General features: G+C 51.9%; 1 protein-coding gene and 1 long non-coding RNA gene across 15 annotated transcripts; one reads left to right on the forward strand and one right to left on the reverse strand.

The window, feature by feature from the left end:
• Positions 1 to 18875: 18875 nt before the first annotated feature.
• On the reverse strand, positions 18876 to 100162 carry ADGRB2 (adhesion G protein-coupled receptor B2). 14 transcript variants are annotated; one of them, XM_056795244.1, is made up of 32 exons: positions 99802 to 100156; positions 81754 to 82564; positions 53316 to 53399; positions 48243 to 48407; positions 46585 to 46749; positions 45054 to 45218; positions 43946 to 44110; positions 43412 to 43513; positions 43192 to 43298; positions 42689 to 42883; positions 42181 to 42249; positions 41954 to 42062; positions 41569 to 41715; positions 41403 to 41478; positions 41203 to 41305; positions 40653 to 40696; positions 40248 to 40374; positions 37277 to 37380; positions 36861 to 36963; positions 35960 to 36110; positions 35265 to 35334; positions 34312 to 34378; positions 34055 to 34140; positions 33364 to 33465; positions 30765 to 30936; positions 29192 to 29287; positions 28618 to 28657; positions 27418 to 28037; positions 23416 to 23451; positions 22850 to 22948; positions 22486 to 22539; positions 18876 to 19460 (listed from the first exon to the last, which is right to left on the reverse strand). In XM_056795244.1, exons 2-32 carry the CDS (start codon positions 82547 to 82549, stop codon positions 19251 to 19253), a joined length of 4629 nt encoding a protein of 1542 aa, XP_056651222.1. In that variant the 5' UTR covers positions 82550 to 82564; positions 99802 to 100156; the 3' UTR covers positions 18876 to 19250. The 14 variants fall into 14 exon arrangements, with proteins under 14 accessions (XP_056651222.1, XP_056651221.1, XP_056651227.1 ...); XM_056795243.1 differs by having other exon boundaries at positions 41403 to 41715; positions 99802 to 100162; XM_056795249.1 differs by lacking the exon at positions 43946 to 44110 and having other exon boundaries at positions 99802 to 100154.
• A 7999-nt stretch (positions 100163 to 108161) lies between these two features.
• On the forward strand, positions 108162 to 121318 carry LOC130453859 (uncharacterized). Its single transcript, XR_008911489.1, has 2 exons — positions 108162 to 108473; positions 121093 to 121318. It is a non-coding gene; the product is annotated as an uncharacterized LOC130453859 (long non-coding RNA).
• The last annotated feature ends 4048 nt before the right edge of the window (positions 121319 to 125366 follow it).

Below are 125366 nucleotides of genomic sequence, written 5' to 3' on the forward strand. Positions count from 1 at the left end.
AAACATTGTACACAGAGACTGATACACTGTGGTACAATCAAATGTAATGGACTTCTCAATTAGGGGCAATGAAGTGATCCTGAACAACTTGAAGGAATCTACGAGAAAAACCACTATCTACATTCAGAGTAAATACTGTGGGAGTAAAAACATGAAAGAAAAACAACTGCTTGAATACATGGGTTGAAAGGATATGGTTGGGGATGTAGACTCTAAATGAACATTCTAGTGCAAACAACAACATGAAAATGGGTTCTGATCAAGGACACAGGTAATACCCAATGAAATTATGGGAAGGGTGGGTGGAGGGGAGGGAGGGAAATAAAGTGATTATTGTAACCAAAAAGAAAAAAAAGAAAACCTTAAATGGAGTCACAACAATCTGGGCACAACTGCATAACAACAGAGTAATAAACCCAATGCTTTTACTTTTCCATGATGAGGTATCATGGAGGAGTAGATGGTGAGCTAGTCTCAAAGCCAGGAAGATCTGTGTTCAAATCTTGATTGTGATATATATTATCTAGGGGATCTGGGGAAAGTTAATTAACCTCCCAGCTGTCTAAGCAACTCTTTTAAGATTCTAAGGTGTAGAGAAGTTGCCAATCTACCCTGGCAGAGGGAGTTTCCCCACCAGGAATTACTCTTTAATAATGACATCACAGGTCCAGGCTATAGAAATCACCCAATTGAATGCCTTTCTCTCAATCCTCATCTTTCTTGACCTCTTTATAGCCTTTGACATTGTCATGCAGGCATTTGAAAATCTTGAAAATTATCCTGACACTGGTCTCTCCTGGTTCTCCTCCTACCTGCCTGACCACTCCTCCTTTGTTTCCTTTGTTGAATCTTCATCCAGATCACACTCATTACCTTTGGATTCCTCCCAAGGCTCCTAGGTACCAGGGCTCATGACCTCCATATTATCCTCACTGGACACCTCACTCTCATTCTTCATATTCAATCATTTGTCAAGTGCTGTCATTTCTACCTTGGTAACATCTTTCATGTACACCCCCTTCTTTACCATTACCTTCGTTTCAAGCCCTCATCACCTCACACCTGGACTATTGTAATGACCTGCTGATTGGTCTTTTCTTGATTCAAGTCTCTCTCTACTCCAGTTCATCCTCTTCTCTGTTGCTAAAATATAAGTCTTCCTAAAGTGTAAATCTGATCATGTCATCCTCTGATTTAATTCAAGTCAATCCAAGTGCCTCTCTATCACCTCAAGGATCAAATTGAAAATCCTCTGTTTGGCTTTTAAAGTCCTTCTTAAACTGGCCCATTCCTATCTTTCTATCTTTTTACATATGTCTGCAACCCAGGAACGTTGGCCTCCTTGCTCTTCCTCATGGATGACACTCCTCCTGTTTCTGAGCACTTTTACTGACTGTCCCTGGTGCCAAAAATACTCTCCCTTCTCATCTCCTCCTAATTTCTATGCCTTCTCATCTTAGGCAAGAAGCCTTCCCTCTGTAGATTTTCACTAATTTATTTTGCATATAGCTTGCTTGTATGTAGTTGTTTTCATGTTATCATTGCCTCCACTCCTATTAGATTGTAAGTCCCTGGAGAGCAGTAACACTCATTTGGTTTTCTTTGTATTCCCAATGCTTTATGTGGTGTCCAACACATAGTAGGGACTTAATAAACGCTCTCTCCCTCCTTGACTCTATCCACATTATTCAGTGCTTAAAATGTGCTCTCCCACTGAGTTCTGCTGGCTGAATAAATCCCAATTTAATTTAAAATGAATCCACAATTTAAAAGCATAGCTTCGGGAAGGGTTGGGAGAAGATTCACATGGTGCCTGCCTAACACGCTCAAAGATCCAGGCAGAGAAGTACCAGATCAGAGGGCCTGGGCTCTGATACAACACCCAAGCCCATAGCTTGGTGCTAGAGGAGGTGGGCAGGCAAGCACCAGCCAAGTATCTGCTGGGGCTGAGGTCAGGGATCTGGTGGCTGGAGCCAGCCTCTAGGGCTCTTTTCACCACATTCTCATCAGATCCGGGGCCAGGAATTGGTTCCAATTACAACTGAAAGGATTGTTGTTAGCCTTCAAACCATGTTAAACACCTGACTAGTTCTTGTGTAAAGATGGTCAGGGGGTCTGTTGATCCTGCCAGAATTACAGGCGGAGGGGATGTACTGGTTGGTGTGAATTAATGAATCTCCAGGCTTTGGTCTTCCATCTGTAAGTGTAGACAATGGATTCCCTTTAGGCTATTCTAAAGGTTGAGTATGATACTATGACTGAGTCAGCACCCTGGATAGCTGCCAGATCCAGCTCACCTCAGCACCACCCAGAAATGAAGTGAGGAAGGAGGAGTCAAAATGAGAATGAAGGGACAATGGAATTCAATTCAATAAATATTTGCATTACTAAGCCAGGCAGTCTGCACAGTGCTGGGGATGCTTTTGAGAGGAACTATCACCTACTCAAAAGGAAAGTCTCTTATTTTATCCTCCAGAGAATGGGTACTCACAGCCAGTCAGCAAGTCCAAAGACTGGGAGCGGGCAATCTTCTAGTATCCTAGTCCCGGCCACAAAGATGGTCCTTCCCCTCATTCATCATTGGCTGGTTACTTGAGAGTTACAATTGAAAGCTAGCTAATCTGAACACGAAATTTACAAAGCCAATTATCCTAATTATTCAAGCGGGCTTTAATCAAAACAAGGGCTTCAATCCTATCTATGTGAAATGGAGATTAGGTTAGGAACATAAAACTTAATTTGTTTTGACGGAAGGCTCCCTGACTCCACCTTAGTGATTTATTGAGAGGAGTCCACCATCTTTCTGAACTTTTCATCTATCACACATTTAATAAAAAGATAGTCCCTGCCTTAGTGGTAGTCTCTCGATGACCGAGAATGACGATTGTCTTTGTGCATTATCATCTATTGATGTACCCCCACGTGGCTTTGAAGTCCAAAGGCTGAGGAGCACAGTTTGTGGCACATGGGTCATGGGACTCCAGTTGTTACGGGAGGTGCAGCTGTGGCCTGGTGTCGGCATTCACGGGCAGCAGCAAGACATCGACGTCGCTCATCTTCAAAGGTGGTGACGGCATGGTGAATGTGGGTTCGCCAGCTGCTTCTGTCAGAGGCAGCGAGTTCTAGTTGCTTTGGTGTAATTCCAGCCCACTTCAAGTTGGACTTTAGCTGATCCTTGAATCTTTTCTTTGGTCGGCCTTGTTTCCTGAGTCCAGCTGACAGTTTACCATAGAATACCTGTCTTGGTATTCGCTGTGGGTCCATGCGGATGACGTGTCTGGATCATAGTAGCTGGGTTTGGAGGACCAGGACTTCGATGCTGGTGGAGTTGGCTCTGTCAAGGACTTCCTGATTGGTGATTTGGTCCTGCCATCGGATCCTCATGATTGACCGGAGAGAGCGTTGGTGGAATTGCTCCAACTGCTTCATGTGCTTCCAGTACAGTATCCATGTCTCGCAACCATACAGGAGCGAGCTGAGGACCACTGCGTTATACACTTTGAGCTTCGTCGCAGTGCTTACACCGCTGTGTTGGAGGACTTTGGAGCGTAGCCACCCGAGTGCCTGGCTGGCCTTTTGGATCCTGGCATTGATCTCATGGTCTAGGGACCTGTCGTTGACGATGGTGCTGCCCAGGTACTTGAAAGTGTTGACATTAGAAAGCTGCGTGCTGTCGATTGTAATGCACAGCTGGTTAGTTGGCCTCCCTGGTGCAGGTTGGAACAGCACCTCTGTTTTGTTGAGGCTGATAGTCAGGCCAAACAGTTTTGTTGCGGTGGAGAACCTGTCCACAATGGTTTGAAGATGATTTTCTTGGTGGGCCATGAGAGCACAGTCATCTGCAAAGAGAGCTTCCAGGATGAGTCTCTCTGTTGTTTTTGTTTTTGCAGTCAGGCGGCGAAGGTCGAATAGTGAGCCATCCAGCCGGTATTTGATGTAGATGCCCAGGTCTAGATCCATCACAGCATGTCGTAATACTTGGGTGAAAAATAGGTTGAATAGCACAGGAGCGAGGACACAGCCTTGTTTCATGCCATTGGAGATGTTGAAGCGATCAGAAGTCTCTCCACCAGATAGGACTTCCCCTGTCATGTCGACATGAAAGAGCTGGATCAGTTTGACGAATTTTGCTGGGCAACCGAGCTTGCTGAGGATCACCCACAATGCGTCCCTGTTCACTGTGTCGAACGCCTTTGTCAGGTCTATGAAGACAATGTAGAGACTCAGGTTCTGCTCAAGGCATTTTTCCTGCATTTGCCTCACTGTGAAGACCATGTCAATGGTGCTGCGATCTGGTTGGAAGCCACATTGTGATTCAGGCAGGTTCTGCTCAGAAACAGATGACAGGAGTCTGTTGAGTATAACACGGGCGAGGATCTTTCCAGCAGTGGAGAGTAGTGAAATGCCTCTGTAGTTGTCACAGGCTGTTCGTGAGCCTTTGTTCTTGTATAGGGCTACGATGGAGGCATCTCTGAGTTCTGGGGGCATGTCTTCCTCTTCCCATATGCTGGTCAGCACTATGTGGAATGCCTGGAGTGCCTTTCTATTTAAGGCCTTGTACACCTCTGTTGGGATCCCGTCTTTACCGGGTGCCTTGCCTGCACTTATTTGTTTAATGGCTTTTTGGACTTCCTCTATTGAAGGAGGGACATCAAGTTGTTCAATGGTGTGGTTTTGGGGGATCTGGTCAAGGGCGTTTTGGTCGACTGAAGAGGGTCGGTTGAGAAACTGACTGAAGTGTTTTTTCCACCTGTTGCTGATGCCTTTTTTATCTTTTATGAGAGTGTTGATGCCTTTTTTATCTTTTATGAGAGTGTCACTGTCAGAGGATAGCAAGGGAGTGGCGGTGGGTTTTAATGGCCCATAGACAGTCCTGAGGGCACTGAAAAATTGTTTGTAGTTTTTCGTATCAGCAAAACACTGGATTTCTTCTGCCTTTTTTTCCCACCATCGGTCTTGCATCTTCCTGATCTCACGCTGCACCGTGGCTTGGAGAGACTTGAACCTGTCCTTTTTAGGAGCAGAGTTTGGGTTATTTTGCCACTCCATAAAGGCTTTGTTCTTTTTTGCTCAATAGGTTTTCAATAGCAGTGTTGTTCTCGTAGAACCAGTCCTGGTGGTTGCGTTGTTTGGGGCCTAGGACTGCCTTTGATGTTTCCTTCACTGCGTCTCTGAACTGGTTCCATTTCTCGGTTGAGCTTCCAGTGAGTGGTCCCTTGGCAGGCAGCTTGTCATCCAGGCAGGACTGGAATGTTTGCAAATAAGATGAATCTCTAAGACAACTCACGTTGTAAAATGCGCAAACTGTCTGGGCACGTTTTGGATGGTAAGGTGCAACGCACATTTGAAGAGTCACTCTAACCAATCGGTGGTCTGTCCAGCATTCAGCTCCTCTCATGGGTCTGGTGATCTTTACATTCTGGATGTCTCGCCGACGTACAATGATGTAGTCAATGAGATGTCACTGTTTTGATCGTGGGTGCATCCATGTTGTTTTATATTTGTTCGCCATTCTGAACACAGTGTTCGTGATGGTGAGTTTGAACTCTGAGCATTTGCTGAGTAGCAGTAGGCCATTGTTGTTCCTTTTGCCCATGCCATGTTTGCCGAGCACTCCTTTCCATCTTTCATGATCCTGACCAATGCGGGCATTGAAGTCTCCCAGTAGTATCAGCTTGTCATTTGTGGGCACTGAGTGCAGGACGGCACTCAGGTCTGAGTAGAACTGCTCGATGGTCTCCTCTGTGCTGGTCAGTGTTGGGGCATATGCGCTGATAATTGTGGCATACTGGTCTTTGCTGAGAGGCAAACGGATCTTCATGAGTCTCTCGCTGATGCCCACAGGCAAGTCTGGCAGCTGTTTGAGCAAACTGGTCTTGATAGACAGGCCAACACCGTGGATTCTGTCTTCATTTGTGGCTCTACCTTTCCAGAAGAAGGTGTATCCAGTGGTGGGTTCGCTGAGTGATCCCTCTTCTGGTAAGTGTGTTTCGCTTAAGGCTGTGATGTTATATCGCGCCAGTTCTTTACCGATTAGAGCTGTTCTTCTCTCAGGTCTTGGGGTATTCTCTCTATCAAGTAATGTTCTGAAGTTCCTGTCTTAAAGGAGCTAATAATCTAGTGGGGAGGAGCCAGTACACAAAGGAGACAGGAAAGTGGAAGGTGAGGTGGGAGGTGGAGACCAGAGGATACCTGGTTGTGGGGACATGTTGTTCTGTGGATCTGAAACTAGGCAGCAGGTGCAGAGTGGAGGAAGTCGGTTTCTATCCTTTATAAAGGAAGCCATTGGGGGGAGTTTCACATTCCATTTCCCCAGTCTTCCAATCAGAGAGGAGACAAGGTTGAGGGTGGTGATGGTGGCAGTAAAGGCTTTTTACTTCAGCTGAAGCATAATAGATTTTTCTCCAGTCCCTTGTTTTAACTCTGTGTGTCTTTCTGTTTAGTGTGTGACTTGTAAACACTATTGGATTCTAATCCACCTTTACAGTTATGATTATCAACTCTTTATTTCCATCCACCTCATTTTATTCTGTTTATTTTTCTGTTACTCTCTTTTGCCCTTTTTTCCAAAGTCTGTTTTGCTTCTAACCACTGCCTCCCTCAATCTACTCTCTCTTGTATCCTTTTCCAACCCCCTTTCCCTTATCCCCTTCCCCTCCCATTTCCCTTTTGGATAAAATAGATTTCTCTCTCTCTCTCTCTCTCTCTCTCTCTCTCTCTCTCTCTCTCTCTCTCTCTCTCTCATTCCTTCTTTAAGCCAATTGCAATGAGAGTGAGATTCAAACATTGCCCACCTTCTCCATTTTCCCTTTCACTGTAAAAGCTCTTCCTTGCATGCTTCTTTTATGTGAGAAAAATTTCACCATTCTATGTCTCCCTTCCTCCATTTCCCAGTGAATTCCTCTTTCTTACCCCTTCCTTCATTTTGTTTTAGTTTATCTCAATCAATTCAACTCATTTTTTCCTGTCTATGGAGACTTCTTCTAACCATACTAATAATGATAAAATTCTTAGGAATTATATATATGTATAGATACATATATATCTTACCATATAGGAATGTAAACAGTTTAATTTCATTGAGTCCCTTATTATTTCTCTTTCCTGCTTACTTTTTTATGTTTCTCTTGAGTTTTGTATTTGAAAGTCAAATTTTCAATTAATCTCTAGTTTTTTCTTCAGGAATACTTAAAATTCCTATTTTTATCAAATATTCAATTTACCCCATAGAAAGGGGTTTTTGCTTGGTAGATTATCCTTGGTTGTAATCATAGTTCCTTTGTCTTTTGAAATATCATATTCTGAGCCTTCCACTCCTTTGACATGAAAATCATGACTCTTGTATGATCCTGAATGTATTTTAATTATTGATTCATAACTGCTTACAATATTTTCTCTTTGACCTAGCAATTTTGACTTTAATATTTGACTATAATATTCCTTGGAGTTTTCATTTTGCAATCTCTTTCAGGAAGTGATTGATGGATTCTTTTCAATTTCTATTTTACTTTCTGGTTCTAGGATATTCAGGACAGTTTTCCTTGGTAACTTCTTGGAAAAAATTTTAGTCCAATAATTAAATTCTCTCTCCTCAAGCAATTTTCCAGATCAGTTGTTTTTCCAGTGAGGTATTTCACATTTTTTTCTGTTATGTTTTTTTAACCCCCAGTTTTAGGGGACTTTGTTTCATTGTTTCTTGAGATCTCGTGGAATCATTAGCTTCCAGTTGCATAATTCTAATTTTTAAGAAATTATTTTCTTCAGTGAGCTTTTTTGTACCTCTTTTTTTCATTTGGCCAATCCTACTTTTTAAATTCTTTTCTTCAGTGAAATGTCATATCCCTTTTATCATTAGACCTAATTTATTAAATATGTAGGAAATTGTATCCACTTTATAAATACAAGAACCATTTGTCAATTAATAAATGGTCAAAGAAAAAAAATAAATGGTCAAAGGATGTAGGTAGTTTTCAGAAAAAATCAAACCTATCTATAGTCATATTATAAAATGCTGTAAATCACTAGTGATTAGAGAAATGCATATTAAAACAGTTCTGACGTACTACCTCTCAGATTGGCCAATGTGAAAGGAAAGGATAGTGACAAATACTGGAAGGGGTGTGGAAAAATTAGGACACTAATACACTGTTAGTGGAGTTGTGAACTGGTTCAATCATTATGGACAACAATTTGGAACTATGCCAAAAAGGCCATAAAATACCAGCAGTATCACTACTAGGAACCTAAAAAGATTAAAGAAAAAGAAAAATGGCCTATATGTACAAAAATATGTATAACATTTTTTTGTGGGTATAAAGAATTGGAAATTGAGGAGATAGCCATCAATTGGGGAATGGCTGAACAAGTTGTGATGGAGTACTATTATGCTATAACTAATGACAAGAGGGACAGCATCAGAAAAACATGGGGAAACCTATACAAACTGATGCAAAGTGAAGTAAACAGAACTAGGAGATCATTGTACACAGAAATAGCAATATTGCAATGATGATCAACCGTGAAAGATAGCTACTCAGATCAACACAACTCCAAAGGACTCATTAAGAAAAAATGAAATCTGCTTACCTCAGTGCAAATTGAAGTATAATATTCTCACTTTCATTTTCTTTCTTTTTTTGTGATATGGTTAAAATGGAAATGTATTTTGCATAATTTCACATGTTTCTCAGTGGATGGGGAAGGGGTGGAAGGGTGGGAGGGGCATAATTTGAAGCTCAAAAAATTTTAAGAAGAATATTTAAAATAAATAAATGATAACTTTTAGAAAAAGAATTGAAAGGCATCTCAGAAAGCATTCAGATCAGAAATTCCTTCCTGTGAAGTAATTCTTCTACAGCATATTGGATGAGAGTCATCCAGCCTCTTTTGAAATCCTCCAGTGATGGAGATGGTGGTAAACATCTTTGGTAATTGGCGGGGACCACATATCTCCTATTTGTACCTCATTTGATATTAATGACTCAGAGGGGACATGATTTAATGGAAAGAGCCCTGGCTATGGAGTCAGAGGATTTGAGTTCAAACTTGACCTGTGATAGTATTTGTGTGACTTTGAACAGGTCCTTGACTTCCTGGACCTCAGTTTCTACATCTAAAATGAGAGGGTTGGATTAGGTAGCCTTTGAGGCTTCTTCCAATTCTGGAACTGTGATTTCAAGGTCATCAAACAAAGTTATCTCTATGGTTACCTCTTTTAACAATATTTCATTATTTTAATACATGTCTGGGAGATACCTTGTTAGAGGAGAACCTTTAAGGGAGCATTTTACTCCACTAAACCAAATGTTTTTTTAAAAAATTGTCAGCTTATAATAAATATGGCATAATCTTGTATTCTGTACAGCCTTTCAGCCAATCATGTGACTAAAAATGTTCTCTGCTATAGAATATCATTTACAAAAGCCACTCTATCCTTTCCCTATAGCCTTACCTAAGGCTGCTCTTAACATGTATGCGATTATCCTCAGAAAAATTTGGTAGATGTGAGAAAGTGAGCATTTGGGTTGGTAATAAGTGATATTGCTCAGTTGTCTTTGGGGAAGTAAAAATAAGATCTGGAATTTTTTTGAAGTCTTTGATGTCCTCCTTTTATTTTTAGTTTCTTTGAGAATTGATTCCCTCAAAACTGTGTTTATCACCGTCATGGTGGCTCCCTTGAGCAGATCCCGAAATGAAGAAGGACTTGAGGTAGAGGATTAGATGCTCTAGGTAGGTGCTCCTGTCTGGGATGTCTTTGTAATGAATGCTTTGAGGTTTGGACTGTCATAGAGTCTTCGAGATTAGAGTCATAGACATTCTTCTATTATTACATGGGTAATATGGAAATATATATTGCATGAAAGTACTGGTATAATTTATATCAGACTATTTACTGCTTGGGGAAAGGGGAAGGAAGAAGGGGGGGAGGGAGAAATTCTCAATCCTAAAATGTCAGAAAGCAATTGTCAAAAATTGTTTCTACATGTAACTGAAAAAATTAATTAAAAAAAAAGAATAAGGCACTAAAATGAGTTAAATTGGGAGCAGCTAGGTGTGAATGGATTGAGAGCCAGGCCTAGAGATAGGAGGTCCTAGGTTCAAATCTGGCCTCAGATACTTCCTGACTGTGTGATCCTGGGCAAGTCACTTAACCTCAACTGCCTAGCTCTTACCCCTCTTCTGTCTTGGAACCAATACATAGTATCAATTTTAAGATATAAGGTAAGGGTTTTTTTTTTTAAGAAAAAGAAAAGTAGAAGGCCCCCAGAATATCAACTAAATTCTTTTTAGAAGACCTGAAGAAGGACATAGACAAGAGTCACAGAGGGTGAGAAGGTGTGGATGGATGAGTTGTGATTTGTGCTATTGATGCCACAGGCTACTGAACTACTGCAGTGCTGAGAAGCTCATTATCTCCCAAGGCAGCCCATTCCCCTTTGGGGCAGCACTAATTGTTAGGAAGTTCCTCCTTCCATCATCTAGATTCTCCTGGATTTTACAAATTTGGAAATAATGATAACAACCCATTTTCATTTCTTTAACACTTTACTGTTTACACAGTGATTTCCTCACTATAAACATGTGAGATGGGTATACGTAATGACTATTATTCTCCCTTTGACTCAGAGATCCTCCTGGAAGGCAGAGTTTCCAAGGAGATTAAAAACAAAATGGAGGGTTCTCTATATAATACAATAGCCACAGCCTTATTTTTGGTGGTTGCAAAGAAGTCACAACAAGGTGGATGTCCATCAGTTGGGGAGTAGCTAAAGAAGTTGAGATATAGGGATGCTCAGGAATATCAGTGCATGAAGAATTCGGAAAAGCATGAGATAATTATGAGAGAATTGCTATGAACTAAGGCAGAATGAAGTAAACAGAATGAGGAAAAGTATATATGCTGACTGTAGAAAGAAATGAACGTGAACATAGCATAATTATGAGCCAGAATCTGAGCCCATGGAGAAAAGGGGAGAAAACATACATCCCTCCCTTCGTCACTGAGGTGAGGGTTATGAGTGCTGAATGTTGCATATGTTCTCAGACTAGGTTGATGTGTCCCATGATTTTGCTGAACAGTATTTTCCTCTCTTTTTTGCTCCCTTACAAAGGATGGTATACTTGGTACAGGAGGAGGAAGAATATATGAGAAATAAAGGTGATGGGAAAACAGAAGGGCATTACAAAATTTTAAATATGATCCTCATTATCCAAATGGAAATTGGGGGGAAAGAGGGGAAAGAAGGCTCTGAGCACTGGCTTTAATCTCGGTCGGTGTCAGTGTGTGGACACCGGGATATTTGTTAGGGGGAGGTGGAAGAGAGAGAGAGATGTATCAACCTCCACTTATGGCCCTTTAATGACAAGACTGGGGAAGGGAAAGCTCTGAAAATATCTATTAATGTAAGGGATCCTCACAGATGGAGCCACTAAAGCCAACAGATTCTCCTGGGCCCCTTGTGTGGTATGATTCTGCCCATTTCTCTCTTCTACTCTTCTGTCCCTTGATAGTGGGTCTATCATTCAAATTCACAATCCTTCTCTTTCTCTACTGCCTTCATTACAATATAGAACAGCATACTTTCAATTCCTTTCTTGAATCATCCTTTGCCAGCTCTGCGAAGGATCAGGGCTTGACAGAGAGAAGGTAGGACTGAAGGTTGTTAATCTAATTCTAGACCTCGATAGAGAGGAACACAGACACACTTACCTTTAACCTAATTCCACTAGTGGAATAATCAATAATGACACATGGAGGGGGCAGCTAGGTGGCTTAGTAGATTGAGAGTCAGGCCTAGAGATAGGAGGTCCTGGGTTCAAATCTGGCCTCATACACTTCCTAGATGTGTGACCCTGGGTAAGTCACTTAACCCCCATTGCCCAGCCCCTACTGTTCTTCTGCCTTGGAACCAATGCGCAGTATTGTATGTCTATTTGGGTCAAGCCATCCACACAAAAGGTCATTTTGGTACTCAAGCTGTAATTGACTCTGTAAAGAGGCAATGGGTAGCTCCTTGAATAAGTATTGTAGCTAATAAGATCTGTACAAGCTGCTCTGTTTGCCAAAAATTTAATCAAGGGGCATTCAGACAGAAAGATTTGGGTGATAGACTTTTAGCATATTGTCCATTTGAGAGGATAGGTAAGCGTTAACAAGAAGAAGAAGAATGACACAAAAAAGTGTGTATGTCTTCCTCACTCCCCCACTGTGTACCTATCTTGAACTGGTTCCAGGAAATAAAGTTGCACACACTGCTGCAACTCAGGCAATCTGCTCTATCCAGATTAAAGCCTGGCTCAATGAGCCCTGAGACTGTTAGGGGCTGTGTGGTTTTATACTGATGGATTCAAATGAAGTAGGGCCTTTCGCTTTATATGTCAGCATTATTGGGGGAAATGTTACTTGAAGTTAAACAAAATAATAATACATTTACTACAAGAACACTCCACCACCACCACCATTGGTTTCCTTTCTAGAATTGTGACCTATTTGTCATATGGAACTTTAGTAACCATTCATCGTGTTGGGGAATGAATGAAACATCTAAAAAAATGGCCCCTTCTGCTACCACCTTTTACCCCACCAAAACCAGAATGGAACCTGGCCAGCCACTGCTTTTGGCCATCCTGGTCAGGAAGTAGAAACATAGGGTAGAAAATGGCAGTGTTCTGAGCCCTTCCTAAACAATCACATTCCTTGACTGGCCTGAGAAAAATCTCATTTTTCACTTCAATACGCTCAGGCCAGCCATTTTTCTAGACCAGAGATTTCTAGATAAAGTTCTCAGCCAGCATCTAGAAGGCTGGCTCCTCCAGCTGAAGTCATTTTCAGAAACCTGATTGTTTCACCCATTATCAAGCATGATCTCTTATGACGATTCTGTCTTTATAGAACATGACTCTATGCATAGTCTGTGGAGTAATGGTCAACTTTTATATATCCATCTACATGAATCGAAGTTTTAATTGGCCAACAAAAACTGTCAGGCTAGGGTAAGTAGATCCTAGGTAACTTTGCACATACCAGTATTGTACAGTTCAAATGAGAAGAAAGAGATCTGGATTATTTCTTTGAGGATGCACTCATGGATTCATCAGCCATTCTGGTTATCTCTCTATACCTCCTTTCTCTCTGGGGGATGGACGCTGGTCAAAGGATCTTTCTGTCAATTGGGGATGCGCCATATGCAAAACCAGAAGATTGCCCATGAACAAGGCTGTCCTTGAAAGGAACCAGAGCCTCAAGGTGCACTAGCAGAGACTTCAGTAGGGCCATACCTTCCTCACTTGCCTAAGGCTTCATATGAAAGATCTGGTCCTGGTAATTAGATTCTAAAGCTAGATTTCACTTCCCTCAGCTCATTCTTAGACTCAATCCAATGACTTTTGATTTTAGCCCCAGGTTTTATAACCTTTCCACTCTTTTTTTTTTAACTGTTACCTTCCATCTTGGAATCAATACTGTGCATTGGTTCTGAGGGAGAAGAGTAGGAAGGGCTAGGCAAAGGGTGTTAAGTGACATGTCCAGGATCACACAACTAAGAAATGTGGAGAGCAGATTGAACCCAGGACCTCCCATCTCTAGACTTGGATCTCAATCCACTGAGCCACCTAGCTGCTCCCCTTTCCACTACTTTTCTTTGTTTATTTAATTAACTAATTTAGAATATTTTTCCATGGTTACATGAACCATGTTCTTCCCACCCCCCTCCCATAGTCAACAAGCAATTCCACTGGATTTCCACTATTTTCTAAAACTTTCCCATAGTAGAAAGGGCATTGGATTGGAAGTCAGAAGACTTTGATTCAAATCCTGGCTCTCAAATGGGTAATAACCATTCACTTAACCTGTTTCCTCATCCATAAAATAGGCATATTACACTAACATTCTCTAGGACTGCTATAAAGGAAGGACTTTGAAAACCTTAAATCCTTGCAAAAATGGGAATCTTTTATCACTGGCACTAAGTAACCTCATCTCCCTTGGCTCATGAGCCTCCTTGGCTTCCAGGTTTGAGGCACCTCCAGTTTCCTGTCCCCAATCACAACTTATCTTCTATCGCCACCACAGCTCTGAATTTGAAGTCCGAGAAGCTGAGTTCAAATCCTTGTCCTACCACTTACTACCTTTGTGATCTTGGGCCCATCTGTTCCATAGATCTGTTTCTTCCCTTGTAAAATGAGAGGGCTAGCCTGGATGAACTCAAGGGTCCCTCTCAAAGCTAACTCTGTGGTGCCCAAGTCTAGTATTTGTTCCTTCCCCTCCTTTTCCTCCCTAGCCTAACACAACTCCAGACCAAAAGAGCTCTTTTCTCAGTTTATTTCAAAAGAGAAAAAAAAGAATATATAAATATAGGGAAAGTCATTAGAAGGACCCAAAAGAAAACTACTCTGTCCCAAACTGGGTGATATAGAGCCTTTCTGACATTTGAACAAACTCAGGTCCCTTGGGCTCGGATTGGTCCAGCATCCTTTCTCAGCAGGGAAGTCCCAAGGCATGACATTTGGCTCTTCAGTGACCCCCCAAAAGAATGATGTCCTTGGCCCCAGAGGACCATGATTTGGAATTTGTCCACTGATTATGACCTGAACTCTTTGGCCCACTCTACAATCCCAGGCTCATCTTAGCCAATCAGGAAGCCTTGGTTTTAGATATTTTCATTTTACTGCCTAGTCACTGAAGCAGACTGGGCAGCTAGGTGCACAGTGTCTAGAACACAGGGGCAGGAGTCAAGATGTTCATGAGTTCAAATCTAGCCTCAGAAACTTACTAGCTGTGTGAGCCTGGGCAAATCACCAAGCCCTGTTTGCTTTAGTTTCTCATCTGTAAAATAAGCTGGAGGAGGAAATGAGAAACCACTCCAGTATCTCTTTCTTGCCAAGAAAATTTCAAATGGGATCACAAAGAGTTGGACATAATTAAACAGCACTGCCAAACTTCTTCCAATGAAAGAGAAAAAAAATTAAACTGGGTGTGGGTCAAGCCTTCTGATATAGTGGATGGAGCGCCTGAATTCACATCAGAAAAACCTAGGTTCAAATTATTAGCTTATTAGTCCATCCTTAGTGGTTGTGTGATCCTAGGCTACGTTAACCTCTGTGAACCTCAGTTTCTTTATCTGGAAAATGCTTAGGTTGGGTGGCTTTGATATTCCCTTCTAGCTATAAGTCTATGATCCTATGATCTTTAAGGTTCTTTCCAGACCCTACTATCTGATAATCCTAGGAGGAAGAGGTTGATAGGAAAACCAACTCTAAGATCACACATAGGGCACCCCAAGTTAAAAGAACTGGAAAATAGGAGGTTCACTTAGTATCAAATATTTTGATAACTACGTTCCACTAGCATTGATTTCTTTGTCATCCTATTTATTTTACACATTTTAAAACCTGATTCTGAGTGGTTCAAAGGTCTCACCAGACTGCCGGAGAGCCATGATCCAAAAAGGATTAAAAATCCCTGCCTTAGTATGTTCTTTTGGAGAAAACAAGGAGAGGCAGAATTAAAGAAAAGTGGATTGAGTAGGGCAGCCAGGCAGCACAGGGGATGGAAAGCTAGGCCTGGAACTGGGAGGACCTGGGTTCAAATTTGACCTCAGATACTTCTGAGCTGTGTTTGACCCTGGGCAAGTCACTTAACCCCCATTTGCCTAGCTCTTGCCCTTCTATCTTAGCCCTGCTCCTAGGACAAAAGGTGAGGGTTTTTTAAAAAGTGACCAGTAGTATTTAAATGGACTATTGTTGGGTTAGGGGCTTAAACTCTCTTTGCTATAGGTTTAGGCAGCCTCAGTTTCCCCATCCCTAGTTCAGCCAGATTTAGGTGATGACCAGAGTTCGGGCAGTGCAACGGATCTGAGAGGCAAGATGGAGACCGAGCTATGAAAGGAGGCAGGCAGCTAGAGGATGGGGGAAGAAGATCTGATGCAGCAGTGCCGAGGGTTGGTCCAGGTGTTCAACCTTGGACCTTAGCTGTGTGGCCCTGGGCAAGTGACTAAACTTTTGTCTGCCTCAACCTCTTCATTAAAAAAAAAAGCAAAAAAACAAAGGAAGTCATACTAGCGCCGGTCCCTGAAAGAGTATTATGAGCAGAAAATGAGTGCATACGCCTAAAGGGTTTGGGAAACTTTAAAACAATCCAAAAACATTATCGATGATGATGATGATGAGCTCTTCTCTTCTTTGGGCTCCCAGAAGCCACTGCTGCTCTGCACAATCTTCCCTTCGACTTTTCAGTAAGAAACGTTCCCCAAGGACACCCTTATCCTCCCCCTGGGAACGTAGCTCCGTGTTCTTAGAGTCCCTGGGGGGCCTCTGCCGGCATATGTGGTGGCTGTTTGTCAGCAAGGGAGAAGAAAAGTGTGGGGAGAGAATCATGGGGCAAAGCCCTGGGCTTCATTTTCTTTTCTACAAGGGGAAGAGCTTTTTGGGGAGAAATCATAGCAGGAGGGGATGACAGGGTGATGAAGCCAGAGGAGTGGGGGGAAGGGAGCCCCCAGGTTAAATCCCTCCCCATCCTGGGGGACGCCCAGACTCCCAAGTCCCCTCTCTTTGGTCCCTGCGGACAAAGCAGCGTAACTTGACTATACCGTCTGGAGCTTTTAGGCGCTGCTATCGCGGTCCCCTAGGGAAAGGGGGGGGGTGTGCAGAGGTTGGGGGTGCTGATAGCCCAAGTCTGGTGTGAAACAGCAAAAAGAGCCTCGGGACTGGGAGACTCTCTCCAACCACTGCCACCTGTGACCTGCTGGGGAGTCGCTGCCTCTCCCTCCTCAGGCTTGGCGGCTAAGCCAAATTCTGCCACCTCTTCGAGTTCTCGGCTCCTGATTCCAGGTCCTTTGGGTCCAAAGTGGCGGAGGAGAGAACCAGGACCCTCCAAAGCCCCCAACAGGGGCAAGAACCGAGGGGGCGACCCCGTGCTGATGGCGAGCCCACAGTGGCCGTGGCGCCCATCCAGCACCCAAAACTCTTGTCCCCCAAAGCCTTTCATAGGCCGTAGCCTAGGAGGAACCTAGAGAGGAGCCCACTTCTCCAGCGTCTACCGCCAACCTCCTGTGGAGCTCTGGGTTCATATTGGCGCTCAGATCCCGAGAAGGGGGTCGAGGAAAGGGTCACGCACTGCCCCAGGCAAGTCCCAGGGACCGGCCTGAGGCCAAGGCGGTCTGGGGAGAGGGTGGGAGGCTATTTTCATCTGCATTTATTTTATTTTGCTTATGCTATGCACTGGCCCGGGCCAGCCCGCAGGAGAACCCGTAGAATTGGAGTCAGAAAAGGCAATGAGAGCTTGTCTGAGGGTGAGAGGGGGTACGACAGAGAGAGCCGAGTTCCAAAGGTTCGAGTGGACAGTAGTGTGTCTGTGGGACGGAGCTAGAGGGCCACAGAGCCAGTGTGGTAAAGCACGAGGCATCGTCCTGGGCTCAACTCCCTTTTACGTCAATGCTATTCGGCTGACTTCCGGCCGTCCTCTGGGGGTCCCTTCCTTCCTGTGGGGCCTCAGTTTCCTCACCTATAAAACAGCGGCTAACCTCTAAGGTCCCTTCCACTCCAAATGTTCTCCTGTGAGGATAGGACAGGGTCAGAGAGGGCCAAAGCACCGTTCCTCACCTTCTTCCTTTGAAGAGATTTCCTCCCCAACCCATTCCATGGCGATGTCTTGCTTTACCCCGACTATGTCTCAGGGCCAGAAGGGGAGAATGTTCCTGTCCTCAGAGCCGAGAGAGGCCAGGTAAGGAGGAGGATCAGCTCAGACTAAGGGGATGAGGAGGCTTCCCAGAGGCCCCTCCCCCCTCAGAGGAGGGTGTACACCCCCCCCCCCCCATGTGCCCACAGGTCCTGGGGAAGGAGGAAAGCAGACTGATCCGAGAATGACTGCCGAGGCCAGCAGACTAGACACCGGCCTGAGGACTGGGCCCAGGCCTCCACGGCGTCCTCCACAAACCCAGCTGCAATGGGCATAGAGGTCTAGATTCGGATCCTGCCTCGGACTCTTGCCGATGGCGGCTCTGGACGTGCCCCTTCACCCTCTCGGTAAAATGAGGGAGCTGGCCCGGAAGACCTCTGAGGTGCCCCCCACACCCCGCTCTGCTCCCAGAGCCTAGAGGAAAAGGCTAGACTCCACAGATGGAGGGAGCCACGTGACTCGTCTCTGGAGGAGTCTTCGGGGGTGACCGCAAGGCCCTGATCACAGGGCCGCCGCCTCACACTCCCACCCACTGGGCTCGGACCGCCATCTCTCATCTCTCACGCCACCGGCCCAGCGTCTCCCTCTCAGGCACAGAATACTGTGCGCCTACCATTAAAGACCACGGAAATGACTGCACTGGTGTGCAGACCCGGTAGGAAGCTCGAGGAGGCCGTGGTGGCTGGGGCGGAGGATGTAGTCGCGCACCCAGGAAGCCCGAGGCCTAACGGCGCTCACTCTGGCCCTTCACCTCCAGGTCATGGCTGATGAGGGGCCTCAAAGGCCCGAGATAGAATTCTTGGAAAGAAGATCCTCCTGGGGGAGGGAGGACAGGAACAGGAGGCGCCCCCCCATCGGAACCCCCAAACGACGAGGAGATAGACGCGGCCCAGATCGATGAGTGATCCTTGGTAAGTTTCTGATGGAGATGGGTGGGGAGAGGCAAGCAGAACCGGGAAAGTGGGGCGAGGGAAAGGGGGGACTGAGTCTCGGGTCCCTGCGTGACGTCCGCTTCCTGCGTGGTCACGTTTTGCCTGTTTCCTCTATTACAGAAGTCTCAAGACTAGAGGAGCGTCCTCTGCCTGGGGTCAAACCTTCTCAGGTCTGAAGTCTTCTGGGGGGCGTGGAGAAGTAAGAGGGGCTTTTCTCACCACGCCATCACCCCTCACCCCCTCGCCTGGAAGGTCACGTGGCAGCCAAATCCACAGAGCGAACTTTATTCCCAACAAAGATCCCCCCAGCCCCGGGTGGGACAGACAGACGCACGGACAGGCTTGGGGGCAGGAGACACGGTGGCCTGGGGCTTTAGGCTCTGAAAAGTGAGGAGGGGGCCCCTGATTCTGCCTCCTCCCCGGGCCAGAAGCAGGTGTCTGGAGGCCAGCCCACCCCTCTCGTCTCCAGGGTCCCCACCTGGTCTGGAGCCAGAGTCCGGCTGTGTCTCCCTCCAAGGGCCAAGACCGCACCGAGAAGAGAAAAGGGGGGTCCCTGGCTCCTTGGTTTTTTTTTCCAAATTGGAGTGTGAAAATAGAGATATATATATATATTTATAGATGCCTGGGCGGCCGCCGGCCCTGGCTCACACCTCCGTCTGGAAGTCACCGTCGGAAGCATCCAGGCCCAGGCCTGCTGACTCCCAGCGAGGTGTCCGGTGCAGGGCCATCCGCTCACGGGGTTTCGGGGGCAGCGAGCCCAGCGTCATGGCCTTAAAGGTGCTCCAGCTCTGATGTCGCTGCTGCTGTTGCTGCTGCTGCTGCGAGGAGGGCCTCTCTCCCGGGCTTACCTTCTCCTAGACAGGGTGGATGAAAGGGGGAAAAAAGAAATAGGCATTTATTAAGCCTCTACGAAGGGCCAGGCACCGAGTTCAAGAAGCCCTTTACACAAATAGTCTCTCTTTTAATCTTCACAACTATGAGATGTAGGCGCTATTGTTGCCATTTTATAGTTGAGGAAACGGAGGCAGACAACAGCTAAATGACTTGTCCAGGGTCACACCGCTAGTAAGTGTCTGAGGCTAGATTTGAATTCAGATCTTCCGGACTCCAGGCCCAGCACTGTCCACTGCACCACCTCGCTGCTGATGGGGGAGACAGATGGAACTCTGAGGGAGACCAGAAGGGCCACACAGGTCACACTCTCCCTCCCTTTACCCTTCCTCCTTCATGGAATACTCTTCCCTAAAAGCCTTCCCCTCACAAATGGTCTCTGCTAGGTAAAAACCAAACCAAACCAAAAGGCTGCTTCAACCAACTAGCTCTCACCCCCTGCCACTGCAAGTCACACTGAGCTCTGCCTCTGCTTCTCTCAGTGGCTCGTAGTTCTTAGTCTAGGATTTAGAAGAAAGAACATCTGAGTTGGGAAGAACTTTGGAATATGGATTATCAAAGCTGGGAGGAACCCAGAATGTCAGGGCTGGGAAAGGCCTTAGAACATGGAACATCAGCCCTAGAATGGGCCCTCAGAGAGCAAAAGAGGCCTGAGAATATACAACACAGAACGAGGAGGGATCTTAGAAGACAAAAAGTCACCGCTAAAAGGGACCTTAGAACATAGAGTGAATGACAGAGCTGGGAAGGGCCATAAGTAGAATGTCAGAACTGGAATGAGGCCTTAGAACATGGAATGTCAGAGCTGCACTAGGACCTGGGAGGACTGAAGATCAAAAAAGGAAGAAGGCCTTAGAACATGGAATGTTGGAGGTAGAAGGGGCCTTAGAACATGGAATATCAGAGCTGCACTAGGACCTGGGAGGACTGAAGATCAAAAAAGGAAGAAGGCCTTAGAACATGGAATGTTGGAGGTAGAAGGGGCCTTAGAACACGGAATGTCAGAGCTGCACTAGGACCTGGGAGGACTGAAGATCAAAAAAGGAAGAAGGCCTTAGAACATGGAATGTTGGAGGTAGAAGGGGCCTTAGAACATGGAATGTCAGAGCTGCACTAGGACCTGGGAGGACTGAAGATCAAAAAAGGAAGAAGGCCTTAGAACATGGAATGTTGGAGGTAGAAGGGGCCTTAGAACATGGAATGTCAGAGCTGCACTAGGACCTGGGAGGACTGAAGATCAAAAAAGGAAGAAGGCCTTAGAACATGGAATGTTGGAGGTAGAAGGGGCCTTAGAACATGGAATGTCAGAGCTGCACTAGGACCTGGGAGGACTGAAGATCAAAAAAGGAAGAAGGCCTTAGAACATGGAATGTTGGAGGTAGAAGGGGCCTTAGAACATGGAATGTCAGAGTTGGAATGGGGTCTTTGAACATGAAATGTTATAGCTAGGAGGAACCTGAGAACATGGAATGTCAGATTTGGAATGGGATCTTTGAACATGGAATGTTATAGCTAAGAGGGACCTTAGAACATGGGATGTCAGAGTTTTGGAATGGGGTCTTTGAACATGGAATGTCAGAGCTGGAATGAGGCCTTAGAACACGGAATATTATAGCTAAGAGGGACCTTAGAACATGGAATATTAGAGTTGGAATAGAATCTTTGAATATGGAATAGAGCCTTAGAACATGGAATGTCAGAGCTGGAATGGGACCTTAGAGCATGGAATGTTAGAGCTAGGAGGAATCCTAGAACATGGAATATCAGGGATGGAATAGGGTCTTTGAACATGGAATGTCAGAGCTGGAATGGAGACTTAGAACATGGAATGTCAGAACTAGGAGGAATCTTAGAATGCGGAATGTCAGAGTTTGAATGGGGCCTTAGAGCATGGAATGTTAGAGCTAGGAGGAATCCTAGAACATGGAATATCAGGGATGGAATAGGGTCTTTGAACATGGAATGTCAGAGCTGGAAAGGAACCTTAGAGGCACTGAATATCAAAAAAGGAATGAGGCCTTAGAACACAGACTGTCAGAGTAGAAGGGGCCTTAAAACACAGAATGTCAGAACTGGAACGAGGCCTGAGATCATGGAATATCAGAGCAAGGAGGGACTTTACAACATGGAATGTCAGAGCTGGGAGGGCCCTTAAAGATCTAGTCCAAATCTCTTATTTTACAGATAAAGAGCAGATGCAGAGGGTTCGGGGTAGGTTTTAGGATGGGACTTGGGTGAGGGGACATCACACAGATTAAAAAAAATAGAACCAGAAAGTGAACTCGGGGCCTCTGCCTCCAAATGCAGCAATGGGTGAGAGAGATTTTAGAACTTAGAACGTCAGAGCTTGGGGTGAATCTAGATCCCAGATGGTCTACTTAGTAACTGTGATCTTGGGCAGGTTCCAGCTTATCAGCTGTTTTCTCATCTACAAAATGAGCTTGAACCAGAAGGGCCCTTAGAGGTCACCAAGTCAGACCCCTCCCCTCCCTCATTTTACAGAATAGGAAACTGAGGCACAAAGATTAAGTGACCCACCCAAGTATAGTAAGGGGGCTCCAGTTCTACACTGCCCATATGAGGCAGTTGGATTACATCTAGGCAGGTCCTGATTAGCAAGACTAATGAAGCCCATGAAAGGGTCACATTATTCAAATTTGTGCTGCATCTTCCCATTGGGCTGGAACCAATGACCATCTTTTTTACACGGTGATAACCTCGAACAGAGTAGATTCGAATGCATTCACAGGGCTCCCCATCTGCACTCATTGGGCTCTCTCAGGCCACATCAAGGCGGGGATCCGATGCCATCTCGTCCCACCGCCTCCTTTAAACATCCCCTCAGGTCAGGACCAGGCTCTTAGAATTGCTCCAGAGGTTTGGGATCTCCCCGGGGTACTCCAGGAGGCAGCGCTGTAGAGAAGGGGAGCCCCGGACCCCGTCCAGACACCACCCCTGACCTGACCCCCTCCCAGGACCATTACTTACACTGGAAATGGTGCGATCGGCCCCACCGGATGACACACTCCATCGCTTTTCTCTCTGCAGAGAGCAGGGAGGGGGTGTCAAATCAGAGCCTCCATCCACCCACCTCCCTGTCCCCATGGAGTGCCAAGCGGTGTCACCCCGTATCACATCTCGGGGGACCAGGAAAGGCACAGGGGGTAGCCAAGGCAAGCCAAAGCATCACGATGCTTAGAAAGAGGACGATCAGGGAAAACTGAGGCCCAGGGGATGGGAAGAGATTTGTCCTGAGCTGAATTTGAACTCAGGTCCCAGAGCCCGTACTAGCACCGTACCTGTGACAGCCTGAATTTCTACAGTGCTTTGAGAGTATCTGGCTTCCTCTCACCTTGCCTGAGGTGGGACCCCGGTAGCGATCGAAGGTGTGAAACTTCTGATTCAGCTCATGATAGAGCTCTGAATGTCGCTTCCGGGTGTGCATTACCTTCTGGGGGAGAAGGGGAGACTCAGGGAGAAATGTTCCCACCCCCTCCCCTCCCCTTAGCCCTCTAGCACCAGCCCTAAAGCCGCCTTTCTTCTCCTTCCTCCCTAAGCAGCTTCAGGAGCAATGGCTGGGTTGGCCCCCGCAGCCCCTGCCTTCATCATCCCCTGCACACCTCGCCCCGACCCTCAGTCAGCTACACGTCTACATGGAAAATGGGTCCAGATGTGGCCCTGACGTCGCCTCGTCCAGCAGCGGCTTACACGACGAGGGTCAGGGGTCAGGCCTGAGAGAATGGCCGTCCCCTCCCATTCTCCTCCCCCACAGAAGGGTCTTAAATGGAAATGGCCATTGGAGGGCCTACCAAAATGGTGCCTTCTTTCTCCTCAGGATTGGGGGGGGGCAAGCTACAAAGCACAAGGGGGCCCCCCACACCCCACCAAGCACGGCCCCATTCCCTCAGCGGCTCTCACCTCAAAATCCAGGTCTGAATAGCGTAACTTTTTCCGCTGGGGGTGAGCAGGGAGGGGATTGGGAGGGAAGGAGGGAGAAAAAAACTGCTTTATTATGTGTCTGGGAGGGAAGAGGTCAGGGACTCCCCTGGGGTGAGCACAGGTGTCAGGGAGCCCAGGGTCCCCCATGCCCGCTTGGTTGCACTAGGTAGGGCACCCAGCCGGAACAAGGCCTCCCCTACGGGGCCGGGGACTGGCTGGCCCAACCTTGTAGAAGACCCCAGGAGAGTCATGGAGCCAAGCGGGGGACGGGGGCAGCGCCAGCAAGGGGATCGTGGTCGTGCGTAATTCAGGCCCAGCTCGCGCCAGCTCACCGCACACGGGACGTGCACACGCACACGGAGGGACGTGCAGCGAGACGGCGGCACACACACAGGGAGAGGCGGCCCGAAGCACACGTTCCCAGAGACCAGCCAGCAGGAGCTCCCCACCCCTCCCTGCACCTCTCCAAGCCTCCCAGGAAGACCCAGTGATCGTGCCCAACCTACAGCCCTCTCTCCCACATCTGCCAGCTCTCCTTCTCCCTGGTCTAAAAAACACTCGAGTACACTTCACCTTTCTTTTGGAGGCAATAGTTGATATGAGATCCCTAGAGGTAGCTTCTCTTTAATGTTTCCCCAGGGCTGAGTATACAGGAGGTGCTCAATAAATGCCTCTTAGGATCCCTGATTTCCTTTTAGACTCACCCCAAGGGCCACCTCCTCAAGAAGGTCTTTCCTGTTCTTCCCCCTTTTTATGTTTTTAATTTAATTTAATTTTTAAATTTTTAAACCTTACCTTCCATCTTGGTATCAATACTGTGTAAGTAAGTAAGGTAAGGGCTAAACAATGGGGGTTAAGTGACTTGCCCAGGGTCACACAGCTGGGAAGTGTCTGAGGCCAGATTTGAACGTAGAACTTCCCATCTCTAGGCCTGGCTCTCCACCCACTGAATCACCCAGTTGCCCCCTCTTTCACCTCCTTTTTAGCTTTGTTTTTCAGTCATTTCAGTCACGTTCAACTCTTCAAAGACCATTTGGGGGTCTTCTTGGCAGGGATACTGGAGTGGTCTACCATTTTCTTCTCCATTAATTAACCTTAATTCAACTCTGAATTTTCCTTAAAACTCTACCAGCTACCAACAGATCAGGAAACTGAGGCAAACATCACTAAGTGATTTGCCCAGGGTCACACAGCTAGTAATTTTCTGAAGTCAGCTTTGAAGGCAAAGACCAATCTTCCTGATTCTAAGTCCAGGGCTCTATCCACTGCACCACCAGGCTGCCCTAGCTTCTAGCTACTGTGAATTTATCTTGTGACTAAGCTGAGATGTGTCAATGCACAGGAAGGCGTCATAGGGATTCTCTCTGTGGCTAGGCACATGATGGCAGACCCCCACTTTCACATCTGATAGAATGGTCCCAAGGGCAGGGACTTTTTTTGTTTTTTACTTTGTATCTCTACAATTTCATATGCTGCCTGGATCACAGCAAGCCCACTAGAGACGCTTGTTGATTCACTGACTGTCAGGCGGCACTGGATTAGTGGGTGTAACAAAAAGAATAACAGATCTGACATCAGAGGACCCGAGTTTGAAGGCTGCTATTTCTTACCTACTTTGGCATATCCCTTCCCTGGGTCTTGGCTAGATGAGGAAGGGCCAAGTGGAAGGGCTTAGATTAGAAATCTCTAAGATTTCTTCTAACTCGGAATCTCATAATCCTAGAAAAACTTTCACCAGTTTCTGCCGTGAACCTTGAGGTCTGTCTGTCTCTCTCCCTTCCTTATCCCTTAGCCTCGAAGTTTTGAGAACCATTGGCTCATCCAACTGGGCTGGACCTAAACCATTTGTTCTTCCTAAAGCATCTGAAGGAACCTCAGGAATCAGCTAGTCCAATGCTCTCACTTTACAGAAGAGAAATGGAGGCTGAGAAAGAGGAAGCGACATGCCCAAGATCACCCAGCAAGTTAGTGTGCTTCTAGGAAGTCCAGGCTTCCTGGTTCCCAGTTCAGTGTCTTGCCTCCCTACTTCCTTGTTGTTTTTCCCATCTGGCTCTGTTCTACCCTTCCTGGTTGGGATGGAAATCCTTCCGAGTCATTGGTGACTTCCTGGGTACCAAGTCAAGTGGCCTTTACTTCCTCTTTCCTCTCCTATCCCATACCATCTAACTCCCTCTTCCTTCTTGAAATTCTTCCCTTGGTTTTTATGATCCCGTCCTTCTCCCAACTATCAGACCTTTCCCCTGCTCTAGGGGAACTCAGTGATTCATCTTCATTCTCTTACCTCTCACCCCCAGTATGAGGGCTCCCCACAACTCTGCCCTGGATGCTTATCTCTTTCCCCTCTCTCTCCACTCTCTCCCTTGGCAATTTATTCCATCTCACAGCTTCAATTATCACTGCAAAAGAATCCCAAACTCCCAGTCCAACTTCCCCACGGAATCCCAGTGGACATTCCAACCCAATGACATCTAGACCAAAAGACTCTTGGACTTGCTCCTCTTCCCAACTGGAACCATATCTGTTGATGGCATTAATTAACCTTAAGGTCAACTCTAAGTTTTCCTTAAAACTCTACCAGTCGCCATGTCCCTATCATCTTTCCTCCTTCCAAGCATCACTCTTCTTGTCCAGCTCCTCTCCATTCTCAAACCCCCCACCCAAATCGAGACTGTCATCACTGCTTGCCCAGCCCATCCACACAGCTTCCTTCAAAGTCTCCTCTAATTCAGCCCAAGATCTGGCTTTCGTCATCCCTCCCAGACTCCAACTTCCTTTATGGACTGCTTTAGAAGTCTGGAAACAGGAAAAGAAGGAGGGACCAAAGAATTAGCCCGATATATTATCCAAGATATAGTCAGAACTAAAGAAGAACAATGGGCAAGTTCATGCCCCTGGAGGCTGTGGAACCAATCCCCTGAGTTTCAGGAGAAACCAAGCTTAGACCACTGACAGTGTCTCAGGTTTAGGGGTGATGACCAAACAAGTCAGGAAGCTCAAGGATACCTTCATCTAAATTGGGGTGCTAAGTCAGGGCTAGCAGAGATCTTTTCCCTTAAACTCGTTTCTCCTGTCCTGGGGTTTCCACCTCAGCATTATCTGTAGCACCCATCACCTCATCTCTACTCCCACTCCAGGATAACAGAGGCCCTCATTTACCACGTTCCTGGACCACTTGACAGTCTCTCAAAAAAAATCTTCCCACCTCCATCCTCTTCCCCCCTCCAATCCATCTGTTGCACTCGGCTGGAATTATCTCTGCGCACAACTCTCCTGATGACATCCCTTTTCAGCTCAGAAATCTTCTCCAGCTCCTTCCTATCCAAAGGGCAAAGTTCAGACCCCTCTAACCGGTGAGTTAACGTCATTCTTGCTTCCTCTCTTACAGCCTTATCTTCTCTTTCCCCCACATAGTCTATGTTCCAGACAAACTGAATTCTTCTCTTTCCCTTCAACCTATGTTCTCATGACTGTGCCTTGGCTCACAGGTCCCTAAGCCTTAAATGCCGCCTGTTCCCCTCTTGCCTTTTGAATCCCCCCATCTTCTTAAAACCAATCCAAATGCTACCTACTCCAGGAAGCCTTGCTTGATTTCCCTCACCCCTCCACCAACTCCTCCCATGACCGGCATTAACCTTCTCCCCTTGGATTCTGCTTTGTTTGCTGCCACCACCACTCCCGCCCGCCATTTTATCTGGGTATGAATTATTGAGGCCGAGTTCCCTGGGCAGGGCCCGGGTCTCCCCTAACTTCTGTATTTCCCCCAGCCCAGAGCATAGTCCTCTGCCTCTGAGGGAGGGTGAATAAGTTAGACAGAGGCTCTCAGGGTGGCTAGAACGCCTAGGATGACCAAGGAAAGGTTCCAGCCCCAAAGCCAATTCCTGAGCTTAGCAGTTCTTGCCAACGACAGAGGCAGGCAGGGCCCAGCTGGACACACAGGACTGGGGATGCTCCTGCCCTCTCCCTCTCCAACAGCCTCCTCACCTCCAGAGAGCCCAGCTTCATGGTGGAGCCGGGCACAGTTCGGGGCATGGTGCGACTGCGTTCGCCTGGCTCAGGGGTGGGGCCCTGGCGAGCACCAGATGGAGCTGGGGGCGGAGGCTGGAAGGGCACCCCATAGGGGTTCTGCAGAGTTCCATAGGCTGGGCCGAGGCCCAGGCCCACATGGTCCACGGACAGGAAGCTGGGGTAGCCCTCCGTCTGAGGGAGCCCCTTCCCCCCACGACGAGGGGTGCCCTCGGGCCTCGCCCGCTTGGCCTCCTCGCGGCCGCTGGGCTGGAGGCTCAGAGTCCTCCGGGGCAGCACTGTGTACTCTCCCTCGGACCCAGGGTCCCCAGACCGCAGCCAGGTATAGTCCAGCTGCCGGAGGCTGCTCTCCCCACACATGTACACGGGGTTAGTGTCATGCGGGTGGGGAGGCTCGCCTACTCCCGGGGAGGGCACGGGCATCGGCACCAAGATGTTGCCTGGCAGTGGGGAGAAGTTCAGCCCGCTCTCTGTGCCCATGAGGCAAGGCTTGGAGTCCTCATCCTCATCCAGGGACAGGCGGGACAGCGTGGCCGTGATGGTGGAGGGGTTGCAGGTGTTGACTTCCTTGAACAGAACTGGGGAGGGCAAATGTTGGGGCGGGGGCAAACAGGGTAGAGGTCAGGACCTCCAAAGGGCGCCGTGCCCGCCTCCACCCCGCTCCCAGACGGACTAATGCCCTGGCTCCCCTTCGCTTTAAGGGAGGAACGATTCCGTGACCGAGTGTTGACTGACCCACTGGCAGAAGAGGGATCTGTCACACCCCACCTAGTCTAACCCTCCATTTGGCAGCGGCCCAGGGAGGGGAAATGACTCGTCCAAAGTCACAGAGCAATTCAGTGGCAAAGCCAAGACTCAGATGAAATGGCTTCTGATGAGATTGTACTAAATCTATCAAATGCTCCCCGACCTTCACTCCCTCCCCTTCCCTTCTCCTTTCCCCACCCCCACATATTACAGATGCACCCCCTGCCCAAGGCTGGACCCCTCCCCTCTCCCTGGGCAGTGCTGGTCCCTCAAAGGCTCCCGGCAGAAGAGGCCGTCATAAAGAGCCCAGAAGAGGACCCTTCCGCGTCCTCTACGTCATTAGCAAAGGCTCCCCCTTTCCCACCCAGGCTCCCTCCCTCCTCTCCCCTCCCCATCGGGGTCTCACCGCACCTGTCTGACAGGCCAAGTCCACATCCTTTTCAAAATCTGTCTATAGGCAGAAATGGGGAGGGGAGGAAAGGAGGAAGGGAGAAGGATAAATGGGCGAGGGAAGGAAGAGGCTCTCCTGTTCTTCCATTCCCCAAAGCTCGGTGGGAGGAAGCTAACTGGGACAGAACATCGGGCTGGAAGGCAACCTTAAAATAGAGACTCGGGCTGGAGGCACCCCGAGATCTGGTCTAAGCCCTTCTGTTTGCAGAGAGGGAGACGGGGGCCTTTCCAAAGGAGGCCTTACCTGCTTTCATGGTGAATCAATGGTGAGGGCAGGACAAGACCCCAGACCGCCTGCCTCTGCTGGGGCCTGAGCTCCATCCCTCCCACGATGCCATGTTCTAGTTGGGCCCTTTCTCCCATCGCTTCCCCCAGAAGTTAAAGAGCCAGCTCTGTCTGTCTACACAGCCCTCGGGCCTCCCCAAGGGGAGCCCCTGACCCGGCACGGTGTGGGGAAAAGTGGAGATGGGGGAGAGAGACATGGGAAGTGGGGCTGGGCCCCAGCCCCCCTCCCAAGGGTGCCCACCTCACTCACCATGACCTGGATCTGCCCATTCTTACAGGACCCAGGGGAGTTCTCATTCTCCTGGCTCTTGCAAACCCCAATCTGGCATTTCACCACATCTTGGACCTAGGCCAGGCCAGAGGCACCCACTGAGTATGGCTCTCCCGGACCCAGCAGAAAAGCCACAGGGACCCCAATGGGCTCCTAGACCATGCCTGGCCAAAGGGTCCTAGGCCTGGGCACACTCCACCCACCAAGGTCCTCCCTCAGAAGAGTGGGCGATACCTAGGCATTCTGGTCCAACTCAGGCCTTCCTTCCGCCCTGAGAGAGCTACTCCCCATCCCAGATCCTTTCTGCCCAGTAGCCTGACTGCCCTCATCCCCACTTCTTCATACTCCCCTGGGCCTGTCTCTCCTACACGATGATCTTCCAGACATCTGAAGAGCCAGAGGAGAAATGGCATAGGACGGGAAAAGATAAGAGACTTGTGGCTAGAGGGAGATGCCAGAGGAGGATCAGGAGAGGGGAGACAAGGACTGCAGAAAGATGAGGGTCTGAGGGACACGAGACACCCAGAAGCCAGGTGAGTATGGAAGAGGCAGAGGCAGCAAGAAAGGGGGGGGGGAGGGAGGGAGGGGGGGAGAGAGGGAGGGAGAGAGAGAGGGAAAGAGGGAGGGAGAGAGGAAGAGAGGGAGGAAGGGAGGGAGAGAGGGAGAGGGGGGGGAGAGAGAGGGAGAGAGGGAGGGAAGGAGGGAGAGAGAGGGGGGAGAGAGAGACAGAGAGAGAGAGACAGAGAGAGAGAGAGAGGGAGGGAGACAGAGAGAGAGAGAGAGAGGGAGGGAGGGAGAGAGGGAGGGAGACAGAGAGAGAGAGAGACAGAGAGAGAGAGGGAAGGAGGGAAGGAGAGAAGGGGGGAGAGAGAGAGGAAGAGAGGGAGGGAGGGAGGGAGAGAGAGAAAGAGAGAGAGAAAGAGAGAGGAAGAGAGAGGAAGAGAGAGAGGGGGAGAAAGGGAGAGGGGGGGAGAGAGAGAAAAAAAAGAGGGGGGAAGAGAGGGGAGAGAGAGGGAGAGAGAGGGGGGGAGGGAAGAAGGGAGGAAGGGAGGGAGAAGCCACTGGAGAGTATAGGGAACCACCTGGCTGGGGGTTTGTGAGGAGGACATTCCTTGGAGGACGGTGTCTGTCCGAGCTTGGGAAACAGTGGCAGAATAAAACTAGGCACATGGCAAGGAGCCCCAGATCCAGATTCTGGCTTTATCTCCCACAAGAGCAGGGATAGAGCTCTCCACCCCCCAGAGAAGAGCCATGCTCCTCAGCTCTCCTCCGCTTGCCAGCTGAACCCCACAGAACTCTAGGGACCCGGGGGCGGGGGGCAGAGGAAATGTGAAAGACGGAGTCTAGATGAGCATTAACTCGGCCTGCTGGAGTGAAGTGAGGCCGGTAGGTGGGGGCCTGGGCCCACAGTCCCTGTCTCCACTGCTCTGTGACCCCAGGCCCTTCTCATCACTGGTCCTCATTCTCTCCCTCTGAACAATGGCCTGAGCCCTCAGAGGAGGAGCCTGGCCCCTAGGAGTCTGAGCCCTAGTGACACGACTGGGGTTCCCACCTCTCTTCGAAGAAAGCAGTGCACAGCGATGATGACAAAGCCCTGGACAGAGTTGAAGACAGCAAAGAGGACCTGGAAGAGGATGGAGCGTCGGTCGGTCATGGCCAGGACAGCGGACATCCAGGTGAGGGCGAGCAGTGGCAGCACCACACAGGAACTCCAGAGTGAGGCCCTACAGCAGAGAAGAGACAGACAAATGGACCATAAGTCCCTCTAACATACCCACAATCCCCTTGGGCCAGAGGGTATGAGACCTGGGCTCAAGTGGTAGGGACTCTCCAAGATGGGGGTGAGGGATGGAGGAGGCAGTGATAAACTCTGTCCACTGAGAGATTCAGGCCCAGGTCAGAAAGAGACAAAGAAGAGAAAAGCAGAGACGAAAAACCAAAAACGGCTTGGTTACTGAGAGAGATTCAGAGACAAACACAGAGACCACAGAAGGACGGAGCTGGAAGAAACCTCAGAAAGCACCTAGTTCAACATTCTCATTTTACAGAATGAGAAACTGAGGCAAGGGGAAGTTAAGTGATCTGCGCAAAGTCACACAGGCATTATGGATCAGAGGCAAGATTTGAACAAAGTCTGCGCTGCCTCCCAGAGAGACCCTGAAGAGAAAACCACCAACAGAGGGGAATGGAGTATGCCCACAGAGGATGGAGAAATGCAGAGAAGTCAGAGCCATGGAGAATGAGGCAGATACAGAAGGGAAGGGGGTGTGTGTGTGTGAGAGAGAGGGGGGGAGGGAGGGAGGGAGAGAGAGGGAGAGAGGGGGGAGAGAGAGAGAGAGGGAGAGAAGGGGGAGAGGGAGAGGGTGGGAGAGAGGGGGGGGAGGGAGGGAGGGAGGGAGAGGGAGAGGGAGAGAGGGGGGAGAGAGAGAGAGAGGGAGAGAAGGGGGAGAGGGAGAGGGTGGGAGAGGGGGGGAGGGAGGGAGGGAGGGAGAGGGAGAGAGGGGGGAGAGAGAGAGAGAGGGGAGAGAGAGACAGAGAGACAGAGAGAGAGAGGGAGAGAGGGAGAAGGGGAGAGAGAGAGAGGAAGGGAGAGAGAGAGAGAGGGAGAGAAGGGGGAGAGAGAGTGGGGGAGAGAGGGAAGGAGGGAGGGAGGGAGAAAGGCGGAGACAGAGAGAGGGAGAGAGAAAGGGAGAGGGGGAGAGACAGAGACAGAGAATGAGAGAGAGAGGAAGAGAGAGCGAAAGAGAGGAAGAGAGAAAGAGTGAGAGAGAAAGAGAAAGAGAGAGAAGGAGGCAGGAGGGAGAGAGAGGATGGTGGGGGGAGAGAAGACACATAGAAACTCTGATTGAAAGAGAGGCAGTGATCAGATGAGACAGGAACAGAGGAAGCAGGGAAGTCACTGAAAAAGGCAGAGGGCTGAGTCTATCCCAAACAAATGCTCCTCAGCTGCTTCCTGCCCAGGCTGTGGGTACCTTGGGCTTGAGTACCAGGGTGCTCACAGGGGCTTCATCAATACCTGCTTCATCTTGGCCCCAAGCCAAATACCCTTTCCCTTTTCTTTCTCTGCCACAGCCCCAGGGCTGAAGGGGAGAGAGAAGAGGAAGAGAACTGAAGAGGCTCTCATGCCTAAGGGGAAGGAGGGAAATGGCTGGCAAGATGCCAGGAAAGGGATCCAGGACTTCCCCACTCGTGCCTCTACCTCCCACTGGCATTAGTGGCCAATGGCTCTAGCCCGCACCCATAAGGATGGCAGGGGGAAGATAAGGGCTTTTCTGCCTGGGATCACAGCATCCTAAGTGAGATACTGACAAGCCAGAAGAGGCTGGGGAGCCTGGAACCGCCCCACAAAGAACAATGGAAAGAAGTTGGGGTGCTTATCTGAGACAAGAAAGGGGGTGTTATGGTTGGGGGCAGTGGGAGGGCAGAGTTACCCTAGTTTTCAAGTATCTGGAAGGCTGGCCCAGGGAAGCTGGCTTAGACTCTTACTCCACTCAGCCCCAGAAGGCACTAGAAACCTCAGGGACAAGGGGAAGAGAAGGCTTCTGGGTAAGGTAAAACCATCCTAAGAGCAGAGTATCTCAGAAGAGAATGCGCTGCCTTCTGGGAGGGAGTGAGCTCTCCATCAGTGGAGGTTTTCAAGCGGAGGGACGCAGCCAGAGGTGATGCAAGGGGTGGTTCTGCTCACCCCCCCATATCCCCTTCTACAGTTGTCAGAGGATTGAGGGTGGGAAGGGGCTTTAGAGATCTACGAGACCAAACTCCCCTCATTCTTTAAGAAGAAAATGGATGGCATGGGCAAGGGAAGTGCATTGTCTAAGGACACACAGAAGCAACAGAGCCGGCTCCTTGGACTCCCAAATGGCGGCCCCAAGAGTCTTTGGTTCTCAGGTTCTAGACCAAGGAGGCAGTCCAAGCTGGAGGGAGAGGGGGCACCTGTTCTCTGGGTTCCCTTCTCCAGGAAGGGGTGCCTGGGAGCCCCTAAATTCCCCGAGCCCCCTCAGCTCAAGAGAGTCCATGTGTCGCTGGTCACACCGCCCGACCCAGAGGCCCTGGGGATGCCAACAGGAATTTTGCGGGGCTGAGCCCCCACTTCCCCCCCTCCGCCCAAGACCCCCCCTCTCCCCACCCCCCCTCCATGGGGCAGGACTAACATGGCGTTCCTGGCTGTGACCGAGCTGAGCAGGGGGCTGGGGACCATTCCACAGGCCGAGCAGGGGAGGAGGAGGAGGCTGGCACAGGGGAGCCGCTGCGGGCTTGGGGGGGCACAGACACAGGGGAGGAGAGGGATGGACGGAGAACCAGGGAGAGATGGAGGCAGAGCCACCCCCGGAGCGGTAGGGAGGGGAAGGGCAGACGAGAGAGAGAGAGAGCCCGGTTAGTGTGGACGAGGCCACAGCCCTGCTTGTCACAGTCACTTATACTCCTAGACCTCCGGAAGGTGGGCAAAGCACTAGCCTCGAAGAAGCCCCGTGAGGTAGGCGAGAGGAGTGTCATTAGACCCATTTTACAGAGGAGAAAACTGAGGCCAAAAGAAGGGAAGAGACTTGCCTAAGGTCTCATAGCTCAAAGCTTTGGGAACTAGGATTTGAACCCAGGTCTCTTGACCTCAAGTCTGGTGTTGTTTCCATTATGTTTGTGTACTCATAGGAATGATTGTTTGAATCCTCCTGCCCTTGAACTCTGTGTGTGTGTGTGTAACAGCTGTAGGCCTTGAGGTGGGGGGAGCTCAGGTCCCCTAGGGACACCCCTCAACGCCCGCTCATGCCAGGAACAGGAGCCCCAAGCCCCCAGGGCTCGGGGGTTCCCCCAGTGGCAGGACCCAGGACCCCGGGTCTAGCTTACGCGGCTCGCTGCTTCTTAGACTTGTCTGAAATTCCATCCCGAGTCATGAGCTTGTTGAAGACGATGATGCCAATGAGCATGTTCACCTGAGAAAGAGCGGGGAGGCAAGCGGGACGGAGGGTATCACCAGGAGCCCTGCCGGAGGAGGTCACCCTGCCCAGAGGCAGGGGGATGGCCACGCTGACCCCTTCCGGCCCTTCCAGCCCCGTCTGCCCCGCCCGGGGCCCTGCAGAGGACCAGAGGCAAGAAACACCTACCAGGACGATGACCGCCGCGGGCCCCACGAAGGCGTAGAGGAGCCCCCCCTCCAGGGAGAGCCAACAGCTGTGACACAGAACAGACGGTCAGGGGCGGAAGGGTCCTCCACACCCAGGTGAGCGGAGGACCCTGGAGACCACGGACTCTAACCCTCCTCATCTTCCACGAAGTAAACCGAGGCTTAGGAAGGGAGAGACCCTCGCCCCTCCCTCTGACCCCCCTCCCCTCCCCGCACCGACGCCCCTCACACCCCATCCCTAAGGACCCCCGTCCCACAACTAGGCAACACTTCATCTGTCTCCGCACTTCCAGAAACTGTTCTAGAACAAACCCCCTTGTTATGCCACAGGGGAAACTGAGGCACCAAGCGGGGAAGGATCCTGCCCAATGTCCCACAGTGAGCTTGAGGCAGCTGTAACTAGAATCCCGGGCCAGGCTCACCTCCCACTCTTGGAATCCCCCGTTTCCCTTAAGCCTCAGATCCAGCACCACCTCCAGGAAGCCTTTCCTGATCTCCCTCAAAGCTGCTAGTCCATCTCCCTCCCAAGCTACTTTGTATGCATTTAGAAAGAAAAATCTCTACATTCTAAGACAATGGGGGTTAAGGGACCTGCCCAGGGCCCCCCGCCTAGGAAATGTCTGAGGTCAAATCTGAACCCAGATCTCCCCATTCCGAGCCTTAAGCTCTCTCTCCACCCTGCTACCTAGCTGGCCCCTGGTGTGGGCTTCTACAGTCCGTGCCTCCCCCTCCCTCCGCACGAGAAGCCGTCTGAGAGCAGGGCGGTTTCGCGCCTTGTACCCCTAAACTAGGGGGGGCTGGCACAGAGCGAGCGCTCACAAAGGACTGATGAGTGATTGCCCCCCCAGCTCTCCCCCAAAGAGCCAGAGACCCCACACCGGCCCCCTCCCCAGCCCTGGGGTCAAGGGCCGCCTTCTCTGGCGCCTCACGTACTAGCTGGCCGTGCCGTAGCCTTTCGTTCGGGTAAAGCCGACAGACACAGCCACCACCAGGGCCGGCAAACCTGGGGGAACAGGGGGGTCAGGAAGCAGGAGAGGGGGGAGAGGACAGCCGGGGGAGGCCAGGAGCCCCCGCCTGCCTCCGGTCCTAGAGACGGACAGAAAGCTAGCGCTGGGGGTGGCCGGAGAGACGGTGTCATGGTGCGATCCGCTTCAGAGGCCTCGGAGCCCAACCCCTCCCTTTAGAGATGGGGGGACGGAGGCCCCCAAGGGGCCTCGCAGGAGGTGATCACGATGAACTCTTGGAGGAGGGCCTGAAGCGGGGCCCTTCCGCTCTCCTCCTCCGTCTAAGCCCCCGCCCCATCAGACGGGGCACCCAGACGTCCCCCTACGTCCCCCCTAACCGGCCTGCAGGAGGCAGAGGCCCAGAGGGCTCCCCAGGGGGCTCCCCAGGGGCACTCGAGTCTCCTGGCGCTGGCCCACGGCTCTTTCCCAGAATCCTACTCTGACCTAAGGGCCCCCCAGCTTTGCCCTCTGGCCCACTCGGCCTCCCCCGCCCCAGCCTCTTCTGCTCTTGAAAACGCTGGCAAGGACCGGGGGTGGGAGGGCCCCCATCCAGGCCTCTCCTTCCGGAGGCGAGGAGCGAGGCCGGAGGGGAGCGGCCTCCTGGCGACCCCCGGCCCCACTCACCCCATCCCAGGCACAGGAAGCGTTTGCGGACGAGGCGCGTGCGGATGCGGCCGATGACGGACAGGTAGGACTGCCAGGCCTCAGTGAGCACCCAGCAGAAGGAGGAGAGGAAGAAGAAATGAAGGAATGCTGCTGTCATAGTGCAGACACCCTGGAACAGGAGGGAGGTGCCTGTTCCCCCACTGGTCCCTCTCACAATGGAGGAGAGCCTGCTGTGCCCGGCGGAGGCCAGGCGTGGCGGCCGGCGAGGGCACGCCGCCGCGAGGACGGGCACAAAGGGGACCAGAGGCGCGACCCAGGCGGTGCCCCCATGGAACACCCGGGGACACGGGCGCGGGTTAAACAAGCGGCCCCCGGCACAGAGCCAGAGGCCGGGCCTCTCGCCCGTCTTGAGAAAGGAGCCGGGACAAGGCCGTGTGAGGGTGAGCCCGAACCCTGGACGCCAAAGCTAAGGCCCTTCACGAGGCCCCTCGCAGCCCGGCCTCGTCCGATCGGGCGGGCACGGCCCCCTGGCACCGGCTTCGGGCTCCTGGGGAGCACGGGGTGCTGGCTGTGCTGCCACCTACCCCCAGCCCTCCCTCTTCCCAGCAGTGCCAGAGCCTCCCAGAGCGCCCCCCACTTCCAGCGCCCACACACAGCACGACACAGGCCTGGTGACACGCACAGGCAGCTGGGAGAGGCGGGGAGGCCACCCACGCTCAGACGCCACTCCAGGGACAGACACAGACTCCAAGCCTCTGCTGTCACGGGGAAAGGGGGTGCATCCTTTCCCCCAAGGAAGCAAACACGCCTGTACTAACCGGCGGGTACACACACCCCGACACATCCCCCCATGCACACAGAGATACCTGCCCCCCAACATTCTATCCAGGCTCGCACCCCGAGGCCCCCCGACACCTGCCTTGCTCAGAATCTGGGACTGCCCCACCAGGATGAGCACGTTGGAAGCCAGGATGGAGACGCAGAAATTCAAGAGGATGATGGAGCGTTCTGACTTGATGAACCTGGGGGGCAGAAGAGGCATGGGGAGAGGCGCCCCCTGGAGGGCCAGGGGCACCCCTCCCCACCCGGGCTGGGCACACCTGCGCTCAGAGCACTCTCGGGGCCCCCCTTCCAGGCCCCGCCAGCCCTCGCAGTCTTCGGGTACTTTACATTTTACAAAGGGCCTTCTTCATAGCACCCCCACCTGCAGCCCAGGGCCCCTGACTCTAGAACCCAGGCTCCTGGGACTTGGCAGGGGCGAGGCTGACTGGACTCTGTCTTGGCCCCTCGCCACCCCCTTCCCTGCCCCTTGAACCCACATGGGCATGCACCCACCTCCAAAAGGCAGCGTAGATGGCAAGAAGGGTGAGCAGGGCCATGCAGGAGACAGCACAGCCGATCATGAGGGGCACAGAGGGGGTGCCTGAGAGCTCCAGACTCTAGGCCAGAGAGAAGAGGTGTCAGAGGGCATTGTCCATGCTGGGGTATCCATGTGCGAGTCACCGGAATCCTCCAGAGCCCGGGGGCTATCAGAGCTGGGGGGGGTCCCTAGAACTAGGAGGCCAGGACTGGGAAGGAACTGAGAACACAGACTCTCAGAGCTGGGGGGTCCCTAGAACTAGGAGGCCAGGACTGGGAAGGAACTGAGAACACAGACTATCAGAGCTGGGGGGCCCTAGAACTAGGAGGCCAGGACTGGGAAGGAACTGAGAACACAGACTCTCAGAACTGGGGGGCCCTAGAACTAGGAGGCCAGGACTGGGAAGGAACTGAGAACACAGACTCTCAGAGGTGGGGGGCCCTAGAACTAGGAGGCCAGGACTGGGAAGGAACTGAGAACACAGACTCTCGGAGCTGGGGGGCCTAGAACTAGGAGGCCAGGACTGGGAAGGAACTGAGAACACAGACTCTCAGAGCTGGGGGGCCCTAGAACTAGGAGGCCAGGACTGGGAAGGAACTGAGAACACAGACTCTCAGAGCTGGGGGGCCCTAGAACTAGGAGGCCAGGACTGGGAAGGAACTGAGAACACAGACTCTCAGAACTGGGGGGCCCTAGAACTAGGAGGCCAGGACTGGGAAGGAACTGAGAACACAGACTCTCAGAACTGGGGGGCCCTAGAACTAGGAGGCCAGGACTGAGAAGGAACTGAGAACACAGACTCTCAAAGCTGGGGGGCCTAGAACTAGGAGGCCAGGACTGGGAAGGAACTGAGAACACAGACTCTCAGAGCTGGGGGGCCCTAGAACTAGGAGGCCAGGACTGGGAAGGAACTGAGAACACAGACTCTCAGAACTGGGGGGCCCTAGAACTAGGAGGCCAGGACTGGGAAGGAACTGAGAACACAGACTCTCAGAACTGGGGGGCCCTAGAACTAGGAGGCCAGGACTGGGAAGGAACTGAGAACACAGACTCTCAGAACTGGGGGGCCCTAGAACTAGGAGGCCAGGACTGGGAAGGAACTGAGAACACAGACTCTCAGAGCTGGGGGGGGGGGCCCTAGAACTAGGAGGCCAGGACTGGGAAGGAACTGAGAACACAGACTATCAGAGCTGGGGGGGGGGGGGTCCCTAGAACTAGGAGGCCAGGACTGGGAAGGAACTGAGAACACAGACTCTCGGAGCTGGGGGGGGGGGTCCCTAGAACTAGGAGGCCAGGACTGGGAAGGAACTGAGAACACAGACTCTCAGAGCTGGGGGGGGGCCCTAGAACTAGGAGGCCAGGACTGGGAAGGAACTGAGAACACAGACTATCAGAGCTGGGGGGGGGGTCCCTAGAACTAGGAGGCCAGGACTGGGAAGGAACTGAGAACACAGACTCTCGGAGCTGGGGGGCCTAGAACTAGGAGGCCAGGACTGGGAAGGAACTGAGAACACAGACTCTCAGAGCTGGGGGGCCCTAGAACTAGGAGGCCAGGACTGGGAAGGAACTGAGAACACAGACTCTCAGAGCTGGGGGGCCCTAGAACTAGGAGGCCAGGACTGGGAAGGAACTGAGAACACAGACTCTCAGAACTGGGGGGCCCTAGAACTAGGAGGCCAGGACTGGGAAGGAACTGAGAACACAGACTCTCAGAACTGGGGGGCCCTAGAACTAGGAGGCCAGGACTGAGAAGGAACTGAGAACACAGACTCTCAAAGCTGGGGGGCCTAGAACTAGGAGGCCAGGACTGGGAAGGAACTGAGAACACAGACTCTCAGAGCTGGGGGGCCCTAGAACTAGGAGGCCAGGACTGGGAAGGAACTGAGAACACAGACTCTCAGAACTGGGGGGCCCTAGAACTAGGAGGCCAGGACTGGGAAGGAACTGAGAACACAGACTCTCAGAACTGGGGGGCCCTAGAACTAGGAGGCCAGGACTGGGAAGGAACTGAGAACACAGACTCTCAGAACTGGGGGGCCCTAGAACTAGGAGGCCAGGACTGGGAAGGAACTGAGAACACAGACTCTCAGAGCTGGGGGGGGGGGCCCTAGAACTAGGAGGCCAGGACTGGGAAGGAACTGAGAACACAGACTATCAGAGCTGGGGGGGGGGTCCCTAGAACTAGGAGGCCAGGACTGGGAAGGAACTGAGAACACAGACTCTCGGAGCTGGGGGGGGGTCCCTAGAACTAGGAGGCCAGGACTGGGAAGGAACTGAGAACACAGACTCTCAGAGCTGGGGGGGGGCCCTAGAACTAGGAGGCCAGGACTGGGAAGGAACTGAGAACACAGACTATCAGAGCTGGGGGGGGGGTCCCTAGAACTAGGAGGCCAGGACTGGGAAGGAACTGAGAACACAGACTCTCGGAGCTGGGGGGGGGGTCCCTAGAACTAGGAGGCCAGGACTGGGAAGGAACTGAGAACACAGACTCTCAGAACTGGGGGGCCCTAGAACTAGGAGGCCAGGACTGGGAAGGAACTGAGAACACAGACTCTCAGAGCTGGGGGGCCCTAGAACGATGGCTATCAAGGCTAAGAAAACTCTCAGAAATTGGACTGGTATAATTGTAAAGAAACTTAGAACATGGACAAAAATAAGAAGAGGCCTTAGAATACAGTGTGTCAGCAGAGAAGTCTGACCCTGTCGTTTTACAGACAGGGAAACCGAGCCTCAGGATGGGGCAGGGACTTGCCCTAAGTCATTAGCAGGGGCACCGCCATGGGCATCCCAGGGCAGTGAGGAAGTGAGCGAGCTGGTGGGCAGAGGCAGGGGAGAAGGAGACTCGCCCCTGCATCTACTGGACAGGTATGTTCTGGTACCCATGTACGTGAACATGGATGCACTGTGATGGCTTTCTCATTCACACACGTGCACACACCCCCTCACCAGGTCCTTGGGCAACTGGGCGAGCACAGCAAAGGTGGACAGCTGTTGGCACTGGCACCGAGTGTGGGCCTGCTGGGTCTCCAGGGTCTGGCAGCTTTCCGTGTCCCACTCCCCAGAGCTGGCATCCCTAGAAGTGGGGAAGCATCCTGGCTGTCCCTCGTGCCCCTGGCCGAGGGCACGTTGAAGCCAGGGAGATGGAGGAGCCACCTAGATGGCCAGGACACAAAGCACCTGGGTACCCAGGCACCAGTTGGTAGGGAGAGCAGAAGAGTGAGGGTGACCAAGTTTACTCGGCAAGAGGCTGGGCCCTCAGGGATGAAGGTGCCCCCGGGCCTGCCGTCCCTGAATGGCAGGACCACCATCGCCACCCTCCCCGGGCCCAGCCCTGGGCACCCACGCACTCACGCTCTAGAGTAGTCCCACGTGGCACAGTGCGGATCCGAGGTACCCTGTGGAAAAGAACAGTGTGGTGATGGCGAGTCATGTCTAGTCCCCAGGCCCTTGTCCTTGCCCCCTACTCAATCCTGGGGAAGTGTGGGAGCAGAGGACTAAAAATGGGGGGCAGCTAGATGACTCAGCGGATTGGGAGCCAGGCCCAGAGACGGGAGGTCCTGGGTTCAAAGCTGTAGGAAAGACTTCCTACGTTTGTGACCCTGGGCAAGTCACTTAACCCCCATCACCTACCTAGCCCTGACCGCTTTTCTGCCATAGAACCCATACACAGTAGTGATTCTAAGACGGAAGGGGAGGGTTGGCAAGAAAAAAAGATGGAAGACTTGGAATAGCGATACAGAGAAAGGAGAAACCCATGGAGGCGAGGTGCATTCCAAAGCGGGGACTGCAGCAAGGAAGACTGAAGCTAGACACCAGGAAGAACGGGAAAGCCAAAAGGAACAAGATCCCCCCATCCACTCCTATCGGGGAGAGAGAATGAACCACCCCTGACCCCACTCACATTGATGACGTGTGACAGCTCCACGGTGATGAGAGGTTCTGTTGGCTTGGTGGGTGGCCGCACAGTGACCGTCAGGACCCTGGAGCTGACTGCCAGAGGGGGCCTGTGGGCACAGAGTGGGGTCGGGGCTTGTCCTCTCCACATGGGAGAGTTCGGGGTCCTGGGTTCCATCTGATCCGGAGGGCATCCCTGGGCCCTACCTGGGTGCTGGCAAGATGAGGCCTAGCGTCCGGTACAGCACAGCTCCAATCACAAAATAAGACGACTCGTCTGTTTCTGTGGGGAGAGGGAGCGCGTGGGTGAGGGGCTGGGGTACAGGAGGCAGAGGCACGGGCGCTGCCAGCCCCAGAGCAGAGCTGCCCTTACCGGAAGACGGAAGGCTCAGCACCTCCTTGGGCACAAAAAGCCGGTCCTCCGAGTGTCGGGCCCAGTCTTTCATGCCCCGGCGGCCCCGCATGGGAAAGGTGATGTCACTGGACACGGCGGAAACGGGCTCCCTCTGGATGCTGATCACTGCAGCGGGGCCAGGAAGGCAGAGGTACGGACCCAGGGACACGCCAGAAGAGCGCCACGGAAGGACGTGCGGAAAAGGGCAGGGAGATACCAGAACAGAAAGGAGACCGAGTGCAGAGACGGAGACAAGATAAGAAAGCAGGTGGGAGATGAATGAGCCCCGTCGTCTGTTCATCCATGCGGGTCTACTTTGCTCCCGGCCCCCCCGAACCCCACCACCCCAAGGCCTGCCCCATACCCAGGTTGTCGGTGACGATGAGGGAACTCTGAAAAGCCTTGAGCGCATCCCCTACCAGATGGATGAAGTCCTCTACCACCCGCAGCAGGTGAACAGAGCCGGGGGACACCTGAAGGCCAGAGGCAGCATGAGGAACCTGGGGGCTCCCCTGCCCCCCACAGCTCAGGGCCACAACCATCTCGCCCTGCTCCCGGCCTCCCTCTCCTCCCCTGCCCAGGTCCGCTTACCTGTTGGGCGTCATCCCATTTCTCCTTGTTCTCCGCATCTACCATGTAGCTGACCACTTGAAAGAAACGCTATAGGGGGAGGGAGAGGATCTTAGGGGGTGCCCAGAGCCCTGTAGTTCCTGCCTGGCACCATCCACCAAGGCTGGCACCAAGGCATGTGTAATGCCCGCTCACAGGACAACTTCTTCAGCCAACCAAGCTTCTCTCTGAGCCCTGGCGCTGTCTTGGCCCCAACCCCAGACCCAGAATTCCTCAATGGCGGGAGTCACGCTCTGCCAAAGGGGGAGATCCATCCCTTCCTCTTCTGCCCGCCATCTTCCCCAGGGCAGGCGGTTGTCTAGGAGGGAGCTCTTGGGGCCCAGCTGAAAGGACGGGGACTCTGGAGATGGATTCTAATCCTGCCTCTCTCTCGCTCGCTCCCTCTCCTTCCCCAGGCCTCATCTCTACGCTGACCCCTCCCATCTCAGAGGGTCCGGGCTGCCTAGCGCTAAGTGCCTGGCCCTGCCACCTGGACGTCATCCGCCGAGGGCACGTAGGTAGCTCTCTTGAAGGTGTCAGTGACGTTCCTCAGGATGTCCACAGAGAAGAGCAGGTCCCCGCTGTAGTAGGTGCGCCGGGCCAGAAGCTCCAACAGGCTTCGGACCACCTGAGACATGCCCTCGCCAGCCAGCATGCGCTGGCCCTTGGCCAGGTGTTCCCGCAGCTGTGGGCAAGAGGGATCGGGCAGGCAGGGATCAGGGAGGCCTCCCCGGACCCCGTCCCCCTCGGCCCCAGCCCACTTAGGAGAGAGGCGGTGCTCACTGAGCATCGATAGGGCAATGTGGACAGGGTCAGACACCCGGGAGAGGTGGGCACTTGGACGGGAGGGCACAGACACCTGGGAAGAGACACCCAGAGAGACGCCGGTGGAGGCAAGAACAGGCACAGGGTGCACCCTGGGTGCAAGGACCGGATCCCACTAAGCCCTGCCCGCCCGCCCTCTGAATCACAGCCCGGATGGGCTGCACCTACCGAGAGGTGCAAGTATCGGTATTCGTGTGAGATGCACCGGGCGAAGCTGGGCAGTCCCCAGTAGGCAACCCCCTGGGCACTGAGCAGACAGCGGCGGCTGGCAGACCCTAGGAATGAGATCCAGGTTGGAGGAAGACCAAAGAGATCAGGCAGACCAGGAGCACGAGCCAGTGGGGAAAGGGCACCCCTCCACGTGGGCATGGGCATAGGGGCTGCCTACCTGTGGCATTGGGTGGGCACTTATTATAGATGATTTCTCCCGCTGCTGTCTTCTTCCAGGTCATCAGCATGACGTACTCATCCCTGCACATCTCGTGGAGGGCTAAGGAGGGAAACGGCACAGCCTGAGCCCGATGCCTGGCCGCCCCTGGCCCACAGCATCCTCTGCCAGCTGTCTCCTAGCAAGCTCCCCGTTGACCTCAAGACCATAAAGCCTTCCTTAAGGGTGGGAGGAACTTCGGAGGACATCTGGTTCCTCTCCAACAAAAGATCATCCAGGCTCTGAGGCAGCGACGAGAAACTGCCCCCCTCCTTCCGAGGCTGCCCATTCTCCCTCTGGACAGCCGATCGCTGGGAGGTTTTTCCTTCTATCGAGCTGAAATCTTTCTCTGCACAGCACCCAGGTCTAGCGGACCTCCCTTGCCCGTGGCATTCCTCTGGCTCATTGACCCAAAGCTTCCCGTCAGTGGGTCAATTCCCCCTCCCGTCCAGCCCCTGGTCCATAGCATGCCAGGATTCCCGCCCGGGAGGGTACCTGGACACTTCTTCTCATTACAGGTCTTCACTTCCTCACCGCTGCCCTCACAGGGGTATCCCTGAACCCCCGTGCCCTGGCACATGCGGAACCGTCGCTGCCAGCCTGTGTCACATGTCTTGGAGCACAGGCTCCAGGGGTTCCACGGGCCCCACTTGCCATCAGCTGCTCGGAGGATGGTACCCATAAGGCATGGGGGGAGGGAGAGGAGGACCAGCACTGTGCTCATTCATGGCTTCCCACTAATGACCACTTCCCTCCGTGCCTGTGACCACTCCTGCCACCACCTCCTGCCCTCTAGCCTTTGGGTCCCCTGCCCAAGATGACAAGGTTGGGGTAGGAGCTGGGGGTGGGGAGCCTGCCTGGAGATGAAAGAACTTAGGGCTGGAAATGATCTCTTTTATTTTGTGGAGAAGGAAACCAAGACCAAGGGAGATCAGACTTGCCTACGGTCACACAAGTGGTAAGGGGCACAGCTGGGATTTGAACCTATGTCCCCAGACACCCAAGCCCGGGGCTCGCTCTTCCTCACTCTCTCCCTCCTTTCCTTCCTTCCTTCCTTCCTTCCTTCCTTCCTTCCTTCCTCTCTTCCTTATTTCCTTCCTTCCTTCCTTCCTCCCTCCTTTCCTTCCTTCCTTCCTTATTTCCTTCCTTTCTCCCTTCCTCTCTTCCTTCCTTATTTCCTTCCTTCCCCCCTCCTTTCCTTCCTTTCTTCCTTCCTTCCTTCTTCTCTTCCTTCCTTATTTCCTTCCTTCCTTATTTCCTTCCTCCCTTCCTTCTTCCCTCCTTTCCTTCCTCCCTTCCTTCCTTCCTTCCTTTCTTCCTTCTTTCCTTTCTTCCTTTTAAAGAACTCTTACCTTCTGTCTTAGAATCAATATACAAGAGCAATAGGGGTTAGGCAATGTGGGGTTAAATGACTTGCCCAGAGTCGCCCAGATAGGAAATGTCAAGAGATCAAATTTGAACCCAGGACCTTCTCTGGCTGGCTCTCAATCCACTGAGCCACCTGGCTGTCCCTTGCCTTCACTCCATCAGAGAGCATCGGTCATGGCCTCCCCCCTCCATAGCACACTGCCCATCCCTTTCCCTGGGCATGTCCAGCCCTCACCTGGGCACTCCGGGTTGCTGCACTCTCGGGCATCAGCGTGGGCACCCCGGCACTCGCCCCAGCCATGGGCTGCCACACTACACCGGCGGCTGCGCTGCTGGGTCCCATTGGCACAGGACACGGAGCAGCGGCTCCAGGGGCCCCACTCCAGCCACTGGCCTTCCACTGCCCCAGGGAGACATAAACAAGAGAGGACGCCAGCTAGTGAGCTAAGGAGAAGGCAGGGGGGAGCGAGGGCAGCAGCGAAGGGCACCGGGACCACCTAACTCACCTCCCCATTGTACAGGCAGGGGACTGGAGGGACTGGAAGGCAATGAAATGGTAGAGCTGGGATTCCCACCTGCATCCTCCAGAGTACATCTGGGCTATTCCCATTATCCAGCTGGCTGAGTTCATGCACGGGGGGCACCTACTCTCCTTGAATATGGTGTCCTAGACCCATAAGAGTCCCCACCCTAGCCTGGGAGCCAGCCGAAGAATGCCAGCTGAGAACAAGAGACACGACCTGGTGGGCACTGCCTGTGCTCAGGTTCAGGGCACCACGGGCACGGAGCCTAGCTACAGGAGAGCACAAGGCCTCGGTGGATTCTGCCAGGCAGAGCTGGGGCTGCCAGGGGCTGAGAGAGGGTACCCCAAGACCCCAAGCCTCTTAACAGAGCAACCTCCCTGACCCAGAGGCAGCCCACTGAGCCATTCTCAGGCTCCAGACCCCTCTGCAGTAGGAATACTTCTTGGAAACCCGCTTTGGGAGGAGGCACCAGGAAGGGTAGGAAGCATGCCAGCAGCAGGCCTCTCCTCTGGCTGCTGCCCCTGGGGCTGGGGGCTCTTTGAGAGATCCGAGATGGTTAAGTCTGCCCCTAAGCCCCCTCCCACAATCCCTGCCTGCCACCTGCAGACATTTGGAATCGGGCCTTCCGAGGCTGGGCTCGAAGGTGGAAGGGACCTGGACCGTGGAGATCTTGTCCAACTCCCTCGTGTTACAGACCAGGAAGCCGAGGCCCAGAGAGGACAAGCCCTCTGCGCCAGGTCTCAGCACCAGAAAGGGGGGGCAGAGCTGGGATTGGGAGCCAGGGCTCCCCAGGCCTGAGAGCGGGGCTCGGGGACCCTTTGGACTCTGAAGGCCAGAGGTTGCAGAGATGTCAGTCACCAGACCGCAAGCCCATCACCATAAATCCAACCGCCCTCAGAGAACAGCGCTGGGCAGTCTTTCTCCTCAGTTCTCTGGGGGCCCCACGGTAAAGTAGGCACTGGAAAGACTCCCTACCCAAGCCTCAGGGGCGCCCCTTCTACCCCTAGCAGCCAGGACAGTCTCAGATCCAGGACGGGTCTCCCCATCTGCTCTCTCCCGTCCAAATGGCCCTCCCCAGCCCCAGCAAACCCCAGCCCACCTCTCGGGCTCCTTCCTGCCCAATAAACTCGGTAAGTAACCCCAGCGCCCTGGCAAAGGGAAGATAAGGGGTCAGCAGGATTGGGGGGTGAGGGCGAGGAAGGGGGCAAAGGAAAGAGGAGGGGAGGGGTGGGCGCTACTGACCCGGACAGGCAGCCAGGTTGCAGAGCTTAGTCTGCAGCTCGGGACCTTCGCAGGTCTTCCCACCGTGCTGGGGGGGCACACAGGTCCGCGTCCGGCTCCGGGACCCCCGCCCGCAGGTGCGGGAACACAGGCTCCAGGGCCCCCACTCCTCCCACAGGCCAGGAACTGTAAGGAAGCACGCCACCCAAGTCACCTCTCCCCCCTCCCCTGCCCCTTCCAGGCTTAACACATCCCAGGGAAAGCCAAGACCCCCCAAGCCCAGCCAGGACCCCAGGACTACCTCCTCCCACCGAGAGCAAGAGGGGGAAGGACTTCACAAAACACCTGGCCCCAGCTCCCTCCTCCTACCCAGAGGCCTGGGCTGACATCACAACACAAAGAACAGAGCCAAGCCTTCCTAACTCCAGAGCCGGGCTCTGGCCGCCCCACGCAAAGCCCAGGAAGGACCGGATTCTGACAGCGGGGGAGGGGTGGCCACCAACGCATCACCCACTGCCCATTGGGCAGGGTTGGCCAGGAACACCACCTCCCCTTCCCCAGTTATCTACAAGACCGCAGCCTCCACTATCAGCCAGGAGAAGGGGTGGATGCAACAGTCAGAGAGGGACGGATTTAGAGCGGAGAGGTCATCTAGGCTACTCTCTCCATTTTACAGATGAGGAAACTGAGGCCCAGAAGTCACTTGCCCAGAGTCACACAGGCATTCGATGGCAGGACTGGGATTTAAATTTAGGTCAAATGGGAAAGACTGTGTCCTTCGTGTATCACCATGCCCTGGGCCATGGAACCCAGTGCTGAGGACCCCCATCGGAGAGCTGGGGCCAATCCTTGCCATGGGCCACGGTCAGGGGATCCAAAGTTGGAGACTTGGCAAAGGAGCCAAGGAACTCCATATGTGGAGAACGTGGCAGAGATCCAGCCCTCCCAGCCCCCCAGAGACACAGACGAGGACAAGGACACGCACACACACAGGGGCACGCCTAGAGGCCTCGAGGCCACGAGCAGGACCGCCCTGTCCCCAGCCCTTTCCAGGGGCCCAGTACTCCCTCCCAGCACACAGCTGGGCCTAGGCTGCTGCTGCCCACAGCTGACCGGCCGGAAGGGGACTTCTCTCAGCCCTGGGGACAGACAGCCAGACTGACCTTCCGGTGTCTACAGCCCGCTCGCCTAAGCAGAGATGGAGGACAGTGGCTAGGAAGTAACTCTTCCCCAGGGGAGGAGGGAAAGTGACCCCAGAGCTGGGCTGTCGGAATATCCCTGCTGCCCTGGGCCCTCCCCTGACCATCAAAGCCTCCTTTGCCACGTCACAGGATGGGAGGCAGAAAGGAAAATAGAGGCCCAGGAAGGATCACTTGCCCAAAGTTGCCACATCACACAGGTGCTACGTGATAGGAAGTAGGATTCAAACCCAGATCCACTGACTCCTAATCCAATACCCTTGTCACACTATCATGCTTGCTCTGGGCCTGGGAACAGATGGGAGTGCCCCCGATCCTTACAGGACCTCCCTCAAATGAGGGTCTCCACTGAGGGTCGCTGACCCTTTCCCAGAGAACGTCCACTCTGGATGAGAGGCCCTGGCGGCTGGGCGGGGGGCAACGCCCCTCCCTTGGTGACCCAGTGTTGGTGTACTTAGGGGGCGGCCCCAAGGGCCGTACCTGGACAGGTGTCTGTGTTGTTGCAGGTCCGAGTCTCCCGCAGTGGCCCACTGCACAACGTCCCATACGGGGAGGAGACACAGGAGCGAGTCCGAACCTGAAGGCCCTGCCCACACGTCAGAGAGCACACGCTCCACTGAGACCACTCCTCAGCTGCTGGGTCTCCTAGGAGAAAGGGACACGGCGTGTTGGGGCACGGGGGGACAGAAGGTGCCACGCAGGACAGGGTCACAAGGCTACTCTGAACGGTACCAGGGCACTTCTGTGCTGAGGCTGACGGGTCATCGGGCTGTTCTGTGCAGACTGTGGGCTCACTGGGCTGTTCTAAGCAGACTGTGGGGTCACTGGGCTGTTCTAAGCGGACTGCGGGCTCACTGGGCTGTTCTAAGCCGACTGCGGGCTCACTGGGCTGTTCTAAGCCGACTGTGGGCTCACTGGGCTGTTCTAAGCCGACTGTGGGCTCACTGGGCTGTTCTAAGCAGACTGACGGGTCACTGGGCTGTTCTAAGCCGACTGTGGGCTCACTGGGCTGTTCTAAGCCGACTGTGGGCTCACTGGGCTGTTCTAAGCAGACTGACGGGTCACTGGGCTGTTCTAAGCGGACTGCGGGCTCACTGGGCTGTTCTAAGCGGACTGTGGGCTCGCTGGGCTGTTCTAAGCAGACTGTGGCCTCGCTGGGCTGTTCTAAGCAGACTGTGGGTTCACTGGGCTGTTCTAAGCAGTCTGTGGGTTCACTGGGCTGTTCTAAGCAGACTGTGGGTTCACTGGGCTGTTCTAAGCAGACTGTGGGTTCACTGGGCTGTTCTAAGCAGACTGTGGGCTCACTGGGCTGTTCTAAGCAGACTGTAGGCTCACTGGGCTGTTCTAAGGCTCACTGGGCTGTTCTAAGCAGACTGCGGGCTCACTGGGCTGTTCTAAGCGGACTGTGGGCTCGCTGGGCTGTTCTAAGCAGACTGCGGGCTCGCTGGGCTGTTCTAAGCAGACTGTGGGTTCACTGGGCTGTTCTAAGCAGTCTGTGGGTTCACTGGGCTGTTCTAAGCAGACTGTGGGTTCACTGGGCTGTTCTAAGCAGACTGTGGGTTCACTGGGCTGTTCCAAGCAGACTGTGGGCTCACTGGGCTGTTCTAAGCAGACTGTAGGCTCACTGGGCTGTTCTAAGGCTCACTGGGCTGTTCTAAGCAGACTGCGGGCTCACTGGGCTGTTCTAAGCGGACTGCGGGCTCACTGGGCTGTTCTAAGCGGACTGCAGGCTCACTGGGCTGTTCTAAGCAGACTGTGGGCTCACTGGGCTGTTCTAAGCGGACTGCGGGTTCACTGGGCTGTTCTAAGCAGACTGCGGGCTCACTGGGCTGTTCTAAGCGGACTGCGGGCTCACTGGGCTGTTCTAAGCGGACTGTGGGCTCACTGGGCTGTTCTAAGCGGACTGTGGCCTCGCTGGGCTGTTCTAAGCAGACTGTGGGTTCGCTGGGCTGTTCTAAGCAGTCTGTGGGTTCACTGGGCTGTTCTAAGCAGACTGTGGGTTCACTGGGCTGTTCTAAGCAGACTGTGGGCTCACTGGGCTGTTCTAAGCAGTCTGTGGGCTCACTGGGCTGTTCTAAAGCGGACTGCGGGCTCACTGGGCTGTTCTAAGCAGACTGCGGGCTCACTGGGCTGTTCTAAGCGGACTGCGGGCTCACTGGGCTGTTCTAAGCGGACTGCGGGCTCACTGGGCTGTTCTAAGCGGACTGCGGGCTCACTGGGCTGTTCTAAGCAGACTGTGGGTTCACTGGGCTGTTCTAAGCGGTCTGTGGGTTAACTGGGCTGTTCTAAGCAGACTGTGGGTTCACTGGGCTGTTCTAAGCAGTCTGTGGGTTCACTGGGCTGTTCTAAGCAGACTGTGGGTTCACTGGGCTGTTCTAAGCAGACTGACGGGTCACTGGGCTGTTCTAAGCGGACTGCGGGCTCACTGGGCTGTTCTAAGCAGACTGACGGGTCACTGGGCCGGGTCACTGGGCTATTCTAAGCAGACTGACGGGTCACTGGGCTGTTCTAAGCGGACTGCGGGGTCACTGGGCTGTTCTAAGCAGACTGTGGGCTCACTGGGTTGTTCTAAGCAGACTGTGGGCTCACTGGGTTGTTCTAAGCAGACTGTAGGCTCACTGGGCTGTTCTAAGGCTCACTGGGCTGTTCTAAGCAGACTGTGGGTTCACTGGGCTGTTCTAAGCAGACTGTGGGTTCACTGGGCTGTTCTAAGCAGACTGTGGGCTCACTGGGTTGTTCTAAGCAGACTGTAGGCTCACTGGGCTGTTCTAAGGCTCACTGGGCTGTTCTAAGCAGACTGCGGGCTCACTGGGCTGTTCTAAGCGGACTGCGGGCTCACTGGGCTGTTCTAAGCAGACTGTGGGCTCACTGGGCTATTCTAAGCAGACTGACGGGTCACTGGGCTGTTCTAAGCAGACTGTGGGCTCACTGGGTTGTTCTAAGCAGACTGTAGGCTCACTGGGCTGTTCTAAGGCTCACTGGGCTGTTCTAAGCAGACTGCGGGCTCACTGGGCTGTTCTAAGCCGACTGTGGGCTCACTGGGCTATTCTAAGCAGACTGCGGGCTCGCTGGGCTGTTCTAAGCCGACTGCGGGCTCGCTGGGCTGTTCTAAGCAGACTGACGGGTCACTGGGCTGTTCTAAGCGGACTGCGGGCTCACTGGGCTGTTCTAAGCAGACTGTGGGCTCGCTGGGCTGTTCTAAGCCGACTGCGGGCTCGCTGGGCTGTTCTAAGCCGACTGCGGGCTCGCTGGGCTGTTCTAAGCAGACTATGGGCTCCCTGGGCTGTTCTAAGCGGACTGCGGGCTCACTGGGCTGTTCTAAGCAAACTGTGGGCTCACTGGGCTGTTCTAAGCGGACTGTAGGCTCACTGGGCTGTTCTAAGGCTCACTGGGCTGTTCTAAGCAGACTGCGGGCTCACTGGGCTGTTCTAAGCAGACTGCGGGCTCATTGGGCTGTTCTAAGCAGACTGTGGGCTCGCTGGGCTGTTCTAAGCAGACTGTGGGCTCACTGGGCTGTTCTAAACGGACTGTGGGCTCACTGGGCTGTTCTAAGCAGACTGTGGGGTCACTGGGCTGTTCTAAGCAGACTGCGGGCTCACTGGGCTGTTCTAAGCGGACTGCGGGCTCACTGGGCTGTTCTAAGCAGACTGTGGGCTCGCTGGGCTGTTCTAAGCAGACTGCGGGCTCACTGGGCTGTTCTAAGCAGACTGTGGGGTCACTGGGCTGTTCTAAGCAGACTGCGGGCTCACTGGGCTGTTCTAAGCGGACTGCGGGCTCACTGGGCTGTTCTAAGCAGACTGTGGGGTCACTGGGCTGTTCTAAGCAGACTGCGGGCTCACTGGGCTGTTCTAAGCGGACTGTGGGCTCACTGGGCTGTTCTAAGCGGACTGTGGGCTCACTTGGCTGTTCTAAGCAGACTGTGGGCTCACTGGGCTGTTCTAAGCAGACTGTGGGCTCGCTGGGCTGTTCTAAGCAGACTGCGGGCTCACTGGGCTGTTCTAAACGGACTGTGGGCTCACTGGGCTGTTCTAAGCAGACTGTGGGGTCACTGGGCTGTTCTAAGCGGACTGCGGGCTCACTGGGCTGTTCTAAGCGGACTGCGGGCTCACTGGGCTGTTCTAAGCAGACTGTGGGCTTGCTGGGCTGTTCTAAGCAGACTGTGGGCTCGCTGGGCTGTTCTAAGCAGACTGCGGGCTCACTGGGCTGTTCTAAGCAGTCTGTGGGCTCACTGGGCTGTTCTAAGGCTCACTGGGCTGTTCTAAGCAGACTGCGGGCTCACTGGGCTGTTCTAAGCAGGCTGTGGGCTCGCTGGGCTGTTCTAAGCAGGCTGTGGGCTTGCTGGGCTGTTCTAAGCGGACTGCGGGCTCACTGGGCTGTTCTAAGCGGACTGCGGGCTCACTGGGCTGTTCTAAGCGGACTGCGGGCTCACTGGGCTGTTCTAAGCGGACTGTGGGCTCACTGGGCTGTTCTAAGCAGACTGTGGGCTCGCTGGGCTGTTCTAAGCAGGCTGTGGGCTTGCTGGGCTGTTCTAAGCGGACTGCGGGCTCACTGGGCTGTTCTAAGCGGACTGCGGGCTCACTGGGCTGTTCTAAGCGGACTGCGGGCTCACTGGGCTGTTCTAAGCGGACTGCGGGCTCACTGGGCTGTTCTAAGCGGACTGCGGGCTCACTGGGCTGTTCTAAGCGGACTGTGGGCTTGCTGGGCTGTTCTAAGCAGACTGTGGGCTCACTGGGCTGTTCTAAGCGGACTGTGGGCTCACTGGGCTGTTCTAAGCGGACTGTGGGCTCACTTGGCTGTTCTAAGCAGACTGTGGGCTCGCTGGGCTGTTCTAAGCAGACTGTGGGCTCACTGGGCTGTTCTAAGCAGACTGTGGGCTCGCTGGGCTGTTCTAAGCAGGCTGTGGGCTTGCTGGGCTGTTCTAAGCGGACTGCGGGCTCACTGGGCTGTTCTAAGCGGACTGCGGGCTCACTGGGCTGTTCTAAGCGGACTGTGGGCTCACTGGGCTGTTCTAAGCAGACTGCGGGCTCACTGGGCTGTTCTATATTGAAATCAAGACGCACCTCCACCCTGGACAACACTCTCCTGGAAGATGATCTCGGCTTGGCTTCAGGGACTCTAAGCTGATTTCTCTGATCTCTTTCGCAGTGTCTGGTGATGGCAAGGCTCCGGGCACAGGGCTCTGCCCTGCCTGCGGGCCTCAGGCTCCCCTCTTCCTCCCTGTGGTCAGTCCCTCCTTCCCACCAGCTGCACAGCTACCCTCCCTAGAGCCCCTACAGGCTCTGACTCCCTCCTTGCTGGTCAACAGCTCTATCAGACTCAGCATGGAGGAAGGGCCCTCCCAGGTGAAATTCCCCGTGCCCAGATCGTCCCCAAACTCCTCTAGCTCCAACCCCCTGCTCTCCCCAAAGGGCTGGGGAGGAGGAAAGCCCTAGCACAGGCTGCAGACACATAGAAACAAGCACAACCCCCAACATGCTAAGCACACGCCCTGATGCACTATAAGCACATGGGCTGACACGTCACAGGCCCGCAGACTCAGACAGACTCGGTTACCTGTCTGCGCCATGTACACTCCGGGCTCGTCTGCTGACCTGGGCCACTGGGTTCTCACCTTCGGCTCTTCTTCCGGCTCCTCACCTGCAACATGGAGATGCCCTCAGCTGGGGGCAGGAGATGGGGGCCGGGGGAGAAGAGGGGACCCGCCTCTCCTCTCTCCCCCATCCTCAAAAGTCTGGGACGGCCCACAGGGTCTCCGGAGAGCATGCACAAGCCATGAGGAAGAGGAGCTGGAGAGGGAGGGAGGTCTAAAGGCCCTCAGGACCGGCGGCTGTCAGAGCGGGGAGGGCCCGAGCGCAGGGAATGGCAGAGAGGAAAGGAAGCTAGACATCATGCAGCTGGCCTTGCTTCGATGCTCCGGGGAACTGAAGTGCCGAGAGAGAGCGGAGGTCCTCTCTTGGGCCCACACTGGGAGACGGTGAGCGGCAAAGCTAGACCTGAATCCAGGACTCCCGACTCCTAGTCTCTGAAGAGTCTCCTCCTTGCCTGGCCTGTCTCTCCTGCCTGGCACCCCATCCCAGGAACCCTTACACGCCCGCCTTCTCCAGGCTGCCAAAGCTCATGCCCTCGATGGTCCAGCCTGTCTCCCTGACGATGGCATCAATGCCCTGGCAGGCCCCTCCGCTCAGGCCCTCCACCTGTCTCAGATGCTTCACGGTTGGGAGGAGAAGCGTGCTTTCTGGGCACTCCTTCTGGGGCAGAGAATGCCTGGGTGGGGGCCAGCTCGATGGATGGCCGTGTCTGCTGAGGTCACCCCAAGGGGAGAAGCCGGAGCTCCTGAGCCCCAGACCGAGGAGTCCTGCCAGCCACCCAACTGAGAGAGAGCGAGTAGGTAGTCTACGGCCTCATCTAGGGCATGATGGAACCAAAGTTCGTGGCAGTTGGTCTCACTGGCCTGAGGAGATGGGCAGCCCCAAGATTTCCCCCAAAAAGAGAAACTGAGGCACGAACCTGGGAACAGTGAGACCCAGATTGTCTAGGAGGATGCTGGGTGGTAAAGCCCTGTGTGTATATGTCTATAGAGAAGGGGCATCTTCCCAACATCCCCAACCACACAATTTCACAAACTGTTATAGATGAAAAGCAGAGGATGGGGAATGAGAATGATGGTGCTCCTACCTACTACGTTACCTTGGGCAAGTCACAACCTCTCCACACCAGTGTCCTCATCTGAAAAATGGGGTGGTATGATCCCACACCTGACACTGGCTGGGCAAGACTCTTGCCCCCAGGGCAGCCGGGTGGCACAATGGATAGAGCACCAGGCATGGAGTCAGGAGGGCTTTACTTCAACCCTTCCTAGCTGTGTGACCTTGGGCAAGTCACTTTATCCCGCTTGCCTAGTCCTTACCCTTCTGTCCTAGAGATATTACTAGGACAGAAAGTAAGAATTTTTTAAAAATTAAAATAAAATAAAATAAAAAGACGTGTTGCCTTTGAGCCTGACAGGTTTGGGATAAGGAAAGGCTTTAGTAAGCTAAAGAATACTTTGAAAATGGGAGCTACTAAGAGGACTGGCTTTAGAATCAGAGGCCCAGGATTTGAATTTTGCCTTTCCCATTGACTCTCGGAGCGATCTTGGGGAAGTCGCTCAGTGCCACTAAGCCTCGTTTCCTCATCTGTAAACTGAAGTGGTTGGGCGGGTACCCTCTGAAATCCCCTCCAGCCCTACAGACATGCCCTTAACAAGCAGGGTCAGGGCTCTGCTGTATCTGAGGGCTGCAGAAGTCAATCGTTATATTTACACCTTGAAAACGGATTGTCTAGACTGAATGAAGAAAGTGATGGAGAAAATGGTGATAATGCAGATTGAGCTTAGAAACTAAGCGTTGAGCATCTATCTGTTTTCCCAGAGAATTGCTACTAAATTTCATTAGAATACCACTGGAGGTAAGGCTAACCCACAGAGACACACACAGTGGACCTCATCTTTGTACGTGTGCCACCCCTTGTGCCCAGCACGTATCTATTTTTCAAAGCAAATCCCATTTCTTACAAGAAGTCTTCCCTGATTTCTCCCACATCACCCATCCCACTTTTTCTGAGTCTTTGAAGCTGCTCAGAATCAAAGCCCTAAAACAGTTAGCATGGCAGCTTAGGATCCAAAAAGGTCTTCAGAGGACCTATATATAGTCCATGAATTGGTGATCTGGGTCGCTCAGTGGAGAGAGAGTATCAAGCTTAGAGTCAGGAATACTCATCTTCTTGAGTTCAAATCTGGCCTCAGACACTGAACTAGCTGGGTGACCCTGGACAAGTCACTTAACCCTGATGACCTCAATTTCCTCATCTATCAAATGAGCTGGAAAAGGAAATGGCAAACTGTAACAGTTAAAATTTAGGGGAGATGGGGAGACTGAGGCAGGGAGAAATTAGTTTCTCTCTGCAAGAAGTATTATATTTTTTAGAGGTTTATTAAAGGTTAAAGATTAAAGAATATACAAGTAAGAAACATGTGCCTAGGCCAGAGGCCTAGACAAAATAACCTCACATCACACAAGAGACGCGCCTGCTCCAAAACGGAAGTCCAAAAAGAGCCAAGAGAGAGAGACCCTCAAAAGCCTTTGAATCTGCTTAAATACCTTCTCGATCTCAGCCCAGGTGAGATTACAAGGCATTCTGGGGAAGTGGAGCAAAGGCTCATGGGGATTGTAGTCCTGTATTCGAGTCCATTTTTTACAAAATCACTCTAGTATCTTTCACAAGAAAACCTCAAATGGGTCCCGCAGAGTCAGGCACAAAGTGAAAAAAAGACTGAACATACACCCCTACGTGAATTAAGTACCCGTCATATACCAGGCACTGTGCTATTTAAGACCAAAAACGTTCCTTGTCCTCAAGGGGCTTGCAGATCACCAGCTGGGGGAAGCCACATGTACAAAGGTAAATCTAGATAAAAGAGAGCAGCCTGAATCTGTGATCTGATTGGTCTAGGAAACACCCAGGTAAGGAACACCCTCACCAACGCAGGCATCCACACTTTCCTTGATGCTTTTTCTAGTTTCCCAAAACAGCGGCTCCTCAAACTTTTGGGTCTCAGGACCCCTTTATGCTCTTAAAAATGGAACGCCAGAGAGCGTTCGGTTTTGAGGGTTAAAGCTATCAAAATTCACTGCATTCAAAATGAAAACCAGTAAGTATTAAAAATATGTATTGGGGGGCAGCTGGGTAGCTCAGTGGATTGAGAGCCAGGCCTAGAGATGGGAGGTCCTGGGTTCAAATCTGACCTCAGACACTTCCCAGCTGTGTGACCCTGAGCAAGTCACTTAACCCCCATTGCCTAGTCCTTACCCCTCTTCTGCCTTGGAGCCAATACATAGTATTGATTCCAAGATGGAAGGTAAGGGTTAAAAAAAAAGTATTAGGAATAATAATAATTAGCCCATTACATGTTAACACAAATAACATATTTTATGAAAAATAACTTTTCAAAAATAAAATGAGTGAGGAGAGTGGTATTGTTTAACTTATTTTTATCAATCTCTTTAATGTCTAATAATTGTCTAATCCTCTTCTGCAATCAGTGTGTGGTGATATTTGGTTTTAGAATATATGAAGAAATCCACTGGCCTCAGAGACTTCCCAGCCATGTGACCCTGGACAAGTCACTTGACCCCCATTGCCTAGCCCTTATTGCTCTTCTATCTTGGAACCAATACACAGTATTGATCCTAAGATGGAAGGTAAGGGCTTAAAAAAAAAAAAGAAATCTAGCCTCACACAGATAAATAGTTGGAAAAGGGGGAAGGAAGGGGCTTTTTTTTTTTAGATTTTAAAGATATTTTACTAATTATATGTAATAACAGTTTTCCACATAAGATTTCTGAAGTCCTAAAATCCAAATAGTTGGGAAGGAGTATTTTAATTTATATTGTATTATATTATATCATATCATATTGTGTTGTGTCGTGTCATGTTATATTATGTCATAATATATTTAGAAATAAATAATAAAATTATATTATAATTGTTTTAGTCCTTAACTTGAGTCTTAGAATCAATACTATCAGGTCTAAGGCAGAAGAGTGGTGAGGGCTAAGCAATGGGGGTTAAGTGACTTACCCAGAGTCACACAGCTAGGAAGTGTCTGAGGCCAGATTTGAACTCAGGACCTCCCATCTGTAGGCTAGCGGCTCCCTTCGTCTTGTTATGAAACTAGTTTTGAGCTCTTGGAGCCCTTTAAGGGTCTTGGGAAGCCCCCGGGAGTCCACGGACCACCTCTGAGAACCGCTGTCCTGGAAGGCTTCCCAGGGCACTGAGAAGTTCACTGACTTGCCCAGGATCACACAGCCAGCACGGATAAGGGTTGGCCTCGGTCTGTCCCTCCTTGCTCTGTTTACCTACAAAACTCAGACCAAGTCAATACAAAAGGACGAGCAGGGGGCCGCGATGAGGAAAGCTTCTCAGAATGCTAAGAGGCCGAGGGGGGAGGGAGAATACTTCCCAAGCACTCTAGCAATCAAATAATGAACCGAGATTATTTGCAGGTGCTTAATAAAGGCTGATTGATCGGCTTGGCACCTACTCTGTGACAGGTGCTGTTGTGCTGGAGACTGAGGACCCCAAAACAATCAATGAACCCATCCTTATGCCCAAGGAGTTTGCATTCTGTCAGGGAGAAGGCATCACCATCTATAAATGGACAGAGGGCACACACGAAATAACCACTGGGCAGTTTGGAGGAATCTCCTCCTGGAATATACAGCGAGGCAGGTTGTTTGGCTGGGGAGGCAAAAAGGGAAATAAAGGCAGTAGGGTCAGAAAGGGAGGTTGGAGGGAGGCTAGATGGTGCAGCAGATAAGAGTGCCCAGGCTTGGAGTCGGGAGGATTCATGGATGGAGAAAACATCCATGATGCAAATTTTAAACTAAAAAGTGTGTCCTGCATACATTCCTGCCCCCTTCCCCCAAGGGCTGGTTGTTAAACATTTACCAGCACACCCTGTGCCTGACAGAAATGTCACCATTTCTTATGGCACAGAAATATTCTGCAACCTTCATGTGACACAATTTGTTTAGCCATTCCCCATGAGGACACCTTCCTGGTTTCCCATTTTGGGCTCCTAGAAAAAGAGCTCCTATAAATATTTTTGTATGTTTGGATCCTTTCTCTCTTTGATTACTTTCATGTGAGATGGGGAAATCATCTTGGCAGCTCTACAAAGGATGTTGTTGTTGGGTCGGTTTCCGTCGCGTCCTCTTCTCCGTGACCCCTTTCGAGGTCTTCTTGGCAAAGATCCTAGAGTGATTTGCCATTTTCCCCTCTGGCTCATTTTACAGAGGAGGAAACTGAGGCAGAGTGACGTGACTTGCCCAGGGTCACACAGCTAGTAAGTGTCTGAAGCCAGATTTGAACTTAGAAAGAGGAGTCTTCCTGACTCCAGGCCTGGGCTCTATCCCCATGTGGAGGGCAGATTAGACTAATTAGGAGACAATCACAATAGCCGAGGAGAAAAAAGTGATGAGGGTCTGACCTAGGGCGATGGATGGGCAAGTGGAGAGAATGGGAGAAATACAAGAGATGTCATGAAGGCAGAAATGACAAAATTTTACAATAGATTAGATATGTACGGTGAGTGAAAGTGAGTAGCTATAGCAGGAGAATCTCCAAACTATCTGCGCATATCCTTTTACAAAGCTATAGCACTGGCTGGTTATCAATATATGACTATTTATTGAAGCTCTTTTAGGAGTCAAAAATGGGAAACTAAGTTATTGTTATTTAGTTGTATCCAATTCTCCGTGATTCCATTTGGAGTTTTCTTGGCAAAGACACTGGGGTGATTTGCCATTTCCTTCTCCAGCCCATTTTACAGATGAGGAAACTGAGGCCAACAGGGTTAAGTGACTTGCCCAGGGTCACCCAGCTAGTCACTGTCTTGAGAGAGAACACTGTTCACAGAAAGTGAAACATTGTGGAATGATCCAATGTTAATGGACTTTGCTACTAGCAGCAATGCAGGACAATCCCTAGTGATTTATGAGAAAGAACGCTGTCCACATCCAAAGAAAGAACTGTGGGAGTAGAAACACAGAAGTAAAACATGTGACATCACTTGTTTATATGAGTATGTGATTGAGGGTTTGGGTTCTGAAAAATTGGTCAATTGCAAAATGAATAATATAGTATCAAGTGATAACATTTGTATAACCCAGTGGAATTGCTTGTCAGCTCCCAGAGTGAGAAGAGAAAAGGGGAAGGAAGGAAAATAGATCATGGAAAAATGTTTTCAATCAATAAATAAATTTTTTTAAAAACTGTCTTGAGGCCAGATTGGAACTCGGATCTTCCAGACTCCAAACCCAGCCCTCTATCCACTCCGCCACCTACCTGCCTTTAGGGGAATGGCTAAACAAACTGTGATCTCAAAACATGACAGTTTCTGTGCCATAAGAAATGAAGAAACAAACCAATTCAGAAAAAACTGGGACGACTTTTATGAACGGATGCAAAGAGAAGCGAGCACATCTAGGAGAACAATTGATGTGATGATAATGGCATTATACAGGATGCTCTGATCATTGCAATAACAAAACCAGGAGTCCAAAAGAATACCTACAGCTCACCCCCTGACCAAGAGAGGATGACTCTAAACTATGGAAAGAGTCAGACGTTTTCAGACCGAGCTAATGTGGGAATCTGTTTTTCCAAGCTATCTAGAGAAACACTGAGGGGTTTAGGAAGTTTCTGTTTGTTTGTTGTTTAAGAGTTGATCAATGGGGGTGGGAGGATCATGGGAAAGAGAGATTGATTTTTTAAATTGTTATTTAAAAAATAAGAAGAGAGAGTGAATAGCTGAAAAATGACATCAAGATGGTCAATGCAGGTAACTGGAAGGATAGTGCTGTTCCAGGGAAGGACAGTCTGGAAAAGCATGGAAGTAGGAGGTGTAATCTTATAAAAAGAAAACACCAAGTAGGTCAGTTAACATTTGAATATGGAGTGAGTGAGGGAAAGTAATGTGAATAAGTACAGAAATATAGGCTGGAGCCAGATTATAAAGGCTTTAAATACTAAAGAGTGCCATTTATTCTTTTTTTTCTGGTAGTGGTAGGGAGCCACTAAAGCTTCTTGAGGAGGGGAGAGACACAGTCACATTCATGCTTCAGGAGTATCAGTTTGGCAGCTGCACAGAAGACGGATTAAAACATAAGTCTCTAACTTATGGTCCATGAATTTATTTTTGTTCAAAATTTCGATAACTATTTCAATATAACTGGTTTCCTTTGTAGTCCTTTGTGTTGTTATGTGTTTAAAAACAACATTCTGGGAAGAGATCCACAGGCTTTGCAAGACTGCCAAAGGGGTTAAGAATACCTGGATTAACTTTATTTCCTTCAGGGATTTTTATGGTAGGTGTGATGAGTGTCTTCTGCCATAGTATGAAGAACATGGAAATATGTATTGCATGAAAGCACTGGTTTAACCTATATCAGACTATTTACTGCCTTGGGAAAATGGGGGGAGGAAAAGAGGGAGAAATCTGAATCCTAAAACAAATGTTAAAAAGAGTTTCTACATGTAACTGGAAAACCTAATTAATTAATTTAAAAAAAAAAAGAATACCCAGATTAGAGAAAAGAAAGTGCTTATTTATTCTTCTTTGAAAACTTCCAGCAATGGGAAGCTCATTACTCCCTGAAGCAGCCTGTCCCACTTTTGGCCAGTTTTATCAATGACAATTTTTTTGTTTCTCATACTAAGCTGTAATTTGAACCTCCTTCTCTTTATTCTCTGGGGCCAAACAGAACAAGACCTCTCTCTCTTTCACACAGCAGCCCATTAACTATCTGAAGAAGGTTTCCTGTCCTGCTTCCTTTCCCAAAGTCTTTCCTTTCTCCAGCCTTTTAAATCCAAAGCCTGAGCCCTGTGGCACTCCATTAGAGATATTGCTCCCCTGGACCAGACACCAACAACAACCATTCCTCATAGAAATAGAACTTCCCGGGGGAAAACTGGGTGCTTCAGTGGATTGAGAGTCAGGCCTAAAGACAGGACATCCTGGGTTTAAATCTGGCCTCTGACACTTCATGGTTGTGTGACTCTGGGCAAGTCATGTAATCCATATTGCCTAGCCGCTGCACAGTCTTGATAGGAAGGAAGGAAGGAAGGAAGGAAGGAAGGAAGGAAGGAAGGAAGGAAGGAAGGAAGGAAGGAAGGAAGGAAGGAAGGAAGGAAGGAAGGAAGGAAGGAAGGAAGGAAGGAAGGTAGGAAGGAAGGTAGGAAGGAAGGAAGGAAGGAAGGAAGGAAGGAAGGAAGGAAGGAAGGAAGGAAGGAAGGGAGGGAGGAAGGGAGGAAGGAAGGGAGGGAGGGAGGGAGGAAGGGAGGGAGGGAGAGAGGGAGGGAGGGAGTGAGGGAGGGAGGGAGGGAGAGAGGGAGGGAGGGAGGGAGGGAGGGAGGAAGGAAGGAAGGGAGGAAGGGAGGGAGGGAGGGAGGGAGGGAGGAAGGGAGGGAGGGAGGGAGGGAGGAAGGGAGGAAGGGAGGGAGGGAGGGAGGGAGGGAGAAGGAGGGAGAGAGAGAGAGAGAGAAGAGAGAGAGAGAGAAAGAGAGAGAGAGAAAGAGAGAGAGAGAAAGAAAGAAAGAAAGAAAGAAAGAAAGAAAGAAAGAAAGAAAGAAAGAAAGAAAGAAAGAAAGAAAGAAAGAAAGAAAGAAAGAAAGAAAGAAAGAAAGAAAGAAAGAAAGAAAGAAAGAAAGAAAGAAAGAAAGAAAGAAAGAAAGAAAGAAAGAAAGAAAGAAAGAAAGAAAGAAAGAAAGAAAGAAGAGAGGGAGGCAGGGAGGGAGGGAGAAAAGAAATAAAGCAATAAAGCAAAAGACACATTATAAACCACTTCCCCATTGTATCTGATTCTCTGGCCACCTAAAGCTCAAAGAGCCTGATCTCTCAATTGCTCATCCTACTCATTTCCCATGATCTCTTCCACCGGGCTAGGACCCCATTCAGGGGTGGTCATATCCTCCATCTTGCCATCCCCCATAGTTACTGACATCCACAAACATGAACTCAGAAATGTCTCTATCTGACCACAATCTTGATTCTCCCTCTCTGCCTTGCAGCCCCTCGCCTGCTCTTCATCCTCTCCTCCACCACCAATCCTTCATCCCCTCGGTTCTTTCCCAAGCCATCCCTCTTGCACAATCCTTCTTCCGCCATCTTGGCCCCTTGGTGAACCAGTTCCTCCCTACCCTGCGCCCTTCTTTTGAGCCCCCCATCCCTTTATCCCATCAAAGATCATGTCTCCCTCCATCCATCCACTACCTTTGTTCTTGCTTACATGCTGCTGAATGAAGATGGAGAAAATCTCGAAATCGAGCTGATTGAGTCCACTACAAATTTATGTTATATAACTGCAACTGAGCCCTCAGGCAATGCTTCTACACCTCCCTAATTAACTCTAGCCCACTCTCCACAGCGGCTCTTCCAAACCTTTTCATCCCTCCTCAAGCCTCCCATGGCTCCCCCGCCCCCCATCCTCGTAGCTGAGAACCCTGCCTCATATTTTACAGAAAAAATTGAGGCCATTCGCAGAGAGCTCTCTCCTCCCCCCGCCCTTCTCCTACCACTCGGATGCCTTCTGTCATTATCTCCTCCTTCATCTGTGTCTCCCATGAAGAAGTGCCCTTCTCCTTACCCAAGCAGCTTCCTCTATGGGATCCCATTCCAGCTCATCTTCTCTAGCAGGCTGCCCCCACTATGGTGCCCAGCCTCTCACAGCCCTTCAATTGCCCCATGTTGTCTGGCTCCTACCATTTTGTCTGAAATACATCCACATTTCTCACATCCTTAAGAGCAGCTCAGTGGATGGAGAGCCAGGTCTAGATGGGAGGTCCTGGGTTCAAATCTGACCTCAGGCACTTCCCAGCTGTGTGACCCTGGACAAGTCACTTGACCTCCATTGCCTAGCCCTTACCACTCTTCTGCCTTGGAACTGACACTTGCATAGATTCTAAGATGGAAAGTATGGGTTAAAAAAAGTCCTCACTAGATCTGCCCATCCCTGTTAGCTATGGCATTATGTCCACACCACCTTGGTAGCTAAACTCCTCCAGAAGGTCATCTGCAATAGGAGCCTCCACTTTCTTTTCTCATTTTCTTTTTTTTTAAAACCTTACCTTCCGTCTTGGAGTCAATACTGTGTATTGGCTCCAAGGCAGAAGAGTGGTAAGGACTAGGTAATGGGAGTCAAGTGACTTGCCCAGGGTCACACGGCTGGGACGTGTCTGAGGCTAGATTTGAACCCAGGACCTCCTGTCTTCAGAACTGGCTCAATCCACTGAGCCACCTAGCTGCCCCCTTTTCTCTTTTTCTTAACCCTTTGTGGCCTGCCTTCTGCCCTCACCCACTGTTCCACTGAAATTGCTCTCTGCAAAGTTACTGATTCTCCTTTTATTTTCTTTAAAAAACTTTGCCTCCTCTATTGTAGGATCAATACTAAGTATTGATTCTAAGACAGAACTGTCATAAGGCTGGGCAACTGGGATGAAGTGACTTGAGTCACACAGCTGGGAAGTGGCTGAGGCTAAATTTGAACCCAGGACCTCCTGTCTCTAGGCCTGACTCTCAATCCACTGAGTCAGCCAGCTGCCTCCTGCCCCTACATTAAAAAAAAAAAAAAACTTACCTTCTGTCTTAGAATCAATACCATGCATTAGTTCTAAGGCACAAGAGAAGTAAGGGCTTTGCAATTAGGAGTAAGTGACTTGCCCAGGGTCCCACAGCTAGGAAGACCCTGAGGCTAGATTTGAACCCAGGACCTCCCATCTCTAGGCCTGGCTCTCTGTCCACTGAACCACCTAGCTGCCTCTCAATCATCTTTATACAGATGATTCTCAATCTAGTATCTAGTCCTAATCTTTCTTCCAGCCTCCAGTCCCACATCCCCAACTGCCTACCAGACACCTCATCATGTCCAAAACGGAACTCTTTCTCTTTCCCAAAGCCTCCCCTCTTCCTAGCTTCCCTATTACTGGGGAGGGGCCAGCCTGGTCGCCTGGCTTGACTGAGGTAGCACCCTTGCTCCTGTCCTTTTCTCCCCCTGCCCGTACCCAACAAAATGTCAGATCCAGCCATTTCTACCGTGGTGGCATCCCTCATCTTCGCCCTTCTCTCCCCTAACCCTGCCACCATCCATCCCAGGGCAGGCTCTCATCCCTCACCCCTGGACTGCTGCCGTAGCCTGCTGATGGTCAACTTGCCTCAGGTCTCCCCCCTTTCCATTCGGCCATCAAAACGTCCTTAAAGACCAGCTCTGACCACCTCTTTCCCATATTGGAAAAACTCCGGCGGCTTCCTCTCACCGCCTGGGTCAGATACAAAATCCTGTTTGACTTTTAAAATTGTACGAAAGAGCAGAAACACGGAAGAAAAACAACTGCCTGATCACATGGGTCGATGGGACATGATGGGGGACGTAGACTCTAAATGATCACCTTAATGCAAATATCAATAATCTGGAAATAGGTCTTGATCAATGACGCATGTTAAACCCAGTAGAATTTTGTGTCAGCTATGGGGGGGGGGGGGGGGGGGAGGGAAGAACATGAATCATGGAAAAAATATTCTAAATTATTACTTAAATAAAAATTTTCAATTAAAAAAATAAAAATAAAAAAATTGTCCAAAAATAGGAGCAGCGGAGTGGCTCAGTGGGTAGAGAACCAAGCCTAAAGATGGGAGATCCTGGCTTCATATCTGACCTCAGATACTTCCTAGCTATGTGACCTTGGGCAAGTCACTTAACCCCCATTGCCTAGCCTTTATCATTCTTCTGTCTCAGATCTGATACTAATAAGGTACGGGCTGAAAACAAAAACAAAAAAATAAAAGGGACTGAGAGCCAAGCCTAAGGTTCAAATCTAGCCTCAGACACTTCCTAGCTGTGTGACCTTGGGCAAGTCACTTAACCCCCATTGCCTAGCCTTTATCATTCTTCTGTCTCAGATCTGATACTAATAAGGTACGGGCTGAAAACAAAAACAAAAAAATAAAAGGGACTGAGAGCCAAGCCTAAGGTTCAAATCTGGCCTCAGACACTTCCTAGCTGTGTGACCCTGGGCAAGTCACTTAACCCCCATTGCCTAGCCTTTATCATTCTTCTGTCTCAGATCTGATACTAATAAGGTACGGGCTGAAAACAAAAACAAAAAAATAAAAGGGACTGAGAGCCAAGCCTAAGGTTCAAATGTGGCCTCAGACACTTCCTAGCTGTGTGACCTTGGGCAAGTCACTTAACCCCCATTGCCTAGCCTTTATCATTCTTCTGTCTCAGATCTGATACTAATAAGGTACGTGCTGAAAACAAAAACAAAAAAATAAAAGGGACTGAGAGCCAAGCCTAAGGTTCAAATCTGGCCTCAGACACTTCCTAGCTGTGTGACCCTGGGCAAGTCACTTAGCGCCCATTACCTAGCCCTTACCTCTCTTCTGCCTTGGAACCAATAAACAGAATTGATTCCAAGACAGAAGGTAAGGGCTTTAAATTAAAAAAAAAAAAGGATGCCTTACCCAACCTCCTTAATGCTGGTGCCTTCCTTCTGAGATTATTTCCAACGTATCCTGTATCTTTATTTTATTTTATTATTTTACAGAGCCATTTGCCTGTTGGTGAACTCCTCGAGGGCAGACACCATCCTTTGCCTCTCTCTGCACTCAGCACAGTGCCTGCCACATAGTTAGCATCTAGTAAATCCTAGTGGACTGACTGACAGCAGCTTGGTGAGGGAGACAGGGCAGGGCTCGTTATCCCCATTTCACAGATGAAGCCATGAAGAAGGTCCCGCTCTAGGGTTTCCGAGCCCAGGATCCCATCCTACGTTCCTCATCCATCATCAGCGCTTCTCTAAAGCCGTGAGCTGATGTTCTCGGGGCACAAGGGTGCACCCAGCTGGGAATCCACCTCACCGTACTGTGTCCAGGGCATTATCCCGCCCCCACCCCCACTAAATCAAGGTGCCTGGACACAGTTTGCTCTAGTGAATAAGCAGGAGTCCTCCAGGATCACCGTGTTCTCTTCTAACCCCCCCCCCCCCCCCCCCCCCCCGGATAACCAGACCTCCTTTGCTATTTATTTATTTATTTATTTTGGCCAGGGTCCGAGTTTGTTTCCGGAATGCCGCCTTTCCTCCTGTTTGAGGAGGAGAACATTGCCCCCCCTCCCGGCCTGCCCGCCCCCTTTCCCCTCCCCGGCTCCCTGAGACATCCCTTCAGCGCCCTGGGACGTAATTTGTCTGGCTCTGGAGGCGCGAGCGCATTTAGAAGAGCTAAGTGCTCCCTTTCTATCTCCTCACCTATCTCAGGCTGCAATTCCCTCTGAATGATGCTTTTTCTACCCTTTCCCGCCGGAAGGCTGCTCTCCTCGGTGGGAGAAGGAGAAGCAAAGTGTGAGCTGCCCGGCCTGCTTTCTCTTCAGAGTGGGCTCGGGGGCCCCGTGCCCGTGCGTGATGGAGAAGGCCGGGGGTCTGAGGCGGAGGTCGCCTCGTCCCTCATTCTGCGCAGAGGGGCTGGGGATCCGGGCTGCACAGAGGGACGGGGAGTGACTGCGTCTCCTGATGGATAACAAGCATTATTGGGTGGATGGGGCAGCTCAGCGGGCAAGACTCCTCCTCCTGAGTTCAAATCCAGCCTGTGTGCCTCCATCTCCCCGTCTGTAAAAGCCCAGAAAGCCCTGAAAAATCAGACGTGCCTGAAAAGGAGCGCACAAAGGCCTCCTAGGGTCCGAGGCCTGATCTAGAGCGGAGGCCCTAAAGGAAGACAAGAGCAGCTCCTGGCTTCAGGAAGCTCCCCTCTGAGCGGAAAGGCAGGTGGAAGAGCTCACACTCTAAACAGCTGGGTGGGGGCGGGGAGCGAGCCTTCCAGAAGGGCACCCGCGGGAGCTCTGCTGCTCTGGGCCATCAGCCCATTATCTGCCCCTTCCTGGCAGTGGAGAAGCAAAGTAAAGGGAGGGCCGGGCAGAGACCCCTGCCTGTGCTCAGTCGGGCTAATCCCATCTCCTTCCCCTTTGACGGCGGGAAGGGATGAGAAAGGCAACGTTTGATCTCACAGCCTCTCCCCCTGCACGCCGCCAATCGGCCCAAATCCCTGCAGGTCCTGGGGACAGCCCTCGAGCCCTGACCCAGATGGACAGCCCCAGGACCCCTAGAGGTGACTCCTGGCACACCCCAGAAACAATCCGGGGCGGCACATCCTCCCTCGAGGGGTGGTCTCTATCTCTAAGGGAGCCTCTGATTCCCTGAGCCCTCGATGGGACGCTTGAGCCCTGATCGCCCTTCAGAGGGGGCAGCTGGGTGGCTCAGGGGCTAGAGAGCCAGGCCTGGAGAAGGGAGGTCCTGGGTTCACATCTGGCCTCAGACACTCCCCAGCTGTGCGACTCTGGGTAAGTCACTTAACCCCTACTACTGCTCTTCTTCCTTGGAACCAACACACAGTATTGAGTCTAAGACAGAAGAGAATTCTCCTAAAGGATGGCCCAGAGCCCACATGCCCCTCTTAAGGGATTCTGAGGCTCAGGAGTCTCTGGGCTCCCGCTGCCCAGTCATCCCCTCCCTGGCCATCCGGCCTCTCCGTCCTTTGGGTAAACGAAGTCAGGCTAGAGTACCATGACGACTCAGGCTCCCTAGCCGGACCAGCCCCTTCTTCCTAGATCTGGGCCCTCGCCCCAGGCTAAATTTGCTGAGCCACAGGCCACCCCGCACCTCCGCTGTGAGTCCCTAAACCCAACCCCAAGCTGCTTCTTCCCCTTCCAGATCTTTTCTTCCTCCTCCCATCCTAACAGTGTGCCTGCGTGGGAAGGACTTTATTTACAAAGGAAGAATAAAGTTATAATTTACAGCTATAACAAGGGACGAGCCTACTCACAGGCTGATGGAATAATCTGCCCGGTGCAGGAGCAGGAGAGCTCCCCCTCTAAACCTGCCTAGAGACCCATTTCCCAGGCCCTCCTGCCAGGGCCCGCCACGCGGCAAGCTCAGGGTGAGTCAACAGGGCGAGAGGTAGCAGCCAAAGAGGAGGAGGTGACCTTGGGCTGCCAGCAGAGGCGCAACGTCCACATCAAGCGAGGGACAATCCCATCACCAAGTCAGTCAAGTCAGCAAGGATGCATTCAAGGCCTACTGGGCCCTGGGCGAGGCAGACAGAATGCCAGGCCCTGCTCTCAAGGGGCTCTACGGGGGAGGTAACACGCAGCAGCTAGGTGGCAATGTGATCTGGACAGGAGAGGCACGCAAGCCCCCAAGATTAAGGAGGGCCAGGAAAAGCCTCTTGTTTCTCCTTATTTTGTTTAAACCCTTCCCTTCCATCTTAGAACCAAATAGAGTCTAGGAGGGCAAAGGCCACTCTTATTCAAGGCCCCTAAAGGGTTTTGACTCAAATTTAGGGAAGGACCAGGATGAAGCAGGCAGCTGGAAGCACAGTAAATAGAGCACTGAGTCTAGAATCAGGAAGACCTGAGTTCAAATCCAGCCTCAGTCACTTACTAGCTGTGTAACCCTAGGCAAGTCACTTAGCTTCTGTCTGCCTTAGTTTCCCTATCAGTTAAAACAGGTACAATAGTAGCATATACAGTCTAGAGTTGTAAAGATCAACTGAGATATCTATAAAATGTTTAGCCTAAGGCCTAGCATGTAATAATAACTGCTCCCTTGCTAGCTACCTTCCTTCTTTCTTTTTCTTCTTCCTTTCTTTCTCTCTCTCCTTTCTTTCTTCCTTCCTTTCTTTCTCTCTCTTTCTTTCTCTTTCTTCCTTCCTTTCTTTTTCTTTCTCTCTCTCCTTTCTTCCTTTCTCTCTCTCTCCTTTCTTTCTTCCTTCCTTTCTCTTTCTTCCTTTTTCTCTCTCTCTCCTTCCTTCCTTTCTCTCTCTCTCCTTTCTTTCTTCCTTCCTTTCTCTTTCTTTCTTCCTTTTTCTCTCTCTTTCTTTCTCTTCCTTCCTTTCTTTCTCTTTCTTTCTCTCTCTCCTTTCTTCCTTTCTCTCTCTCCTTTCTTTCTTCCTTCCTTTCTCTTTCTTCCTTTTTCTCTCTCTCTTTCTTTCTCTTTCTTCCTCTTTCTTTCTCTCTCTCCTTTCTTCCTTTCTCTCTCTCTCCTTTCTTTCTTCCTTCCTTTCTCTTTCTTCCTTTTTCTCTCTCTCTTTCTTTCTCTTTCTTCCTTCCTTTCTTTCTCTTTCTTTCTCTCTCTCCTTTCTCTCTCTCCTTTCTTTCTTCCTTCCTTTCTCTTTCTTCCTTTTTCTCTCTCTTTCTTTCTCTTTCTTCCTTCCTTTCTTTCTCTCTTTCTCTCTCTCCTTCCTTCCTTTCTCTCTCTCTCCTTCCTTCCTTCCTTCCTTTCTCTTTCTTTCTTCCTTTTTCTCTCTCTCTTTCTTTCTTTCTTTCTCTCTCTCCTTCCTTCCTTTCTCTCTCTCTCCTTCCTTTCTTTCTCTTTCTTTCTTTCTTTCTTTCTTTCTTTCTTTCTTTCTTTCTTTCTTTCTTTCTTTCTTTCTTTCTTTCTTTCTTTCTTTCTTTCTTTCTTCCTTTCTTTCTTTCTTTCCAACCTTCCTTCCTTCCAGACTAAACCTACAGGATCAAGCCAGATTAAAAGTTTTTAGGTTGCTAGACTGGCTTAGACTAGAATCAAAGTGCCACCCAGCCTGGGACTTTTATTTATACTTCCAATGACCTCACCTTGGTGCAATATTTCTGAATTGTTATTGCCCTCAAAAACAAACCCTAGAAAATCTGCTCTAGTCATCCCGCATGACTAAGGATGGGGGAGAGAGAAGATGGGGAGAACAGAGGCCAGACCCAGGTATCCAGGGAAGATGGCAGAGGCCAGAGAAGAGAGAAGTTAATTAGGGATCACGGATGGCAGAGCTCCAAGCCCAGGGAGCAAGCAGGCTCAGGGGGCCCCCGACAGGCCCAGAAAGTAGGGAGAATTGAAAGCTCTGAAGCCAAAGGTCTCTTGGATGGGTTCCAAGGAGGAGCTAAGAGGGGGAAGTTGACCCAGTTTAATGAGGCTTAAAGTCCTATCCTGGATCCTTCGAATCCTTTCTGTGGAAGGAAGGCTTTCTTCCTCTTTGGTGATGCTGTGCTAGGCTGATGGCCCTTTCCTATCCGTGTTCTTTGCCCCCACACACCCCCAGCCCAGACTCCTGAGGTCCCCAAATCCCCTGTGGCTCTCCTGGCCCGAGTGAGAAATGAAATCCTGCCTTCCTTTAATCCCAATGGGACAGGATCAGAGAGAATGTCTCTCCACATTTGCAAACGTGACTGCCATAAGCAGGTGCCTTATCTTGCTCTGAATTTCCCAGAAAAGCCATCTTTTTTATTAACCCGGCTGCCTTTCCTTGGGGGATGAAAGGTTCGGTGCTTGAACCAAGGACCGCAGATGCAGCATGGGACGGGAAGGGCTGCCAGGGGCACCACTGGCCAAGAGGCTCTCCCAGGGAATCACGGAGTATAAGGGTAGGAAAGGATGTGGGAGAACATCTGCTCCTCCCTTCGTTTCACAGTTTTGCTTTTGTTTTGTCTTTATTTCTAATTCTTATGATCTTTATTAAATTGGTGATATGAGCAAATTCATTTGGACCGGTGCCCACCATGGGCCTTGGGATACCCGCCTCCTGCCTTCAGGGAGCTTAAAGTTTGCATCTGATATCATTTATTTTCTTTAAAGTATATTCTTTCTGAGGCACTAGGTAGCTCAGTGGGTAGACAGCCAGACCTAGAGATGGGAAGTCCTGGGTTCAAATCTGACCTCAGCCATTTCCTAACTGTGTGACTCTGGGCAAGTCACTTAACCCCCTATTGCCTAGCCTTTATTGCTCTTCTGCCTTGGAACCAATGCTTAGTATTAATTCTAAGATGGAAGGAAAGGGTTTTTAAAAAAAAATACAATCTTTTTGAAGGTGCACAGTTATTTACTCCTTGTATATAGACCATAGGTATGGGCTATGAGGAGATAGTAGGGAAAAGTAAATGAGGGGACCCATGGAAGAAGATTCTGTAAGGAGGCAAGGTAGTCAAGGACTGGCTCCCAGGAGACCTCTGAGCTTCCTTCAGGGGCTGAGATGAGTCAGGAGAAAGGAAGGTCAGGAGGAGATCAGAGAAAATTTAGAAAGTAGGGAAGGTGGGGCAGCCGGTGGATAGGGAGCCAGGCCTAGAGATGGGAGGTCCTGGGTTCAAATCTGACCTCAGATACTTCCTAGCTGTGTGACTCTGGGCAGGTCACTTAACCCCCATTGCCTACCCCTTCCAGATCCACCTTGGAACCAATACACAGTATTAATTCTAAGATATCAGGTAAAGGTTTAAAAAAAAAAAAGAAGAAAGTAGTAGAAACTCAACTGAGTTCCCACCTTCTACCCCTCTGACTGGCAATGATGGGAAATAAATAAATAAAATAAAAATTAGTAGAGAAATTGAGGGAAACCACGCCCACTGATGCATTGTTGGTGGAGTTGTTTAACTGCTCCAAGCATTTTGGAAAGCAAGTAATTAACAATAATAGCGTTTAATTTTTTTACTTTTATTTATTTAATTATAAAGTGCTCTAAGGTTTGTAAAATACTTTATAAATATTTCATTGTGTCCAATTTGAAACTATCTCCCCCCTCCAAACTACATTAAGAGCAGTAAATTGTGTGTACCCTTTAATGGAGAGGCTACTTACTGCTTGGGCTATAACCCAAAGAGACTGAGGAAAAAAGAAAGAGACCATGTATAAAAAGGCCATGCCATTATTTATAGCAGCTCTTTGGGGAGTAGTAAAAAACTGGAAACTAACAGGATGCTGATGGTAAATGGATAGAATAGAATACTACCATTAGAAATGATGAAATGGATAGTTTCAGAGAAAACTGAAACCTGTAGGAACTGATGTAGACTAAAGTGGGCAGAATCAAGAGAACAATTTCTACAATAACAATATCGTGAAGAAAAATAGGGGCAGCTAGGTAACACAGTAGATAGAGCTTCTAGTCTGGAGTTGGGAAGACCTGGGTTCAAATCTGACCTATGGCACTTCCTAGCTGTGTGATCCTGGGCAAGTCACTTAACCCCTTTTGCCTAGCCCTTGCTGCTTTTCTTAGAGCTGTTACTATTACAGAAATGAAGGGTTTTTTTTTAAATACCTTTAAAAAACATGAGAACTCTGATCAATGACAAATGACAAATCACGATTTTAGAAGACCAAGACTGAATCATGTCACCTACTTCCTGTCATTGAGGCAATGGACCCAAAATCAAAAGTCACACAGGAATTTTTGGTCATGATCAGTGTGGGAGTTTACTTTGCTTCATGCATGGCTGTTGTCATAGTTTTTCTTTTTTTTGCCATATGACCCTGGACAAGTCACTTATCCCTAACTGCCTACCCTTACCAATATTCTGCCTTGGAACCAATACTTAGTATTGCTTCTAAGACAGAAGGTAAAGGTTAAATTTTTTCAATTTTAATAGTTTTATTTTTCTTTGTTTTTTAAATTATTATTGTTTATGGAGAAAAGAACATGAGAAGAAAAAATGAATGCTTATTCATTGAAAATAATTAATTTTTAAAGAATTTAACAAAGTAAGGAAAAGTGAAAACCCAAGGGTATCTCCATGACTTAACTCATGAGGTTGTGGTAAGGAAAGAAAATTGTAAATCTCAAAGGATTTCCTCAATGTAAGTTATTATTTGGGGGAAGTACTGTTGGGTCTACACCCCTGGATGGAAGAGGCCACAACCACAGAGAGCTGGCTCTCAATCAATCAGAGAGATTTCCCCTCCCAGTCCTGGGAAAGTTTTTGTCTATGTTGTTGTGTCAACTGAATCCAATTCTTTGCAACTCCATTTGGGATTTTCTTGGTAGAGAGACTGAGAGGTCTGCCATTTTCTTCTTCAGCTTATTTTACAGATGAGGAAACTGAGTCAAACAGAGTTAAGTGACTTTCCCAGGGTCACACAGCTAATAAGTGTCTGAAGCCGTGTTCCTGAGTCCAGGCCAGCTTTCTATCCACTGTAGCACCTAGCTGCCTTTTTATCTATACCTCTATCCATATATTCCAGATGGGGAGTTCCTAGAAGATGAGAATGATGTTTTTTTTCCCCTCTGGGAAACTCCACAGACTGGGAAGACCTAAGTTCAAATACAGCCTTGAACACTTCCTAGTTGTGTGACCCAAGGCAAGTCACTTAACCTCTGTTTGACTCAGTTTTCTCAATTGTAAAATGGGAATTATAATAGTACCTTCCTCCCAGGATTATTGTAAAGATCAAACGAAATAATACCTGAAACGTGTTTAGTCTAGTGCCTGGCACATAGTCAGTGCTATCGAAATGTTAGTAATTATATTTATCAATAAATGAGATATTTATAAAGTATTTAGTAGCATACCTGGCTCATAGTTGGTGCTTAATAAATAGTTGTTCCCTTTCCCACCTCCCCTACACACAGGAGACACTCAACAATAGAACTGCTAGTTTCCTTCCTTCTCTGGAATTCTTTTAGAATCTCATAGAATTTTTTTTTTAATTAAACTCTTAACTTCTGTCTTAGAATTAATACTGTGCATTGACTGGTTCCAAGTCAGAGAAGGGGTCAGGGCTAGGCAATGACTTGTCCAGGGTCTGATGCCAAATTTGAGAATCTCATAGAATCTTATAGGTATTCTTCTATAAGTCATAAAGAAAAGCACAAGCTTCCAACTCTGTTTCCCTGGAAGGGCTGAAACGATTGCCTGAAACAGGCAGATGAGCAAAGGTAAAAGTAACTACATTTAGGTTCAAAAAATCAATTGCACAAATTTAGAATGGGGAAGCTATCGTGTGATCCAAGTCCTTATGAAGAAGGTCTCCATTGACTCTCCAGCTCAGTGTGGGCCAATAGTGTGATGTAGATACTCAAAAAAGTGGTGATCTGATCTTGGGTTCTATTAATAGAAGTCTAATGTCCAGGGAGGGAAAGGAGCATCCCCACTGTCCTATCATGCCAGTTCTGACATTTGCTGACTATCGAAGGGTAAGCAAGTCACTTAACCTAAGCTGCTATTCCCATTTATAAAATGGAAATAAAAATATTTGCTCCCCTCTTCCTTCTCCAAGGATGCTTGTAGGAAGAGTGTCACTCCCTACTCCCTGTACCCTGCTTCTCCAGCCAAACTCAATGACTCAGGGTTCCCCAAATTTGGCCTACACTCATCCACCCCCAAGCCTTTGTTCTCACTGTTCCTAGAATGCTCTCCCTTCTCATTTCAGTCTGTCCAAATCTTTCTCCGATGCCACAATGTCCCCAGAGCCCCCTTCCCCATTCTCTCAACTGGAAATGGCCCTGACAGCTTCTCCCCTCCTTTACCGCAGGCTGGGTCCCACGGCTCACCCCTGCCTGCCTCTAGGAAAAAAAATCACGGTGGTAGTTGGCTAATATCAGTAAGAAACATGGGAGAACACAAATTATGAATGAGGAGGTGGAGGCAGCATTCCCCTGCCCCAGGCACCAGCGTGCCACCTTCTCATGTTTCTCACAGCTGGCACTAGACGCTGATTTCCCAGTAACTAAAGGTCGGTAGGCTTGAACTATGTGGCCTGCTCCCCTACCAGGAGATGGGTACCCCAGCTGGTACTGCCAGCCTCCTGCTGGCTCCAGTCAGCTGGACCCTCCTCCCCACCCACAGCCACCCACCCTGCGTGTCCTGGGGCCCAAGCGACCACCAGCCAGGGCATCTGAGTCTGCACAGGAGGCTGCCTCCACCCCCTACTCCTTCCTGTTCCTTCCTCTCCCCACAACTCCCCCCACCCCACTTAACAGATTGCAGCAAGCAAGATGGTACAAATTTATAGCTCAACTCACCAAAAATAACAAGAGATCTATCAAAGGCAGTTTGCGTGAAATTAACAGGCGCCCAGACCCTCTTGTCAAACTCGAGCTCAGCGTCGAGGCGGGCGGGCCCAGGCGCCGATGCCGCTCTATCACTCGCCCCCCGCTTCTCCGCCCCCCTCTCCTCCCGCCACGGCTGCGCTCCATATCCCATCTCTCTTCTCCCTGCCAGGCCGCCCCTCCCCTCCCTCTGGCCGCCTCTCCAAGGCCTCCTCGTCCTGGGCTGCCCCCCTCCAGCCTGGCGCTTGGCAGGGCAGCTGCGGACAGGCCAGGACCCTCGCTCCTCACTTGGCTGGGCTGCAGCTGCTCAGACCAAGGGGCTCCCAGCCTTTACCTTGGGCCTGTCCCCCCCTCCTCCAGGCTGCAGGCTCTGGCAGAAGGGACAGTGGGGGATAAACATTACCTAGCTACCAGCTTCCAGCTCCAGGGCAGTTACAGTGCAAAGAGCACTAAATTCACAAGGCCTTGGCTTGCAGGTTAGCCCTGTGACTCCAGGCGAGACGTCTCTTTTGCCCTCTAGCCTCAGTTTCCTTCTCTGTAAAAGGGAGGTATGTCTGTGGGGGGAGCAGAGGGAGGAGGGATCGCTAAGGTCCCTGCCAGCTCCAGGTCCTATAATTCCTATGACCAAACTCACAGCTGCCCTGACCTGGCATCTACTGGCCAGAACATCAGGACGTGGAGCCGTTCCCAGGAAGCTGGTGCTGAGGCAGAGTTGGTACCAGAGCGAGTCTTGTCCAGCACATGCACATACACTCCCACAGTACCATACAGTCATCACAAATGAGGGTCTCCTATGGACCCCAGACTCTACCACCACCCCCAACCCAATCTCCTGGGGTCAAGGAAATCCTGCCCAGCCTCCGTCCCTCCCTCCTCCCTTCCTTCTTTCCTCCCATCTTTCCTTCCCTTTTTCCTTCCTTCCTTCTTTCCTTCCCTCCTTCCTTCTTTCTTTCTTTCCTTCCTTCCCTCCTTCCTTCCTTCCTTCCTTACTCCCTTCCTTCCTTCCTTACTCCCTTCCTTCTTTCCTTCCCTCCTTCCTTCTTTCTTTCTTTCCTTCCTTCCCTCCTTCTTTCCTTCCATCTCTCTCAAGCCAGGTACATCCCTGTCCCTCTTTCCAAGGCACGAGAGCCCTGGAAACAAAGAGAGGGAGACAAAGGGAAGGAGAACGTCAGTGGGCTGGGAGGTAGAGGAAGGGGTCGGAGTCTCTCCCCTCCCGCTTCCTCCCAGCTCCCGGGCCAAGTGTAGGAAAGCGGAGTTGGCTCTCTGCTCCCTGCCCGCCCGCCTTCTCTCTCCCATCCCCACGTATTCCTGATCGCAATCTGTCCACTGCAAAACGCCAGCCCGTCTCCCTGCTGCCGATACAGCCATCCAGCTGGCCTGGCATAGAGGGGGTGGGGGAAGGAGTGTGGGAGAGGCCAAACACTTGGCACGGGTGGCACTGCCATGTGGGCGCGGTCCTCTCCAGGCCCTGGCGGTGGCACTGGCCCCAGAGACACTCCCTGCCACGGAGAACAAACCACGCCGAGCGCCCACCATCCCTGCTAATTGGCACTCATCTGTCCGATGATGGTCCTGGGCAGCGGAGGAGGTAGCAGAAGGGAAAACTGCCTCCCCCTGTACCCAGGGGCCTCCGCGTGCTATAGTCACTGGCGTGCCCTCCTGGAGCGCAAGGCTGCCTACGGGCCTGTCTCCTCCTCGAGAGCGAAGCCAGATCTTCCCGGGCCCGTGACGGCCACCTGCGCTTCTCCCCAGAGACTCACCTTCCCGGGCAACCTCTAAGAAATGCCACGTGGCCGAGGAATGATTTGGAGCAGGCACAGGGTAGGGCGATGCCAAGGCTGAAGAGGGTCATTCCAGCCATGCCACAAGATACAGCTCGTGATCTTAACTGTCAGAGGTGACTGGCGACCCAGAGACCCGCTTAGCATCGGGTCTGCTCCCCCGGCCCGGGTCCTGGCCCCGAATCTGTACTCTCCGTGTCGTTAGCCCTCAAAGCCGCAGGCCCTCTCATGGCCGAGCGGCAGAGGCCAGGCCTTCCAGGGTCCTCCGTTCCCCTGCCCCCAAGGTTTCCTGGCTCTCAAAGTCACCAGGGCGACGGACCAAGTCCTGCTTCCGGCTCCACGACAACCCGCCATCCCCTGGCACGGTGCCCCGGATGGCACAGCGCCTGGATGGTGCCCGCCTGTGTGGGCAGAGCCTCTCTCCCCGACCGCTGCGCAGACCGAGGGGAAAGCCAGACAGGAATACCTTTCTCGTCAAGTGGAAGGGAAACTGAGGAGGGGGGCTCCTCCCCATCATCTCCCCACCCGCCTCTGTGCCTCCATCCCCAAAGCCCCGTGCGTGCACCTAGCCGTGTGCCCTGGAGGACGCAGGGAGGATAATAAAACCACTGAATATACGGCCCCACTCTCCTTGGTTATGTTCAACAAAGAAACGAAATTCAATTTCCTCTAGAAGGCACTAAATCTGAGGTTCCAGCCCCCAGCCCTCCCCGGGTTTCCTGCTCACAGGAAGCATCTCTAACTTGCCTGGCGTTGCCCCTGCCTCCTTGATCTGGGCCAGGCACGGCGGTGCAGGGTGCCAGGACCTGGCACTGTTACCCAGCAGCCAGGGGGCTGGGGGGTCCCTGGAGCGCTGCCCCCATGCGATGGGGGATGGGAGGGGCAGTAGAGAGGCCGAGGAGGCCCCACACTTCCTCCATTCTGGAGTGGGGGCACAGAGAGGTGAATCGGAAACTCGGAAGCTCCCTCCCCGTCCCAGGTCAGGGCAGGCGGGGATCACAGCAATCCCTTTACCTCTGAGATGCCAGATAAGATTTTTGTTTTAAGCCTTCCCTTCCCTTCTGTCTTAGAATCAATGCTAAATATTGGCTCCAAGGCAGAAGAGCAGTAAGGGCTGGGCATTGGAGGTTAAGTGACTTGTCCAGGGTCACACAGCTAGGAAGTGTCTGAGGTCCCATTGGAACCCAGGACTTCCCATCTCTAGGCCTGGCTCTCTCTCCACTGAGTCACCCAGCTGCCCCCCAAGATAGGTTTTAAATAATTTTCTATATAGGATCCTGAGCCCTGGAGGGGTATTTTCTGCCAAGAAATAGAAGAAAGTGAGGTTCACGGGCTTTGGAAGAGGCCATCTGTCCAACCCCCATGTTTTACAGAGGAAGAAACAAAAGCCCAGCAACAGGGAGGGAACTGCCTACGGTCTCATGAACAGAACTGGAGGCTGGAAGCCAGGGGTCCCGACTCTCGGGCTCTCTTTGCCAGGCGGAGGGACGGAGAAGAGAAAGGAAGGCAGCACCAGCCCTGGACCTGGGGATCCTGGCGGGGGCACCGAACACAAAGGCTGCCAGGAAAACCTAAGGGCTCGGGCTGGAGAGAGCCACGGAGAGGGACATGCCCTGCACACCAATCACGGCTTGTCTCTTCCCTTCACTTCCTGCTGATCCCTCGTAAAAGGCTTAGTCAAGGCTGCCTCGGGGACCGGGGACAATTCACAGGAGCAGAGAAGCCTGGAGAAAGAAAGGGAAGGGAGGGGAGGAGAGGGGGTGCCCGCAGCAAAGCCCTGACTCAGCAACCCAGAGCTAGCTGCTGCTCAAGGTCTCTGCACTGGGGCAGCAGGATGCCTGGGTCCCCCAGCTAGAGGAGGGCCCCTGCCTGGAGACCCTTTGGAGCAGGGGTGATGTTCTGATCTTTGGGAGGTCCTGGCGGCACCCCTGGGCCCCCAAAATGCCTTGGGACTCATATATACGTGGGTATGCCTATCCTCACCCCCTCCTCCTTCCTGTCAGACATCAGCCCAGAGATGAAAAAGGGGGGAGGAAGGCAGTACGGCTGACTCCCCCAAGGCCTGGGCCCCCACCACCCAAGGGGGCTCTTCTCCGTTTCAGCAGAGGAGTTTGGAAAGCTCAGAACAAGGGAGTCAGCAGAAACCTCTGGAGACAGGCAGGAGAGATGCTCCCGGGGCCAGAGGTGCTGGTGCCAGTCAGCAAAAAGCAGAGAGGGGTCAGCCCTCACCCCAAGCCCGGGCCTGCCCTCCTGAGAGCTGGGCATTCAGAGGGAGAGGCCTGGTTCCACTGAGCCCCCAGAGGGCACCAGGAGGGCCTGGGACCCGGGGCTCTGGCGCATTCCACTCTGCTGCCCTTATTTCTAACTTCTCTCATTTCTCTCCAGGCCCTTTCATCCTGGATGCCTCCGTTTCCCCCCATTTCTGTCCTTCCCTCGTCAGGCTGCCAGCTCCTCTGCCTTTCTCACCTTTCTGTGGCCCAATGCACCCCCGTCTCTTCTCGGCCTCTATCTTGGTCTTCCTACTCTGGCCAGATCTGTTCCCAGTCCCTCTAGTCTCATCTCCCCTCCCTCTCCTTTTGTCCCACCACCTCCTGCTCCTGGCAGCCTGTGTCCCACCCCTTCTCTCCATTCCCCAGTGTCCCCCTTCCTCTGAGCCCTAGTCTCCCCCATTCTTCTCTCCACATACCCTAGTCTCCCCTTTACCTGCCTCAGCCTCCCCTGCATCTATTCCTCAGCATCCCCCTTCTTCTATGCCCTAGTCTCCCCCATTCTTCTCTCCATGTACCCTAGTCTCCCCTTTACCTGCCTCAGCCTCCCCTGCATCTATTCCTCAGTGTCCCCCCCTCTTCTATGCCCCAGTCTCCCCCCATTCTTCTCTCCACATACCCTAGTCTCCCCTTTACCTGCCTCAGCCTCCCCTGCATCTATTCCTCAGTGTCCCCCCCTCTTCTATGCCCCAGTCTCCCCCCATTCTTCTCCCCACATACCCTAGTCTCCCCTTTACCTGCCTCAGCCTCCCCTGCATCTATTCCTCAGTGTCCCCCTCTTCTATGCCCCAGTCTCCCCCCATTCTTCTCTCCACATACCCTAGTCTCCCCTTTACCTGCCTCAGCCTCCCCTGCATCTATTCCTCAGTGTCCCCCTCTTCTATGCCCCAGTCTCCCCCATTCTTCTCTCCACGTACCCTAGTCTCCCCTTTACCTGCCTCAGCCTCCCCTGCATCTATTCCTCAGCATCCCCCTTCTTCTATGCCCTAGTCTCCCCCATTCTTCTCCCCACGTACCCTAGTCTCCCCTTTACCTGCCTCAGTCTCCCCATCTATTCCTCAGCATTCCTCTTCTTCTATGCCCCAGTCTCCCCCCATTCTTCTCTCCACATACCCTAGTCTCCCCTTTACCTGCCTCAGCCTCCCCTGCATCTATTCCTCAGCATTCCTCTTCTTCTATGCCCCAGTCTCCCCCCATTCTTCTCCCCACGTACCCTAGTCTCCCCTTTACCTGCCTCAGCCTCCCCTGCATCTATTCCTCAGCATTCCTCTTCTTCTATGCCCCAGTCTCCCCCCATTCTTCTCTCCATGTACCCTAGTCTCCCCTTTACCTGCCTCAGCCTCCCCTGCATCTATTCCTCAGCATCCCCCTTCTTCTATGCCCCAGTCTCCCCCCATTCTTCTCCCCACGTACCCTAGTCTCCCCTTTACCTGCCTCAGCCTCCCCTGCATCTATTCCTCAGTGTCCCCCTCTTCTATGCCCCAGTCTCCCCCATTCTTCTCTCCACGTACCCTAGTCTCCCCTTTACCTGCCTCAGCCTCCCCTGCATCTATTCCTCAGCATCCCCCTTCTTCTATGCCCTAGTCTCCCCCATTCTTCTCCCCACGTACCCTAGTCTCCCCTTTACCTGCCTCAGTCTCCCCATCTATTCCTCAGCATTCCTCTTCTTCTATGCCCCAGTCTCCCCCCATTCTTCTCTCCACATACCCTAGTCTCCCCTTTACCTGCCTCAGCCTCCCCTGCATCTATTCCTCAGTGTCCCCCCCTCTTCTATGCCCCAGTCTCCCCCCATTCTTCTCCCCACGTACCCTAGTCTCCCCTTTACCTGCCTCAGCCTCCCCTGCATCTATTCCTCAGCATTCCTCTTCTTCTATGCCCCAGTCTCCCCCCATTCTTCTCTCCATGTACCCTAGTCTCCCCTTTACCTGCCTCAGCCTCCCCTGCATCTATTCCTCAGCATCCCCCTTCTTCTATGCCCCAGTCTCCCCCCATTCTTCTCCCCACGTACCCTAGTCTCCCCTTTACCTGCCTCAGCCTCCCCTGCATCTATTCCTCAGCATTCCTCTTCTTCTATGCCCCAGTCTCCCCCCATTCTTCTCCCCACGTACCCTAGTCTCCCCTTTACCTGCCTCAGTCTCCCCATCTATTCCTCAGTGTCCCCCCTCTTCTATGCCCCAGTCTCCCCCCATTCTTCTCTCCACATACCCTAGTCTCCCCTTTACCTGCCTCAGCCTCCCCTGCATCTATTCCTCAGCGTCCCCCTCTTCTATGCCCCAGTCTCCCCCCATTCTTCTCTCCACGTACCCTAGTCTCCCCTTTACCTGTCTCAGTCTCCCCCTCCTCTGAACCCCAATCCCCCCGCCACTCCTCTCTCTAAGCCCCAGGCTCCTCCCATACACATCTCTCTACGTGCCTCAGTTTCTCTCTAGTCCCTTCTCTGTTCCTGGATCGTTCCTGCTCCCTCCGTTTCCAGGCAGAGTCAGGGGCAGCCGCTAGCCCCTTTGGCCCCGGGAGCGGCTGGCACACGCGGCAGAGCCGGAGCCCCGGCCCGCGGGGGCTGGAGGCGCACTCACCATATCTTATCTCGGGTGGGAAGAGGTCATTGCTGCCGCCCGCATGGAGGTCGGCCTCCCCCGGCGGGCTCGCCGGCACCAGGGCATTGGAGAGGGTCTGGCTGGGGGGCGGGGGCGGCGCGGTGGCCGGGGGGGCGGGGGGCGCAGCCTCCTCCCCCTGGCAGCTGCAGCCCGGCTGGGAAATGCCGCAGGCCCGGCCCGCGGCCCGCCCGCACTCCTGGCCCCAGCGGCAGAGCACCCCGCAGGTGAACTGGCTCGAGTTGTTGTTGTTGATGAGCAACACCTCCACGAAGCGGAACTCCAGGGCCGAGGGCGCCAGCAGGCGGGGGGCCTCCCAGGGCTCGGCCGTCAGGCAGAGCTGGACGAAGTTCTTGTCGAAGTGAAGGAAGGTGAAGGGGCTGGAGCCCTGGCACAGCTCCAGGCCGCCGCCCACCTCGTCCTCCTCCGGCCGCGCCTGCCCCTGCGCGGGCTCCTGCTCCTGCTCCTGCTCCGGGGCCGGGCGGAGGCAGCTGAAGTTGGCCAGGTAGTGGTCCAAGGGCAGCAGCCTGGGCGAGAAGTGGGCGCACACCTGGTCCTGGCGGTTGAAACGCAGGTACAGCGAGTACTTGGTGGGGTCCGGGTTCTCCAGGGTCCAGGAGCAGCCCGACGCGATGGTGGGGAAGAGGTCCTGCAGGGAGAAGGCCCCGTAGAGGACTCCCGAGGCCAAGGCCGAGCAGGCGCTGGGGGCAGGGTCGAAGGCCGCGGAGAGGCGCAGAGACAGAATCGCAGACAGTAAGAGGGGACAGGCCGGGGTCATCCTATGTCACTTGCCCTGCGACAGAGGAGAGGGACGAGGTCAGTGGGTCAGGGTCACGGCTGCCCCACCCCCGCCCCATCCAATAGAGCCTTCTTTTCTCCCTTCCCCTCCACCTTAGGCAGAGGAGTGGTCAGGGCTAGGCAATGGGGGTCAAGTGACTCACCCAGGGTCACCCAGCTAGGAAAGGTCTGGGGCCAGATGTGAACCCAGGACCTCCCGTCTCTAGGCCTGGCTCTCCATCCACTCAGTCACCCAGTTGCCCTTTCTTACTCTTCCTCCAGCTCAGCGCTCTCCCCACCCTGAGATGTCTCCTCCCTGGAGCCGTTCCCTGCATCAGGGAGTCCCCGGCCCCAACCACCGTTTCAGACTCAGACGTGCCCCTGGACCTTCTGGACTCCTCCACCTTCCCCATCCATCCGGTGCCCCTTTACCCACTCTGCACCCCCTATCGGATGTCTGTCTGTCTGGATCTCCAGTCTTAGCTTCGAGTTAACAAGAAACCAACGCTTTATCTAGCCGGCTGCCAAGAGTCTTCCCCAGACTGGCCACGTTGCTCCTCGGCTCAAGAATCCTCAGAGGCTCCCTAGTGTCCCCCGTAAAAAGCTCAGACGCCTCTGTCTGGCAGCCCCTGATGGTCACGAGCCCGCACTCTGGACAAATTGGCTTCTTCCTTGGCCCGGAGGCCGCGGAGCCGAGGTAGCAACACCTGGCTTTAGCCCCGAAGGCCTGTGCGACTGTCAGGAAGTCACTGTCTCTCCGGGAGAGTCACCGTCCTCGCACTGTCTCCCTCACAGGCCACTGACAAAAACCTCAAATGGGGGCAGCTCGGCGAACTGAGACACAGGCCTAGAAGAGACATCCTGGGTGCAAACAGGGTCTCGGATACTCCTGAGCGAGTCGCTTCACCCCCACTGCCTAGACCCTTGCCGCTGCTCTTCTGTCTAGGCACCAACACTTGTATCAGTCTAAGATGGAAGGTAAGGGTTGAAATAATAATGATTATAGGAAGAGCCTCACGTGCCTGAGAGAGGTGACCCGTTATTAGGGACGCCACAGACAGCTAGCTGGCTCCGTGGACAGAGGCCAGGCCCAGAATCAGGAAGACCTGAGTTCAAATTTGGGCTGAGATATTTCCTAGCTCTGTGACGCTACACAAAGTCACTTCACCCTGTTGGCCTCAGTTTCCTCATCTGTCAAATGAGCTGGAGAAGTCAATGGCAAACCACTCCAGTACCTTTGCCAACAAACCCCCACATGGGGTCACGGACAGTCAGATACGACTGAAACAAATGAGCAACAAATTGCACGGAGTCAGAAACTTGAGACCCAGAGAGAACCAGGCAGCTGGCCTTAGTCACCCAGCCCAGGTCCAATGATGTCGAAGGTTCTTTCTAGCTCTGATTCTAATGGTCCCATGCGTGGCCTACTATGTACCAGGCATAATTCTAGGAACTGAGGATATAAAGAACAACAAAAAAAAGTTCCTGTCCTCATGGAGCTTATACTTAGCTGGTGCTGGGCCTAGAGTCAAGAAGACCTACGTTCCAATCAAATTCAGATATTGACTAGTCATGTGACCCTGAGCAAGTCACTTAACTGTTGTTTGTCTCAGTTTCCTCATCAGATAAAAGGGGGGAGGGGATAATCATAGCACTTATCTCCCAGGATTGTAACAGATTCAAACAAGAAATTAGGTGTAAAATGCTTAGCACAGTGCCTGGCACACAGTAGGCACCTAATCAAATAGACTGGATCAAATTATTCAGTGAGGACCAAATGAGATTATAAAGCTCTTAGCACAGTGCCCGGCACACAGTAGGTGCTTAATCACTATAGACTGGATCAGATTGTTCAATGAGGACCAAATGAGATCATTATAAAGCCCTTAGCACAGTGCCTGGCACACAGTAGGTGCTTAATCACTATAGACTGGATCAGATTGTTCAATGAGGACCAAATGAGATCATTATAAAGCCCTTAGCACAGTGCCTGGCACACAGTAGGTGTTTAATCACTATAGACTGGATCAGATTGTTCAATGAGGACCAAATGAGATCATTATAAAGCCCTTAGCACAGTGCCTGGCACACAGTAGGTGCTTAATCACTATAGACTGGATCAGATTGTTCAATGAGGACCAAATGAGATCATTATAAAGCCCTTAGCACAGTGCCTGGCACACAGTAGGCACTTAATCAAATAGACTGGATCAAATTATTCAGTGAAGATCAATGAGATTATAAAGCTCTTAGCACAGTGCCTGGCACACGATAGATGCTATATAAATTCCAGTTGTCATTATTATTATTATTATTGTTGTTGTTGTTGTGATGATGATGATGATGAGAAAGCAACCCTGTAGCAAGTATAAAATTAGAATCCACCGCTCTGATGGATCGCTGTTCCCGTGCATGTGGGCATCCCCTCTAGTCAATCCATGCCTGCCCACTCCGTGTGATCCTCAGAAGCTTGCCGCAGAGGGTTCAGCCAAGCCCCTGGGCACCTTCTGGACTTGTCTTGCCACTACCTGAGCAGCACCCGTTCTGTCTGCCAAGCAGCCTTGCTGTCATCAGGTGATCAGCCCATTTTTTTTTCCACTCCTACATTTCTTTGATGACACCCTTCATCTCTTTGTCAAGAGAATCCCTCTCCATCCCTCAAAAGGCCACTTCGCTGCGCCCTCTCGGGGAGCCTTGTTTCCTGTGATTCTCCCCCGGCCCGCCGACGGCACTCCTCTTGGACCTTCGGATCCCCCTTTGGAGGAATACTGCGTCACCCCTGCTGCCGCTCGTCTCCCTGTGCTAGGCGCGCTCCATGAGGGTCCAGTCATCCTTAGCCCTGCACTTCCCCGGAGGCTGACCTCAGGAATGTTTATAAAATAGAATCCTCCCCCCGCTAACAAATATTTTTTAAAAACATTTATCTTCTGTCTTAGAAACTAGACAAGTATCAGTTCCAAGACAGAAAAGCGGGAAGGGCCGGGCAATGGGGGTTAAGTGACTTGCCCAGGGTCCCACTGCTAGGAAGTGTTGCAGACCAAATTTGAATCCAGGACCCTCCCATCTTCATGTCTGGTTCTCTATCCACTGAACCACCAACTGTCCCTTGCTAATGAACTTTTTTTTTAAACCCTTACCTTCCTTTACTGTGTATTGGTTCCAAGGCAGAAGACCAGTAAAGGCTAAGCAATTGAGGTTAAGTGACTTGTCCAGGGCTCCTCAGCTGGAAAAGGTGTGAGGTCATCTTTGAACCCAGGGCTTCTGGTCTCTAGGCTGGCTCTCAACCCAATGAACTACCTAGCTGCCCTTTGCTAATGAACTTTTAATGGTTACTTACTGCAGGTAGCTCCCACATACACTGGATAGAATGCAGCAGAGTCCAAATCCAGCCTTCTACCCCATGGGAGACCCTGGGCCAAGTCACTTAACCTCCATCTACCTTAGTTTCCTTCTGTAAAATGGGGATAATAAAAGGTACCTATTTCAATGAGATAATCTATATCAATCGCTCTGCAAACCTTCAATTGCTACATAAATTTTGGCTGATGATGCACATTATCTTATCAGAGACTCACAATAACCTCAGAAGGTAGATAGATCCTGCATTTTATAGATGGAAGAACTAAGGGAGGTTCAAAGAATTGGATTTGCCAAAAGGTTATACAGCAAGGAGGCATCCAAGTTAGAATTCTACTCAAGCCTCTCCTGTCCCCAAACCCGGCGCTTTTTCCACTACATCCAAGGCCCCACGGTTGCCCCCCTTCCTCTGGCCTGGAAACAAGGCCACCCAAGAATACCCATCCTTCAGGGCCCCGCACAAGCCCATCCTCCCCCAGGAAGCTGTCCCTAACATCTCCAGCCTTCATCGGTTCCCCCTTCCACCCCACTGGATTCCTACAGCATTTGTAGCCTGTACTACACAATTTACCACTTAATTATAGACTGTCTTGTACTACTCTATAATTGCTTTATGCGTGTGAGTCTCCTCTCCCCAAATAGACTGTAAGACCAAGGACCGTATCCTATGCTTCCCTAGCCCTGAAGCACCAAGCACCCAGTTACTTGCATAGTAGGTGCTCAAATACCCGTTTAGTCGATCGATTATCGTCTGTCCCTCCCCAGAAGGGCAGGTGCTGATGCTCTAATACAGATACTCTGGCACTGGTACCCACATCCACATCCAAATGGCAAAGGAACAGAAAAACTGAAGCTGGGTGTGAGTGAACAGCAGCTTCAGAGGACCCAGAAGCAGGAGGATGGAAGGGACTCAGTTCCCCTGAGGTCAGGCCAGGCCAGAGCCAAGGCCATGACAAACTTCCATAGTGGCTCCCCTACCTCTCCCCAGGGACAACATCTCTGTCCCACAGCTGCAAAACAGGAGACCTGCACTCAGGGAGAGGTCAGGCGACCCCTCTCATGTCCAGGCTGAATCACTGTAGACAAGTGCCTTCCTGCCTCGGGGCCTCAGTTTCTGGCTTTGTGCAATAAGGATAATCACGGGCTCTCTGGGTTATAGACCGAAAGCTGGAAGGGTCTTCAGAGGCCAAGTCCAACTCTCTTGATTTACAGATGAGGAAAATGAGGACTAAGGAAATGAAACCATTTATCCAAGGCCACTCAGGTACTAAGCATCAGAGGCAAGGCTTGAACTCAGGCTACAGAATCACAAATTTTTTGAGTTTGGAGAGATCTCAGGAGTTATCCTTATGTGAAAAAATCATGACCACAGGCCTAGAGACAGGAGGTCCTGGGTTCAAATCTGATCTCATACACTTCCTAGTTGTATGACCCAGGGTAAGTCACTTAACCTCAATTGCCTAGCCTTAACCACTCTTCTGTCTTGGAACCAATACTTAGTGTTGATTCTAAGACAGAAGGAGAGAGGTGAGAGAGAGAGAGAAGGAGGGAGGAAGGAAGGAAAGAAGGAAAGAAGGAAAGAAGGAAAGAAGGAAAGAAGGAAAGAAAGAAAGAAAGAAAGAAAGAAAGAAAGAAAGAAAGAAAGAAAGAAAGAAAGAAAGAAAGAAAGAAAGAAAGAAAGAAAGAAAGAAAGAGAGAGAGAGAGAGAAAGAGAGAAAGAGAGAGTGAGAGAGTGAGAGAGAAAGAGAGAGAGAGAGAGAGAGAGAGAGAGAGAGAGAGAGAGAGAGAGAGAGAGAGAGAGAGAGAGAGAAAGGAAGGAAGGAAGGAAGGAAGGAAGGAAGGAAGGAAGGAAGGAAGGAAGGAAGGAAGGAAGGAAGGAAGGAAGGAAGGAAGGAAGGAAGGAAGGAAGGAAGGAAGGAAGGAAGGAAGGAAGGAAGGAAGGAAGGAAGGAAGGAAGGAAGGAAGGAAGGAAGGAAGGAAGGAAGGAAGGAAGGAAGGAAGGAAGGAAGGAAGGATTTTACAGTGGGCTCTATGAACAGCCAAGGCCAGTTTGAGCCCAGTTCTGCATCCCTTAGTAAGCTATGCCTAGCACCTGTAAGACAACATTATAGCAGGCAATGTCATGGTTTGATCCAAAGAGACAGCACCATATTTGGGGAGCCAGGAACCCCAGCTCTCACTGACCCAGCTGCTTTTGGGCCATGTGCCTCCTCCCCTCCTGGGGGCCAGTTTCTCTATCAGGAAAATAAGGGGGTTGGCCCAGATGACCTTCCGAGTCTCCTCCAGCTCTAAAGACAAGATTTGAGATCACAAGCCCATCCCTGCCCCCACACAGACATAAGCCGGTGGTCAGGAGGGTTAACTCTAAACCAGGCTCATTAATAAATGATTCTGTGTGGGGCTACTCAGTGGGTCTGATTCCTCAAGCCTCCCATTTGCGGCTAGGCTGAGGACTGCAGGCAGATGTGCTCCCACCTTGGATCCCTGCAGGATGCCAGCCTTAAGCAAGCTGACAATTAGCTTCAGAAATTGACGTGTAAATAGAAGGGTGGGTGAGGTACTCGCTAATTGTTCTTCTCCCCGGAGTTTCTGCCGAGATACCCCCTTCTTCCTTACCTTGGGCCAGGCTGATGAGAGAGTCAAAGCCCAAAGCCACTAGGCCGGGATGGGGTCACCCATGTTATCGACAAGCTAAGGGTCCTCTGTCCCAGCGCCCTGGGTACCCTGAAACTCAAACGCTGGATCCGTAACTCCCAGCCCCCAAATCCACCATGCTCTGTCTCGGGCCTCAGGCACCCCCCCAAATCCGTGTGGAAGATGCTCTACCACCCCCAAATATGCAACTCCCCGATAGGACACACACTATCCGCTGAGCCCCACACTCTAAACCTGTCTCCAAATTAAACGAAGCCCCACAAATCATCACCCCAGCAGCCACTTACTACATTAGACAGAAGCAGACCCTGAGGTCCTCCCCATCTAAGAGACTGCACGTTCCTGCCATTTTACCCACAGAGTGAGCACGCCTGCACCCAAAGCCAGCCCTGACCTCACATACTAGAGCCCTAACCTGGTCCGGATGGACTTCCCAGTACCACCTGGACTCTGACAGGCCGTACTGAAACCCCAGACGCATCTCCAGACCTTTAGAAGGCTGGCCTCGAATCCCACCGAGCCCCAGGCACACACAACAGGCTTTCAGCGCATCTCGTCTCCCCGACCCGGAGGAGAGGGTGTGGGTGCCTCTGGGGATCCCCAGGCACCTAGGCTGCCTCCCACAATGCATTTCAAAGCTGGACAGGGGCCTGCACTTGCCCCCTAGCCCCCTCCCAATTCCAGAGACAGGGGCCTGAGCTTGCTGAGCCCCAGCCCAGCCTTCGCAAGGTGCCAGGCTTGCAGTCAGGCACTGGGTAAATAGCTGATGAGTGACGTCCGATCCCCCCACTGCCCCCAATTATTTTTAAGCAGGTTGCAAAATTCAGGCTGCGGCTCCCAGGCTCAGCAGAGGAAAAAAGAGACAGAAGAGGGGGGAGGGAGGGAGGGAAGAAAGGCAAAAGAGAGAGAGGGAGGGAAGAACGAGGGAGGCAGCATTATGACAAGATCTCCCCTGCCCCCACGGAGAGCAGGGTGCAGGAGAAGCTCCCCCCAGCTCCTGCCTCCCTCCCCGACTCACACATATACATGCCCACAGACACCCATATCCTTGTCCCCACACAGGCTCGCTCCAGGGTTTCTGCGGGATGCAGCGTAGAAATGGAGCAGGCAGAGGAGGTTTGGGGCCCCGAGTAAGATTCCTTCCTCCCTCCCATGTGTTCCTATGGGGGGCGGGCAGACAGCCGGAGCAGAGCTAGGGAGGGCATGGGCCGATGATGGATAATTGATCAGCCCTGCAAGCTCTCATTAGCCATGCCTTTTCTTGTGGGCCACAGGAGGTTCCCAACACATCGGGCAGCCCCCACAGGCAGCCAGTCAACCCAGTCTGGGTGGGGGGAGGCAGAGAGGGGAGAGGAGAAAGATGAAGGAAGGGGAGAGAGGCGAGGGAAAGGGCTCTCTGTTGCCACCCTTGCCCCCCAAGTCTGCATTTCCCCTGTGGTCTCTCTTAAATGGGAGACCAGCAGAATAAATGCATCCTCTTCTTTTCTTTTCTTTTCTTTTAACCCTTTAGGTCTTTAAAGCCTGGGTCAATAAGTCCTTGGTCTGATCCTGCCCAAAATTCTGCTCTGGGTAAATCAGGGAGCTCTTTGAGGAATCTTCAACCCAGATTCGTTCCAGGACCCCATGCCCCCACGGACGCTCTTCCCTCCCACTGAGTCCTTGCCAGGGAGAGAGGATGGCTGGTGCCAGTCACTCAACAAGCATTTCCTATTTACCAGAGAAAAAGCCAAGTTCCTGCCCTCAGGCAGCTCACAGGAGGGAGAGAACACTCACATCTCCAGAGATACAAGGAGACACAACTGAAGTTGAGGGGGAAAGGCCTCCCATCCAGAGCCAGGCATCCCATGAGTCTTGAAGGGAGACAGACCCTGAGTCCAGAGACTATTCCAGGCAGGGGAGGCAGTGGTTACAAAGGCCCACAGATGGGATATGTGTATAGAACTGCAGACAGGCCAATGTGGCTGGACCATAGAGTGCACAGAGATCAGTTCTCATCATCATAATAATGATAATAATAATAATAGGTTTGAGGTGGACTGAGAGCCCAGCCTAGAGACTTTTAGAGATCCTGGGTTCAAATCTGGCCTCAGATACTTCCTAGCTGTGTGACCCTGGGCAAGTCACTTAACCCCCATTGCCTAGCCCTTACCTCTCTTCTGCCTTGGAATCAATACACAGTATTGATTCCAAGACAGAAGAGAAGAGTTTTATTTTTAAAATAATAATAGTAGTAGTAGTAGTATGGAGTCTACTATGTGCCAGGCACTGTGCTTAGGATTTTACAAACACATTATCTCATTTGATCTTCATAACAACGCTTCAAGGTAGGTACTTTTCTTATCCCCATTCTACAATTCAGGAATCTGAGGCAAACAGAGGTTAAGGCAAGATTTGAATTCAGATCTTCCTGACTCCAGGTTCTGCAGCTCTCTACACTGTCCCACCTGGCTGCCTGGTTGGTGAAAGTGTCAGGTTGCAAAGGGCTTCCCTGGCCTAAGAGAATAATTTCCATTTGCTCCTAAATGTAATAGGGAGCCACTGGAGTTTACTGAGGTAGGGAGGAGAGGCTGGATGGCATGGGCAGCTCTGTACTTTAGGAAAATCACTTTGATGCTGATTAGAAAGTGGATTATTGGCATGTAGAGAGGGTGAAGTAAGGAGACTCATCAGGAAGCTATTGAAACGGTCCAGGGGATGAGCATCTGGGCGGGAGCAAGATGCCAAAGATGGTATGGGGATGTGCAACGAGATCGGGCAGTTGAGTGGCGAAGTGGGGTGAATAAAAGGGAGGCCAGGAGGCCGATGCCGAGGGCCTGGGTGACTGGGAGGGTGCTGGAGCTCTTGACAACAGAAGGAGGGTGAGTTCTAGTCAGGACACCTTGAGTTTGGGATGCCAGGGAGGCGGCCCTTCGGAAATGGCAACAGGCACTTGGTGATGCAGGACTAGAGCGCAGGAGGGACACTAGGACTGAATATATAGATCTGTGTTGAGTCATCTTGGTCAAAGGAAATGATTAAACCCAGGGGAGGTGATAAGATCAAGTAAGTGAACAGAGAAAGGCCAGAGCCTTGGGTTACATCACCCGTGGGTGGACATGACATGCAGATGGCACCAAGTTTCTATGTATGGAAACCCCATGGGTGGGGAAGGGGCATGCCCCCCTCTGAGAGCCAGCCTGGGGTCCGTCAGAGTCCTGATGCCTCTTGGAAGTCAAACCATCCCATGAGGGCTTCCTTTCAGAAAGCTCTCCATCTCCTATCAGAGGCGGTGTCCATCCCTTTTATTGATCTCAGCCCCTACAGCCCACTCTCCCCTCATCCTGGGGAGTATGAGGAGGGCCAAGCAAATACACTGGTCTCCTCCTTCGATGCCCCGAACCCTAGGATGGCTCTGCAACCACGTCTTAGCAGGAAGCAGGTTCACCTGTTAGAAAGATGAATAGGGAATCATGGGGGAAAGATCTGCCTTCAGAGCCTCGCTTTGTCATTTGGCGAGCCTGTGTGGACTCAGTTTCTTCATCTGTAAAAATGGCACATTGAGATCTCCAAGTTCCCTTTCAGTGAAACCCTAGAAGGACCCCACACTCCTGGCCGTAAATTTTGTTCTCCCCCTCCAGTCAGAGTCGGCCAAAGGACCAGCCCTCCTGAATAACTGCCCTGGTCCCGACCTCAGGGAACTCTGCTCTCCTGGACACCAAAGGCTCAGCTCTAAGTTCCTCCTTTCTTTAACTGTCCATCTCTCCTCTCCTCCATGTACCCCTCTATGTCTCCATTTTTCTTTCCTATTGATTCCAACCCATATTGTTGTTCAGTCATGTCTGACTCATCAGGACCCTATGGAGTTGTCCATGGGGTTTTCTTGGCAGAGATACTGGAGTGATTTGCCATTTCCTTCTCCAGTGTGTCCCCATTTTACAGATGAGAAACCAGGGCAAACAGAGGTTCAGTGACTTGCCCAGGATCATAAAACTAGTGTCTGAGAGGCCAGATTTGAACTCAAATCTTCCTGACTCCAGACTAGTGCTCTATCCACTGCACCACCTCACTGCCCCTTCACTCTGGCCCTCCTAATTTTCCCTCCTTCCTAAAGCTACCTCTTCCTTGAAACCTCTCCAGGTATATAATTTCCCATTCACTCCACAAGAGAAGAATTCACCCAACCCTTCTGATGCTCAATCTATTCCTCTGTAAAATGGGGACACTCTTCCTTGCACTACCAAAATTTGCTGGGTCGTGGCAAGGGGAAACAATAGTAAATGGAAGTGTGAAAGGGGCCTTAAAGAGCATCTTGGTTTACTCTCTCATTCTATAGAGGGGAAAATTGATGCCCAAAAGAAGAGAAGGGAATTTCCCAGGCTTACAGAGCTGGTTACTGGCAGAGTCAGGTCTGAAACCCTAGGTCTCTTGAAACTAAGCCCAGGACTCTCTCCACTGTGATGAGGCATAGCCTAGCCTGGGAGGAACTGGCTGCTACAGAATATAGAACAAGTTTCTTCCCTGGAGATCTCGGCTGAGGCAACAGGCTCGTTACAATGGGTGGAATGGCCTCAGCACAGAGGGAAGAGGTGGGTCAAGTCAGTCAGCAACCATCTATTAAAAGTCTATTATGGGGGACAGCTGGGTGGCTCAGTGGATTGAGAGCCAGGCCTAGAGATGGGAGGTCCTGGATTCAAATCTGGCCTCAGATACTTCCCAGCTGTGTGTCCCTGGGCAAGTCACTTGACCCTCATTGCCTAGCCCTTACCACTCTTCTGTCTTAGAACCAATACACAATATTGATTCTAAGGCAGAAGGTAAGGGTTTAATTAAAAATAAAATTTTAATAAAAATTTTAAAAGTCTATTATGTGCCAGGCAATGAGGATGAGATAAAGGTGTAAGATATTCCCTGCCCTCAAGGAGCTCACAGTCTAACAGGGAATAGCAAGCAAAGATGTACTTAGAAGTTTATATATATATATATGTTTACATATATACATTTGTATGTGTATATAGATACATTGGCATATGTGTGTATGTGATAAATAAGAAGTAAATAAGAAAAAGAAGGTGCTAAAATTAAAAGGGGCTCTTGAAGAAGATGGGATTTTGTTGTTCAATCTTTTCAGTTGTATCTGATTCTTTGTGACCCCATTTGAGGTTTTCTTGGCAAAGACTCCAGAAAGGCTTGCCATTTCCTTCTCCAGCTTATTTTACAGATAAGGGAACTGAGGCAAACGGGGTTAAGTGACTTGCTTAGGGTCACACAGCTAGTAAGTGGTTGAGGCCAGATTTGAACTCAGGAAGAGCCTGACGTTCTATCCAATGCACCACCTAGCTGGGATTTTAATTGGTACTTAAAGGAAGCCAGGGAGGTCAGTAGGTGGGGAGGAGGAAAAGCTTTCTAAGCATGGGGGAACAGCCAAAGAGAATGTCCTGAGCTGGAAGGGAGGATGGAGTATCTTGTTCATGGAACAGCCCGAGAGGCCAAGTAAGCACTCAGCAGGGACTGAGATCTAAGAGGAGATGATATTGAGGCCATTCTTCTGCTGGGTCTTGTCCTGGGTCGCCCACCTTGTGAACTCAAATCAGACAGAGGTCCCCTACTTCTCTAGATCCTTAATGAAGGCAATCGAGGTGGTACTGATGGGCTTATGGGAAAACGAGTCTCCCAGGATTCCGCCCCTCTTTTGGGAGGTTCCAGTCTGATCTGATAAGCATTTAAGCATCTACTCTTGGTCATGTTACCTGTATGCTAGGGATAAGAGGTAGAAGATAAAAAGAAAAGCATCTCCTGCTCTGAAAAAGATTCCATTCTACTGGGCAGGAAAAGAATTATCTAGTGATTTTAAAGGGTCTCCCCTTCTTTGAAGAGTTGGGGGGTTACTGCAGAATATCGTGAATACGATCAGACTTGGCTGAAATTTACATTTGTTTTGCTGGGCTAATTCATCTCTTTTATTCTTTGTTATAAAGGATGGCCATATGGGGAGGGGAAGGAGGAAGGATGCTTTTGGAAATGGTGGTGCTGTGCTGGGTGTGTCTGTGTGTGTGTGTGTGTTAGATAGCAACAAAAATTAGGGTTTTTTAAAGTGAGGAGAGGGAGATTTGGAACAACTGACTAGAGTGGAAGGTTTTGAGCACTGAATTGAGCATTGGATGCAGCTAGGGAATTTAGAAGGTAAAAGCAGAAAAGGCATCTTTGACGGGCACCTGTGCAAAAGCAAAATGGGGGACAGGGTGTAATGATGAGTTTAGTGAAGAGCAAGCAGACCAGTGCAGCTGGAATGAAGAGCAGATGAAAGGGGGCAGCCAGGTAGCTCAGTGGACTGAAAGCCAGTCCTGGGTTCAAACCTGATTTCAGACACTTCCTGGTTCTCCGATCCCAAGCAAGTCACTTATCCCCACTTGCCTAGCTTTTCTTACCACTCTTCTGCCTTGGAACCAATATGTAGTACAGATTCCAAGGCAGAAGGTAAGGTTTTAAAATTTTAAAAAACACACATTTTTTTTTAAAGGAGTGGATGAAGGGGGCTAGCAGGAAATAAGCCTAGAAAATGGACTGAAGTTGGGTTGTAAATGGTTTAAAATGCCAAACTGAGGACTGAGTATTTTATTCTCAAGGCTATCGGGGGTCGTGATAGGTTCTGGGGGCCCCACCTAGTCAGAACCTGACCGACACAAAATCAAAAACGATCATGCCTAGAATCTCAATTACCCAGCATCCCCTGTGCCACTGGTGACCGCTCCGAGGCCCTGATCCCAAGGCTCGCCCAGTCCCCAAGTAAAGAGAGGAGGTGACGAGTATGTGGACTCCCTGTGGGAGCTTAGCTAAGTAATTTCTAATCCTTCCAAGCCTCAATGTCCTCCTCCTCCGTATCAGTCAATTGACAAATATCTAGTGTCTTCTGCTGGACGCTGGAGCTAGAACAGTGAAGGGGAGACGGCATCTGCCCTATAAAATGAGGAGGGCAGATTACACGGTTTCCAAAGAACCTTCAAGCCCCGACTCCCTGGCATCAATCAGTTCCTGAAAGCCAGGAACCATGCGTCAGTGGGCATCTGCCTGGCCCTCTCCTCATTCCCACAGCAACTAGCCTCCTCTCCCCCTTGGCCAGGGCCTCGGAGGCAACTGTGAAGTGGCCCCCATCCCTCTTGGGCCCCAGAAGCAATCCTGGAAAGGGGCGGATGAGTGCTAGGCTTAGCAGGGAAATCGGGGCCCAGAGGCAGGTGAGTGATGGAAAGGAGGGGCGCCTCTAGTTGTGGCTTCGTTCATTTGGGCTGGACGAGGGCAGAAAGCCTGGAGCCCCTCCTAGGCGCATTGAGTGGGTAGCCCTTCCTGAGCCTATGTGCTGGAGAGCATGGGAGCATCTCTCTGTACAATGCGGGCTGGTGTTGGGTGGGCTGGGAAGGCTCTGCCAGGGCCTGACGGAGGATATGAAGGGAGACGCAGCGGGAAGAACGTCCACACCGTTTACCAACCTGGCAGTTCTAATTTGCCCAGCCGTCACTCATGCTCGGCCTCCCAAGCAGTCCATTAGAAGAAGGGTCTTCCCACCTAGCTTGGCCTGGGTATGCCCAGTGGGATGGGACCCAGGCATGCCCAGCTACCAGCTTCTTAATGCCCAGTGTGGGACGGGACAAGGAGCTACTTGTAGGGTCCAGTGCAGGTGGCAGGTCATAAGCTGGCAGTTGGGCATGCCTGGGTCCCATCTCCAAACACATTCTGCAAGCCATGTGGCCCCAGCAGGCGTGGACCCAGGAAGGAAACCAGGAACGCCAGGTCCCTTCCCTTCCCCCCAGTGACCAGAGCAATCGTTTTGGAGATCCAAACTCCTAGCCTCCCCCCCTGCTTTCCCCTGTTGGCAGCTCTCCACCCTAATTCATTCTTAAGGACAAGATCCCAGAGTGGTACTGGGGGAAATGTCCTGCAGTCAATCTCTGGGCTCTGCCACTAACTTGCTGTATGACCTTGAATAAGTCCCTTGTCCTCTCCAGGCCTCGGGTTCCCCATGAATAAAACGGGGAAGTTAAATGATCTCAAAAACCCAATCTTATATAACTGTCCAGGAGTGAGGGAATAGGTGGTGGCTTGGAGGCAGACAGCCCCAGGAATTCTGTCTGCTCCCAACAGAGCCAGATCAAGATTGCATTTCCTCCCTGACCATCCCAGCCCTGGCTCTCAGCTCCCTCTCCTTTGGGCTCTTCTGGGAGCCCCTAGATAATCCCTGAGGTGTTCTGCAGGAATGGTGCCCACCCCGCCCCCGGGCACGGCCAAAGGTCACTAAGGAGCACAGGACAGAGATGCTCCTGGGATGAGCAAGATGCCCTGGCCAAGCACCTCCTGCCTGCCTGCCCCTCTTCCCAAAGCTCCTGGATATGTTTGGGTGGGGGGTTTCCTCCTCTCTCTGGGTGACTGGGGGAGTAGGGAAAGGAAGAGGGAGGAGAATGAGGCTTTTATCTTCCCCACACACACACACACACACAGCCCAGGGAACAGAAGGAGGCAAAGGGAGAAAGGGATGAGAATCCTAGAGAGGGAAGAGCCCAGCACATCACCAGGGGCACCAGGTGGTGCCTGGGTACCGAGCCAGCCTGGAGGAGGCCGGGGAAGGGGGCGGTGACTCGCCCACCCCATCTCCCCAGAACTTTGCAACAGCCGTTGTTGCTTCGTGAACAAATGAGAAGAAACCTTTTGTTCTTCTACCCTGGCGGGGAGGGAAGGGTGGCCTGGAAATCGGCTTCCTCAGCATCCCTCCTCACCCTCCAGCCCCACTCCAGGGGGAGAGAGGGTCCTTGAGCCCCGATTTCCCCGTCACTGTGGCAGCGGGCAGGGGCTGCTTTCAGGCTTGTGGCTGCTCTGCTTATCACCTGACCCAGGCCTCTGCCTACCTCCCCCCAGACAAATCGCCACGCAGGGATGGGAGGATACAACAGCCCCCATTCTAGCCCTGGACCTGGCAGGAACAGTCATTCCTCAGAGGCCTCTGGGGGGCTGGCAAAGGTTCAGATCCTGCTCTGTCCTACGGTAGGCTCCGGCACCGGCTGGGTTGTTACAACGCCTGTCCCTTCCAGGGAGGTCCTTGAGATTCAAGGCTTCTCGGGCTCTCCCCCTTCTCCCCCACCAAGCCAAACCCCATCCCCAGGAAGCCAGGGGGAGCACTCGGGCCATTCCCAGCCCCTTCGGCACAGCAGGCTTCATCACTCCGAAGTCCTTCCCTCCATCCTGCTCAGCTCCTTTAGAAATCACTCCTGGATGCCGACTAGGCATGACCCCCTTCTCCCAGGCAGGGTGATGGGGCCCTGGGAGCGACCAGTCACATAGTTAAAAAGACTAATGCCCCTGGAAAGAGTTCTCTTATCTCAGCTCTTGGGCTGAAGATCTCTAAGCACTTAGCCCAAAACGCAGGGCCCCTCTACACACACATGCACTGGCATGGACACTGAAGAGACCAAGGTCCAGATTGTGGGGCCATTCCTACGTGGGGCAAGAAAAGATCTCAGGGGTCCCAGATCCACCTGGGGAGGGGGGATAAGGAGCTGCCCATCCAGGGGGCTCCTCGTGCCCCTCTACCAGTCCCAGCCATGGCTCAACCTAGGACTATCAAGAAAGATGGGGCAAATGCTCTGAGAATCAGAGGGTGTTTAGAAATGGCTCTCAACGGCAATAAGGGGGTTTGTCTCTGCCCTCCCCCAGACCAGATAGACAGGATCCCAGACACCAGACAAGCAGAACAAGGCCCTCTTTGGGGGGAAATCCCAGCTGGGATCTGGTGCACCACCAGCCCTGTCTCCAAGCTCACCCTTCCCCACCTAAAAGACCTGGGGGAGGGAAGGGCAGGAAACCCAGTGAAGGGTCTCCGGCCCCCTCCCAATGAGCCCTGTTTCCATTCCCCTTCTCTAGGGCTGGGCAATGATGAATGAGGAAAAGGCCCTGCCAATGGCTGGCTCCCTCCCCAGGGCTACCCCTCCCCCCATTCCCCTTCCTGCCAGGAACACTCTGTCTCTGGCTTGGAGGGGAGGGGGCTGGCATTAGGGTGCATTGGCTCCATTCTCCCCAGTATCCTAGGACCTACCTGCCTGCCTCCTCAGCCCCCAAGTACACTCCTAGCAGCTCAGAAACTCCCCCCATCTCTTATTGGCATCAGATCTTGCTACTCTCTGGAGGGCATTTCTGCCCACTGGCCTACAAGTGCCTAGGGGAAGCATGGGAAGCCACCGTGCCAATTAGACCCACACTGCAGGTGGTTACATCCCTATCTAGGCAAGGGAGGGCAGGGAGGGGCTAAGTGCCTCCAGGTCCTCATTAAAGCTCCCTAGGAGCTGAGAGACTCTCACCAAAGGTCCTGCCCAGCCGCTCAGCACCCCCTCCCCAAGGGAGAGTATATGGCCCTGTAAAAGGGGGAAGATGACTGTCCTCGGCCCACGTGGGCCCCTCCACCCACTGATGCCGACTGGCACCCACTTAAGGCCAGAAGCCTCTGAGGGCATGCTCAGTGCTAACCCTGATCCTCACTCCGGTGTCAGGGCTGAGTTCGAGGAAGGAGCCCCGGGCTCCTGAACAGAAAGGGATCAATCAGGAGGGAGGGGGGCCCTAGAGGAGCAGAGGACCCGGGCCACCGCCGCTCGGGCCACCGGCAGGGGACGCCAGAGAGCCGCCCCCGCGGAGACCGGAGGTCGGCCTCGGCAGCTCTCGGCACTTGTTCTCTCTCCCCGCTCCCCGGCCAAAGTTCCCAGCCGGTCCCCCGCGGTGAGTCAGGCCACACCAGCCCCCGCCCCCGGCCCCCGAACTCCGGGCCCACCCCGCCTGGGCGCCTGGCTCAAAGAAGGCTTTGACGGGCATCCCCCGCCGCCACCACCTCTCCCCATCACCACCACCCATGCACAGCGCGGAGAACTGCGGAGAGCGCCCCCGCCCCGGTGCTGGCTGAGCATCCTTGGACCATGGACTCCCGGCATCCCCGGACCCCGGACTCCCGATTCCCCGCCACATCCCACCACCGCCACCACCACCACCACTACCCCAAACACACACACCCAAGGCGAGAGAAAGCGGGCCGCCTGCAGGGTAGAGGCCAGCAGGTTGGGGGAAGGGGCGCTGGGCTTCCGATCTCCCGGTCCCCCAGTTCTGGATGGAGAGCAAGAGGAAGGGAGTCACTGGGGGAGGGGCAGCCCCAGCCCCAGGGGAAGGGGAAAGGGGAAGGGATGGGGACTACTCTTGCGGGAGAGCGGGGCAGCCGAGGCCCGGCCAGCACGCACTCACCTGGTCGCCGTCAGTAGGAGTCGGGGGCGGCCCCACGGCGCAACTTTGCCATCAGGCCGGGGCGGCTGAGGCTGGGGAGGGCGCGGGGCCGGTCCCGGGGGCAGCCGGGGCGCCCGCTCGGGGAGGGGGGGCAGGAGGTGACGCCGAAAGCAAATGTAAAAAGGTTCTCTTTTGAATTAGAGAGGGGAAATGCAAAGCGCATCAAATGCAAAAAGAAGCGCAACCTCGCCCAGGGTTTAAAAGCTCGAAAGGTGCAGTCGGGCCCCGGAGCAGCCAGAGGAGCCGCTGCCGCCGCGGGCGCGAGCAACTAGTGCCGGGCAGGCTGCGGGCACCGCCGCCGCCGCCTCCTGCCCCCTCCTCCTGCTGCCGCTGCCGCTGCCGCCGCCGCCGCCGCCGCCACCGCCCGGAGCCCCGAGCTCGGAGCCCGCCCGCCCGCCGCGCGCTGGCATGACTCGGCCCCCTGCCCGCGCCCCCGGCCCCGCGCCTCATCCGCTGGCGGCCGCGCGGGGTTCGTGGAGTCTCCTCCTCATCCTCCGCCGCTGCTGCCTCCTCCTTCTCCTCTTCCTCCTCCTCCTCTAGGCTGGGCCCGTGAGCCGGGGGTGGCCGCCGCCGCTGAGGCTGCTGCTGCTGCTGTCGCCGTCGCTGCTGCCGCCGCCGCTGCCGCCGCCGCCTGTGCCCGGGCTCCGCTGCCCGCAGCGCGCGCCGGGGCTGAGTGACAGCGCGGGGCGGGACCACGCGGCTGCGCGAGACCCGGGGACGGGGGAGGAGGGAAGAGAAGATGGAGGGGCTGGGAACCGAGGGAGGGGGGAGCCTCTGGAGAGGGGCAGAGGCGGTGAGCGCCGGGCCTGAGTGACAGCTCTGCGCGACACTCTGGGAGGAGGGGTCCGCGGCTTCCCGGGCGCCCGGCTTCTCTGGGGAGGGGGAGGGGAGGGGGTTGGGACGGCGCGCACCGCCTTCTCTTAAGGGGGAAGCAGACCTCCGGGGCGCGCGCGCCGGCCTGCAGGGCCCCCCACCCACTGGGGGCTCGGGCGCACTGCCCGGAAAGGCTCCCAGTCTCCCCCTCCCCTGCACTTCTCGCCCCTGCTCCGCAAGATTTAAGGTGACCCTGGGGTGCTCCTCGAAGAGTATGGATCAATTGCCTCGGGGTACGCCCTCCTTGCCCGGAGTACCAAGCATGTGCTGGCATGTTTCATATGTCCAGCGAATGGAAGCCTGTGCCACAGGGTGATTTCCCTACTAAGTGCTCCTGGAGCGTATATGTTCCATGCGGGTACCTCACGCTGGCGACGGGTGTGCCCCGTTGCGGGGAGAAGTTGGAGTCTAGAGAACGGGAGACACTGGCATTAGGGCATTAGGCCTCTGTGGGGAGGGGGCAATGCCAAGGTGCCCCGTCCAAGCCGGAAAGGGTGATATTCTGGGAGAGCTGCTCAAAGCCTAGTTCCCTCTATGCTGGCTGCCCATCCCCCATCCCCAGGGGGCTCATCACTCAGTGGCCGCCTCCTGGTGGTTTGTGGTGTGGGCAGCAGGCTGTGGGCCAGGGGAGGAAGGCTGGGGGGGGGGGGGGGGGGGCTCACCGCTGCGGCCGGGCCAGCCATCGAGGCCAGAGACAAGTAGGTTAATCATATGGATATGAGAGGAGGAAGCTGTGGTCTGGGAAGTGGGAAGGCTCTGGGCATCGCTGGGACCAGCGGGAGTGATGGCTGCAGCAGGGTGGATGGGGTTAGATTATGAAGCCTTTGAACAAGTGAGCAAAAATCTCTCAGAACTGCTAGGATTCGTTTGGCTCCTGCCTTGGACCTCCCCCTTACCTCCAATCCACTAGATCTAGCTGGCCCCTTCAACCATCAGCCGCAGAACAGGGAGAAGCCCCCTCTGCCCTATCCCTGAGACTTAAAGCAGGATCCAGGGAAAAGAAGACAGACAGAGATCTACCTGTGTTCATTCCAGGGGCAGCAAACTGCCCTGGGCACTTCCCTACAGGTAGGCCCTGCACACTAAGAAGGGCATCTCTTATCTCTCAGCAGACCTAAGCTTTCTGACCTAGGTCCTCCCTGGAAACAGACAACCACTTTCCCAGGAGCCCCTCTCCCTCCTCTCTCCTTGCAAGGAATGCCCCTTGAGGGTGAAATGTGTTCTCTGAGATGAGAAGAGATGTTCTCCGAGATGGAAAGCGATTACCAACCTTAATAGAAAAGGAACCTCTCCCGTCACCTTAAAAAAAAAAAACTATGAAGCTGGGCTGAAGGGGGAGGAGGGATCCCAGTTCCTTGCCCAGGCTGGTGCCCACAGGACTTTGTGTCCCTCATCTGGCCCTGGGAAATGAGTCCCTCAAAATCCAAAAGGGTGTTTGTTGTAGAGGATCTTGGGATCTGTTTTCTGGAATCTCTCTCAGCCCCACTACCTCCTTGCCTTGCAGATGAGAGCCTCCTCCCAGAGATGGTCAATGAGATATTTTAAGGTCCCCCTAGAGAAGGTTGTGTGGGAGGAGAGTAAACCCATCAATCCTCAGATTATACCTTTCTCCCACCCCATCCACTGACCCCCTGAATAGCCCTTACCTCCATTCTAGCCTGGGAGTCAGGGGACCTAGGACTAAATCCCAATTGTGCTGCCTATTCTCTGGGTAGTCCCTTCTGTGGTTTGAGCCTTTTTCCTGCCACATGAAATAAAAAAGTGAGACTAGATCTGAGGGTCCTCTCTGACATCCTATCCCTCTCAGGGTATCTCCCAGGGTGCCAAGTTCCTTTGGCTCCCCTACTCTCAGTCACAGAGAGTGGGAACATCGAGTCAGCCAATGATGGGGTCAGACCATGTTCCCAGTTCCAGGTGGATGAGGAATAGAAGCATCACCACCCCTTCTTGGTCCCATCCCCCTCCCTGACAGAAGGCTAACATTTTTGTCTCCCTGATCCTCCCCTTAGGAATTCCTTGGGAAAATAGAACCCAGGAACCCAAGGAAGTAAGAATCTTGGCCAAAGACCTGTCCCCAGGACAGTGTGTAAGCCCTGAAAGTGCCAAGGGCCAGTTTGAAGGCTGGGGCAGAAGGACAAGCTCAACTCTTGTCCATGTCATCCATCCTGAGCCATGATGCTTCTAGTGTAAGTACATCCTTCCCATGCAGCATTTCCACTGGGGATGGGTCTGAAAGTGATCTCTGTATCTGCCCTTCCCCACACATGGATACTAAAAATCTCTCCCTCCCCCCAAAAATGTGTGAATGTATTTTTACATATTAGAATAAAAAATGGGGCCAGGAGCTCCCAGAGGGAGGCCATTGACTCTTTATGAATATTCATAAAGATTAATAAATATGAGGCTGGGAAAAGAGACAGAGATTAAGAGAGACTCTGAGACTGAGAGATCTCCTGAGACAGAAAGACTCAGAAACTGGGAGAGATCCAAAGCCTGGGAGATATGTGGAGGCTGGGAGCAACCTCTATCTCCCCTAGTAGACTCTTAGCTCCAAGAGTGCCCATGGTGGTGGTGTGTATCTTGGTGTCTCCCTCAAGGCTGAACAAAGACCTCAGCACCCAGAAAGGATTTGCTAAACAGTGTTGAATGAATGAATGAATGAACAAATGAGGGACCAGAGCAAGAGACCAGAGAAATACAAGAGAAATTCCTCCCTACCTTTCTCCTCCATCTCCCACCAAAGTAAGATCCTTGAGGACAGGACTGCTTGTGGTTTCTTCCTCTACACAATGGCAGAATCCAAGGCCTTGTACCCAGTAAATGCTGAATAAATGGTTGAATGAATAAATAAGTGAATGAGTGAATGACTGGTGAGAGCCAGAAACTGGGGCAGAGAGAGGTACCATACTCCAGATGTGCCACAGCTGGATCCTGACCCATTTCCCCCAAGAAAATCTGCTACAGGTGGAAGGATCTGGCTCAGTCAGCATAGTTCTTCCTTTCTCATTCTCCCTCTTTGGCCTCTATTGCCCCATCCATCCTTCCTCCAATCCCTGGCCAACCCCCTTATTCTTAGGCCCCTCCCCAGGAGAATACTATCTCCAGAGCTTGCAAAAACTCTGCTGCCCTTCCTGGGGCATCTGGCAGAAGAATACTCCATGACTCTCTTTTGGGGAGAGGGGCAGCTAGCTAGAGGTCTAAAGGGTGGGAAGGATCTCTGGGCTCCAGGCAAACATAAAGCATAAAGAATTTACATTAGCCCTCAGGAGTGCCTTTGAAGCTCTCCTGCAAAACCCACCCAGCTTCTCCTCAAGTCTCCTCCCCAGGGAATCCTTAAAGCCATTTGGATGATAAAACCACCCAGGATGACTTGGAGTAATTAAAAATCATTTCCATATTCAAACTTAGCTGATTGAGGCCAAATTGACTTTTCTAATGGCCCAAGGGGGAGGGAAAGGGAGAGGAGAGGAGAGGAGAGGAGAGGAGAGGAGAGGAGAGGAGAGGAGAGGAGAGGAGAGGAGAGGAGAGGAGAGGAGAGGAGAGAAAGGGAGTCAGAATTGGGAGGGGGACATTCCAATCAAAATCAGGCATCATGGGCCTAGAGCAGAAATGGGGGGCGCTGCCCTTTGTCCCAATGCCCTCTGGCCCCCTGGGCTCTATAGGCCCTACCCCTTCAGCCCCATAGGTGAGAGGGCACCGTACCAGATACTCTAGGAACAATTTCCCTAGAGTTTCTAACCAGCTAGACCCAAAAAGTAGGGCTGGGCAATGCCCAGTTGGGGAAAGGAAGAGCCCTTAGTTCCTACAAGACATCTGCCTGGCACAAGTGGGTTGGATAGATGGACAGATGAGGATGAAATAAAGAGGAAAGGGGAAAAGAGAATGAATGAATGAATAAGAAAAAGAAGATAATCTTCCCCCAGGGGGCTAAAGGAACTGAAGCTTCCTTTCTATACCCTTTCCTTCCCTTTACCCTCCCCCAGGCTCCTTCCCTGAAGCCCCTGGCCTGGCCTAGGCTGGGCTTCCTTCCCTGTGGGAGGAGGTCTCTACAATGCTTCATTGCCCTTTAAACAGATTAGAAAGTGCTCTCATTTTCTTTCCCATTATTTATTGGGCCTAGGGCCTAGGCAGGTTTCCTTCCTCAGGGGCCTGGGTTGGCAGGAGGGGTTTGAAAGCCAAGCACATCTTCTGCCAGGCTCCCTGCCCAGTGCCTGATCCAGCCCCCGTTCTCTGCAGTCCCCATTTCCTTCCCCCCCCCAGGGGCATTTCATCCATACCCCTGCCTCCAGAGAGGCCCTTCCTCCCCTCCCTGGACACTGAGTTTCCTGGAAAAGGTGCCTAGCAGACCTTGCCAGATGGAATGCCTTTCCCCTAGTCTAGCCTCCGTTCCTCCTTGCAGGGGAGGGAGTGCAGGCCAATAGGCAGAGCTGTTTGAGCATTAGCTATTTGATGCCTGGAGCAGGGGGAGAAGTTCCAGTAGGTAGGATAGGTCTTTCCCCTGCCAACCTGTGCTGGGGGTGGAGGAGGCCATCCTGCAGGATCTGGGGCAATGTCTCTGGGCTCCAAAACCCGAGACCCCCATGATCAAAAAATGTTCTCCGCAGCCAAAAAAGGAGCTGTGGGAATCTGACTGCAGATCAAAGCACGCCAGCCTCCACTTTATTTCCTTCATGAGTTTTTTTATTGTGTATGTGATATGTGTCTTCCGTCACGACATTGAGAAGATGGAAATACATATTGCATGAAAGCATTAGTCTAACCTATATCAGACTGGTTACTGCCTGGGGAAGGAGGGAGGGAGGATGAGAGAGAATCTGAATCACGAAATGTCAGAAAACAATTGTCAAAGATTGTTTCGACGTGTAACTGAATAAAAAATAAAAGTTAATAAAAAACAAAAGACGAGATGCCTGCCCCCATCCCAGCCAGGGCTGAGGAGAGGCAGGGGGCTGACCATGATGACCCTGGGGAGACCCTGGAGCTTGGATGGAAGATCCGGGCCTAGAAATCTTGGTGGGTGTATATCTCTCTCTCTATCTGTGTGTGCATGTGGAGCAGTGTGCCCCTGTGTCTGTATCTGTGCGTTTGTGTGTCTCCGTGCAGAGAAATTGAATTTGGATCCATTTCTCTGTTTCTGGCTCATCTTCAGCTGCCTTCTCTCTCTCACTGTACTGCTGCTCTTCCTTCACTGTTTGCGTGAAACACACACACACACAGACCCACAAACAAACTTGGGAACACGGAGGCTCAGACACATCCTTGTGGCCCTCCCTTTCTCCAAAGAAAGGCAGTCTCTCTCCTCTGCCTTTGCGGGGTGGGGTGGGGTGGGGAGGGAAGCAGCTGGAGAGAGCAGGACCCAGGAGTCCTACCTTCCTGCTGAGCGGCCAGCACTGGGCCGGAGGGGAATCCCTCGGGGGAACTGGGGCTTAGCGGGCAGGGAGGCTGCCTCCCCTGGGCTCCTCGCCACCTGGATCCCTCCCCAGGCAGGCATCTGGCCAGCCAGGCTGGAGCTGGAATGGGGGATCTTCATTCTCTAGGTGGAGGGCTGAGGGGGAACAGGCAGGTATGGAGGGGGGCAGAGAGAAAATGGGAGCAAAAGAAGCCAGCACTATTTAGCCAAGGGAAGAGAACAGGGAAGGAAGAAATGATAGCTGTCTAGAAGTATTTGAAAGACTGTCATGTGGAAAAGGGATTAGCCTTGCTCTGCTTGGCCTCAGAGCCCAGAACTAGGAGCCCCTGTTGCAAGTGACAAGGGAGGGAAGATTCTTGCCATACAATAGCGAGTTCTAAGCTGTGCTTGGGCCAGGCTTGGAGGAGTCTCTGGAAAGAGAGTGAGCTCCTCATCACACTCACTGCACACAGGACCTGACGCCTGGGCCGCTTTACACTTCTTCCTGAAGCCAGCTCCAGGCCCCCGGAAGTGAACTCGCCTGTTTCTGGGGCTCCCATCCTAGGATCCAACCCTAGACACCTCCAACTTCCTGTCCCATGACGCATCCACTCTAGCAAACTGGCCATCTGCCTGTCCTCCACACCCACTCCCTCCTTCATCTCCCTGGAACAAAACTCCTTTCTCTGGGCCCCTTGCTCTTAAATGTGCTTTCTGCCCTTAAACTCTTAGAGAGCAGGAACTATCTCATTGTTTCATCTTTTTTTTTAACCTCTTACCTTTCATTCTAGAATCAATACTGTTCCAAGGCAGAAGAGAGAGGTAAGGGCTAGGCAATGGGGGTTAAGTGACTTGACCAGGGTCACACCGCTAGGAAGGGTCTGAAGCCACATTTGAACCCAGGATTTTCCATCTCTAGGCCTGGCTTTCAATCCACTGAGCCACCCAACTGCCCCCTCATGGCTTAATCTTTGTGTCTCCATCACTTAGCGTGATATCTGGCTCATAGTAAGCACTTTAATTAATGTTTTTTCATTCATTCATTCCTCAGAGATACTGTACAAGAGAGCTATGCTTAGGAACTAGCTGGGCTGGATGATCTCTGACAGATTCTAAAGCTGAGGTTCCAGGATTCTTTTTGTGGAAGCTGGAGACAGACATCCAGGGCAGGAGGGAGGGACAGGAACAGGCCCAGCCAAGAGGACTTCATCATAGCCATTTCACCAACGGCTGCTAGGACCGCCATCACACCAAGCCCCCAAGACCCTTCACCACTCAAGGCTGGCCTTGAAAGCCTCCCCCTGGCTCGGACGGCGGAGCCCCTCCCAGGGGGAAGGATCCTTCCCCCCCACTTCCTCTAGGACTTCAGAGAAGTCCATCCCCCCCTCCCCCTCAGATACTGGGACTCCCTCCAGTCTCTGAGATGCCTCGACCTCTTTTCCAAAAAGGATTTTAGGAAATCTCTCTCCCGTGATCATCTCCAGCTGTCCCCCAACTCCCCCTCTGAGCCCTGGGCTTCCACCTGGGTGAGGAGACCTCCCAGTGCCCCATTTCCCCTCCCCAATCCCATCCCCCAGATCCTCCCTTTCCCAATCCTCTCCCCCAGCAGCCTCTCTTCCTCCACCACCCCCTCTCCCCCTAGGGGCTGGGTCTGCACTGAAGCGACAGAAAACAATTTATTTCCCAGATTACGGATAATCTTCCCCTAGACACCTGCTTCCTGCCCCCTCCCCCCTCCCGGGCCCAATCCCCTTCCCAATGACCCGCTGGCCATTTTTCTGAGGTTGTAAAGCAGAGTTGGGACTGGAGAGGGCTGGGGTTCAGTTTAGGGTTCAGGTGGGGTGCCAGAGGGGAGGTTGGAGGGCCACACAAAGTATTCGAGTGACAGTGAAGATGTGGGGGCCGGGACAGAATGCTGACGGCCCAGGAGGTTTGGGGGGAGATAGGGGAGTTCAGGGAACAAGGGGGGCAGTATTTGGGGGGGAGGTGAAAGAATGGCCTTTCCAGCTCTTTCCTGAATGGGACTTGGACTTCCTCTTCCCTCTTCAGACCTGGGAACGGGAAACATCAGCCCCCATCACACACCCCAAGGTCATGTGACTGGGGGCAAACGAGAGTTCCAAGGGTGGCAGGCTCTTCTCTGGCCCTGCCCTTTGGTGCCTAGGCTGGGTGTGGGAACAGAACGCCCCAGCTCGGCCCTAGAGATGAGCTACCCTGGTAAAGATAAGGCAGGGGAGAGGAATGGGGAGCGCCCCAAACCTTCCTGGGGGGACCCTGAGGGTCTAGGATCTGGGGGGCCGCCCTGCGCTGATGGAAGGAAGGAGGCTGCTCCCCAATTGTGCTGTGGGGGCGGTGAACGCTGAACTCACCGGTAAGAGAGTGTGGGTGTGTGCGTCAGTGTGGGGGTGTGGAGTGTGGGTGTGCTTGGCGTGTTGTTTGTTCTCAGTGTCGGATGCCCCGGTTCTGGCCAGCGTTTGTGGCGGGGTCCGCAGCTCGGGGCGCCTACTTTCTAGGCTCCTCCCCCCGGCCCCTTCCCTCTCTCCCCCGCCCCATCTTACCCTTTTGGAGTCTTCTCCTTAAGAGAGTCTCTGCCCTTTTCTTCCCCAAATCAGTTCTAAATCTCGTCCCGTCCCACCCCCCTCCTGGGCTCCCCCCCCCCCCCCTTACGCCTTAGCCCCTCCGCGGCGGAGGCAGCGGCCGGGGGCGGCGTCCCAGGTTCCTGGGCTCGGAGAAGGCTACCGCAGGAGGGGCCCTGCCGGACCTGCCGCCTCCGAGCGAGCTTGGGGCAGCGGAGGGGGTGGCAGCCGCCCCCGCCCCCGCCCCCGCCCCCAGGAGCTCATCCCGCAGCCGGCACACCCGGGAAGCCCCCGCTCCCGGAGCTGGTTTCCAAAGGTCGCCCCTGGAATGAATTTTAATTTCCGATCTGGGCAGCCTGCGGTAATTAGACAGGATGAAACGTGGTGATTCCGGCTGGAGCAGCTGGGGATCCGAGGCTGGCCGACTGGGCCAGGGAGCAAGGGGAGAATTTGAATTTCAAAGGCAGCTGGGCAGTGGGAGTGTTTGGGGAAGAAGAGCGCGGTCTTTCCATCCCCCAGCCCCAACAGCCCACCCGCGGGACGCCCCGGCCTGATCCCGCAGTCCCTCGGCCATGCCCTCCGTACGTGGGGGCACCGGGGCCATGGCGCCACTCTGGGCCCAGCCCGGGGGCGGGGTCAAAGGGGAGAGTGCCCCTCCCTCTGGGCCAATGGGATCGAGGTCTAGGTGGGGACCCCACCGAGAGACTTCCTTGTTTGTTCCCTTTGTCCAGACCCAGCTCCATCCGGCACTAACCCTTGAACCATCCTGCCCCTCGGGGCTCTGGCAGGGCAATCTAGGCAAGACAGGGCAAGGCGGGAAGGGGCCTGGGCATCCAGGTCAAAGCTGCCATGGAAGCTGAGGACTGAGGGCCACGTCCTGCTCGGGTGCACCGCTCCCCTCCCTGGCCTCCCGAATGGGCACTCGGGGAGCCAATAGCCGGAGAGGATGGGCTGTTAGGCGGGGAGCTGCCACCCTCCAGCGGGCACAACCCATTTCACGCTCCCAGGGTCTCCAAGGGGGAGGAGGCGGGGAGTCATCTGTCTTAGATAATGGGGCTCTCACATACTTGGTGCTTTCACAGGACAGGCACCACCGGGGACACAGGCTAGAGTCCAGGAAGGACTTCCCACTGCCGACTGCCAGCTAAGCAAGAGCTAAGCTCCGACACCACGGGCAGAGCCGACAGGGCCTTCGCCAGGAGAACATTGGGACGGGCACTCAGCGTGGTACCGTGGAAAGAGCTGGCATGACGCAGAGGGCGCAGGTTCCAATCCCAGCTCCTTCTCTTCGCATCCCCAGGAACTTGGGCCAGTCGTCCAGCCCCGTGGGCCGCCAGGGCCTCTAAGTCTAGTCCTGCTCTGGGTCCTCTCACTGCCAGGGCAGGAGAGACTTTCTGTTACGTCATATGATCACATTTTGATATAACAGTCAGAAGAGGGAGAGGCCTCAGACCACAGAGTGTCAGAGCTAGGTGGGAGCTTAGAACCCAGGATGTCAGAGCTGCAGTGGGGAGCTTAGAACCCAGGATGTCAGATCTGGAGTGGGGAGCTTAGAACCCAGGATGTCAGACCTGCATAGGATCTTAGAACACAGAATGTCAGACCTGGAGTGGGGAGCTTAGAACCTAGGATGTCAGACCTGGAGTGGGGAGCTTAGAACCCAGGATGTCAGACCTGGAGTGGGGAGCTTAGAACCCAGGATGTCAGACCTGGAGTGGGGAGCTTAGAACCCAGGATGTCAGAGCTAGGTAGGATCTTAGAACACAGAATGTCAGACCTGGAGTGGGGAGCTTAGAACCCAGGATGTCAGATCTGGAGTGGGGAGCTTAGAACCCAGGATGTCAGACCTGGAGTGGGGAGCTTAGAACCCAGGATGTCAGAGCTGCAGTGGGGAGCTTAGAACCCAGGATGTCAGATCTGGAGTGGGGAGCTTAGAACCCAGGATGTCAGATCTGGAGTGGGGAGCTTAGAACCCAGGATGTCAGATCTGGAGTGGGGAGCTTAGAACCCAGGATGTCAGACCTGGAGTGGGGAGCTTAGAACCCAGGATGTCAGAGCTAGGTCGAATCTTAGAACACAGAATGTCAGACCTGGAGTGGGGAGCTTAGAACCCAGGATGTCAGACCTGGAGTGGGGAGCTTAGAACCCAGGATGTCAGAGCTGCAGTGGGGAGCTTAGAACCCAGGATGTCAGATCTGGAGTGGGGAGCTTAGAACCCAGGATGTCAGACCTGCATAGGATCTTAGAACACAGAATGTCAGACCTGGAGTGGGGAGCTTAGAACCTAGGATGTCAGATCTGGAGTGGGGAGCTTAGAACCCAGGATGTCAGACCTGGAGTGGGGAGCTTAGAACCCAGGATGTCAGAGCTGCAGTGGGGAGCTTAGAACCCAGGATGTCAGATCTGGAGTGGGGAGCTTAGAACCCAGGATGTCAGACCTGCATAGGATCTTAGAACACAGAATGTCAGACCTGGAGTGGGGAGCTTAGAACCCAGGATGTCAGATCTGGAGTGGGGAGCTTAGAACCCAGGATGTCAGATCTGGAGTGGGGAGCTTAGAACCCAGGATGTCAGACCTGGAGTGGGGAGCTTAGAACCCAGGATGTCAGAGCTGCAGTGGGGAGCTTAGAACCCAGGATGTCAGATCTGGAGTGGGGAGCTTAGAACCCAGGATGTCAGAGCTAGGTCGAATCTTAGAACACAGAATGTCAGACCTGGAGTGGGGAGCTTAGAACCTAGGATGTCAGATCTGGAGTGGGGAGCTTAGAACCCAGGATGTCAGATCTGGAGTGGGGAGCTTAGAACCCAGGATGTCAGACCTGCATAGGATCTTAGAACACAGAATGTCAGACCTGGAGTGGGGAGCTTAGAACCTAGGATGTCAGATCTGGAGTGGGGAGCTTAGAACCCAGGATGTCAGATCTGGAGTGGGGAGCTTAGAACCCAGGATGTCAGACCTGGAGTGGGGAGCTTAGAACCCAGGATGTCAGAGCTAGGTCGAATCTTAGAACACAGAATGTCAGACCTGGAGTGGGGAGCTTAGAACCCAGGATGTCAGACCTGGAGTGGGGAGCTTAGAACCCAGGATGTCAGAGCTAGGTCGAATCTTAGAACACAGAATGTCAGACCTGGAGTGGGGAGCTTAGAACTCAGGATGTCAGATCTGGAGTGGGGAGCTTAGAACCCAGGATGTCAGAGCTAGGTAGGATCTTAGAACACAGAATGTCAGACCTGGAGTGGGGAGCTTAGAACCCAGGATGTCAGAGCTAGGTAGGATCTTAGAACACAGAATGTCAGACCTGGAGTGGAGAGCTTAGAACCCAGGATGTCAGACCTGGAATGAGGAGCTTAGAACCCAGAATGTCAGAGCTGGGAGTGTGTGCTTAGAACACAGGATATCAGAGCTAAGAGTAAGCTTAGAACACAGGCTGTCAGCCTGAGGAGGAACTTTAGAACCCAGAATATCAGAGCCACAGGAGGCTTAGGTCATAGAATGCTAGAATATAAAATTAGAATGTTAGAGCTGGAAGGATTCATCCAATCTAATAATAGCATTTATAGAACACCTACTGTGTACTGTGCTAAGCACTTACAAATACTATCTCATTTGATCCTCACAACATCTCTGGGGGATAGGTGTTACTATTATCAGCTCCTTTTATAGCTGAGGCAAACTAAAGTTAAATGACTTACCCAAGGTCATATGTTCAGGGAGAGGCTAACTTCTGGTTTCGTGGTTCTAGGCTCAGCACTCTCATTTTAGAGAGGAGGAAAGTGAGAACTCTGCAAGAAAAGGGTCGAGGTCATACAGTGAGCCAAGTAGCAGAACTGGGTGTAGAACCCAAGCAGGACACCAGATTCCTCATGCTGCCTTCTGACCATGGATGGTTAGAGCTCTGGCAGGACTTCCTAAGCAGTTTCTTCCTAAGCTTGTCCCTGGCAAGATCTCCTTTCCACCATAGAAGCCCTAGCTAGAGGCAGAGAGGACTCAAGCTTTGAGTGGCTAATACCCACTCCTGGGCCTCTCCTCCATGTCCCTCACCTCCAAGAAAAGAGGAGGCCTTAAGCAAGAGACCTAGGACTATGCTCACAGGCTGGGAGGCCATCTCAGCCATTTCCCTGCCCCAGGGGTCAGAAGGAGACCCTCAGCCTCCAAGGGAGGGTGCACCTGATCTGCTGAATACTCTGAGGCGAAAGGGAGACAGCATCTCAAGCCTAAGGAAAAGCAAAAGTAAGGAGGTGGGAAATGAATCAGCAAGTACCTTCCATATGCTAGGAAAGAATAATCCCAATGGCTTGGTGTGTAGAGTGCATGGTAGGGGGTGACATGAGAAGAAACAAGAAAGGCATTGGCCCTCCAGAGGGACAAGGAGCAGGCTTGAGCAGAAAAGGGTCTGTGAACATGGGTACTCAAGGAAGCTTATTCCAGCAGCCTGTGAAGGATGGCTTGGAAGGGGAGAGAACAGGGGTGAGTGATTAAAATACTATGACAGGGGAAGCTGGGTGGCTCAGTGGATGGAGAGCCAGGCCTAGAGATGGGAGGTCCTGGGTTCAAATCTGGCCTCAGCCACTTCCCAGCTGTGTGACCCTGGGCAAGTCACTTGACCCCCATTGCCTAGCCCTTACCACTCTGCTGCCTTGGAGCCAATACACAGTATGGACTCTAAGATGGAAGGGAAGGGTTTTTTTAAAACCCAAGATGTCATTGGTGACCTTGGAGAGCATTTTCAGCAGAGTGTGCCATGAAAAGACTGCTGGGGGTGGAGGAGCGAGCAGGTGATAAGTGGAGGAAGTGGGTGGAGGCAACTCTTTCTGGGTGTTTGGCTGTAAAAGGGAAGAGAGAGAAGGAAGGACAGCTGGGGGGGAGGGGCTGAAGAGAGACTGAAAAGACTGAAGATGAGAGGTGAGCTATGGAAGGAGGGGAGGGGAGGGAGACTGTGAGCCCTCTTCATCAGAGGCCGAAGGGGAAGAGAGAAAGATGTCAGCCAGATCAAAGGTGAGAGGGCAAGGGACAGGGGTCTGAGGAGAAAGGTCCTCCGAGACAGTTCAGTTTGCAATACAAATCCCTTAACCCTGCTTGCCTCAGTTTCCCCATCTGCAAAATGAACTGGAAAAGGAAAATGGCAGACCGCTCCAGTATCTGTGCCAAGAAAATCCAAAATCAGATCACAGAGTCTGAAAAATGACTGAACAAGAATTGTCAAATGCTTAGAGGGATATCTAATACAATGGAGAGAGCTCCAGACCTGGAGTTGGAAAAACCTGGATTCAAATCTGGCCTCAGACCCTTCCCAGCTGTGTGACCCTGGTCAAGTCACTTGACCCCCATTGCCTAGCCCTTCCTGTTCTTCTGCCTTGGAACCAATACACAGTACTGGTTCCAAGGCAGAAGGTAAGGGTTTGTTGTTGTTGTTTTTAATGATACTGAGACAGTTAGGTGGCTCTGCGTCAAGTGCCAGACCTGGAATCAGGAGGTCCTGGGTTCAAATCTGCCCTCAGATACTTCCTAAATGTGTGACCCCATTGCCTAGCCCTTGCAGCTCTAGTATTGAGTCTAAGGTGGAAAGTAAGGGTTTAAACAACAAATAACCCCCCGAAAAGCACTTAGCATAGCAGCTGGCACTTAGTATTAGTTGCTTCTGCTACTACTGTTACTATTTCTACCGCCGCTGCTGCTGCTGTACTGTTATTAATTATAATTATAATCGTTTTACAATAGAGACAACTGAGGCCAGGGAAGAGCAGTCAATTGCCCATCACATTCTGAACCCAGCTGTCTTCCCCCTTGCAGGGCTGCCATCCTCATCCAAGGTGAGGATGCCTGGATCCAGGAGTTGCCCCACCATGAAGGAGATGTTTGGGGGCCCCACAGAAGGGGGGGTAGGGGACAAGGGAGGGCGGAAGGCTACTGAGAGCAGGGACCATGGCTTCAGGCAGAGATGGAAGGCGAGCGGGACCAGATCCAGAGATGGGGTGGCAGGAAAGCTCAGGAGGGGAGAGGAACTGTGCCTCCCCCACCCCCTGCCCCGAAATCTGGGGGCTTCTTCCCTCAGACTAGGGACTCTCTGAGGGCAGGGAGTGAGCCTCCTCTTTCCTCTGCCTTCCCTCCTAGAGCTCTTCCCCTCTCCTAGCCCCAAGGGATTGCATTCGGATTTCGTGTCAATGAGCAGACAATTACATGGGTAAATTACATGGGTGCTTAATTTGGAAGCAATAAATACATCTCCATTGGCACAGAGACCCAATTCCCCCAGGCCCAGGCCCACCATGGGGGCCCCTCAGGAGGACCCTGGGAGAGGCCTCTCTTAGGACCTCCCTCCCCACCACTCTCGCAGTGAAGTTCTAGACAGTCCTTTGGGCTGTCCGGAGCCTGGAGCCAGTGAGAACTTCTTTCCTGACTTCCTGTGTCCAGAACTGAGCGGAGGGGACAGAGAGGTGGGGGGCGAGAAGGGGCAGGGCACAGGCTCGGATGGGGTCCAAACGTGGAGGACCAGTGGGTGGGGGTGGGCTGGAAGGATGGAGAGAATCTAGAAACTGAAAATAAAAACATAATTAAAAAAAAAAAACCCTTGGCCACAGGAAGTCAGGAAAGGCAAGGCTTCTGCTGCCATCACAACAGGATGTTGGCTGAGCTCTATAGGACAGAGACGTGGCCCATGTCGGACAAAGATGTGCTCTGATTAAGCGTGTCCCTATATATAGGTTCTAGGTGTGTTCACACATGTTCCCTGATGATGCATGTTCTAATCCCCACTGATCAGCTGGTGTGGTCATCTAAGAGAGAGTACGTAGAAATACATAGGAATATTATTAATTTCTATACCATAATTTACCTTGCGATGGTTGATTAAATATCTTATGCGTTAGAAGGGGGAAATGCTTCAGGAGGAGGTAGGCTTTAAAGGAGGGAGGCTCTGTCTAGGTAAAAGAAAGGAGGGAGGAAATTGTAAGGGGAAGAACAGTAAGGAAGGCTAGAATGCAGGCAGGAAAAGGGCAGGGTGGGATGGATGACCTTTGTTGAGGATGGGGAAGAAGGTGGGGAGTTTAGAACTAGTTGGGGGAGGCCCTTGAGTGCCAAGCTACGGAAGCTGGATTTCCACCCCTACCATGAGCGATGGAAGCGGGCATATATGACTCCTGCCACTTTTCCCACCATCAACCGATTGTTCCTTTGTAGCTCATCAGTCCAGCTTCCTTATTTTGCAGAGATTCAGAGTGGGGAAATTAATTATCCAAGGTCATTGTTGTTGTTGTTCAGCCATTTTCAGTTATGTCCTACTCTTCATGATCCCATTTGGAGATTTCTTGACAAAGATACTAGAATGATTTACCATTTCCTTCTCCAGCTCATTTTTTTAAACCCTCACCTTCGGCCTTAGAATCAATGCTGTGTATTGGTTCCAAGACAGAAGAGGTAAGGGCTAGGCAATGGGGGTAAAGTGACTTGCCCAGGGTCACATAGCTGGGAAGTGTCTGAGTCCAGATTTGAACCCAGGACCTATCTCAGGGCCTGGCTCTCAATCCACTGAGACCCCAGCTGCCCCCTGTATTTTTCTTCTTAAACCCTTACCTTCATCTTAGAATAAATACTGCAACTTGATTCCAAGGTTCCAAGATTTGAACCCAGGACCTCCCATCTCTAGGCCTGGCTCTCAATCCACTGAGCTACCCAGCTCATTTTGCAGATGAAGAAACTGAAGCAAGCAGGGTTTAGTGATCTGCCCAGGCTCACATGGCTAGAAAGTATTTGAGGCTAGATTTGAACCCAGGAAGATGAGTCTTTCTGACTCCAGGCCCAGCACACAATCCACTGCACCACCTAGCTGCCCAAGGTCACAGAGGTCCTAAGTGGTAGAATTGGGATTTGAACCCATGTCCTGGGCTCAGAGAGACCTCCCCAAGTTGGAACACGTAATATCCAGTCTCAGGGCTAGTGAAGAAGGAGAAGCTAGGCCCTCCTTCCCCCTTCTCAGGCTTATTACCTAATGCACAGAGAGAAGGGGCAAACATCCTCCTCCACACAGAATCCCAGCATCACAGAATAGCACAGCTGGCCCTCCGGCCCCACCCACCTTGGACCCCAAATCCTCCTCAGCTCCATCCCCTACTCTTGGGCAATCCGGCCTCCGACTTCCCACTGAGGGGGAGCTCACTACCTCCCAAGGCAACTCATTCCACGTCCAGATGGCTCTAATCATTAGGAAGGGCTTTTCCCTGATAGCAAGCCTAAATTCTCCTCTCTGCAACTTGCCCCTCCTTGTTCCTAATTCTCTCCTCTGGGGCCAAACAGAAGCAGCCTAATCCCTCTTCCACCTGACAGCCTTCAAGGCCTAGAAGACAGCTCGCAAGTCTTTTATTCTCCTGGCTAAACACTCACAGTTCTTTCAGCCCATCTTTGCACAGGGGGTGATCAATCTCCAGAGCCTTCACCAGCCTGGCATAATCCAAGTCAACAAACAACTATGAAGAGACCTACTGTGTGCCAGGCACTGGGCTAGCTGCTGGGGGTACAGAGACAAATAAAAACAGCCTCTGTCTTAGTAGCCATCCTTCTGCTAGGGTAGGACAGGGAGATCAAACATGAAGCTTGGGAAGGAAACAAAAAATGGATTGGTGCCAAATGATTGCAAGAAACAAAAAGAAATCAAGGGGGAATCCATCAGGAAAGACTTCGGTGAAGGAGACGGCACTTGAGCTGGGTTTGGAAGGAAGCTAAAGATTCTGCAAAGAAAAAAATAATTCTGGAAAAATGTAAGGATTCTGCAAGAGAAGGTGAGGAGAAATTATGGGATCATGGATTTTGAGCTGGGAGCGGCCGTTGTTTAACCAATGAGGAAACTGAGGCCCATGGCAGAGGCCAAATTTGAACCCATTACTCTGGAGCTGTGGAAACACTGTGACACACTATGGTTCTTGCATGTTCTAGGCTTAGAGAACCATTTGTGCAAAGAAAGGCACAGAAGAGGACAAAGGAACAGTCGATTTGAAAAGAATGGAAAACATTTTTTCCCCTTGTCAATGCCCTTCTTCAGATTTGGCACTCAGATCTGAACATGACACTCCATTCAGGGGCCTGGCCAGCGCAAAGGATGGTGGGATTCTCACCTCTGGCTTCCTGGGCATTCTGCCTTTCTCACTGAACCTAAGGTCAAACTGGTTTTTGGATTGTTGTTGTTTTGGGGGAAGGGGTTGGCTGGCACACCACCAGCTGGCTCACATTGAATTTTCATCTTGTAGTGTTGATTTTAAAGGGGAAACTGAGGCAGGACCCTTGAGGCAGCAAAGAACTCAACATGAGTCAACTGTATGAGTGGTAGTCCAGAAGGCTAAGCAGCCCCATGTTCTTTAAGCATCGTGGATTTCACTAAAAAGACTATTTCCTCCACAGAGGCAGATCACAGGCTTTCCATGCTTTCTTTAAAAAAACAAAAAAACAAGAGGGCCGTTGGGTAGCTCAGTGGATTGAGAGCCAGGCCTAGAGAGGGGAGGACCTAGGTTCAAATCTGGCCTCAGACACTTCCCAGCTGTGTGACCCTGGACAAGTCGCTTGACCCCCATTGCCTAGCCCTTCCTGCTCTTCTCCCTCAGAACACAGTATTGATTCCAAGATGGAAGGTAAGGGTTTAAAAAAAAACACCCTTATCTTCCATCTTAGAATCTTAGAATTGGTTCCAAGACAGAAGAGCTGCAAGGACTAGACAATGGGGGGTCAAGTGACTTGCCCAGGGTCACACAGCTAAGAAATGCCTGAGGTCATATTTGAACCCAGGCCTGACCTCCCTTCTCCTAGGCCTGGCTCTCAATCCACAGAGCCACCTCACTGCCCTCCCTGCAGGCCTTCTTAGTACTTTACTGAGTTATTCTGATATCGCAAACCCCTCACCAGCTGGCCAATCCTTATTGAAGCCTCAGGAGAGACATCTTAGCCAAAGTTAGGGAGGTGATCATCGGTCCCAAGATCCTCTGCCCTGTGCAGACCATTCCTGGATTATGGTGTTCAGTTCTAGGTACCATATTTTAGGAAAATCACTGATGAATCCACTGAGAGTTGAAAGGAGGAGACCCGGATGGGACGGGCCTGGAAAATAAGCCGTACAGCCTTTGGTTCAAGATCTAAGGATGTCTCTCTTGGAAGAGAGAAGATGGAGATGGGCCATGAGAATTGCTTTCAAGGATTTGAAGGGCTGTCATGGGAAGGAGGAATAATATTTATTCTGCTTAACCTCAGGAGGCAGAACAAGGATCAAGGTGGCCGGGGTAAAGAGAGACACAGAGAGACAGATTTAGGCTGCATATAAAGGGTAAATCCTAGTATTGATTTATTTATATAATATGTTTCAGGACATAATATTGATTATAATAGAGTAACTGATATCATAATATATAACACGATATGTGGTGATAGTTCAGTCATGTCAGTTATATCCAACTCTTCAGGAATTAGTTTGGGGTTTTCTTGGCAGAGATACTGGAGTGGTTTGCCATTTCCTTCTCCCAACTCATTTTACAGATGAAGAAACCGAGGTAAACAGGGTTAAGTAATTTGCCCAGGGTCACCCAGCTAGTAAGTGTCTGGGGCCAGCTGAGAACTCAGGTCTTCCTGACTCCACAGTCAATGCTCTATCCACAGAGCCATTTGACTACCTCCCTTAATAGGATATGGTCCTTTATAATATCCCATTCCAAGAGGAGAATGAATGGATTGTCTTGTGAGGTAGTGAGTTTCCCATCACTGAAGCTATTCAAGTAGAAGCTGGGTGACCACTTGTTGTGGACATATTGTAGAGGGGATGACTACTTAGACATAAGTGGCAGTAGATCATCTCTCATGCCCCTTCTAGCTCTGAGATCCTACTATTTTATAGGATAATAATAATAATTAGCATTTATATAATAGGACCAAACTTATAAAGCTTAACATACACCATTTCATTTGAGTCCCAAACCCCAGCAAGGAAAGTATTATAGGAGACAGTGGGAAGAAAATTTACTTTGGAGTTGGAGAACCTGAATTCAGATCCCACTTCCCATACTAACTTGTGACCATGCACAGTCCCAGAACATCCTTGGTGTTTTTTATTTTAATGTTATTATTCTCATTTTATAGATAAAGAAACTGAAATTCATAGATTGAATGAGTTGCCCTGGTCATATAGCTAAGGATCAGGGGAGATTTGAACCTGGGTCTTCTTAATTCCATGTCTAACATGCTTGCTAAATCTATTTACTACATTATATACACAATATACATAAGAAATGGATAGATGGACAGACAGACAGATAGATAGATAGATAGATAGATAGATAGATAGATAGATAGATAAATGGATAGATGATGGATAGATGGATAGATGAATAGGTAGACAGACTGATAGATGGATGAATAGATAGATAGAAGAATGGATAGATAGATAGATAGATAGATAGATAGATAGATAGATAGATAGATAGATGGATGGATGGATAGGTAGACAGATAGATGGATGAATAGATAGATAGATAGATAGATAGATAGATAGATAGATAGATAGATAGATAGATGGACAGGTAGATGGAGGGATGGATGGATAGATGGATAGATGAATAGGTAGACAGATAGATAGATAGATAGATAGATGGATGGATGGATGGATAGGTGGATGGATGGATGGACAAATAGGTAGACAGACTGATAGATAGATAGATAGACAGACAGACAGGTAGATGGAGGGATGGATGGATAGATAGATGGATAGATGAATAGGTAGACAGACAGATGGATGGATGGATAGGTAGATGGATGGATGAACAAATAGGTAGACAGACTGATAGATAGATAGACAGACAGGTAGATGGAGGGATGGATGGATAGATAGATAGATGGATAGATGAATAGGTAGACAGACAGATAGATGGATGAATAGATAGATGGATGGATAGATAGATAGATAGATAGATAGATAGATAGATGGATAGATGGATAGATGGATGGATAGATAATTGGATGGATGGATGGATGGATGGATGGATGGATGGATGGATGGATAGAGAGATATGTGGATGGGTGGATGGATAAATAGATAATCACAAGGTACAATGAGGAAAGAAGAAGAATCAAGGCAAGAAGAGAACCAACTGGGGCAGCCAGGTAGCTCAGTGGATTGAGAGCCAGGTCTAGAGAGAGAAGGTCCTAACTTCAAATGTGGCCTCAGAAAAGTTCTAGCTATGTGACCTTGGGTGAGTCACTTACACCCCATCCCCCATTGCCCAATCCTTACTACTGGTCTACCTTGGCGCCAATACTTAGTATTGATTCTAAGACAGAAGGGTAAGAGTTATTTAGAAAGAAGAGAATTAATTAATCCCTGACTTGAAACAATTAAAGTCAAACCTGGCTGTTCTTCCTCTAACTTCATTTCCCTTTTCTACCCACAGAAGAGTTCTCAGCTGCCCCTTGCCCATCCATGGATGTCACCCACCAGAGCACAGCTCTTCCTGAAATGGATATTCCATCTCTCTGCCAAGATCAAGGCACAGGAGAATAAATATAGATTCAGAACTGGAAGAACCTAATACAGCTCCATCGTTTTACAGATGAAGAAAGTGAGGCCCAAGAAATTAAGTGACTTACCCAAGGTCACACAAAGAGCAAGCACCCGGGTAGGCTTTGCAACTAGGTCCTCTGACTCCAGAGTTAGCATCCTTTCCCTTGATTTCCATATGGTCTCCTCTAGTACCTTCCTCAAAGAGGTGTGAGCTTCAAATGAGTCCCAGGTGGATCGTAGATTGGATTCTGGCAGGGACCTCTGCTGAGGACAGCTTCCTGGAGGGCAGGGTCAGGACAGATGGAGAAAGGAAGGGAGGAGGGAAGCTCTGCTGAGACAGACACAGCCCTGGCCTTGAAGGCAGGAGACAGCCCCAAGCTCTTTTTCTTGTCTCACCGCTTACTGCTGATGGGTTTAGTTGGGTCCTCCTCACTGTGACCCTATTTGGTTCTTTTTGGGCAGAGATACTGGAGTGGTTTGCCATTTCCTTCTCCATTTTATAGATAAGAAAACTGAGGCAAACCCCGGTTAAGTGGCTTGGCCAGGACACATGTCTAATAAGTGTTTGTGGCCAGATTTTAACTCAAGAGGCTGCGTCTTCCACACTTGGGGCCATGCACTCTAACTGTGCCACCTAGCTGCCCAGGGTTACTAGAGATGAAGCGTTCAAGGCTGGAATTGAACTCAGGTCCCATGGATTATTGGCACTCAACTCCTCTTTGGTCTGCCTTCATCTCAGGTTTTCCCTTTCTGATCCATCCTTCACCTCGTGGTCAAAGTTATGGTGCTGAAGCACAGGACCAAGCAATGATTCCATTTCTCAGGAATCTTCCGTAGCCCTGTAACCTCTAGACGAAAGACCTCTTTGTTCCGTAGAGCATTGTACCTGGAATCAGGAAGACCCGAGTTCAAATCCAGCCTCAGATACTAGCTGTGCAGCTCAGGGCAAGTCATAGAATCCTGTTTGCCTCAGTTTCCTCATCTGTAAAATGAGCTGAAGAAGCAAATGGCAAACCACCCCCAGGAACTTTGCCAAGAAGACCTAAGATCAGGTCCACTGAACAATACAACAACTACCTACATGGGAGACAGGAAGAGAATAGATGGAAGGGAATCGAAAAGGGAAATGCATTAGCAGCTAAGGGGACCAGCCTGTGGGAGATGGGGGTTCAAACTGAGATCTGGAGGAAGCCAGGGAAGCTTGGAGGCAGAAAGAGCCTCCAATGAGGATGTAGCATCTCTGAGAATTTCACGAGCTGTTAAGAGGTTCAGTGACTTGACCAGGGTCAGTCAGCCGGGATGGGAGATAAGTAAGACTTGAACCCAGGTCCCGGCTTTGAGGCTGCGTTTTCTAAGAGTTCCACCAATAGGCTGCCTCTCCCTTATTAGCACTCACAAATGAGGCTCTCCATAAATGGTTATTGATGGATGAATGGGCTGAGTGTACGTCTACCTGGAGGCCGGGCCAGGGGACTCTCTGGCGAGCTCCCTTCTCTGACCCGGGGCCCATCGCTCATGTTAATTATAGGAAAGAAAAGGAATCCTTCGCGAGGACGTTTCCAGACTCCTAACAACTGTGCTATTAGGCTGATAATGCTCTGAGAAATTGTGCGTGTCTCTCCCGGATTGTCTCCTGAGCCCAGGAAAGGAGGGAGCAGAAAGCCCACAACGACTTCAGGGTTGGAGATGAACACTTGGGGTCTAGCGCTGACTTGGCTGCTATGCCAGCGACTGGACAATCTAGAGAAAGCCCCGCCCCTTCGCTTGTGCCTCAGTTTCCCCACCGATCAAAGGGAGAACCAGTGATTAGATAACATAATCCCCAAACCCCCATCCAGTCTCCCCAACCCAGGCCAAGTTCTGGTTCACCCGTGTTGGGGTAAAGGGTGCAGAGAGGGAAGAGATCTTACTTGGAACACACAATTCCCCTCCATCCGGTCTTCTCCCAGCCCAGGGCATGGACTAAATGTCAAATGGGAAGAGCCTGAAAAGTCATCTACCCAAGCAAGAATCTTCTCCACAATACTTTCAATGGGTTGCCCAGATGCTACTTGAACTAGAGCTATAACTAAGGCAGGGCAGTTGGGGGTTTGATCCAAGGTGCTAAAATAGGAGGGGGTGGACAGCATTTGCAAGCACAGATTTAGAGCTGGAACTAGGACCTTAGAAGTCACCAAGTTCAATCTCCTCATTTTAAAAGTCAGGAAATTGGCCAGAGAGGTTACCAAGTGATTTGTAAGTATGTGATCTGCCAAGGTCGCTCCGTGGCAGGGCTGGGAGTTAGCCTCCTCACTACCTCCTAGCTTAGTGTTTCATTAATAAGAATCATTCCCTCACACAAGAAGCTACAAATCAGAAGGCAGAGCTCGTCCTTACCCTGCTCCCACTCCCTCACCCCCCACCAGGATAGGGAGGTGTCGTTATCATATCTCAAGTGCCTGACTTGGAATCAAAAAGACCTGAGTTCAAATTCTGCCTCACGCTTTTTTACTTCATTGTGACTCCATTTCTTCATCTGCAAAATGAGGATGATAACAGCAAAGTCACTGTAAAGACGACCTCCGATGAGATAGAAAGGTCCCAAGCCAGAGTTGTCAGTGGTCTCCATCTCTCTCCACGGACTGGAAACATAAAGACTTGCTCCCCAGATTCTCCATCGCCTTTTTGAAAAGACCTTCAGAGATGGGGAACTCACTACCTCCTGGGGTAACCCATTCATTGCCCTCTTGGAATCACTCTAGAGTCCCTCCAAGGCTCGAGCCCCTGTCGTGAGCCATTCACTAGATATAGTTCCAGTTCCCCAGCTAAGAGCTTCCCCAAGTTGAGGCAGAGCCTAGAGGATCTTGGGAAGGAGTGTCCCAGGAGGTGTTGGGCGGGGGAGGGGGGGCAGGTCGGAGAAACAGCAAGGACTTTCCAGCCTAGAGCAATTACTCCTATTTTTCTAGCACTTTGGGTGATAGGAAATAATGTGTGACCTTTCTCCCATTTGGCCATCACAAGAACCCCCCAGAAAACAGGGAAGGAATGATGTTCCCCATTTTGCAGGTGAGGAAACTGAGGCTTGGAGCGATAAAGGCCACACAAGAGAACAGCAGGGACTCAGTTCTAGCCCTCGGACCCCCAGGCCTTGTGCTCTCGGCCCTCTGTCCTCAGGAAGCACACCTTCTAGGAGGGAGCACCCCGCGCTAGTCAGGAAAGGCAGTGGCATAAGAAGGGTAGCCGGGGCTCCCCCCTCCGAAGAGAGGGGGGGAGGGGAGGGTGGCCCCAATCATTGATCTGGACGTGGAGTTGGTCCCCGTAGAATGGGAGCTCCTGGAGGGCAGGACTGCTTCCGTTTTTGTCTTTGTACCCCCACTTCCTCGCCCAATGCTGGGGAACACAGAGAAGTGGTGGTGACCCGCCCCGAGCCACCACATTTAGAGCTGGATTTATGAGCACCACAGATGATTAATAATCGCTGGCTGATTGATTGATTGGAGTATTGAATGAATGGATTGAGCATGGAGCCTCGCCTCCAGCTTGGTGGTACAGTACATAGAGTCCTGGGCCAAGAGCATAAAAGCCCTGAGTTCAAATCCAACCTCAGACACTTACTAGCTGTGTGGCCATAGAGGAGTCACTTCACTCTGCTTGCCTCCGTTTCCTCGTGTATAAAAGGAGCTCGAGAAGGACATGGGAAAGTACTCCAAGTGTCCTTGCCAAGAAAACCCCAAAGGGGATCACAGAGAGTGGGACGTGACTGAAATGACTGAACACAGACGTAGCCTCGGTCCCACCGGGTTCACTGTCCAAATGCAGCCTCTCAACCAGAATGCTTTGGCAGCGGTGGTGGAGAGACCCTAGAGAAGGAAGCACCCAGCGGCAGAATTCGTGGGCTAATCAGATCAGGGGCAGCCAGGGGCAGTGCCACGATGGGCAAGCCCCCGTGGAAAGCAGGGTCTGGCTCTGTCCTGGCCCAGGTCCTGCCCTGCCCTGGAACAGATGGTCAACGAGTCAAGAGTAACAAGCACTGATTATGGGTCTACTCGGTGCCAGGCCCTGCGCTAAGTGCCGTGCCACAAGGAACGGCAGACGACAGTCCCCTGCCCTCAAGGAGCGCCCCGGGTAACAGGAGAGATGTTTCCTCCTTGAACCCTTCCTTCCCTGTGTCCTTCCATCAGGGTT

The sequence above is a fragment of the Monodelphis domestica genome, chromosome 4 (assembly GCF_027887165.1).
Source record: "Monodelphis domestica isolate mMonDom1 chromosome 4, mMonDom1.pri, whole genome shotgun sequence".
Lineage (NCBI taxonomy): Eukaryota > Metazoa > Chordata > Mammalia > Didelphimorphia > Didelphidae > Monodelphis > Monodelphis domestica.

Excerpts from the sequence above, each read along its gene's own strand:
- ADGRB2 (XM_056795243.1), bottom strand. The coding sequence starts at position 82,549 with ATGACCCCGGCCTGTCCCCTCTTACTGTCTGCGATTCTGTCTCTGCGC. Across the intron at positions 44,111-45,053 it reads CAGCAACCCGGAGTGCCCAG|CTGATGGCAAGTGGGGCCCG; the intron begins GTGAGGGCTGGA and ends TCCTCCGAGCAG. Across the intron at positions 34,141-34,311 it reads CCGCGGCGGTCATCGTCCTG|GTGAACATGCTCATTGGCAT; the intron begins GTAGGTGTTTCT and ends GCTCTTTCTCAG.